The sequence below is a fragment of the Crinia signifera genome, chromosome 2, assembly GCF_055691185.1.
Source record: "Crinia signifera chromosome 2, ASM5569118v1, whole genome shotgun sequence".
Taxonomy (NCBI): domain Eukaryota; kingdom Metazoa; phylum Chordata; class Amphibia; order Anura; family Myobatrachidae; genus Crinia; species Crinia signifera.
In genome coordinates, this window is record NC_139218.1 from 338,339,759 (window position 1) to 338,483,937 (window position 144,179).

Sequence of the window (144,179 nt, forward strand, 5' to 3'; positions counted from 1 at the left end):
GCCAGAAGGCTATGCCGCCTAAAATACACTGATTAAATAACAATCCACATGCTTGTAATCCCCCTACAACTCCACCCACAACAAATGGTTGATCAAAGGTGTGATCAATATCAGACCACTACCCCCTCTACTGCCCCTTTCCCACTGCAGCTAAAAAAACGTTAATTGCAGATCTTCAGCGCAATTTACCGTTTTAAGGCTGCAGTGGGAAAGTGCCAGAGTTGAAATACCGCTTAAAGTTAAATGGTATTTCAACCCGTTTTTAAAGCCGAGTCCTACACGTTAAAATAACATTTAAGAGGCAGTGGGAATGCCTCTTAAACGTTATTTAGCCTCCAGGCAGTCCCAGTGCCTGATGAGAACTAGTAGTTCTCACTTTGCGCATGTGTAATGAGTGCACGTGCATAATAATGAGCCGCTCGTTACATATGCGCATATGTAATGAGTGGCTCATTATTATGCACGTGCACTCATTACATATGCGCAAAGTGAGAACTTCTAGTTCTCATCAGGCACTGGGACTGCCTGGACCCCGCATGGACTCCCGCTGCCTCCCCACTGCCCTGCATCCCCGTGCAGGTAAGTACAAGGGGAGGGGAGGTGGGGGGCACAGGGCAGGTAGGAGGGGGGGGGGTGGGCACTCTTTACACTTGGGGGGAGGGATTAGGCACTCTTTACACTGGGGGGGGGTTAGGCACTCTACATTTTACATGGTTCACTGCAATGGGAATGGTACTTAAATGGTATTTAAAACGGTAATCTGCTGCAGTGGGAATGCTAATACCGGTTTAAATACCATTTAAGATTACCAGTACTTTAAACTGGTATGCAGTGGGAAAGTAGCATACTACAAAAAGATGTCATGCTTGGTTACAGACTGCAGCGGAGACAACTAAACAAAAAATATTGTAAGTTCCGTTTACCCAATAAACTTCACAAAGTGTGTGCAATATACAGGATAGAAAGTTTGCAGCTCAAAATGTTCAGTTCAGTTCCGTTTACCCAATAAATCCAAGTAGCATTACAAAGCACCTTCACTAATTGATTAATGACAGAAACTTGTATGTTGTTTCCCTCAGGTGTGTGTGTTGTAGCAATTGTCTGTGCTGATTACTGTTGTGTGTGTTGGCATATTTGTTTGCAGCCAGGAGACACCTTAAGGGCCCTACACACGGAGAGATTTGTGCTAGGACCGTAAAGGGCAGCTCTTATCAGGAGAGCTGCCCTTTGCTTTGCTCACTGCATACAGATGGAGCCGAGATTTGTGCTAGGATCGTAAAGGGCAGCTCTTATCAGGAGAGCTGCCCTTTGCTTTGCTCACTGCATACAGATGGAGCCGAGGCGGCGGCGGCGAGGACCCGGGGCAAGCTCTGTTGCCACGGGGTGTGCGAGCGTCTTGTGCGGTAGCCGGCCGCTGGCGGGGGCTGGCGATACTTTTGCCAGCCCCTGCAAAGACTAGGCCAGCTCCATCTGTATGTTTGTGCATATGCAGTGAGCAGTGGCACAATGGGAGGTGGGATGTACATTCCACCCTCAAATTGTTTAGACAACTTCAGGGAATAAAAAAAAATTCTAAACATATAAATTGAAGTAATCGTTGGTGGCACAGTGGAAAAAAAATAGAGAGGCAGGGCGGCTTTCTTGGCAACTTCAGAATGGCTAAATACTCTCACTAGAAACAATTTGACAGAAAAATTTGCAACTCTATTAGCTCCAAAATTAAAGCAGTCAGCCAGCTCAAACATATAAGCAGTGGTGATATAGGGGTCTTCCACCCCCCAAACATTAACGGTGGTATAGGGGTCTCTCTGCCTAAACATATAAGTGTTGGTGGAATAGCATCCCCCCCCCAAAAAAAAAAATATATATATATATATATATATATAGGCATTGGAAGTATAGCGCCCCCCTCCCCCCCAAAAAAAACCAACATATATAAGTGTTGGTGGTATAGAGTCCCCCCCAAAAAACATATATAAGCGTTGGTGGTATAGCTCCAACCCCCAAACATATATCAGCATTGGTGGCACAGTCGGGGAAAAAAAAATGACCTAGTCCGGAGTCTTTTCCCACGTCCTTCAACCGCAGCTTGAAGATGGCTGGCGGGCGGAAAAAGCAGGGCGGGCAGAGAAGCAGGGCGGAATCAGAGCACTCGCTTTGAAGGCCCTCCCATGTCCTCACCCGCCCACAACTTGGACTGAGACGGCGGACATCGGGCGGGGGGGACAGAAAGGCAGGTGGGATTCAGAGCACTCGTTCAGAAGACCTTGCTCACCACCTGCTACATGACCCTCTCATTAGGTGGCTGAACACGGGAGCATGCACCCAGTGATTTATCAGTGCAGCACAAACAAATCACTGGCTATGTGGTCACTCAGCGACCATATTGCCAGTGATATTGCACCATGTGTACAGTGTACACAGCTTAAGATACTGTTTGTGCCTGATGTAGGCCATACCTCCCAACTTCTTGGCTGCTGGAATAGGGACACTCGCGCTGCGGACCCGCGCTCGCCCGGAAAGGGGTGGGGCCTATGCAAATTAGCCGCAACCCCATTTTCGGCCGCGAATAGATGCTGTGCGCATGGGGGGCTCCCGACTGCCACCCCCCGCAGCGGGACAATGCCTGCCGCGGGTGGGACAGGACCCGAAAATCGGGACTGTCCCGCCGAAATCGTGACACTTGGGAGGTATGCTAGGCCCAGGAACCTGCATTATTAGTGCCCACTATATGTTCATTTGCGTCGCGGGAAATATAGAAATGCACGTTACAGTGCACATAAAAATTGTGGCTGTGGGAAACCTACAGGCAGTTACAGTGTGCATTACAATGTTAGGGTAAAGTATAATTTACACCTACTGCTGGGCCCACCAAGATGGTGTATTGCTAAGTCTAATGGGCCCCACACACAGGGCGATTGTAAGCCATTTTCCGGCAATTAATAACAGCCCTGCTGGTTAATTCAGAGCACTCGCTCAGAACATTGCCAGCATAGCAGTATACCTCCCAACATGACCCTCTCCAGGAGGGACAAAATGCTCTGTTTCTGGACTTTCCTCTGAATGTATGATTGCCATAATCTGTGCTGAACAGGGTAATTGATAAGAAAGGTGTTTTTCAACACAGGTGATGGCAGTTATTCATTCAGAGGGAAGCCCAGAACAGAGCATTGTGTCACTCATTTCGTTTAATTGTAAAACCTCACCCTTCCTACACACAATTTACCCATGCAAAGCATGGACGGATTGCTAGTAAAATATATGCCCTAGTATTAGTCCTTCAGTTAGTTATTAAACAGAGATCATTAAGAAAATGGCGGAAGGCAGCATATGAATACTAGCACACGGCGCAGCCAGCAGCCACCTGCAGGGGAGGGGGCGGAGCGTCTGCGGGAGAGCGGAGCCACGGCCAGTGGTGGTGACGGCGCTGGTGGGGGGAGCGAAAGGGCGGGAAGCGCAGCAGCAGTGGAAGAAGGACAGTCGCAGCAGGAGGACTAGGACAGGACGTCGAGTAGGCTCGGAAACGCCGGGAGCAGGTGAGGGTCAGCTAGTAGCTACTGTAGGTGCACAAAAGGCCTCCGTTCGCTGCTGGGTGAGGGTGTGGGAATGACCCGGGGACGGAATCCGCCCTGCTGTGCCCATGCTGCCGTCTTCTCACTGCGTTCGGGCCGGCTCCCAACTCCGTACATCATAAGTTACTGGAATTAGGTAGCGGGTGGTATCCTCATATGTTATCTGCATTTACAGTATAGGTATCACGCATAGATGGGAGCCAAGGATGCGGGTAGCACCTGGCGCGGTGAGGCCTCTGTTGCACACATGGGCATGGCGCAGATAGCCGGTGGCCCCCAGTCTGTGGGAAGATACAGTAGCATAGGCATCATGTTTGGGAGAATTTGTGGCACTCCTATCATTTATTATCATTAACTAAATGTGGTTTGTGGTGGAGCCATCTCGTTTGCTCATCCCTACTCTGCATTTCTTATGCCCTTTTGCCTAGGGATGGCCATCGACCATCGATGATTCGAAATCATCGATGGTTCATGGCCGATGTCGAATACTTTTGCCATCGATGGGGGAGTACCAGATGGTTTCCCTCCATCGATGGAATAGCTTTTTTTTTTTTTTTTTCAAAAGTGCTGGGACATGGAGCATAGCTCCAGCCAATCAATCAAACACAATGGATGCCCATCGATATGTAAATATATCGATGGTTATCCATTGCATAGTTAAGCACTATCGATGGTCAGTTGCCGAATTGCCATCGATGGCAACGATGGCCATCCCTACTTTTGCCCTGTAGTTCTGCTAGGGAAGAAAGTCTAATATCCATTGGTCTACGCCTTCTGACCACACCTGCTTTCAGGGTTTTTCTGCAAGTTCTTCGGTGGGGGCAAGAGGGTTGGTTACAAGCATGTTTTAACACAAACCAATGCAGAATTTGTTTTATCTTCATAGGATTCTAAGCAAATCTATAGGAATGTCTAGTGCTCGATATGCTAACGATTACAGAACGGGATACAGTCATTGGGTTGACATGGCATAGATCGACACATGAAATGGTTAAGGTTGACACAAGCATTAGGTCGATAGTCAAAAGGTTGACATGAGGTTTAGTTTTTTTTTAAGCTGACGTGGTATTTTATGCCCTACCAACCACTAGGGTGTGGAGCGAGAATAGAATAGTGTACTGTGCGCACTGTGCCCGAAGCATCGCGAGTGCAGCGGTACAATTAGACTGTGTCCGTGTTGATATTTGGGACAAAATAAAGTGTTAACTAATATTGACCTTTTGACCTTCCCATTGTCAACCTAATGATTGTGTTGACATTCAAACCCTTTTGACTTTTGCCAATGCATGTTGACCAAATGACCCATACCCAATAGAATTGGGTGGTGTGTGTTTTATTTCTTTAGGTACTTATTCAATTGTTTCTCGCTCCTGTCTAAAGGTGCCCACAGACGCTACAATTGTACTGTGCTATGCGTTTTTGACTGTACAATGGTTCTATACAATTTTTCTTCCAGCTTGCTATGAGATGTGCACTTGGATGCATGTGATGAACCCATGTTTGTAATGTTAAATTTCAGATGTAGTCTAAAAAGTACGTGCAGCACGTACTTTTTTAGACATACACTATCGGGCTCCAGGGAACATAAACACCATCCAATAATTGTACATAAGATGCAATTTGTGCTTAAAAAGTACAAAACGCATTCGATAATTGTAGCGTCTGTGGGCACCTTAAGTGATAATGAGTTAATCACTAATTTGACAACTACTTGTTATGGGTTTTTGCCTGCACCTAGAAGTGCTATTTTGGGCACCTAAACTACAGTGGGGTCGGTACCTACCATGGGAAAAAGTCTCTTTGTGCTGCCAAACTAATCCAGTGTTGCCTACCTGACCCTCTCCTTCAGGGAGAAAATACTCTGTTCCTGGTCTTCCCTGGTAATGTATAATTGCCATCACCTGTGGTGAGCTAGGTAATAAGAAAGGTGTTTCACCACAGGTGATGGTAATTATACATTACCAGGAAAGTCCAGGAACAGAGCATTTTCTCCCTGAAGGAGAGGGTCAGGTAGGCAACCCTGAACTAATCCCATGCATATTGACATAATCAGTGCAGGCTGGTAGTAGGGATGGCCGACGGCCATCAATGATTCGAAATCATTGATGGTTATGGCCCTTGAATACTTTCCCCATCGATGGGGAGAACAAGATGGTTTCCCTACATCACGGGTGTCAAACACAAGGCCCGCCAGACCTCGTCATGTGGCCCGCGCGAGGAGATTGCACGCAGGGCAGTGTGTCCCAGCTCCTGCCTAGGCCACCTCCTCTCACCCACCCGCCTTACCTGTTCCTCCACTGTCGGCGGCCATGTTCCTGTAGGCACAAATGTATGCGGCTACAGAAACATGGCTGCCGGCCTCCACGGCTACGTGGAGGAGGGCCCGGCCGCCTGTTACCTCTGATGCCCGGCAGTGACAGACACTGGGTGGGGACGTCATGACGATGATGCCGCCCACCCATGCGTCTGTAGAGAAGTAGGAGCAGGCAGGGAAGCTGGACCGGGAGTCGGGGACAGTGTGGCCGCAGCAAGCAGTGAAGAAAAGCTGGAAGCCGCAGCAGCTGCAGGACAGACGGAGAAACAGTAAGTGAGGATGAGGATCACACTCACAATTAAAAAAAATATATATCTATATATCTGCTGTTTCCTGAGGTGTCCCCGTGTATAATAATAATAATGCCATGACACCACAGGCTGCTCCTCCTGTATAATCATTTATGTGTCATGGCATTACTTTTATTATATTATACAGGGGGAGCAGTCTGTGGTGTCATGGCATTATTATTATTATTATACAGGGGGCCCTACAGATACAACCGGCCCTTTGAGGGTGACCAAACTGCTGATGCGGCCCCCGATGAATTTGAGTTTGACACCCCTGCCCTACATTGATGGCACAGCAGAAACTATTTTTTTCCCTAAGGTGCCAAGACAGAGCATAGCGCCACAGGCTGATGTCGACCGCCTATGTGTGTGCTTCACCAGGCGCCCAATCCGGCTGTCAAGGGACCCTGCAAAAAGACAATTTACTGACTAAATTTTACCAGTGCTTTACATACTTTGAAAGATACTTGGCAAATATTAAATCAAAAAGGCATCCATTATACAACAAACATAAGAGGATGCTGACGTGAACAAACTGAACAACAAAAAAACATGAAACATTTGACCAATAATAAAGAACGTGAATTAATCTTGTATCAATAACCAAAAATGGAATACTACTGACCTCTAGTGGACTACATTTATATAGATAATATAAATAAAATTATATAGAACTACATATTTAACTATAAAGGCCCCCATACATTAGCCCGACTTGTCCTAGGGACAGTCGGACCTGATACCCCCGGCAGCTCCCCGGGAGGGGAACACATGATTAGGCACTTGATGTGCCAAGTTTTGCATATGATAAATCGCCATGCGATTTATCATATGCAACTCCCGGGGAGCTGCAGTGGGAGATGTGGGCAGGGGCAGAGCCGGGCAGAGTCAGCGGCGGCAGATGCTGGGGACCTGCAAGGGGGTGGGGGGGGGAGCCGGGCATGGTAAGCTGTCAAATAGGCGGCGGGGGGGGGGGGGGGGGGTGGTGCTGGAGAGCCGGGCATGGGACACAGGGAGCTGGGCAGGAGGATCGGGGACTCACTCTGCGTCTGCAAGGGAGAAAAAATAACCATTACAAATGAATGGGCAGCCAGTGATTGGCTGAGAGCTCTTTCAGCCAATCAGCAATTGGCTGAGAGATCTCAGCCAATCACTGGCTGCCCATTCATATGTATTGGTTTTTATTTTCTTTGCAGACGCAGAGTGAGTCCCCGATCCTCCTGCCCAGCTCCCTCGTCGGTTCACCGGCGTACCCTCGCGCGCTGCCTCTGTGTCCCCTGCCCGGCTCTCCAGAGCCCGCCCGCTGCCTATTTGACAGCTTACCATGCCCGGTTCTCTCTCTCTTCCCCCCCCCCCCCTGCAGGTCCCCAGCATCTGCCGCCGCTGACTCTGCCCGGCTCTCCCTCTGCCCACATCTCCCACTGCAGCTCCCCGGGAGTTGCATATGATAAATCGCATGGCGATTTATCATATGCAAAACTTGGCACATCAAGTGCCTAATCGTGTGTTCCTCTCCCGGGGAGCTGCCGGGGATATCAGGTCCGACATGTTTCTAGGACAAGTCGGGCTAATGTATGGGGGCCTTTATAGTTAAATATGTAGTTCTATATAATTTTATTTATATTATTTATATAAATGTAGTCCACTAGAGGTCAGTAGTATTCCATTTTTGGTTATTGATACAAGATTAATGGTCTAAAAACAAATGTTTCATGTTTTTTTGTTCAGTTTGACAGCTCTTTTCTTTCACTGTCTCTCCCTTCAGTACTTCTGACTGGCAAACCTTTACCTACTCTCAGTATAAGTTTGGTAGTGTGTGCTAATTTACTCTGTACTTATTGTTACAATGGCAGGGGGTAACTCCAAGAGTTGCTTGCAAGAAGTGTAATGCAAAATTTACACCTACAGAGGGATTTTTACTTTGTGATAACTACACTGTTAACCACCCCTTAGCACAGTCTCTTGTGCATACCCCTGTCTGAGCGTCACAGCTTGCTGATGTCATGTCCCAGTTATCTTCTGACCTCTCAGCAGCTCAAAAAGATAGACATCCAGAAACCAGCAGGCCTCTTTAACTTCTGCTGTAGAAGGCTTAACAAAAGCTCTGACGAGCAGAGGGCGCTGGTGCATCCTCTTCAAGGGCATTAAACCCCCTCTTACAAAGAAAGAGGCTGCTTCCACAGTATGCTGATTTTAGGGGATTATAATGATATGCCTGATCTTGAGGAGGGTGAATTTGCTCCCCCAGAGGAGGAGGAATATGTTTTAGCGTTTGATACGCAAGAACCTGAACAAGCCTCTCAGGGCTTGGAAGATTTAATTGAGATGGTAAAGATTGCTTGTAATGTGAGGAAACTGAGATTTCTGTCTGTCCTTTTTGTTAAGAAGCAAAAGCAATCTTCCGCTTTTCCTCCAGCTGAGGAACTGTATCCAGACAAAAAATTTCAGGTACCTCGCAGGTTTTTGTCTAATTACCCTCTTCAGCCTGAGGGTAGAAAGCAGATTGACATACCAGCAATGGTGGATTCATCTGTATCTCGACTGTTAAAGAACACCGTCCTGCCTGTCCCAGGGCTACCACCCTTAAGGACACCTCGGACCGTAAGTTAGAGGTAACCTTAAGATACATTTTTTTTCTGCGGCTGGTGTTATACAGCGTCCGGCTCAGGTCGGATGCGGTTTAAATAAGGCAATGGGGTTATTGGACTCACAGATTTCAGCAGAAGTTTGTGAGGGTTCTGACCCCGCCTCTATTGTTCAGCTTGCTGAACAAATCCAGGAGGCTTCTACTTTTTTAATGGAAGCCTCATCAAATATTTGTATGGTTGCAGCCAGAATTTCTGCACTGTCCATATCAGCTTGCAGAGCTCTTTGGACTCTGCGTCCGCCTGCCATTGGCATAGCCAAACAAGCAGTGGAGGCTCTTGCATTCAATGGTGATGTCCTGTTCGGGCCGGAGCTCGATAAGTGGATATCCCAGGCAACAGGAGGTAAGTATCACTTTCTTTCTTCAGCAGCTCCACTAGCAGATTCAGAGGATGTTCTAGAGGTGGGGCTCCGTCACAGAGAGGATCCAGAGGACGTGGAAGAGGTGCCTCTGCAACCAGCCAGGAACCCAAGCCCACTGCATGACTGTCTCCTGTCCCATCTGGGGGATTCCAGGGTCGGGGCTCGACTGAAGTCCTTCCGTCACGTTGGGTCTTGCCAGGACTCGTGGGTAAGGGATATTGTAGCCCAAGGCTACAACATTCACTTTAGTTTCATCACTGGCAGTTCCAGCCCCTGCCGTTCGGTCTCTTTTCAGCCCCAAGGGTCTTCACCAAGGTAATGGCAGTGATGATGGAGGTCCTCCGCTCTCAGGGGGTGACAAATATCCCTTATTTGGATGATCTTCTGCTGAAGAGCCGTTCGAGGGATACCCTATTGTCCAATATCCTTCTCACACAGAAGACTCATTTCTCACGGGTGGAGCCTAAACTTCACAAAGTCCCAGCTCCAACCCTCTCAACGCCTTCTGTTCTTGGGGATGACTCTGGACACCCACCAGATGAGGGTTTTCCTTTCATCCGACAAGATTCAGTCCATGCAGGCCCTAGCCTGGATGGTGCTACGATGTCGACAGGTATCGGTACATCTTTGTACCAGACTCCTAGGAAAGATGGTGGCCTCCTTCGAGGCAATCCAATATGGTTGCTTCCACTTGCGACCTTTCCAATTGTCTCTCCTCCATCAGTGGTCAGGGTCACACCTATATTTTCAACAGCAGGTGACTATCACGTCAGTCTCAACTGTGGTGGCTCAACTCCGAGAATCTGCTAAAGGGCAGGAGGTTCGGAATCGGCGAGTGGACGCTCCTCACCACAGACGCCAGTCTTCGGGTCGGGGAAGCTGTCACTCTGGATCACCAGTTCCAGGGGTTATGGACGAGACAAGAAAGCCTGCTCTCCATCAACGTGCTGGAACTCAGAGCCGTGTACTATACCATCTGCAAGACTGGGCCATCCAAATTCAGTCCGACAACGCCACGACAGTCGCCTATATCAACAAGCAGGGCGGCACTCAGTCAGGCGGCCATAAAGCAGGTGAGCAGGATCATCCTGTTGACTCAGGCCTTATCAGCCATCTTCATACCCAGAGTAGACAATTGGGAGGCCGAAGTCAGCAGGATGTCCACCAAGGAGAATGGTGTCCTCAACCCACAGGTGTTTCAGACCTTAGTGCGTCGTTGGGGCAGACCGCAGGTGGACCTGATGGCATCCCGTCACAATTTTCAGCTTCCCAAGTACTTTGCGCAGACTCAAGACCCACAGGCTGTGGGGGTGGACACGCTGGTCGGTCCTTGGCCTTTTCAGTTTGTGTACCTGTTTCCTCCATTCCCATTGATACCTCGGGTATTACAATGCATACGGATGGAGGGAGTCACGGCCCTTCTAATAACGCCAGACTGGCCTCGTCCCACTTGGTACACCAACCTGATGGCTCTGCTGGTCGACGAGCTGTGGCCACTGCCTCTTCAAGAGGACCTCCTCAGTCAAGGACCCTTCATCTTTCCAGATTTAGGACGTCTTCTTTTTTTTAACGGTGTGGCTGCTGAAAGGTCCATCTTACGGCGAGCAGCTATTCCAAGAACAGTTATACCTACCATGATGAGGGCCAGAAAGGAAGTCCCTGAGACACTACCACCGGATTTGCAGGCCTTATGTGGCGAGGGGCGTGGGGTTTCCACTACCCTGTTCAAGAAAGTTAGACTTCTTCTATTTCTACAGGCGGGTTTGAATTCCGGTTTAAAGCTGAATTCCCTGAAGGTTCAGGTCTCGGCCCTCTCCATATTTTTCCTAAAATGGTTGGCTTTCATTCCAGAAGTACAAACTTTCTTCCAAGGTGTGCTGAGGTTACAACCTCATATTCATCCGCCTACGGTGCCCTGGGACCTAGACTTGGTTCTCAGATACCTACAGTCATCAGTGTTCTAACCATTAGAAGACGTGGACTTCTGTTACCTTACTTGAAAGGTGGTTCTTCTGTTGGCTCTGGCTTCAGCCAGAAGAGTCTCTGAATTGGGAGCACTCTCTTGTCGTTCTCCCTTCCTTCAGTTTCATCCGGACAGAGCACAGATTTGTACCAGTCTATCTTTTCTTCCAAAGGTAGTCTCAGCGTTCCACGTAAACCAACCCATTGTGGTCCTCTTTTCTGACGCTTCACCAGAGGAAAGGTCCTTGGACGTGGTTAGGGCCTTCCGCATCAGTCTCTTGCACGGCCTCTTTTCGCAAGTCAGATGTCTTGTTTGTCACCTATGACCCTGTTCATCGTGGGTGGCCAGCTTCCAAACAGATGCTTGCCAGATGGATCCGTCAGGCATACATTGCTGGGTCTCATACGGCCCCTGCTACCATAGGGGCGCACTCCACTAGATCAGTGGGTCCCTCATGGGCGGCTGCCCATCGGGTTTCTCTCCACCAGCTCTACAGAGCTGCTACGTGGTCAGGTCATCAAACCTTTGTTCGTTTCTATGGGTTTGATACCTTTTGCGGCATCAGCTTCAGTTTGGCTGCTCTGTTTTAAGGGTTTCTCAGCGCTCTCTTGACCGTGTTGGGAGCTCTGGGACGTCCCCAGTGTAACTCCAGTGACACCTAGTGGATGAAGGAGAAACAGGGATTTCTGTACTTAACATAAATCCTTTTCTCCAAGTCTACAGGTGTCACTGCACGCCCGCCTCATTGCTGTTAACCATAAAAGTTTTCATGGTTAGGTTCCTCTCAGGTAACCTTGGAGTTTTCCCTTGTCAGGGTATATAATTATTATACCAATTTGGTCTGTTTGACACTCTGTGTTAAGTTATTTCAGTGTTTTTTCTCACGGTTTCTTTTCCTACTATACGTATTGAACGTTATGTTTATTGTGATTTTCCTCCTCTTCGGAAGTGTGTGAGTATCTTCCTGCTCCTTCCGGGCACGCTCTTTATGACTGCTTGGGAGAGGAAGTAGAAGGGTAGGAGTTGGTCACACTAATTTATATTTAAAGTGCCCATTCTCCCTGTGGTCACCTTCTATTCCGCAGTGTAACTCCATTGACACCTGTGGACTCGGAGAAAAGGATTTACGGTAAGTACAGAAATCCCTGTTTCTAATGCGGGGTACACACCAGGACGAACCGCTCATGATGCAGTATTTCTTCTGACCCAGCAGGGGGGGGGATCGCACTGTGAGCGGATCCGATGGTGACCCGCACCCGGGAGTATGGTCCTTATTCAGATCCTACCTGCTGCAGGTAGGATCTGAGTACCAACCGACCCGCGGGACAGCGCATTGGATCGGTCCACACCAGGACAGAAAAGGGCCCAATCACCACACAATCTACATCCAATCGGTCGGAATTGGATCTAGATTGATGGGATCGGACCCTTGTCGCCCATGTATGTACCCAGCATAAGTGTGTACCCAGCATAAGTGTTTGTAATTAATTTAAAAACTAGTTCATGACTATTACCACTGTCTGTATTGTAGATTAATGTGGTTTTACAGAAATGTATTAATTAATTTTCCAAAATATAAATTGGAGCTACTTTTAATCTGCCACAATCCATGAGTCTCTTGGAAAGGGAGTAGAATGCTGATTTGTTTTTGCATCATTAACTGATCATTGAATATATCTTTTTAACAGGTTTAATCATGGATTTTGTTATCTGTCCATTTAATACTGGCCACAAGGTTCATGGCACAGAGTTGAGAATGCATCTAATGACCTGCCAGGTATTTAGTATTTCTTTTTGCTATGTACTGTTTCTGGATGATTCTAGAAGATGCAAGAAAAAAAGTGTGGTTTAAGCAGCGCTGACAGTGAAAGACACTACAAATTTATAATAAAACAATTTATTACAGAATAAAAAATATATATTTTATATGAGGCAGAATATGGTCAAGTGCTGGTTGGACCAATAGGTGGAAGGGGGGGAAGGAACCAAAGTATATGACCTGCACTGATCCGTGGAAATGAGTCCCGATGGGTTACAGTCCAATTGAAAACTTGTTCCGGGTGTCGATGGAGGGATCGGTCCTAAAAGATGTTGATAATAGGACCAATCTTAAACCTCAACTAGAGTGCGATGAATTGACCCGATGGTGGTGGTCTGTAGCTTCCAAACCGGGTATGGTGATTGAGACAAAGTGATTAGATGTTTGAGCAGGAAAGGTCCAAAATACCACTTGAAGGTCCAAACCAGGGGGGGCACCAGAAAGCCTGATGGGTGGCGGGAGGTTGTTCCTGTGTAGGGGGGCAGCGCGAGAGAAGTCTTGGACACGGGAGTGGAAGGAGGTGTTTAGGTGAGAGGTCAGGCGGTCGGCGGCGGAGTGAAGAGGACGGGAGGGAGTGTGGCTAGAGATCAGTGAAGAGAGGTAAGGATCGGTGGAGTTGGAGGGAGAGAGCCTTGTAGGTGCTGGTAAGGAGTTTAAAGAGAGCTCGGAAAGAAATGGGGAGCCAGTGAAGAGATAGGCTCATCTTCCTCTCCCGCCGCTGTCTATCAGCAGTATTTAAAACGGATTGGAGAGGGGCGAGAGGTAGCCCGGAGAGAAGGATATTGCGGAGGTAAAAGTGGCAAGACTGTGAGAGAGCACGAATGTGGGGGATGAAAGCGAGGGAGGAGTCAATGATGACACCGAGGCAGTGCGTTTGGTCGGTGGAGGTGATCTCGGTTTCACCAATGCTGATGGAGATAGTGGGAGAAGAGGGGATGTTCGGGGGATGGAAGATTAGAAGTTCAGTTTTAGCCATGTTTAGTTTCAGGAAGCGTTGGGTCATCCAGGCTGAGATGGCCATGAGGCATTCGGAGACCTTGGACAGGAGTAATGGGGATAGGTCGGGGCAGGAGATATAGATTAGGCTTTCATCAGCATAATGGTGGTAATGGAAGCCGTAGAAGCTGATGAGGGTGCCCAGAGAGGTGGTGTAGAGGGAGAAGAGGAGAGGGCCAAGGACTGACCCTTGGGGAACAGAGACTGGCTGCGGGGTAGTAGTATAGGAGTAGCTCGGAGTGGAGACGGAGAGGTATGAGGTAAACCAGGAGAAGACCATGCCAGTGATGCCAAAGGAGCGGAGGGTGTTGAGCAGGAGAGGGTGGTCAACAGTGTCAGAGGCAGCCGACATATCAAGCTGGATGAGGATAGAGCAGAGGCCTTTGGCTTTAGCCGATAGTAGTTCGTTAGTGACTTTGGTCATGGCAGTTTCAGTGGAAATCTAAAGGGCGGAACCCGGATTGGAGGGGGGCTAGAATGGAGTTAGCAGTAAGGTGGCTTAGACCATTATAGGCCAGACATTCTAGGAGCTTGGAGGCAAAAGGGAGGGGGGAGGTGGGCCTGTAGTTGGACAGAGAGTTAGGGTCCAGATTTGTTTTGTTTTTTTGAGAATTGGGGAGACAAGAGCGTGTTTTGAGGAGGGGAAGATCCCAGAGAATAGGGAAAGATTAAAGAGGTGAGAGCAGACCGATGGACTGAGACAACGGATAATATTGGAGGGGATAGGATCGAGCAGGCAGGTAGAGGGAGAAGCGGATTGAAGGACTTCAGCAGCAGTCATGGGGTAATTGAGGACAGAGGTGGGAAGGAGGGGAGTGAAGATGTTGGAGGGAGAGGGTGAGGTCATGGCAGCAATGATGGCAGTCCTAAAAGAGGAGATTTTGATTGAAAAGCAGGTAGCAAAATCAGCGGCTACGAAGGAGGACGGAAGAGCTGGGGGGGGGCGGGGCGGCTAGGAGTTGAAGGTGGTGAAGAGCCTGCGGGGGTTGTATGATTGGGAAAGGATGAGGGACTTAAAGTAGGATTCCTTGGCCAGAGCAAGGGCAGAGCTGAAGGAGGAAAGAATTAATTTGAAATGGAGATAATCCGCGAGGGAGCGTGATTTCTTCCAGAAGTGCTCAGCAGTGCGAGAGCACTTTTTAAGGAATCGGGTGATAGGCGAGTGCCACGGTTGGGGGTTGGAGCATCGAAGGGCGATAGAGGAGGGAGTCCAATGCCGAAGATAGGGTGTCGTTATAGTGGGAGGCGGTGAGGTTCGGGCAGGACATAGCGGCGAGTTGAGGCATTTCAGTTCGGCGGGGGGGTGGATGGGAGAGCGCAGCTGAATTGCGCAAAAAATTACCTTAGGGCGATTTTCAATTGATGGGTTTAGCTGTGTATAGTCGATAGTAATAACTGGTTGTTGGTTATAGCGCTCTATACCCTAGTATGCGGGGGCAGCTTGACAGTTGTCCGTGCTCAAAGTAGGGATAATTTATTTGGTGTATAGTCGATACCTGACTAGCGCAAACAGCGAAAATTAAAACATCAATTGAATACCGCCCCGAGCTCTTTTGAAGTTTTAGACAGGAGATTGAGCACTATATATGAATTGAATATGGCCTTTTGTGTTTGTGTACGCAGTGGGTAATGGGAACAGCAGTTAAATAGACCATTACTGATGCCCATTACTATAGGCAGCCAGCAAGGGGCATGCGCGACAATTGTATTGGCCCCAGTGTTTGTGTTATATATGTGACATGAATCTATTATTATACTTTGACCCTTTTTGGGTTTTATTCTTGTAGAGCAAACCTGTTAAGGAGAAGGAGAATCAGTCCAGTCAGCAGCCTGCAAAAAAGAAAACAAAGTGGTTAGCCCTTTCTCTAAAAGAGGAGGAAGAAAGGAGGTTGGAGCCTGAAAATCAATTCTTTGGTATGAGAACTGCAAGATATGTATTAGAAATTGTGATATTAATGGTAACAAAAGTCCTAGAAACGTTGTTTCTCCTTCATCCACTAGGTGACACTGGAGATACACTGGGGAATAGAAGGGTGACCACAGGGAGCTTGGGAACTTTAAATAATATTGATTGTGACTAACTCCTCTCCCAGGCAGTCTTATTTTGTGCCCTGTGGGGGCTGGGCATTTGTTAGCTCTCTCCTGGGCTTTTATTTTCTCCTTCATCCACTAGGTGTCACTGGAGTACACTGGGGAATAGAAGGCGACCACAGGGAGAATGGGCACTTTAATTATAAAATTAGTGTGACCAACACCTCCCCTTCTACTTCCCCCTCCCAGGCAGTCTTAGAATGTGCCCGAAAGGGAGCAGGTCACATTTGGCTCACTCCTGGGCTTTTTGTAATTTAGGGCATAAAGCAGCAAGATTTGCCTTTGAGGACCGTCAGGTAGTTGCTGCTACTATCTGCCTGCGACGCAGGAGCCGGGCGTTGCCACGGTATTCTCCTGGCTGACGGAGACCACCATCTCTGGAGATGTAACGGGCACCACTCATACAAGGCGCGCGCCACGATCCTCCCCCAGCCCCACCACCGACGGCAGTGCCGCAGCACTGTAAGTATCACCCGGCCTCCATGTTAGAGTGGAGGTCAGGGAACACAAGCGGCGGTGCAGCAGAGGATTTATTTTTAAATCTGGTGCCATAATGAAGACGGAGCTGTCGGGCGGGGTCGGAGTCACCACGCCGTGCTCCCAGCAGCCCTGGCCTTCCTGCTTGACACGGCGGCCATTTTCTTAGTACTTTGGTGACACTGAACACGCTGCTGGAGGCTCCCTTATTGCGCTGTATTGCATCAAAGACTAGAGCTGGGCAATTCCTTGTCTCCTGGTGACCATCCTGCTGAAAGCTCTACCCGGTCTATGAGTTAGTGGGGTTTAGAGCTAGGTGAAGACAGTTTGGGCTGTGTTTCACATAGGGCTATAGCGCTTCCTGTATTATATATCATAGCGCTGTTTAGGCTCTGTGACAGCTCTTTTCTTTCACTGTCTCTCCCTTCAGTACTTCTGACTGGCAAATCTATACCTACTCTCTAATGCCCCTTTTCCACTTGCAGTCCCGGGTCATACCCGGAAATGTGTTCCCGGACACTACACGGGAATGTACCCTTTCACACTGGACTCAGACCTGGGATCGACCCGGGACAGCCCCATTCACACTGATCCCGGGAAATCACTGCAAATACCATATAAAACAGTCTGGTAATAAAAAAGACCTTGTGAATGTTTGGGATGTCAGTGTTACCTGCTATCCATTAATCTGTACAACATGTTACCACCGATAGCTCAGTGCCGCCTGTGAACTATGGAAGGAGCGGGCTGTTTAAGCTCTGCGGGGAATCGCACAAGTGATTGGATAATTGTCCCGATGCCAGCGAGCAGGCTTCCACCTCATGGCGGGCCCCCGTACTGACAAACACTCAGTGCCCATGTGTGCCAGGATACGGGATGCCAGGAGCGGTCTCCTCTGCTGTCAGATGCCGCCGCTGCACAGCCTGTGTCACGCAGACCCCGCCGGGAGAACTGGTTGCTGGAATCGATTCTTGGGTAGAGTTAAGTCCCACGGGACCATTCACACTGACTGTGTATCCCATGTCGATTCCGGGACATGCTCCCGGAATGCTGAACACGGGATATTCCTCCAAGACCCTTTCACGCTGCACTAAATCCCGGGTTGATGCGCGTTCATGTGCAAAAACCCGGGATATTTTTGCAAGTGAAAAAGGGGTATAAGCAGGGCTATTTTTGTGCAGGCTCCAGCAGGAACTGTGGCCCTTATTCTAGATCACTCTTTCTGACAAAATATTTCTTAGATGGACAAAACCATGTGCACTGCAGGTGAGGCAGGTGTAAAACCCCACCCAAATCTAATTATCTCTGCACAAGTAACACCTGCAGTGCACATGGTTTTGTCCATCTAAGAAATATTTTGTCAGAGTGATCTAGGATAAGGGCCACAGTTCCTGCTGGAGCCTGCACAAAAATAGCCCTGGGTATAAGTGTGGTAGTGTGTGGAAATACCTGTGTACATTATTGTTACAATGGCAGGGGGTAACTCCAAGAGTTGCTTGCAAGAAGTGTAATGCAAAATTTACGTCTTCTACTGAGTACCCTATTATTGTACAGATGCAAAATTTATACAATTTTTTTGAGGGCATGTTACTTTGTGATATGTGCACAGTAACCCCCCCCTTTGGTATAATCTCCTGTGGATAGCCCTGCTTGGGAAGCTTACACTTCTCATAAGGATAGAGAGACTTCAAGAAAAGCCTCTGCTGTGGAAGGTCTAACTAAAGCAGGGGTAGCCAACTCCAGTCCTCGTGAGCTACCAACAGTACACGTTTTCCAGCTCACCTCACAGGTACACAGGTGCACTCATTGCTGACTAACACATTTTAACCCCTTCCTGACAGAGCCAGTTTTTGCGTTCCTGACAGAGCCATTTTTTTCAAATCTGACATGTTTCACTTAAGTGGGGATAACTTTTTTTTGCTTTTACTTATCCCAGTGATTTTGAGATTGTTTTCTCGTGACACATTGTACTTCAAGTTAGTGGTAAATTTGGGTCGATACAGTCTGTGTTTTTTTTGTGAAAAATACCAAAATGTCGTGAAAAAATGGAAAATTTTGCAATTTGCAAAATGTCACATTTTCTGCTTGTGAGACAAATAAACATACCACTCAAAATAGTTAATAACTAACAAAGACCATATGTCTACTTTATGTTGCAATCATTATTTCAACCTCCTTTTCATTTTTTTGGACACTAGGAGGCTTCAAATATGAATAGCAAATTCTCAAATTTTCAAGAAAATTTCAAACTGACCAGGTCAGTTATGATGTGACTTTGAGTGACTTGTATGTGAGACACCCCCATAAATGATGCCATTTCAAAAACTGCACCCCTCACAGTATTCAAAACAGCATTTTTGAAGTTTGTTAACCCTTTAGGTGTTTCACAGGAATTAAAAGAAAGTGTAGGTGAAATTTCAAAATTTCATTTTTTTTGCAGACTTGCAATTTTAATACATTTTTCTAAGGAACACAGTAGATTTTACTAGAGAAATGTGACTAAAAATTGATTCCCCCAATTCTTTGGTTTTCATAAATATCCTATATGTGGCCCTAGTGTGCACGGTGACCAAACCACAGGCTTCATAATAGAAGGAGCACCTACTTGATTTTGGAGCCTCCTTTTTATGAGATTATTTTTTAGGCACAATGTAGGTTTCTAGGCACCATAAGATGCTAAAAGTTAGGTACCCCCCCACAAGTGACCCCATTTTGCAAACTACACCCTTCAGGGAATTCATCTAGGGGTATAGTGTACATTTCAAACCCCCAGGGGTTTCACCAATTGTGGTACAACTGGGCAGTGAAAATGAAAAAAAATAATTTTTCATTTTCACAGCTCAGTTGTATCAAAATTGGTGAAACCCCGGGGGGTTTGAAATGTACACTATACCCCTTGATGAATTCCCTGAAGGGTGTAGTTTGCAAAATGGGGTCACTTGTGGGGGGGTTCCACTGTATGGGTGTTTCGGGGGTCATTCAACCAGAATCTGTGCTGCAAAATCCAAAAATCACTCCTTCCCTTCGGAGTCCTGCCATGCACCCAACTGGTATTTTTTGGTCACACATGAGGCATTGCCGTACTCGGGAGAAATTGGGGCACAGATTTTGGGGTGCTTTGTCTCCTTCATTCCTTGTGAAAATGAAAAATTTTGAGCCAGATCTGCATTTTTGTGTAAAAAAATGTAATTTTTTACAGAAAAATGCAGTTCTGGCTCAAAATTTTTTATTTTCACAAGGAATGAAGGAGACAAAGCACCCCAAAATCTGTGCCCCAATTTCTCCCGAGTACGGCAATGCCTCACGTGTGACCAAAAAATACCAGTTGGGTGCATGGCAGGACTCAGAAGGGAAGGAGTGATTTTTGGTGGTGGAATGAATGGTGGGTGCTATGTCGCATTAGCAAGACCCCCGAAGCACCAATACAGTGGAACCCCCCCCCCACAAGTGACCCCATTTTAGTCACCAGCTTTGGGAGGGGGGCTGGCGCTGCGGCTGGCGGGGGGGTGGGAGGGGTGCTGGCGCTGCGGCAGCCGGGTGGGTGGGAGGGAGGGGGGCTGCCGGGTGGGAGGGGGGGTGGGGGGGCTGGCGATCGGTGGTAATCGGTGCGGTATATATACACACACACACACATATATGTATATATATATATGTATGTATGTATATATATATTTTTTCAGTGCATATATTTAATTTTTAACTTTTTCTGCAGCTTGATGCTGCTGCTGCGGGGGGGAGGAGGGCAGCGCTGCGTGCGCTCCGGGGGAGCCGGGGGAGCTGCTGCTGCTGCCGGGTGAGTGCCCGGCGGGTTCGAGGGGGGGCTGCACATCGGTGGTGATCGGTGCTGTACTTGACAGCACCGATCACCACCGATCCCTGTGTTACCGAGCGGCTTAGCCGCCGGTAACACAGGAAACGCTGTGAATGGCTGTTCAGATTTGAACAGCCAATCACAGCGATCGCCGACCGGGGGGGGCACCCCTGCCCCCCCTGGGCGGCGAGGGGGGATGTCTGCTGTCAGGGACAGCAGACATCACCTAACTGTCACTGCGTCTCTAGACGCAGTGACAGTTAGAAGTCATGACGTACATGTACGTCAAATGTCGGGAAGTACTTCCCGACCATGACGTACATGTACGTCAAATGTCGGGAAGGGGTTAAAAGATCCACAGGTGGAACTTATTACTTCACTTGTGATTCTGTGAGGAGACATGGAAAACGTTAACTGTTGGTAGCTCTCGAGGACTGGCGTTGGCTACCCCAGAACTAGAGCTTTGGCTCCATGGCCGGCCAAATGCTTTCAGCCATCCACTTGTAAGACACTAACTCCGCTTACTGATGTTATGTGATACTGCTTACCAAAGGGACAATGAGAGGCAGCCTCTGCTGGCAGAGCCTAGTTACTTCCTCTCCTGCACCCCTCTTTTTTTACAGGAATATACAGAGTCCTCATTATTACAGTGGACATGCAGTTTGAGGGGGGAGACTTTGCAGGGTCATACAGAGGACAGCAGGAAGCTTCAGCCTAGCTGTGCTGTTACAATGTTTCATCAGATCACATGTATGATGATGATACACTCAGGGTGACACAGGGGTCACTGCCTTAAGGTCCATACACGCTGGGCGACTATGCCCAGCGTGTGTGGACAGCGATGATGAAAATCATCGATGCGGGGAAAGCCACTCAGTGCATACACACTGAACGGCTTTCCCCCTGCCCGGCGTCGACGGAGGGCGGCCTTGCATAGTGGAGCGCTATGCAAGGCCGTCCTGAAAGCCGCTGGTATAGCCAGCAGATGAACGGCTTTCCCGGCAATGTTGCGGGAGCGCGCAGCAGTGCTCATCGCCGGGCTATACACACTGGGCGGCTTTGAGCTGAAGGCCGCTCAAACCTGCTGTTTTGGGCGACTTAGCTCGGAGTCGCCCAGTGTGTATGGGCCTTTACTCTGATGCAGAGGTACAGGGCTTGTAACACTACAGTGTACACATACAGAGCTAGTAACAGTTCTGGCCCAGACACTGGTAAAGTGTTAGACCTCTGCCAACCTTTATAACCATACCTGGCCATAGTCCTAGTCTGTGGGAATCGGTACATCTGTCAGAATGAACTTAGGTCTACAGTCATTAGGTCGACTGGCTGGAAGGTCGACATGGGCCAAGGTCTACATGACTTAAGGTCGAATTTGCATAAAGGTCGACATGAGGAAGGTCGACATGGGTTTTTCACTTTTTTCATCCGAATGTCAACAGTCGACATGGACACAGTTGGCAATGAGAATCGGACCCTCGCATCGCTCGCGAAGCATCGGGCACGGTGGCTCGCTTCGCTCGCCACAGCTTTAATAACCTCCTCCACGCCCTAGTGGATGGTAGGGCATGAAATACCGCCTGTCGGCTCAAAAAACTGTGGAAAACCCCATGTCGACCTTAGGGCCAGTCGACCTTCCTCATGTCGACCTTTATGCAAATTCGACCTTGGCCCATGTCGACCTTAAGTCAGGTCGACCTTCCTGCCAGTCGACCTAGTGGGGTCGGCCTAATGACTGTAGACCTAAGTTCATTCTAATAGATGACCGCTTCCCATACTACCATTGGTCAAAACCCTTTCCTACATAGGACAGGGCATTATGGCAGACTCCACCAACAGTGGACTCTGAAGTTGTAATTTCACTAGGAATAACTTTCAATGTTCATGTTCAATGGAAGTTGATAGTGTTCTCGCTAGGCTGTTTTAGCAGGGTGCAGTGCCCTGCCCTATTTTTAAAGGCAAATTGCGCCCTGCTAAAACAGCCGGCCCGGGCCTGTCCCCTCCGCCGGTGTCACTGCCAATGCAAGCAGGCGAGGAGAGACTGGGGGAAGGAAGCCCAGCATCTCCATAGGGGCTGGGGCCGCCCCCCACAGTGACGGTGGTGGCCGGGCCAGCCCCTGACCTTAGCGGGCCTGCTCACATTAATTCTGTGCCACCTCCCAAACAGTGACTTTGGCGGCCGGGGGGATCTTACCTGTGGGAGCCAGTTAGCAGTGGCTGTTCCGGGCCAGCTGGAATAGCTGACAGCCGATCTCAGCAGGGGGAATCAGTGGCATGTCGGCACGGGTTCCAGAAGCCGGGGCCAGTGATTGACTGCCAGGCTCACAGGCTGGCGCCATATTTCAAATGGCAACTGGGCAGTCATCCATCCAGTGGTGGGAGAAGAGCGTTCTCGGCTTCTCCCCTCAATAAGGAGGCAGCAGGGGCAGTGAGTATTACTGGGCAACTGCATATGTGTATCTGCTGGGGACATTGTACCTTCGTGTGTGCCACTGCTGGGGGCATTGTACCTTCGTGTGTGCCACTGCTGGGGGCATTGTACTTTCGTGTGTGCCACTGCTGGGGGCATTGTACTTTCGTGTGTGCCACTGCTGGGGGCATTTTGTGCAGGGTGCTACTGTGGGGGGGGGGGGGTTTAAAAATGTGTTGCTCTGAAGTGCCCTCCCGATTGAAAAATGTGCCCTGCTCGGTAGTCAGCACCCTGCGCTAAACAAATCCTAGAGTGAACACTTAGTTGAAGCCTACTTCAATATAGTAATTCTCCTGGCTGCTAGTAGCCTTGCATCCCAGCGGGGTAGCATCTTGGGTGGATGCAGCTGGTTTGTCAATTACAGCTTTTATGATCACTAGCTGATAGGGCCTTGACATGACTCATCCCTTTACCAATCTCACTTTTGTACGCAAGGTATTTATTGGGTGCCAATAATGACGGCCGAGTGCGCTTCAGCGACACCATAAACCTTAATGCTGTCTCTTATCTGTATGACCTAGGATAAGAGTACATGTATACATGTGTTTGTCTGTCTATATATGTATGTATGTATATATATATTTTATGTGTGTACGTACATACATACATACATACATACATACATACGTACATATGTAGATGTCCGGCACTCCCCGCTTGATAATGGTACCGAGTGGCCGGGTGCCTTCCTCTGTGGCAATACAGCCACCAATACGGTTTCCAAGATACAGGCGTCACTCCGGGGCTTGTGAAAACAATTGAAATGTATTAGCTTCTATATGGTCAACTCCGTTTCGGGAGTTAACCCTTCGTCAGGACCAGAAGACAATCAAACGTGTTGCACGTTTGATTGTCTTCTGGTCCTGACGAAGGGTTAACTCCCGAAACGGCGTTGACCATATAGAAGCTAATAAATTTCACTTGTTTTCACAAGCCCCCCGAGTGACGCCTGTATCTTGGAAACCTCTATATATATATATATATCTCTATATCTCTATATCTCTATATCTCTATATCTCTATATCCAATAATGCAGCGCTTCAGTGTAAAAACTCTTCTTTTAAGTGTGAACGGCAAGCAACGTTTCAACAACAACCGTGTTTTCGGCAGGCTCCATGTAACAGCCAGCACAGCAGCAGAGTGGTGCAGAACTCTCCCGGCTGCTGCTGCATCAGAGCAGGTCCGCGGCGCGCCTATTACACAAGCTAATCGGGAGCCGTGCTTGAGCTTTGAAATAGGCGTGCCACGGAACTGCTCTTATACAGCGGCAGCCGGGAGAGTTCTGTCACCGTGCTGGCTGTTTTATTGAACATAACCCTCTGCGGCGCCATCTTTTTACGTGTCTTAAATGGGCACCCAAGGCTGCTGTAAGTGCTGATAGGATAGCAAGCCACGGGGACCCGCTGCTTACAGAGACGCTGCTGCCAGCTCCCTGCCTCTCCCTGTCCATCTCCCGTGTTTTACCGGGCTGCCACTATGCTGGCTGTTGTATTAAACCTTATAACTCGCCACGGGGACCAGCCGCTTACGCAGAGGCTCCAGCGTGTGCCCACAGATGCGGCTTCCTCTCAGGAGCCTGCTTGGGCTAAGTCCCTTACTCAGGTTAAGGTGCAGCTAGTAGATAATATCTATAATGGTGAGTATTGCGCTGCTGGATATATTATAAGGGGCTCCGATTGTCTCTTCTTGTACAGAATAAATGAGGACACACTGTTTGCAAATAGTATAAATTTTATATCTTATATTAAAATGAGATCACATACATAACAAAGTATCAACATATACACAATACTGTACTTATAATAAAAGAAATGAAACAAGCCTATTTAAGCTCTAATAGCAGCAATTAGCAATAAGGTCTCCACGTCTCCTCTATAATGCAATCAAACAAGGAACTTTGTAGCAAACGCTCACATAAACTTGAAATAAGTATCTATGGAGCTATTGGCAATTAAAGATCACATGAATCCATGTAGCCTCCGTTTTTATATATTGGAAATTTGTAGGAACAGCAGCAGTCCCTTTAGCATGTGTACATACACACAGAAATTTATTTGGCTGTATTGCTGTAAGTAGACAGGGTTATCATCAAGCAAGTTATTTAATGCTTGTCTCCTCTCCCTTTATAGTTCCTGTGAACAAGAGATAATTGAATGTACAAATGTCAGGTTTTTTGTTTTTTTTTATTTCTTCTGCGGCAGACGTCAGGGGCCAGAGGGATAACAGTGGGTAGATAGTGAGGTCACGACCTTTCTACCCACTGTTATCCCTGTGGCCCCTGACGCCCTCGAAGAAAGAGATTTAACAGGTAAGACATAAATCTCGGTATCACTCGCTGCTGGCGGCTTGCGCCGCTGGGTTGAAGGATTTCCACTTTGTAGCAGGCACTTAGAAGATCCAGAGGTGGACACCTAATTCTATGGGTGTCAGTGGTTTTCCTTTCCTCCGTGTAGGGGCGGGATGTGCTGAGAGACGGCTGCTCGCGCCACCGCTGACCGGGCGCCGGAATGTGCTGGTCTGAAGGAGCAGTATGATCTTTGCTGGCGTAACAGCGTGGAGCGTGAGTAATATGGGAGACCCAATGCCGGATAACAATGACGTCAACGCGTTTCGTTCACTCTATCAACTGGGAAATTTTTTAAGACGGAACAGCTAGTAGATAAGCTCTCATCTGCACCATCCCAGCAGCCTGTGAGGCCATCCACGTCTCCGGCACTTGCCCCCTTGGGCACATGCTTTATCTGCCTCAGTCCAGGACATCCAAAAATCATTACAGGGTAAGACTGGTGGCCGCACAGCTCCAGTCAGGGGCGCCCCTTCCCTCCTGCCACTCCTCCATCAGGATACTGATTCGGATGAGGAGGGGCAACTGGTTGACGACAAGGATGATGGCGACGCCCCAAGGTGAGATGCCTAGTCACGTATTGATGTAGGGGCCTTGGTAACAGTGGCGAAAGAGGTCTTAAATTTACAGGACCCTGCTGAATTGCCCAAGTCCTTGGGACCATCTTTTAAGCGTCACAAACGGACTCTGGTTATTTTCACTCTTATTTGGGTTAAAGCTGGACAAAATTGTGGCTATGGTGGTGGCTTCCAAGGCAGCTTTGCTTTCGTCCACCCCTACTCCACGTCCCCGTGCTGCTTTCCAGTCCCTCCAGGGCAGGGTTAGGGGACATTATTTTACAAGGACCCAGCCCGCATAGTCCTCTAAAACCAAGGGTAAACGTCCCTGGGCCACCAGGCGACCTGAGCCAGAGGATAAGACCTCCGCATGACAGGGGTGGCGCTCCACCTGGGGGATTCCAGGGTGGGGGGTCGCCTGCTGCGGTTTTCAGACGTCTGGCTGGAATCCACGACAGACACATTGGTTCGGGATGTGGTCTCCCAAGGCTACTCCGTAACCTTTCAGCGGCGTCCACCAAGTTCATTCTTTTCCACAAGTTCTCCAGAACTTGGAAAAGTGCAGAGCTCTGGAGCAGGACATCCAGAAGCTCCTGTCGTCCGGTAACATAGCTCTGGTACCTTCGTCTCAGCGAGGCACAGGTTTTTATGCCAGCCACTTCTTGGTCCGGAAGCCCAACGGGTCCTTCCTCCCCATCCTCAATTTAAAACTGCTCAACAAATTTGTCCCAAAGTTCAGGATGGAAACCTTGCGGTCCATAGTTCTGGCCTTACAACCAGGGGACTACCTGGCATCCTTGGACATTCAGGGAGAATATCTGCATATCCCCATCAAATAAGAACATCAACGGTTTCTGCGGTTTGCACTGCCACTTCCAGTTTTAAGCACTGCCTTTTGGCCTATCCACTGCACCCAGGGTATTTATGAAGGTCATGGCGGTGATGGGCAGCAGACTTCGCAATCACGGTATCTGGATGCTTCCTTATCGGGACAACCTGCTGATCCAGGCACAGTTGCCAGAGATTCTCTGGGCCCACTTGGCCACGGTGGTGGAGGTCCTACAACGTCCAAGTCTTTTATGCTTCCAGCTCAGTCCATGGTCAATCTGGGGGCCCAGTTGGGTACTTTTCATTAGCGTATCTACTTGCTAGAGGTACGCCACAGCACTCTTCAGTCCAGTGTCTCCTTCCTCAGGTGAGTCAATCCATGCCTGCATGAGGATCTTGGGCTCGATGGTATCGGCCTTTGACATGGTGGAGTATGCTCGGTTCCACTCACACCCTCTCCAACGAGAGATCCTCAACAAGTGGTCGGGCTCTTATCTTCGTTACCACCTAATTGTCTTATCACCGGTGGTACGGATCTCCCTGTCCTGGTGGCTTTTGGACCAGAATCTCACAGAAGGGAGACCCTTTCTTACCATGGATGCCAATCTCCACTATTGGGGAGCGGTGACGTGTCTAAGATCTTTCCAGGGATTGTGGAATGCACAGGAATCCCTGCTGTCGATCAATGTCCTTGAACTATGAGGGCAGTCCTGTGGGCCCTCCGCCTGGCAGAACCTTGGCTCCGAGGTCACCCGGTGCAAGTCCAGATGGACAACGCATCGATGGTGACATATCAACCACCAGGGGGGGGTACTTTGAGTCGGGCGGCTATGGCAGAGGCCTCACACATTTGTCGGGGGGGAGGGAAGACCTCTGCTCTCTCGCCGATCTTTATCCTGGGGGTCCTCAATTGGGAAGCAGACTTTATCAGCCGTCCGACTCTGAATGTTGAGGTAGACCTGATGGCATCACACCACAATCACTAGGTCTCGCGAACCGAGGCCTGCATGGTAGACTCCCTGTCAGCCCCGTGGCCATTTGCTTTGGTGTACGAGGTTCGGTATCTTACCGTGGACGCCAGTCTTCGGCTGTTGGACGGTCACTCAGGGTCACCATTTCCAGGGCCTTTGGACTCTGGTGGAATCTGGCCTCCCAATCAATGTTCTCAAACTCCAAGCAATATATTATGCCCTGCTTCAGGCATACCATCTCCTCCGGGGCAGGGACAACCAAGTGTAGTCTGGCAACGCCACAGCCGTGGCCTACATAAACAAGCAGGGAGGCACACTGAGTCGGGCTGCCATGAAAGAGGTCAGTTAAATCTTACTCTGGTTCATACAGGGGTCATCTCCTCTATCTTCATACTTGGCATGGACAATTGGGAGGCTGACTAAGTAAGTCGTGAGGGCGTCCATCAGGGAGAGTGGTGTCTTAACCTGCAGATCTTCCAAAGGCTGGTCCGACAGTGGGGGGGTGTCCAAAGAGCGACATGATGGAGTCTTGACACAACCATCAGCTGCTCCTGTATTGCACTCGTTTGCACACATGATCCTCAAGCGGTATCGGTAGCTCCATTTGGACTGCCAATTCATCTATTTTTCCCCCCCCCCCCTCAGTTTCCACTGTTACCGAGAATTCTGCAACACAACCAGGAACAGTACTCTTGATAGCACCTGATTGCCCCCGCCGGTCCTGGTACAGTAATCTCACGGCTCTCCTAATCTGTGAGCCCTGGCCTCTTCCTCTGGTCGATGACCTGTTGTCTCTAGGTCCTTTTGTCTATCCAGACATAAGGCGTCTACATTTGAAAGCGTGGTACTGAGAGGGCCATCTTGTTCAGACTTCTTTCCAGTGCGTGTAGAGGCTTCAACCGCCTTTCAGACCTCCCACTCCACCATTGGATTTGAATGCGATTCTGTCTTTCTGCCAATCTTCCTTATTTGAGCCTTTGGAAGAGGCTGACTTAAGATATCTTCCCTGGAAAACACTCTTACTTGCCTTGGCATCGGCTCGGAGAGTGTCGGAATTGAGCGCCTTGTCCTGCTGCCCGCCCTTTTTGGTGTACAAATATGGCATTCCTTCCGAAAGTGGTGACGGCCTTTCACATCAATCAACAAATTTGTGGTCCCGGCTTTTCGGAAGGGTACAAACAAGTCAAGATTTCTCAACGTAGTTCGGGCTCTTCGCATCTATGTGGCTCGGACTGCGTCAATCCGAAAGTCTGATGCTTTATTTTGTTCTCTGATTCTGCTCGTCCGTGATGGCCGGCTACCAATCAAACCTTAGCCAGATAGTATTGCTTATCGATTCAACAGGCCTATTTAGCTGCCTTGGAGGATCTACTTCCATCCATCTAACCTTTCGACACCTTTGCTTCGCAGTTTGGTCGCTCTTTACTGAGGGGATCTCAGCACTGTCCCGCCCATGTTGGGAGGTCTGGGACGTCCCCAATGTAACTCAAGTGTCACCTAGTGGATCGAGGAGAAAAAGGGATTTTGTACTTGCCATTGAATCCTTTTCTCCGATTCCACAGGTGACACTGGACGCCCTCCTGGCGCGGTTCTGTAGTTAAGGTACCTTTTTCCTAGGTTAATGTTTCAGCCTAAGTCTGATCTAATTAGGTGTATGACGAACCATATGGTTGTGCGTGGTTTTTTTAACCTTAGTTTTACTGACAGGTTTTCAAAATTTTTGTGGTGTTTTGTTGTTCCAGCTCCCTCTGGGCACAAATACTAAAGACTGCCTGGGAGAGGAAGTTGGAGTTAGTCGCAGTCAATTTTATTTAAAGTGCCCAAGCTCCCTGTGGTCGTCCTTCTATTCCACAATGTAACTCCGGTGTCACTTGTGGAATCTGAGAAAAGGTTTCAACCGTAAGGATAAAAGTAGCATTAAGGATAAAGATCATGGAAGAAAAGTACAAAAAAAGTTCTAAAGTGCTTTCACCCAGATGTAGATTTTAGTTGGGTCCTTTTATATGTGACTGTAAAACACAAGATGGGGCAATGCGTGTAATGCCAGAAAAACATGCTCCAGACTGGGTCAACACCCGCCGACTTATTTTCATGATACTTTGTTCACTTTATACTACCACATAGCTAATAACCATGTGAAATATTTATTTTCTAGGCCTCATACAGTAGTTTTTGAGGTATAGGGGGTGATGTTTTAAAAAAATTGCTCGGAAATGCCATTACTGATGCTGTTTTTAGGCTATTTTATTTTTTTCACATAAACCTATCTTCATCCCTAAACCACATTTCACTTTGAAATTTTGATCAATAGTCATGCAAAACATTGAGCTTCCAAAAAAAAGTTTTTATCAATCTTGGCTGACTCTGAGAGTCATTCTACATTCCTTTACTTTCCACTTAAAAAAAATGTTGGGATCGGAGCTGGCCGCACCTCCCTTCAATGGCCATGCCCCCTCCCATTACCTTAACCTGGTACAGCTGTCTGCTCCCCTGTTGATGTATAGGAGTTTGTCTTGACAACCTGTGTGTGGTTATTTAATCACCATATTGATGTGAGTGTTTGTACTGTTTCCTTTTTGTGTGAGGCTTAATGCTTTTGAATTTGTCATGAGGAATTGCATAATGAGTTGTCCCATCTGGGAATTCTGAGTACATTCTCTACATTATGGTGCATACTTAAATACTGTTGTACAAAAGTAGTTTTTTTATTCCTAAATAAAATACCATAAATGGATTGCAATCCCTATTTTGTTTCTGTAGACCCTCAAGATCCTGACAGACTCTTGCAGTGTCCATATGATTCTAACCACCAAATACGAGCTTGTCGTTTCCCTTATCACCTAATAAAGTGCAAGAAGGTGAGCATGTGTCCATTTTTTATTTTCAGGTTATTGCTCAATGGGCACTGTGGTGAAATTGTATACATGTAGAAGTGAATTATTTTGTTCTTTGTTGCTTAGTAACGCTTGTAATGAATAGTAAGATAATTATTCTCTCATTTTTCTCCAGTAGAGCTTTTATATTGATGTCAAATAAGGTCACAGATCTTATCAGCAGTTGCCCATTCTTATGAATTTTTTTTTTTTCTTCTAATTCTACTTCCGTCCTCTATCTGTTGCGAGTTGGGGATGCAGAGTGCCGCTTCTGCACGACTTTGCCGGAAGTGATACATCACGGGTGCTAAAAAGCACCCGCCAATGTGCCTGTGACTCCTGCACATATGCTTTTATCTTATGTGCAGCCAGTCCCATCTCCGATCCGATGCAGGTTGGATGTCAGACATTGAATTGGGTGAAATTGGTCCCAAATCAAAAAGTGTATGGGGGCATTTAGACTTAACCTTATACTGCCCATAATATAGATCCATTATACTACCCTATTCCTAATCTCCTCCCATACTTCGTCTTCCAGTGACCTTAGAGCAGGGGTGGGGAACCTCAGGCCCGGGGGCCGTATGCGGCCCCTGTAGCCAGTCTTGAGTGGCCCTCCCACCCACCTGGTGGCTTTGCCGGGAGTCAAGTACAGGGGAATTCTCGCAAGAGGTCGGTAGTTCTCGCGAGATTCCTCTTAATCAACAGCAGCTGGAGGCTGTCAGTCCTATTCAGCGGCAGCCGCTGGAGCGTGGGGCGGCTGCAGCAGGACAATTTGTAAGAGAAATTTTTACTTATGGCCCCCAGAGGATTTTTCCACCATACAATTGGCCCTTGGCACAAAAAAGGTTCCCCACCCCTGCCTTAGAGATTCCCAGTTATTCAGCAAGTCCCTAGTGTCTAGATCCTTGATGGCTAACCTTGACACTCCAGCTGTTGTTGAACTACACATCCCAGCTTGCTTCAGTTGTGCTATTTGGCCATGCTAAATATAAAGCAGAGCATGCTCAGGTTGTGGAAAGTATTTCTAAACCTCTATTTAAATTAATGTGCCCCAAAATTTAATTCCCCAGTGCCATTGTTTAAAATATATATATACTTAATGCAGTAAGGACTTTGTCCTATACTATGATTAAACACCTGTGTTTTTTGGAGTGCTTATCACTAAATCAAACTGAAAGTTGTTTTTAGATGCAGACCTTTCACTTTGCTATGCCTGCCGGATATTTGTTTTGCAGGGCTCTGCTTTGCAATGAACTAGCATCTGATGCCCACAAGTTGCCCAATCTCCCTCAGTTTGTGTCTTTATGGATACATGGGACGGTTAAGATGATATTTTGTGCAAACAAGAATAGTAAAAAAAAAAGTGCTGCAATGATTTGCAAAAGTCTGTGATAAGACTATAAAGCCAGGTACACTCTACCCGATGTGTGTACCCGGTGATATTGGTGGTGGGGACCCAGCATAGTGCCAGCATCAGCAAGTGCAAACACACTTACTGATGTGTGAGGGAGTGACATAGGTTGGAGCAATGTGCTACTTCACCTGTACAAGCAGGACAACAAAGGTTATAGTTAACGACACGGGGGAGTTTGCACTACACGATTTTTAAGTCGTCTGTTCCTATTGCATGCTCCACTTTGTTTACTAATACCTACCTTTTTTTTTTTTTTATCTCATTGTTTAATTGATGTTAGGTGATTGACTGTATTGTGTGTATGTGATTTACTTATTTTATTTTTGCTTTGAAGAATCATCTTGATGTTGCCAATCAGTTTGTCACCTGCCCTTTCAATGCCCGCCATATGGTGCCTCGGGGAGAGCTGAGTTTCCATATTTCCAGATGTGATGACAAAGGCTGCGTAGAACAAGACATCTGTAAGATTTTGGTAGCATTTTCTCGTAGTAATGAATTATATTAAAGTAAAGTTAATAAATCAATGTTTACTGAAATATGCAAAAAATGTAGGTACCTTCACTATGTTTTTAAAAGTATATTCTGATATAAAGAATAGCTCAAACTTTAAATATCGTGTTATAAAGAATAGTTTTGCACAAGAGATTGCATTTTCTATTATTGCGAGTTAAATTGGTACTTATGTAGTAACTGGGCTGCCGATTTCTAAATCGGGTCGGATCGGGGCATCGCATCGCATGCGACCATGCGATGCGATGCGATGACCCGATTTTTCCATAGGAATCAATGTTAAAATGGACTGAGTCCATTTTAACATGGAATTCAATGGGAAAAATGGGTCCTTTTCATACCCCTACTATCCAAGTGGGCATGGAGTTGGATATAAACCTGTGGCGAGCGTAGCGAGCCACCGAGCCCGAAGCGTGGCGAGCGAAGCGAGCCCCGCGAGGGGACGAATACCGTCCCCTCGCGGGGCTCGCTTCGCTCGCCACGCTTCGGGCTCGGTGGCTCGCTACGCTCGCCACAGGTTTATATCCAACTCCATGCCCACTTGGATAGTAGGGGTATGAAAAGGACCCATTTTTCCATAGGAATCATTTTAACATTGATTCCTATGGAAAAATCGGGTCATCGCATCCGATATCGGATGCGATGCGATGCGATGCGATATCGCATCGCATCTGATTGTATGCCTTAACTTAAGGCATACAATCAAAAAATCGGCAGCCCAGTTACTACATAAGTACCGTTAAATTTCCTCTTCAGCATTCACAGAAGGGTTCCATAATCAAAACAGAAAAGGTGCACCTGGAATTTACACCCTATGTTCCACCCTTATTCAAGCATTTTTTTTTCCCTGTATTTTAGTCACACTAGACAAGGGTTGTTTTATTAGGGGTGTGGTATGGTGGTTCGACAGTCTGGATTCGACCGACGTTGGAATCCGGAATGCCGGTACTCCAACAGCAGGGCGAGCGCAAAAACAAAAAGATCATTGTGTGCTTACTGCGCTCGGACCCCCACGAGGGAGAATAGCCTCTGTAATATAGGGTACACACCAGGACGACCCGCTCACGATGCACATCGTGAGCGGGTCGTCAGTGGCTCGTCCGACCCGCTCACGGTGACGCGGGGGGGCACGACCCGCTCACGATGTGCACCGTGAGCGGGTCCGATCCGATGGCGACCCGCACCCGGCTGTATGGTCGTCATTGAGATCCTACCTGCAGCAGGTAGGATCTCAATAACGACCGCGGGACCGCGCATTGGATCGGTATCGGTCCACACCAGGACAGAAAAGGGCCCAATCAGCACACAATCTACATCCAATTGGTCGGAATTGGATCTAGATTGAGGGGATCGGGTCCTAGTCGTCCTGGTGTGTACCCAGCATAAGTCGGGATCCCGACTATCTGGCTTTAAACAGTAAGGATTCAGCCCTCTGTATACTGACCGTCTGAATCCTGACTGTTCGGATGTCGCCCGCACCCTTTTATTAGTTGGTGGAGCTTATCTGCGGCTGTGCTGTTATCAAGAGCAGCAGAGGATTGTTGTGATACTTTCCTGAAGCTCTGACATGTGTAGCTATAGGAGTGTTAACTGGTAATATGTTGCACAACTAACGAACAACTAAGTACTGTGGATCACCAGAATACAGCATTCCTCCAGTGGTGAGAACCCTCAATATTAATATAGGTGGAACTTTATGCAAAAAGAACCACAACATCCATCTATTCAAAGAACTGGCCACATCTTAATGGTTGTACTCCAAAACAGCCATACTTTGATATTATTTTTATTATTGATTTATTCATTGTTATGAAAATTATATATTTTTTAAAATGACGTCACCGGCGGGTCCTGGCAGCGGCACCCGGCTTGTGCCGTGGATACCGCTAGACCACGAGGGTTTTTTACAATGAGGCTTAACCTGTGTGGGTCCAGGAGGGGATGGAGTTTGCCTCGCTCCTCCACCCCACCCCCTCAGCTGTGACTTGCTCCCGAGTTTCCTGCTGAAGGAGCTCCTCTTCTTCCGGAAACGGCAGTAGGTCACCGCCTTCGATTCGCAGGAATTTGGGCAGACTCAACAACTCTTGGGTGTTGGATTTGGTATCACAAGGCTACTCCCTCACCTTTTTGTCCAGACTTCCAGCCCAGTTTTTTTACAACAGGTCTTCCTGCGGACCCATCGAAGGCCACCGCCCTCCAGACAGCAATCTCGACTCTCCTACAGCAACAGGTGATCTCTTCAGTTCCCCCCCACACAGAAAGGAACAGGATTTTATTCAAATGTTTTTGGTCAGCAAACCGGACTGCTCTAATGCCCAATTCACACCAGGACGATGGTGCTCTTGAGCGGGTCGTCACAGGAATGTATGACCTGCTCATGAGCTGATTGCGCCGCCGACCCGCTGCGAAAATGCCCCTAATGTGATCGCAATCCGATCGCGACCCCCACCCACTACAATGGTCGTTTCTGAGATCCTACCTGCAGCAGGTAGGATCTCATAAAAGACTGACCCGCAGGGCCTCGCATCTGATCGGGATCACATCAAAAGGGCAGCGTAATGGCCTAAAACACGGCCGATTTACATACAATCGGTTGACATTGTATCTAAATTGGCTAGTTTCAGGCCATATCGTCCTGGTGTGTAGCCCACATTACCGTCCGATTCTTAATCTAAAAAGACTTGACTTGTTCCTTTGTTTGTCGAGATTCCGAATGGAATCACTCAAGTCCATTCTTCACTCAATAGACCCAGGGAAATTCATGGCGTCCCTGGATATCCAGGACGCATGTTTCCACATCCCATAAAGTTAGCGCATTAGCGTTTCCTTTGGTTCGCAGTCCTGGAGCTCCATTTTCTATTCCAAGCCATACCATTTGTCCCCTCAACCGCTCCCCGAGTTTTTACAAAGATCATGGTGGTAACGGCAGCTCATCTTCACAAAAAAGGAGTATGAATCATCCCGTACCTGGACGACCTTCTCCTCTTGGCACACTTGACGGACATTCTGCTGACTCACTTGAACATCACAATAGACATCCTCCAGGCACATGGTTGTTTGGTCAATTGGAGAAAGTCCAGCCTGACTCCTGCAACTTCCATGATGCATTTGGGGGCCCTTATAGACAGTCTCATATAGGGTCTTCTTACCTCGAGAAAAGAGATTGGAGTTACAGGCGCTGATTCGATCCTTCCTCAAGTATCACAGTGTATCAATCCATCTGTGCATGAAGTTGGTAGGAAAGATGGTGTCAACTTCCCCAATGGTGGAGTTCGGGCAATTCCACTCTTGCACCCTCCAGTTAGCACTCCTCGGTCACTGGAACCAGTCACCCCTCCACTTGAAAACTCAGTTTCTGATCTTAACCAGGGGTATTCAAATCTCCCTTCTATGGTGGCTCCAATCAGAAAACCTCAAAGGTTGGCTATTTGCAAATCACGACTAGGTGATTGTTGCCACAGATGCCAGTCTACAGGGCTGGGTAGCAGTGGTACCAACAACACTCCTTCCAGGGTCTTAGGAAGGGTCAGGAGTCCAAACTTATGAAAAAAGGTCCTGGAGCTACGGACCATCCACAAGACGTTCATCGAGTCGGGGATCCTTCTTCATGGAAGACCTGTACGCATTCAGTTGGACAACGCAACGGCTGTTGCGTATGTCAGTCAGCAGGGAGGAACAAAAAGCCGAGCAGCAATGCAAGAAGTTTCTCACATTCTAAGGTGGGCAGAAAAGCATCTTCTAGCCCAAGGCTGGGCAACACCGGCCCTCCAGATGTTAGTGAACTACACATCCCAGCATGCCTTGCATCAGTTTCAGCATGGCCACATAGCAAAACTAATGCAAAGCATCCTGGGATGTGTAGTTCACTAACATCTGGAGGGCCGGTGTTGCCCAACCCTGTTCTAGCCCTATCGGCGGTGTACATTCCCGGAGTGTTAAATCTGGAGGCAGACTTCCTGAGTCGCCAAACAATATACTCATGGGAGTGGTCCCTCCATCTAGAAGTATTCACTCTCCTGTCAGATTGGTGGGGCCGTCCACAAGTGGACCTCATGGCATCGTGACACAACAGGAAACTTCCAATGTTCAGCTCAAGAACAAGAGCATCCTCAAGCCTGTCTAATAGACGCTCTGTCCGCCCCATTGCCCTTTCAAACGGTTTACGTGTTCCCTCCGATAGCTCTTCTGCCACGCCTCATTCAAAGAAACAAGAACAGGTGGTAGCAATCCTGATTGCACCCAGGTGGTCATGGTACCCAGACCTTTTATGTCTATCCAAGGCACCTCCGTTCCCCTTGCCTCTATGTCCGGATCTACTGTCACAGGGCCCTCGTCAACATCCCAACATTCACAGGTTGGCTTTGACGGGGTGGCTATTGAGCAGTCAGTCCTGAAAACAAGGGGCTTTTCATACACCGTTGTCAAGACTATGTTGGCAGGCAGAAAACCTTTATCCGCAAAAGTCTATTATCGGATCTGGCACAAATATTGGTACTTGTGTAATATCTGGGCGCCCGATTTTTTTTGATTGTATGCCTTAACTTAAGGCATATACAATCAGATGCGATGGACCCGATTTTTACATTGGATCCAATGTTAAATGGTCCCTGAGACCCGATTTTACATTGGGTTCAATGCTAAATGCCCCCCAGACCCCATTTTTAATTGTATACGCACGCTGATGGTTAATTGTGTGAAATGCCCCCCGGTACTTGTGTATTATCACGGCGCCCACGATTTTCATCGCAGGGCATTGTACAATGAAAAATCGCATCGCATGCGATATAATCGCCGCGCTCGCCACGCTTCGGGTTGGCGTTCATAGTGCGTTAACATTGTGGGGGCATTTAAAATACTCATTACCCATCAGGTGCCATTTAACATGGGTATCAATGGGAAATTGCATCGCATGCCATTGTAATGGCATGCGATGCGACGCGATTTTAAAATTGTATACTCAGCCCGGAAGAAGGCTAAAATCGGGTCCATCGCATGCCTTAATTAGTGGTATGCGATGCGATGGGCGCCATGATAATACACAAGTACCTGCCCCCCCGATTGTTAACGCCACACCGCAATCAAAGCCAACCCGAAGCGTGGCGAGCCCGTGAGGGGCGGCGGTACGCGTCCCCTGTCCTTTTCATACCCCCACTATCCACGTTCGCATGGAGTTGATTTTATATAGTGTGGCGATCCACCAAGTTCGAAGCGTGGCGAGCGGACGCAGATTACTTAACATGTATTCTGAGTCCCCTCGCGGGGCTCGCTGCGAGTAAAATCTACTCCCATGCGAACGTGGATAGTGGGGGTATGAAAAGGTCAGAGGACGCGTACCGCCACATTTCGGGTTGGCGTTGATCGTGGCGTTAACAATGGGGGGCATTTCACACAATTAACAATCAGGGTGCGTATACAATTAAAAATGGGGTCTGGGGGGCATTTACGAGCCCGTGGCGAGTGGACGCGGATTACTTGACATGTATTCTGCGTCCCCTCGCGGGGCTCGCTGCACTCGCAACGCTTCCGGCTCGGTGGCTCGCTGCGCTCACCACACTATATAAAATATACTCCCATGCGAACGTGGATAGTGGGGGTATGAAAAGGTCGGAGGACGCTTACCGCCACGATTCGGGGTGGCGTTAACAATGGGGGGGTCATTTCACACAATTAACCATCAGGGTGCGTATACAATTAAAAATGGGGTCTGGGGGGTATTTAACATTAGACCCAATGTAAATATCTGGTCCATCGCATGCGATTTGTTCGCATGCGATCGAACCGATTTTTCCGAAAAAAAATCGGGTCCATCGCATCTGATTAGTTGAGGCATACAATCAAAAAATCGGGCGCCCAGATATTACACAAGTACCAATATTTGTGCCAGATCCGATAATAGACTCTTGCGGATGAAGGTTTTCTGCCTGCCAACATAGTCTTGACAACGGTGTATGAAAAGCCCCTTGTTTTCAGGACTGACTGCTCAATAGCCACCCCGTCAAAGCCAACCTGTGAATGTCGGGATTTTGACAAGGGCCCTGTGACAGTAGATCCGGACATAGAGGCAAGGGGAACGGAGGTGCCTTGGATAGACATAAAAGGTCTGGGTACCATGACCACCTGGGCCACTTGGGTGCAATCAGGATTGCTACCACCTGTTCTTGTTTCTTTGAATGAGGCGTGGCAGAAGAGCTATCAGAGGGAACACGTAAACCCTTTGAAAGGGCCATGGGGCGGACATTGGAAGTTTCCTGTTGTGTCGCGATGCCATGAGGTCCACTCATTTTTAATTGGATCCAATGTTAAATGGTCCCTGAGACCCCATTTTTAATTGTATACGCACCCTGATGGTTAATTGTGTGAAATGACCCCCATTGTTAACGCCACGATCAACGCCAACCCTAAGCGTGGCGAGCGCAGTGGTACACATCCTCCGACCTTTTCATACCCCCACTATCCACGTTCGCATGGAGTTGATTTTATATAGTGTGGCGAGCGGGCGCGACATAAGTGCCCGAAGCGTGGCGAGCGGACGCGGATTACTTAACATGTATTCCGCGTCCCTTCACGGGGCTTGCTGCGCTCGCCATGCTTCGATTAAAAAATCAGGCACACAGATATTACAGAAGTACCCAAATATTTTCTGTGGTGCGAACCTAAGGGTTTTAATCCCCCGTATATATCGACTATCCAGAATTCTGGCTTTCTTACAGTCAGGCCTTGAACTAGGCCATGCTTCCTTAAAGTTCAGGTGTCGGCTCTTTCTGTGCTATTCCAACTGAAGATTGCAACATCTTCTACTATCCATACCTTCCTGCCGGGAGTCCTACATCTCCATCCTCCTAATTAGGCCTCCATGTAATCCATGGGATGTCTTTGGTTTTAAAATACTTGACTAAACCACCTTTCGAGCCCTTGGATTCAGTGGGCCTTCCCTGGCTCACACAAAAAACCTTGTTCCTACTGGCAATTTCTTCAGGCCAAAGGGTGTCTGACCTTAGTGCTCTTTCGTGTAACTCTTCGTTCCTGATATTTCACGAGTGCAGAGTGGTCCTTCGCACTAGACAGGACTACCTTCCCAAAGTGGTATCTGAATTCCACATTAACCAGGAGATTGTAGTCCCAGTTTATTGTACACATCCTTCTTTATTGGATGCAGTCGTATAATCAGTGGATGAGTCCTTGAACGTTGTTAGGGCTTTACGTCTCTAGGACGGCAAACATCAGAAAAACTGATTTCACTGGTTGTCATGTACAATGAGCAGAAGACTGGTTGACCAGCATCTAAACGCACGTTGGTTATGCTATACTATATGTCAGACCGTTGTACCGGTCCCTCATTCGGTGCGGGCACACAACAAGGTCCATGGGGATATAGTGGGCTGTGCGGGCTGGTATCTCAGCTGAGAGCATTTGTAGGGTAGCCACGTGGTCTTCTGCTCACACGTTCGTTCAATTTTATCATTTTGACCCTTTCGCCTCGGCTGATGCAGTCTTGGCAGGGGTGTCCTCAGTGCAGCTCGGGAGTGTTCCCACCCTTAGGGGACAACGGCTTTAGGACGTCCCATTTTTCCCAGCATCCACCTGGGCCGTTATAAAAAAGGAGATTTTTGGTTCTAACCTGTAAAATCCTTTTTTGTAGGCCAAGGTGGATGCTGGGCGCGCACCCTTGCGCTCCAGATCAGCAGTTAAGTTCGTTGGTAGTAGTTGACCTTGTTTGTATGTTCTGTTGAATGGTTCTTCTCTCCTATCCCTATTCCTCGGCTTAGGTTAAAACTGGTCTCTGACGACAGGAAGGGGTATTAGGGGGAGGAGCTATGGGCTGCACTGCCTTAAAGACATAGTGCTCCTTAGTGGCTGGTCCTCCCAGACCTGGAATACCCATTTTTCCCAGCATCCACCTTGACCTAATAAAAAAGGATTTTACAGGTAAGAACCAAAAATCCCCTTTTCCACTATGTTCCAGGCTAGGAAGCCAGTTACATCCAAACATTACCATCTTATTTGGAAACGTGTTTTGGTGTGAGATGAGAAATTGTTCTCCAGCAGTATTTCACCTGGGTCGTTTCCTACGATCCTTACAGGCTGGTGTGGATATGTTCCTTCGTTTAGGCTGCATCAAGGTGCAAATTCTTTCAGAAAAAAATGGCTTTGTGGCTGGAGGTTCAGACCTTTGTACAAGGAGTCCTCCATATCCAACCTCCCTTTATACCTACTACTCCGTGGGATCTGGAGGTGGTTTTGACTTTTCGGCAGTCCTCCTGGTTCGAGCCATTGGCTTCAGGGTACTTGTGTAGTTTCACGGCGGCAGCTAAGTAGCGTCCCTGTCAGAATGAGCGTAGTGTTCCCACAGGCCAGCGTAGTTTTTACAGTAGCATAGTGTTTCCGCAAGCGTCCCTGCCAGAATCAGCGTAGCATAGTGTTCCCGCGGCCGCTTAACGTAGCCAGCGTCCCTGTCAAACAGCATAGTGTACTGTGAGCCCTGCGAGGGGATGCGTTACGTGTCCTCCAGACCATTTCATACCTCCACTATCCACGTCGGCGTGGAGTTTATCTTATAAAGTGTGGCGAACAGACGCTGATTACTTCACATGTATTCAGCGTCCCCTTGCGGGGCTCGCCACGCTTTGGGCAGGCTGCGCTCGCCACACTTATAAAATTGTTCTGCTCCCGAGTCCCACCGCTGCCCCCCCTGCTCCCGCTGACGACAGTGGCTTCTTGCACGGCTCCCTGCGCCCCGGCCAGCTAAGTGCTCAGGGACCCGCCGCCCACCCCACTGCTCCCCCTGATGAGTATCACCAGCGCCCCCCTGCCCCTCACCGCCCGCAGCTCCCCGTTACATGTGGTAAATCGCAAGCGATTTATCACATGTAAATTTGGCTCATCAAGTGACAAATTGTATGTGAGCCTCCCCGGTGGCTCACAGGAGAATTGGGTCCGACTTGTCCTAAGGACAAGTCGGCCTAATGTATGGGGGCCTTTAGACTTTAGTCAAGTTTACTCTGACTTTTATCTTTAGGACAGTGTGCAGTTATTTTGAAGTCTTCACTTTTGGCTTGAAGCTGTATCCATAGGATAGACAGGAAAGACTAAAATATCTTCATATGTATAGTTTAGAGCAGATAAGGGAAAGGGGGGACATGATAGAAACTTTTAAATATATGAAGGGGTTTAATAAGGTACAGGTGGGAGACATTCTTCACCGGAAGAGGAGCAACAGAACACGAGGACATGCACTGAAACTAGAGGGAGGAAGATTCAGGGGAAATTTGAGGAAAAATTACTTCACAGAAAGAGTAGCAGATAAGTGGAATTACCTCCCATCACAGGTGGTAGAGGCAAATACAGTAGAACAATTTAAACATGAGTTTGGATAAGCATATTGATATCCTTACAAAAAAATAAGGCTTAAATATGGTTTGAGGTAACATGTTTAAAGAAAGGGGCAGACTAGATGGGCCAAGTGGTTCTTATCTGCTGTCAAATTCTATGTTTCTATTTTAGTTACTAACATTCTGTAATGTGATGTCTGTGCATGCCTCAAGAGACCCTTGAATTGTGGATGCTAGGCTGTCCCTTTCTCTCGCTGTACTGAACAGATACTGTGCATATGTCCACTGCACATATTCTTTGAGTTCCCCACCCAACTGGATAAAAGGTTTGCTTTTATCTGTGGGTCACAGGCATATAGGAAGTAATGTGCAGGATCTAGCGGTATTGATGAATAACCCAGAATTACAAGATGATACATACTTACATTGGGCTCTGCCCTTTTTTTTCCCCATAGCTTTTACACTTATTGGGAGGAGGTAATTCAGCTCCCTCCCCACCATGGTGCTATAGCTAGGTGCACATCTAAACGACCAGCAATGTTGCCAGTGGTCGAATTTTATTTTTGACAGATTTAATAAAAATGCATTGGGCTGCACTTATCTTCTCATTGGCCGTGCAGCATGGCCAACCAGATATTGCACAGTATCACGCAATCATGCGTACACCCTAAACGATGGGAGAGATTTGTGGTCCAAATATTGTTTGTATGTACCTGGCCTAAGCCTTGACTGGAATATAATATTTGATGTTTAGCATTGGACAGCAAAGTGTTTGTAACCAATATTAATATCACTAAAGGTCCATACACACTAGGCATTTTTCCCCCCAGCGTGTATGGACAGCGATGATCGTGGTCATTACTGGGGGAAAGCCACTCAGTGCATGCACTCATACACAGGCTCTCCCCCTGCCTGGTGGTGGGGGTGGGGACGGCTTTCCATAAAGCAGCGCTATGAAAAGTCATCCACAAAGCCGCTCATCTGCTGGTAATACCAGCAGCGTCTGGCAAAGATGTGGGAGCAAGCATCAGCGCTCACCGCTGCCCTGTACACACTGGCCGGCTTTCATGACGAGAGAACCTGAGCAGCTTTCACATGGAAGTCCCCTAGTGTGTATGGGCCTTAAGACAGACAAGTCTGAGTGGCAGGGCCACTGTAGCTCCCTCCCCTCAGTCCAAAATGTTAATCCAGTGTACAACTTCCTATCTCAAAACACAATCATTCCCTTTAAGTGTTGCACAATATGCTGACTGTATCCCTTTCACACTGCACAAATATACCGGGTCAGACCTGAGTTGACGTGTCGACCCGGGTCGCGGTGCGGTGTGAAAGCACCACACCGTGTAATCTGGGTCGCCCTCTATATAATGGGCAACCTGGGTTTAATATGACTGCACCGGACCCGGAATCGCGATGTAAAAGGGGTGAAATTCAGTCACAACTTGTGTTGGACTAAACCTAAGTGTGCTATACAAATATATTTATATAGCTTTGTTTGTAAAGTTGCAGCTGTCTTTTGTTGCTTAAAACTAATTTGCACTGAAATGACTGTAAACCTATTTATCTGGTTTTCAGTTGATGAAAAGAGAATGTACAAGAGAGATGTGAGTCCAAGCCGTTGGAACTCTCCACCATGTAATGAGGACTGGGACGAAGGTATAATTTAACTTACACTGCTCACAAGGCAGGTGCTGAAATACTGGGGGAAGGTGGTTAGGTGCTAAAAAGGTGTAGTAATACCCCTTATCCACTAGCAACCTTGGTCAGACCTGGTAATTTGTGCTCGGTGCAGTGCCGGGTTGGACCTGGGTTTGACACATTTCTACTATATCGATATCTGGTATATTGCTGGATCGGACCAGATTACACACAACCTGGGTAAGGCCTGTTTTTTCATATAGATTACATAAGAAAAGGCCTTTTTAAAGAGCTCTACCAAGGGTGAGGTTATGAAACGGCCATCATTACGCAAAAGGACCACCATTTTAAAATAAAATTACCATATTAGAGAAGACACCACAATTGTCGTTTTTTTTTTTTTTTACTCCCAAAAATGAAACCTGAAAACATTCAAGTATCATTTACACAAGACATGTAAAACTTGTCGTATACCTGAGCTTTTGGAGTACTGTACATAAACATGAAGAAACTGCACGTAAAATTTGTAAATACTGTAGTGCAGTGTAGTAGGGGGGGTTTGGAACTCTACTCTATGGCTTAAGGGGCACTGGTAGCAGTGCTGATGGCATAGTTAGTGGAAGTGCTTGGGGCATAGCTAGCACCAGTGGTGGGGGCGTAGCTAGTAGCTGTGCTGGGGGCATGGCTACTGGATCCTCTATATTGTGGGGACTCTTGGTGTGGCTGGTGTTCAGATGAAGTGCTAGGGGCATAGGGAGTTGCTCTCTACTGAATTGCCCATATCCATACTCCTGGTATGCTAGGTTTTGTGGAGCATGTGGTGGATAATGCGGATGAGGCTTATACCCATTAGCAAATATCATGGGCCATTTGTCTGTCCTGCATGTCCTTTTAAGTGTTCCAAAAAGTGCTGCAGCGGTCTTTCATTCTCTAAGAACTTCTCCACCCGAGCATCCTCCTTGGCCTACATGTCGGGAGTCCATTTCCCACAGCTGATCTATTACTATGAATGAGAAAGCTCATGCTGCTTGCTCGGGATGGCTTTGATTTTTCTTCCTTTGGTGCCATTGTAAACTGCATGTGGGACAAACAAAAAACACAATAAAAGCCTAGATAAAATAGCAGAGGTGTTTTCATACATGCGGAGAAATAAAGTAGCGCTTACCAATGAGGGATAATCAAAGTAAAAAACATTTAATTGCATATGTAATAAACATAATTTCATAAACACATTAGAACAATAAAATGGTACCATAAAATATGGGGGGGGAAATAAAACCTCTCAAATGGCCCTCTCAAAATGCCAGTAGATATTTTGAAGGGATGGGTAGGATCCGCTCCTATTTATGCCGCCTGTATACAGTCCCGAATGGAACGATGGAGTCCTTTTGGACTGGGGATGTAAAGGGTTTTCCACTGGATTCGGTCGTACACAATAAATGATAGGTATAGTTACCACTGTGTGTCCCTTTGGAGATTTGTATCCATGTAGGACTGCTGTAGCGAGCTGTATTCTCCGTTTGCAGGGAGGAGGTAGATGAAATTTCCTCCTAAGTAGGAATCACGATGGATGTGGAAAAACAAAGTGACAGTGTCCCGGACAAATAATTTTCCAGAAATGGGAAATGTAGACGGCTGGTTGGATCCTGGTGCATGCAAGATGGCGATGGCAGTGAGGGGCTTTGAGAGGGAGCAGCTTCCAACGCGTTTCACTGCCCCTAGAGGCAGTGAAACGCGTTGGAAGCTGCTCCCTCTCAAAGCCCCTCACTGCCATCGCCATCTTGCATGCACCAGGATCCAACCAGCCGTCTACATTTCCCATTTCTGGAAAATTATTTGTCCGGGACACTGTCACTTTGTTTTTCCACATCCATCGTGATTCCTACTTAGGAGGAAATTTCATCTACCTCCTCCCTGCAAACGGAGAATACAGCTCGCTACAGCAGTCCTACATGGATACAAATCTCCAAAGGGACACACAGTGGTAACTATACCTATCATTTATTGTGTACGACCGAATCCAGTGGAAAACCCTTTACATCCCCAGTCCAAAAGGACTCCATCGTTCCATTCGGGACTGTATACAGGCGGCATAAATAGGAGCGGATCCTACCCATCCCTTCAAAATATCTACTGGCATTTTGAGAGGGCCATTTGAGAGGTTTTATTTCCCCCCCATATTTTATGGTACCATTTTATTGTTCTAATGTGTTTATGAAATTATGTTTATTACATATGCAATTAAATGTTTTTTACTTTGATTATCCCTCATTGGTAAGCGCTACTTTATTTCTCCATTTGTCCTCTCTTTTTAGGGACCTACTCAGTCCCTTTAAGTAGCAGCTTTTTTGACACTCACCCCATATACAGCGCCCTCGGACTACCCTAGGGCAGTCCTTTCTTGTTTTCATACATGCGCTTGTGGCCCTATCCCACCTGAACACTAGCGGCACTCATAACCTATACCGTTTGCAGTAGTGCAGTGTTTCCCATACTTTTTTGAATCACGGCACCCTAGAGCATCGAAAGGTTTTCAAGGCACCCCTAGGCCAAATGTTTCCTATTGAGAAGTTTAGAAAAAAAAATACATTAACCATTAATAATATGAATTGATCCTGGTCCACCAACCCAAGGCACCCCTGCAAGTGTCCTGAGGCACCACAGGGAGCCTAGGCACAGTTTGGGAACCACTGGAATAGTGGGAAAAATGTTTGATGCGATTAAGACTTTTACTTATGCTGGCCGCACATTAGACCAAGTTTCCTCCAACCATCCAACTAGTTGCTTGTATGAAATAAAAATATGGTACTGGATGGGAGCAAAGGACATCAGAAATGTGCTCACAAACCCAGGAAAATGGACAAAAACATTCAGTCCAATTGTTTAAATCAAACCGGTTCAACTACAGTACCGTGTCTGAGCGACAGGTTTAGTCCTTTTCCAAATTTTGGGAGCAAACTTCTGAAGTAAATATTACATTTGATCCCATCCAGTACCATATTTTTATTCTATCCAAGCAACTAGTTGGATGGTTGGATGAAAGTTGGTCTGATGTGTGGCCAGCATAACTATTTGACCACAGTTGTGGCATTTGCCTTTGGGTGACTGCTCCGTATAGAGTCCTATAGAGTCCACTGCACTCTTCCACCATCATCCGAAAATCGGATGCGGAGAAGTTGGACAACATGACAACGTTGCTATGGACTGCGTGTCAGGTGGCTCCTGGCTACTTTCCATTTGGCTGGCTAACGAGGATGACCGTGCCACAGGGTTACTCAGAGCTGTGTTGACGAATGCACTGCAGCATAGATCATAATGGATTCCCTCGACTCGTTCGGTAGTACTTTTTTTCCTGTTCTGGTCAAGAGATCTTGTTGAACTGCCTCTTCAGTGCTTTTAATTAGTTAAGCACTTGCTGATGAGAGCGATGTTTGCAATTGCTTCAGCTAGAAGAGTTGCAGATTTGGGGGCACTTTCATGTCCTTCTTTTCTGATATTTGATTACGACAGGGATGTACTTCTTACTAGGCCTACACACCAGTGCCAGTGTGATAGCCCCCCTTTATAAATAATTTGTGAGGCCACCCTTAGTGTACTGTTTTCAGTTCTGGGCACCTCGCCTTAAAAAAATAAAAAAAGACCTAGAACTGGTTCAGAGAAGGGCAACTAAACTAATAAGGGTTTTTATAGTAACCTGAATATAAAGATAGGCTATCCAGGCTAATCTGTGTATACACTGGAAAAACGGAGTTTGAGAGGGAGATATGATCAGTATGTTCAAATACAGTATTGGAAATCATAAGGCACTATTAGCTTATTCAGTAAAAAGACTGTACTTCTGGCACGCGGGCATGCACTGAAGCTTGAGGAAGAGAAATTCCGTACGTAATTTAAAAGGGGTTTCTTCACCGTAAGAGCAGTTAAGTTCTAGAACTCTTTGCCATAAAATGTGGCAACAGCGATTACAGTAAATGAGTTTAAACATAAATAAATTCTTGGCCATAAAGGAAATCCTATAGTTATAACAGTCTAGTTAAACTGGTTGAACTTTATGGTCTGATGTCACTATGTATGTTAGTTACCTAAAGTGGTATCGATTATTCCTTATAAATCAGGAAATTGTAATCCCGGCTTTTCATTCACCGAATTTGTCTTCTAATGAGTGTTCTCTAGACATAGTACATGCTCTAAGAATTTATAGACCGTACCGATTCTATGAGCTATGACACATTGTTCTATATGGATTCCATAAATGCAGTTGGCCAGACAACAAACACTTCTGGCGTGCTGGATCCAAATGGTAATTGCACACGCTTATGAACAGGCTAATCTAGCGTAACCTTCATCTATCTCGTAACATTCTACTAGGGCTGTTGGACCTTTATGGGTGGCATGCTGGGGTGCGTCCAGCGAACAGTTGTGTAAGGCGGCTACGTGGTCCTCTGCATGTTTCTAAGGTTCTATCTACCAGGATGCCTTTTGGTTGACCGATTCTTCTGGTCCCTCAGGCGCATTCTCTCCCTTAACTAAACTGCTTTGGGATATCCCCAAGATTAACCCTGTGGAGTCCATTAATCGCGAAGAAGAAAAGGCGTAGTGGTAGACTTACCTTTGTTAACGCTTTCTTCAAAGTTTTAATGGTATAAAATAGATGACATTTGGGCAGTACGGATGGTGTAATGGTTAGCATTACTGCCTCACAGTGCTGAGGTCATGGGTTCAATTCCCACCATGGCTCTAACTGTGCGGAATTTGTATATTCTCCCCGTACTTGCGTGGGTTTTCTCTGGTTTTCTCTCACAATCCAAAAATATACTGGTAGGTTAATTGGCTCCCAACAAAAATTAACCCTAGATAGAATGTGTACATTTACATGTGGTAGGGATTATAGATTTCTAGCTCCATTGGGGTAGGGATTGATGTGAATTTTCAATTGTTATCTGTACAGCACTGGGAATATGTGTAAGCTATATAAATAACTAAATAAAATAAAAATACCAAAAGATTTTTTGATTCAAAGTGAAATCAGAAGAGACTATCTTACCATTTTGGTATTTGGAGCCTGTGCGGATAGATTGAAGGCAGATGTGCAGTTCAGAAGTGCGCCTTGCCATGCTCCAAAGAGTGTGCACTAAATAGGATACTACCGGTTTTAAACCGCTCAGTCACTTGCTAGTGACGCATTTCTAGCCTGCTTGGGCTCTTCATCCAGGGCAAATTGACCGACAGACTGAAAACATATCTATACCCATAACGGGCATGCAGCACTTCCTTGACCAGAAATTGCGGCCTGTGACTTCTGGTTTACGTAACAAATAAAAAGGCTAATAGATAAGGGTTTCACACATGAATAACCATTACTCTATACAAGTTTAAAAGGCATTTTAAGAGCATGAATGATTGTAGAGAAGCCAAACCATGCAGGATGAAAGATCCATAACCGGAAGTTTGTCCTAAACTTCCAATTTTCGGTTATGGATGACTATGGCTGTCTGGTGTATGGGCACCATAATAGTAGCTTTCTATATGCTAAACCAGGCCTGGCCAACCTGTGGCTCTCCCAGATGTTGTCAAACTACAAATCCCATCATGCCTTGCCACAGTTTGCTATAAGGGAGTGTTAAAACTGTGGCAAGGCATGCTGGGATTTGTAGTTTCACAACATCTGCAGAGCCACAGGTTGGCCTGTCCTGTGCTAGACTTTATAGAGAATACCACAGCTGCATGGGTTTTAAATCAATATGGTTACTGTACCATTGTCGAATTTATATATTTTTTGAGGGGGGGGGTATTGGAATTGTAGCGCTAGTTTTTTATTTATTTTGTCATTTTAAATCTTACAGATTTGCAGCCTGAAAGGTCTACATTCGTGTGGGGGTTGCCGTCCTACCCTGTACCCAGGTAGGTTTAAAAAGCTTGTACATTTTTTCTGTTGATATTTCAGCCCTAGACCTGAAACTATTTAAATCGTAATGCCATAAATGGCAGCTAAGCCTACAGAGCAAGGGTATTGAGATACTGTCTACAGTTGCTTCAATCATGCCTTCTCAATGCACCAGGGCCTGTGCGACTTTGCTTGCATGAAGTCTTTTGTCTTTCACCTGAATGTGCGTACCCCTTTAGGAGACTGACTAATTTGATGTACGGTTCTTTTATATTGGCGTACAGAGGTGTTTGAATCTATGTATGAACTGCTACTATGCCACAGCATTTTATTCATGCTAAGCTCTGCTTCATATCCGATTTATCGGGGAGTACAAATAAACTGCGCTTTAAAAAAAAAAATCTTAAAAGGAAAGAATAACCTGTCACCTCTTATGGGGATTGTTATAGTAATCTATAGGATACCATATCGGTGTATTCCTGCTAGTCTAGGTAGAGGGTAGACTTGGGGAAAAAAGGGAGTAGGTGGAAATAATGACTAGCTTAGTTAGTGCGTCTGGAAGGGGTAAGAGAGAAGTAGGGAGTGTGCAGTAGTTCCAGGCCTGCTAAATCTTGGGGCTATCTGCAAATCTGGGGCGAGTGAACCTCTATGTTTAGCAATGCAGTTAAGCACAGATCGCACAGCGACGCACCAGCGATGTGTGCTGAGCAATCTGTTACAGCCAGTGTTCTCTGGTGAGAAAACACTGGCGATGACTAGATTTATACTGCGTTCGGTATAAATCTGGTCAGGTGACATGTGGGACTGCGCATCTTTGTTGCCGGGGGTATACACACACAGCGATGCGTCGTTTATTTCTAAGCAATCTATCTAGATCACTTAGAAATATCCCTTGTATTGCCCCGTGTGTATTTGTATTCAACAATCTAACATGAAGATAACATATGTTGGGGTAGTTTGGTTTTTGGTTGCTAAACGTCTGTAGGCAACACCTATCGAGAGTCCACCAGCTGGCCAACCTGAGACACCCTGATTTATCCAATTACTAAATAGCATTGGGGTGAAGTCAGGATTATTAAATGGTGGGGTCAGGGATGAGCAAGGGTGTTTCTTCAATTTGTTTTATCTAACTAGAGTTGGATCTATAGTTGGATGGGTTATGACAGGCACTTTGGATCTCCAGAGGTGAGTAGAAAGGTTGGTAGAGACCAACTCAAACTGCACTTGGTTTGAGTTACATCACTAGGTCTCATCCAATCCAATATGTGACCCATCATGGTGGCGTCATAATAAGTAAGTGTGGGAGCTGGAGACCCCTGTTTTTGTGTCTAAAAAGGATCTTCTGTTTATCACTTGACTTCTCCCCGCAAACAAATTCTCTCCCCGCAAACAAATTCTCTCACTAAGTTATGTAAAGGTGCCCATACAAGGTGCGATGATCGCATGAGTTATGGGCTGGATCGCATCACAATGCATGCGTTTTGCGTGCGATGAGAGGGCAGTACAAAAAGTATGTGCAGCATATACTTTTTGTACTGTGCAATGAGATGCCTGCGGGAGCGCGCATCGCACAGTGAAAACGCACCTTTATTCATGGAACCGCTGTTTTGGGAATATGTATGGGTAAAGTGCAGTAAATAGAAGACGTTCAGCAAAGCATTTTCACCACTCACTGGGCCAAACCAAGAAAAAGTTTTAGTAGACTAATTCCTCAGATTAGTTCTCAAAGTCTTGAAGCAGGGTTTGGGAAATTATCTGAAAATAAATTAGAGGTCTATCACCTTAGTTGAGTGTGTGGAGATGCCGGAGACCTCTAAACTGGTAGGAACCACATACTGTAGATCAGGGGTGGGGAACTTTTTGGGGGCCAAGGGCCATTTGTATTGAGGCATAATGCCTCGGGGGGGCTTTTCTTGCAAATCGTCCTGCGGCAGCCGTCCCATGCTCCGGCGGCTGCCACAGGTTACAAGTTGCCGGTCTGTGTGGTCCGGCAGCTGTGCAGGGAGTCTCATACAGGGGTAATCTCACAAGAGGTCGGTAGCTCTTGCGAGATTACTCCTGTACTTGACTCGCTGTACAGCCGTCGTGCGGGTGGGCGGGCCACCAAGACCGGCTCCGGGGGCCGTATGCGGGCCGGAGGTTCCCCACCGCTGCTGTAGATGAACAATTGTTAAAATAGAAAAAGAAATATAGAACGAAAGTGAAACAACCGCTTCTTGAGTGCTTAGCCATGACGGGGGGGGGGTTTGGTGACGACAGCAACCTTTATCAACCATATTGAGAAATAAAAACCCTTTGAGATCAAAATATACACACAAGATTACAACACAGGATAACAGTGATTTCTAAGCATACACTGTCCTGAATTCTGCCCTCAAAATGGTCAAGTCCTAAGCTGCAACATCTGGAAACTTCTTCAAACATCCAATTGCTGGGGTCCTCTGTTCGGGAAGAGGATCCCGAAAGTAAGGAAGGCTGAGTAGAGGGAGGTGAAGAATATTGGGCGAGAGTCATGTCATTGTAGGTATTGTCACATGTCCAAGCAGGAGTGTGTATTGACTGCTCCTTTTTTTTTTATAATGAGTGCTTAAAAAATAATAATAATAATGCATCTTTACATTGTGAAGAGTGGTCTGCATGATTATCTTACCTGTCCTGTTTTATCTTACAGTTCTAAGTTTTGCACTTTAATGGATCCGAAAAACAGTCTTGGTTCTAATTTACGTGCTCCTAAATCTCTTCCTTATGTGTTGCCATGGCAATTGAGTGAGTACCCTTAACGATCTGTACATAGAATTAGTGGAGTCTGAGGGAGCTTTAGTTCTTTACTTTCCCTCCACTTGTCTGTACAAATGGAGTGCCCTTCATTCAGTGCTGGGGCACGCCGGACCGCCCCCTCTGGCAAACCGGCGCTCCATAGTTTCCTGTCGGCAGGGGACACGAACCCTGCCTGTCTCTTCATGGAGACGGGCAGGGTTAGGGGGGGGAGCAGGGAGGTGGCTGAGGGGAGCTCCATAGTTCGGGGACGCATGCGCTTCTTCCGGCGGCTGGCGAAGAATGACAGGCACTACATCTGTATCCAACTCCAAAGTCCACTACAAATTTGACAAAACATGTGAGGGTGGTTTACATGATCTGTATATGAAATTAAAGTAGCAGAGTCCTGTTTGCAAAATTTATTTATTAACAGTTTCTTATATAGCGCACACAGATTCCGCAGCGCTTTACAGAGCATAGTTATAATCAAAAACGCATAACAAATTACAGTACAAGACAGTTTAGGACAAGCACATGGTTAATATAGATAGTTGCATCAGGGGACTGGACACTGAAGCAATCATCATGGTGGCAGAGGTTTATATATTCTAAGAAAGGCATATAAGGAGAGAGGACCCTGCTCGTGAGAGCTTACATTCTAAAGGGGAGGGATAGACAGACAGGGGTGACACAGAAGGTAAAGAAGTGAGCATAGACAGTAGGTTAGGATGAGAGATGGTCGGGTTTTATGCAGGAGGGTGGGAAGATGACAGCTTAGTCTTTGATATTTTAAGTCTAAAAAAGCGCTGGGTCATCCAAGAGTAGACAGCAGAGAGACAGTTAGAGATATGAGTGAGGATAGAAGGAGAGAGATCAGGAGAGGAGAGGTAGATTTCACTGTTATCAGCATAGATGTGATAGTGGAAGTTGAGTGAGCACATAAGCTCACCCAGAGAGGATGTATAGAGAAAGAGGACACCTACTATCAATGGAAGAGCAGGAGAGGTGAGGTCATTAGAGGTACAGCTGGCCATTTTCCAAACAGACAGTGCAAGTACAAGCTTTAACAGTGATAGTAAAAGTTGTTTGCAAATGTAAAATGCTGATGTTATGGTTGAATTGCCAGATTAAGCAGCCCGGAGTAGTGTGAATGAATTTAACTCACTCAAAGTAGACTTTGGTTTTCTCCGTTGTTGTTTTGTCCTTCAGTTTCACTTTGGTTTAACGCTGGTATAACGCTGTAGTTATGAATCAGTTTTCCCACTTTAATAACGGCCCACTTCAATCTAGGCCCACAGATAAAATCGGCCCACAGCCTATCCGGCCACAGCCGTATGCAATGACTACTTAACTACTCTAACAATGCATGAGTTCCCAATTCCCAATAATTGGAATCCACTCGTTTAGTCCCCACCCCCTACAACAAAGCAATAAAAGTGGCTTAGAAAAACAAAACTAGCATTCCAGGATACTATATATCACCTAGAATAAAATAAATTCCCCCCTACACACAGGCTAGGTACTGTTGTAAAGTACACAGAGGAGATGTTCAGTGTGTTACCTAGAAGTACAAATCAATCCCACACAATAGATGTAATGCTCTGCAGTACAGAGGAGATGTTCAGTGTGTTACCTAGAAGTACAAATCAATCCCACACAATAGATGTAATGCTCTGCAGCTGTTGTGGTTATGTCCAGCCTTTTCTTCCACACCTCTAGGGAGGCCAATCCCGGGATTGGCAATGGCTGTATGCTTACCAAATGAGCCACTATGTTGGTGGATCTCTCAGGATAGTGTGTTCTGGGCATAAGCAGTGAATTCCTCCCTTAAGTGTTTTACAGTAAAAACAAAGAATCTTCTTTACAATTGAACATACCAAAACTCAGCAGTTGAAGGGTGTTAATTGCCTTCGATGCAGACTTGATCCCGATGCGCGGTCCCGCGGCATCGGGATTGAAAGCAGAAATAGACTCATCTTGTCTATTCCTGCTTCGATCTGGAAGATCGAAGGCAGTGCAATGCTGCTCTATGCAGCATCCCCCTGCACGCCACCCTCCCTCCCTCCCTGTTTAATTCCGGCAACCCATCGGGTCCCGGCGATGTTGAAGTGGTATTGATGGCCATCGGGTCCAGAGCGTGTGTACACCCCTTTTGGCAAATCTGGCAGTTTTGCTTTCTCAGTATTTTTAATGTGATTAATACTTTGTTTTTGTCTTCACAGATAAGTCTTAAGTGTTCGTTTGGGTAAGTATTTATAATGTTCCCTCATGTCTTTATGTAACTAGCAAGGGATTGTGATCAAAGCACAACTGTGTTTAATTTGGGGGGAAAATGTTTTTCTTTTTAAATTTCAGATTTTATTCAGCAATACTGCGTATAGAATTTTTTTTTCTCTGACATGCAGCAGGGACCACTGGAATCACATCGGGTATTAGAGCTGGGAATGCTGGGAGCTAGGCACTTCTTAATAATAATTAGGGGATACTGGCTCCTCCCCTCTAAGACCCACAATCCCCCAGTGAGAAAATTGTGCCAGGGAGTTAGGTCACAGTTTTTTGCTGCTCCTGCACATTTTTCTAGCTTCTGCTATATACAGAGATTTTTTTCGCTTGATAGTAGTGTGAACCCCTTCCCCACTTATTGAAAAGTGTGGGTCCGGGCATTCAGCGCCCCTGGAGTTCCAGGTCGTCAGTCAGGACCTCGCTAAAGGTACCTGCCTGCACGGGTTCCGTGCTCCTGCCGCCCCTCCATCAAAGGGGACGCCAGTCACGAAGGAGAAGTCTCCGGTGGTGAGTAAGGCGCTGAGCGCACTTTCCACACGCCGTCCCCTGCTTCTCCGGCTGCCGCGCTGTGCGCGGGTCTCTGCAGCGTTGTGAGGCGCCGCCATCTTGCAAACGGCGCGTACCTGTGTACTAGTCCCACGCGGCAGAACTAGGTGCCGGAGGCATTACACGCAGTGAGCGCTTGCAAGCGGGTGTCTCTGGGCGCTGTCAGGACGGCACAGGCTGGCTAGGTAGGAGGGAGAGGGGACACGCTGTTACACGGAGGCGGGCATGGCGCGGCCATTACGCAGATACACAGTAAGGCTGACTCTTTCCTGTTCACAGGTGACTGCAGCTTAGAGGGCTCTAAAAAAGATTGATTACTGACACAGTGTTTTGCGCTGTATCGGTCTTGGTGTAACAGGGCTCATTCTCCTCCAGGTCTCACAGAACCCTGAGGTTTCTGGCTTGTGAGAGGTGTATCTGTTCTCAGTGTGTGTGTGTGTTGCAAGATCCTGTATCGCGCGCTGTTGGACCGGGCGAGCAGGGATCATGACGGGCAAGTCCAAGGCCTCTCAGAAGGTTTTCGCTTGTACTGTCTGTACTGCAAAGTTTTCTCAATACACAGCTGAGGGTAATGCCACTGTTTGTCAGTCATGTTCAGGTGCTGAATCTGCATCACTGGCGGGGTCTCAGGCGCCCCAGTGGGCCTCAACGTTAGTGGGTACTATGTCAAAGCTCACTTCTGAACTGGCGCTGGCTCGCAGAGCGGAGCCATCTTGGGCTACGGCCCTAGCAAGGTCTGTGGAGGGGTTAGCTAACTCCATGAATAGACTAGAGAGGCCTTCCGCATCCAGCAATAAGCGACCTTATCAGCTATTGTTGTGGAGGATGATTTAGAGGAGGAACAGGATCCATTTCACGAAATGGAGGATGGTGAATGGGAAGAGGTTCAGGATGTCATTCCTGAGGGAGAGCCTACACCTTTAGGGATAGAGGCTCTTATTATGGCGGTAAAGGAGGTACTTCGTTTACCGGACGATCCCAGACCAGAGCCGCAGGAATTTGATCTGTTTGGTGGGGTTCAGAAGACATCAGTGGTCTTTCCCTGTCCAAATCAGGATCAGCTTGTGGCTGCATGGAAGAACCCGGACAAACTGTTTCAGATTCCCAAACGTTTTCCTTCTCTGTATCCCTTTGAAACAACCGCCCTAAGCAAGTGGGAGACTCCACCTCCTGTGGACACCTCAGTTTCCCGTCTGTCCAAGAAGACAACTCTGCCAGTCCCGGGGGCTTCAGCCTTGAAAGATCCCTCAGATAGGAAGATGGAGGCTACTCTCAAGGCCATTTATGTAGCAGCAGGGACTCAACTCAGACCGGCTATAGTTTCGGCCTGGGTAAATAGGGCAAATGCAAAATGGGCGGAGCTAATCATTGAAGGATTGGAGACAGGTATGCCCAGGGATGAGATTCGCTGCTTAGCTGAACACGTTAAGGAGTCTGCTATGTTCTTAGGAGAGGCTGCTAAGGATGTATCCTTGATCTCTTCTAGAATCTCAGCAAGCGCTATTTCTGCACGGAGAGCCCTCTGGCTTCGCTCTTGGCAGGCGGACGCGGAATCTAAGAGGGCTGTGGAGGGTCTTCCCTTTTCCGGGGACATCCTTTTCGGGCCTGAATTAGATAAGTGGATCTCACAGGCGACGGGAGGAAAGTCGGCTTTTTTACCGTCGGCAGCTCCTCCTCCTCCCAGACGACAGTTCGCAGGTCCGTCTTTTCAGTCCTTTCGGACCCAGCGCCCCTTCCGGGGCAGAGGAAGAGGTTTCCAGTCGACCAGAGGTTCCAGAGCCAGAGCCCGCCCTCAGGCTGCTCCAAGACTCCAGGAACCTAAGCCCCAGCAGAAGCCGGTGGCATGACGGTTTACCAGCTTCCGTCAACAGTTTACCCGTAGGTGCCCGTCTGTTGGCCTTCGGAACCCAATGGTTCTCCCTTTCGGAGGATCCTTGGGTTCGCAGGGTGGTGTCAGAGGGGTACCGAATTCAGTTCGATTCCACTCCTCCGGTACGGTTCTTCACAACGGCTCTGCCAACATCTCAGGAAAAGAGAACGAGCCTGTTAGAGGCCATCCGGATCTTGCTGGAAGCTCAGGTCATCATGCCGGTCCCAGCAGCTCAGAGGAACACAGGGTTCTACTCAACCCTCTTTGTAGTCCCCAAGCCGGATGGGTCAGTCAGGCCCATTCTCAACCTGAAGCCTTTGAATCTGTTAGTCTCGTATCAACCATTCAAGATGGAATCAATCCACTCAGTGATTGCTTCGTTGGAGCCAGGGGAGTACATGATATCATTGGATATCAAGGATGCTTACCTACACATCCCGATTTGGATCTCTCACCAGGCGTTTCTTCGTTTTGCCATCGGTCGGGACCATTTTCAGTTCAGGGCTCTGCCTTTCGGATTATCCTCAGCGCCCAGAGTATTCACCAAGACTCTATCAGTAGCCGTTGCATACCTCAGAGGTCAGGGGGTGACAATAATCCCCTATCTGGACGATCTCCTACTCAAGGCTCCAACGAGGGAGTTATTGGAGAGTCAGGCGAGGTTAACTACGCAGACGCTCACCAGCCTGGGGTGGATAATGAATTTCAAGAAATCCTCTTTAGTTCCATCCAGAAGGATCTTGTTCCTAGGTCTTTGGCTAGACACGGAGTCTCTGAGGGTCTTCCTGCCAGAAGACAAGATCCAGGCTATCTTACTCTTAGTGCAGAAGATCTTACTTCCACAGAAGATCAGCCTCCATCTGTGTACTCAGCTGCTAGGGAAGATGGTGGCAGCCTTCCCAGCTCTGACGTGGGGACGTTTCCACTCAAGACCTTTTCAGTGGGATCTTCTCAGAAAGGGTGCGGGCTCGCACCTGAATCTGCACAGGAGGATCCACTTGTCGGCCGAGGCAAGACATTCTCTACTGTGGTGGCGACACAGAAGGAACCTAATAGAGGGTCGTCGGTTTGCAGTCCAGGACTGGATTGTGTTGACAACGGACGCAAGTCTCCGCGGCTGGGGGGCCGTAGTGCTTCATCTCTGCCTCCAGGGCAGGTGGGACCTGCAGGAGAGTCGCTTGTCCATCAACGTGTTGGAGATCAGAGCCATATACAATGCTTTGCTGGAGGCTCAGGAGTTCCTTCAGGGCCAACACATAAAGATAAGGTCGGACAATGCCACGGCAGTCGCCTACGTGAACAGGCAGGGCGGCACGAGGAGCAGTATGGCCATGAAGGAGGTAAAGAAGGTTCTGCAGTGGGCAGAACGGTCAGGAGTAATTCTGCTGGCAGTGTTCCTTCCAGGTCGGGAAAATCTAGAGGCCGATTTTCCTCAGCAGGGAGGACCTTCACCCAGGAGAGTGGTCTCTCAACCCCGAGGTGTTTCGGGAGCTCACCGACAGGTGGGGAGTTCCCGAGGTGGATCTGATGGCGTCTCAGAAGAACCACCAACTACCAGCATACGTGGCACGTACAAGAGACCCTCAGGCCATAGCGGCAGACGCTCTGTCGACTCCGTGGGAGTTCAGTTTTGTCTACCTGTTCCCGCCACTTCCACTTCTGGGCCAGGTGCTCAAGAGGCTCAAGAGGGAACCAGTGCAAGCTATTCTGATAGCGCCCTGGTGGCCTCGCAGAACGTGGTTTTCAGACATCCAGATGTTACTGGCAGACGAGCCAGTTCGGTTGCCCCTCAGACCCGATCTTCTTCTGCAGGGACCCTTCTTCCATCAGAATCTACCACAGCTACATTTGACGGCGTGGCTGTTGAGACCGAGGTCTTGAGGGAGAGGGGAATTCCAAGAGTTGTAATCCCTACGATGTTAAGAGCCCGAAAGCCCAACTCAGCAGCACATTATCACAGAATATGGCGCTCATATGCGGGTTGGTGCGAGTCTAAGGGCTGGCCATTCCGAATATTCAAATTGTCCCGCCTTCTGTTGTTCTTACAGAGGGGATTGGATGGGGGTCTGAGACTGGGTTCTCTTAAGGTCCAGGTCTCAGCCTTGTCTGTTCTCTTTCAGAGGAGATTGGCCCTCATTCCTGAGATACAGACATTTTTTCAAGGGGTTCTTCGAGTACAGCCTCCCTTCGTACCCCCCACAGCTCCTTGGGATCTGGACTTGGTACTAGCCTTCTTGAGGTCTGAGACCTTTGAGCCACTGAATAGGGTGGAACTGAAGTTCTTGTGCTGGAAGACAGTACTTTTGCTAGCCCTTGCCTCAGCTCGCCGGGTTTCGGAGCTGAGTGCTCTGTCCTGTAAGCCTCCGTATTTAATTTTTCACGAGGACAGAGCAGAACTGCGTACTCAGGCCGGGTTCCTTCCGAAGGTGGTATCCTCATACCACATTAACCAGCCTATCGTGGTTCCGGCCTTCCAAGGGGATTCGCCAGAGCAATCCTCCTTGGACGTGGTCAGGGCGCTTCGGATTTACGTCAAGAGAACCAGGGCTATACGCAAATCGGATTCCTTATTTGTACTCTATGACGCCTTCCGCAGGGGGTGGCCTGCGTCAAAACAGACTATTGCACGATGGATCAAGTGGACGATCCGTAGTGCTTATCTTCATGCAGGACAGGTGCCTCCTGTCTCCTTAACAGCACACTCTACCAGATCGGTGAGTACGTCGTGGGCTGCTGAGAGAGGGGCCTCTATCTCTCAGCTTTGCAGAGCGGCCACTTGGTCGTCTCAGAACACGTTTGTTAAGTTTTACCAGTTCGACACTTTTGCAGCTTCGGCTTCAACTTTTGGTCGTCTGGTTCTACAGAATCCCCAGCACTCTCCCTCCCGGGGCTTGGTCTTTGGAACCTCACCGATGTGATTCCAGTGGTCCCTGCTGCATGTCAGAGAAAAGAGGATTTTGGTACTTACCGGTAAATCCATTTCTCTGAGATCAGCAGGGACCACTGGACACCCGCCCGGCTGTTGGATTCTGCCTGTTGTGGTTGCTGTTGCAGCCCGGTCCGATACCTGCGTGTTGTATGTATGGTTATGTTGTTTATGGTTTTTCTGTAACCCTTTCCTCTGGTGGGCCAATTTCCTCACTGGGGGATTGTGGGTCTTAGAGGGGAGGAGCCAGTATCCCCTAATTATTATTAAGTGCCTAGCTCCCAGCATTCCCAGCTCTAATACCCGATGTGATTCCAGTGGTCCCTGCTGATCTCAGAGAAATGGATTTACCGGTAAGTACCAAAATCCTCTTTTTTCTCTCTATTTTGGAAATATTGATTCATTCAGAGTATATCTTTTGTAGTGATTAGGAAAGCCTACATTTGTAATGTGATTCGTATGCATGCTCCCAAGGGTTTGTCATGCATTGCTAATTGATGGATGCAAATGTACGCACACCACCGCGATTCACATGCAACAAAGTAATTTGATAGACACAGTACAAACTTTGGTACTTCCTTGCAATTTAGTTTACTATTCTGCCCATTTGGGTAGATGGTCTTTGCCGTGTAAATTCAAAGGCCCTCAAAATAATAACGATGGATTTTTACCAGCCCAAAAATATGAAAATAGACTCAAGATCATTGCTGGTTATGCTGCTTTTCAAAATCTTAAAAAAAAATACCAAATTTCATTGTGTTTAACAATTTGTTTGCTGGGGTTTTATATTTAATTAAATATTACATGGTACCCTGTAAGCTTTTGATGATGTGAAAGGGAGACTAAAATATTTAACAATTTCCCTGGTAATTTTTTTTTTTTTTTTTTTCAGATCCTTGCACTTTACGGACCAGGTTGATCTTCTTCTGGTACTTTCATTTGCTGTTATTTAAACTTTTAGTTAAGTGTCAAGAGAGGTCACAGTGTTTGAGGGAGATCCAGTGCTTTACACAATGCTTTGCTTTAATCTTTGAAGATCTTTAAGTTTCTCTGAAGAGCCCCATTGCCAGTGAATGAGCTGGTCACAGAGGGTCCATGTAACATGTAGAGCAGTTTAGAAGTACCAGTGTTGTATTAATGCGTTCATAGAGCTTTGTCCTTTATAAATGTGTTGTCGTTGGTTAAATGTTTAATAAAGTGGGCGCAGTTATGTTCCTTTTAATTATCAAAAATATTAATAGATGACGTTCAGATTTGCACCAATGCAGAAAAATATGTGCAACACTTTTTGGTCATTTTTTTTTTTTTTTTGTCAATGACATCAACTTTTCTACATATCTGTTACCTCCATTATTTCATTCTTGTGTTTGCAGTGCAATTTTATTTGTAGCCTGTACAAAATAGCCTTAGGCTTCTAATCATATGCCATGTCCAAGTACTTGGCATCTTATGTAAGCAAGTCATTTTTGAGTGCGTCATTTTTGTTCAGCTAATAAAAATGGTGTCTGAAACTTTAATGTGTAGTTAAAATTGCAAATTGCATTGAAAAGTGGAGATTCTGTTATCCAAGATACACACCACACCGTAGAAAATGATCTCTATTCTTCTTGCACACATCTATGCAGCCAAGGACATAGCCTCATATGCCAAAGTGCTTTCACTAAGCATTCAGATTGTCATCTGTAAAGCTGGGTACACACTACTAGATATATCACCTGTTCAGTGGAATAATTGGTGGGTGTGTGCACCGCATATGTCTGTGAAAATCGTTCAGATATATATCTGGTTGGCCCTGCAGCATAACTGATGCTGATATATCGGCGTGTCTGTCTGTGTGTACAGACAACCAACCACCTATACGCTAGTTGCAGGGACTGACCTTGCAGCTCATCTGGCAATTCATAAGCCCCACTAGATGTGACCTCAAGAAGTGCACGACGACTGACTGGTAAGGCTGTATGCTTACCAAATCGGCCACTATCTTGGTGGATCAGTCAGGATAGTGTGTTCCGGGCCAAAGAAGTGATTTCCTCCCTTAAACACATGGGTGGTATGCCTGGATATATTTCCGGGCTCAGCTGCGCTGCCGCAGCGGGCTGTTCCGGAAAATTTCCAGGTATACTACTAATATAGAATAGGTGGTGTCCAGGTGTGCACCACTGGCACAGCACCATTGCTCCGGGGTATGCCAGAGCTCCCCTAAACCAGCCACCATGCCGCCAGCTGCCACTCATTTTACAGCAGCAGTGACGTCGGCGGCAGGCTCGGGTATGTTTGGCGCGGCTCGGGGGGGACTCGGGAGCGCTTAGGCACCCGAGTCCTCCTGAGCCGTCGCAAACATTCCCCAACCTGCCACTGACGTCACTGTTGAATGTGACAGGTGGCTAAGGCAGCAGGGGCAGCGGTGTCGGGAAAAGCTCTGGCGTACAAATGCCGGAGGTGGGGGGGTTTCCAACGTCCTTTGGTGGGTTTTGCTGGGGCAGGACAAACCTGCAGTTAAACCTAATGATCTTCTTTACTATTGATTGTTCTAAAACTCCACAACACATTTGTTGGTAAGCTGCTCAATCAGAGGTGATGTCAGTCAGGTGCCAAAAGGGAGGGGTAATTCTGGCTAGGAAAAAAAACATTTTGTATCCCAATTGCACACTGAGTGAAAAATATCTACATAATAATCAGATAATACAGAGATCTTGGTTGCAGATATAGAGCTAAGCCCCAAGGCCGTTCGTCAAGGCGTCTGTGTCACTGGGGGTCCCTTATACTGGGTATGGGTCTGGGGTGTGGGCCCCCAACATGCCGACACAGGCTGAGTACTCCAGGGCAGCACACAAATGAAAATTAGTAGGGGTTAATAAGAAGCACATAAGAAGCACATAAGTGCTATGTAAGGAAGGTGTGATTAAAATAAATACAATGTGATAGGGAAAACATAAGTGTTAATAAAGTGTTAGGGTGTGCTAACCTGGAGCAGACCAGCCATACCAACACAGGGGGCACCACACCCCCAAACCCATACCATAAGCAGTTCTAAACCTCAGCAGTGGTAACAAAAAAAAAAAGTGATCTACAAAAGCTTTCCTTTTTTGAGTGTTACGGAATATTCACAATACCCCGTTCTCACTGCTGCAAAAACCCAGGTATTTTCCGGGGCAAGCGTAAAATTCCCGCATTGCGTCTGTGTGAAAGGGTTTTTGTGAAATTCCCCGGTGTTATGCCCTGGGAATTACACACGGGTTTTGGTACTTGTTTCCTAGCACGGCCACAACGATCATAATCTCGGTCATCGGGGGTAAAATCGGGGCCATCGTGTCAATAAAGTATCACAGAAACAGTGTTAATTATCGCAGTCTCAGGACTACAAGGATTCAGGTCACCAGAAATTGTAAGTCAGTGCATGCGGACGGATGTGGTGCAATTCAAAGGTGTAGCAGACACCTGATGTTCTCAACACTATGGCTGTATGGCAATGATCTTAAAATCTTAAGGTACTTGTTTCCTAGCACGGCCACAACGATCATAATCGCGGTCATCGGGGGTAAAATCGGGGTCATTGCGGGCATCGCATGCGCAAAAAAATCGGGTGCGATGGACCAGACGCGATGCCCGCGATTTCCCCATAGAGAACAATGTTAAATGCCTCAATTTACCCGCGATGACCACGATTTCCCATAGGAAACAATGTTAAATGGCTCAATTTACCCAAATTATCATAGGAACAATGGTAAATGGGCCAAAAACACCCCTGAACATTGAAATGTCCCCCAAAAAGTATTTGACGCCACCACGTGATCAACGTGAACCCGAAGCGTGGCGAGCGCGCAAGGGGCGGCGGTACGCGTCCTCCGACCTTTTCATACCCCCACTATCCACTAGGGCGTGGAGTGAGAATAGAATAGTGTGGCGAACCTGTGAAGCCCGCGAAGGGACGCGTTTACCTGTGAAGGTATCTGCGTCCCCTCGCGGGGCTCGCGCTCGCCACGCTTCGGGCGCGGTGGCTCGCTGCGCTCGCCACACTATTCTATTCTCACTCCACGCCCTAGTGGATAGTGGGGGTATGAAAAGGTCGGAGGACGCGTACCGCCGCCCCTCGCGGCCTCGCTGCGCTCGCCACGCTTCGGGTTCACGTTCATCGCGGGGTGGCGTGAACTACTTTTGGGGGGACATTTCACTGGTCAGGGGGGGTTTTGGGGCTTTTTGGCCCATTTACCATTGTTCCCTATGATGATTTGGGTAAATTGACCCATTTAACATTGTTTCCTATAGGAAATCGGGGTCATCGCGGGTAAATTGAGGCATTTAACATTGTTCCCTATGGGGAAATCGCGGCCATCGCGGGTGGACCATTTAAGCATTTTTAGGTGCACACGACGCGACCGACCCGATTTTTCACTGTTTTCTATGCATTTCAATGGAAAAATCGGGGGCATCGCGTCGGTGGCCACTAAAATTACCCCCGATGGCCAAGATTTGTGGCCGTGCTAGGAAACAAGTACCCGGGTTTTTTTGCAGGGTTTTTCCTGGGTAATACACGGGTGTACGGCAGTGTGAATAGCACAGACCCGTGTTTTTTCACACGATGCCAAAAAACAAGCTCATTGGGGGGATGTGATATGTGACAGCCAGCCAATAAAAGCGTTTTTTAAACATCCAATCACAGCAATTTGTACAAATTTCCCAACACCCAATCAAAGCTGCAATTACATTCCACACACTTGTTGGAAGGCAGACCATGGAAAGCAGTGTGAAAGGGGCAGACACTGGAAATTACCGGGTCTGAGGTGCAGTATGAAGGGGGTCTGTTGAGCTGAGAAGCTCTGTGCCCCGCCAAAAATCCAAGATTTAACCTAGGATTTTGCAGGGGCGGCAATGAGAACGCAGCATAAGTTACTTGTTTAACCCCTTGAGCGGTAGGTTGTTGCTGGGGCAGGACAAACCTACCAGGGGATCACAGTCCCAGCTATGGTGGGAACTGCATTGTCTGGGGTTCCCGGCTGGGTACAGGAGTCCTGTGTGGCAGGACATGCCAATGTGCTTTCAGAGCAAGGTGTGGCACAGTGGTTACAGGCGGATTGCACTATGCAGGGAGGAGGGTACTTATGTATTATCTGGGCTCCCATGTTAAATGCACCCATTTTTTCATACCCCTACTATCCAACTATGCATGAAGTTGATTTTATATAGTGTGGCGAGCCACCGTGCCCGAAGTGTGTCGAGCGGACGCGGTCTCATAAGAAAAACGGGAGCACAGATATTACGTAAGTACCGGGAGGAGTGTTCCATTACACAGTCTCCACGCAAAAGCAGGAACAGATGGTCTCTTCCTGGTTACAGTCTGGGCACCATTAACCACACCGCTGTGGTGCCATTACACATCACAGATCTGCAGCTGGGCTTCCTCCTTTAGCGGTGCCTTCCTGTGCCAACACCTGATGTTTTGGAGCTGACATTTACAGATAAGTACCACTGGGCTACATTCTGTATTGCGCCTGATTTGTTACCTGTTTAAACTAAATGGCAGATCTGTGTAAATCATCTAAAGCAGCTAAGGGAGTTGCTGCAGCCATAACTTAACTGTAAGATGTGTTAAAATGTTGTGTGGACAGTTGGATCAGGATGCGATTTGTGCAGACCCACTGGTCCCAGTGGAGCTCAGTCTCAGGGGACTGATCAGTCAGAGCCAATATGGGCTACAGCCCTGGGCAAATCTGTGTTGGATTCTGTGCAGATTTTGACTAAATGTGCCCATACACAGTACAATTCTTGGGTGCGATGAGATGCGCGATCCCATCACACATCTCATTGCACAGCACAAAAAGTATGTTCCTTTCATACTAGATCTCATTGCATTGCAAAACCTATGAGTTGCGATATTGTATACAATAATTGTACCGTGTATGGGCACCTTTTAAGCAATGTGAGGATCTTGGTAGCTCCCCAGTCCTACTTCCCTTAACTCAGCCTTAGGAATTTAGTCCTCACTCCAACAAGGGGATCCTGCCTTATTGCAGGTAATGCAGCCTACTGCACAGGATGTGAGAAACAAGTTCCTATAGGGAACAGTTTATTTTTTTTAAGGATACCAAGATCACTTACATTCGGCATTGATCCTTTCCTCATTCTCTCCTGAGGCCTGACTTGGAATGAGGATGAGGGGATTTTACCTGAGGATGATCCTTGGGTACACCAGGATGGACTCCGAAAAGGGATCCGAATGGTAATGTAGGGTACACACCCGGACGATCCTGAGACGACCATACAGGTTGGGATCATTGGTCTACAGCATGTTAGTCGATACCACTAGGTTGACATAGTCATTAGGTCGACAGTCAAAAGGTTGACATGGGGTTTTCCACTGTTTATCCCGAAATTCGACACAGTTGACATGGACAGTTGGAAATGCACCACATCTGCTCGCTGCGATCGGCACACTATTTTATTCTCCCACCATGCCCTAGTGTAGTGGTAGCCAACCCTAGCCCTCGAGAGCTACCAACAGTTCACATTTTCCAGACAACCTAGCTGCTGCACTCATTAATCACTGACACATTTTAAAAGATCCACAGATGGAGCTAATTAGCTCACTTGTGATTCTGTGAGGAGACCTGCAAAACATGCACTGTTGGTAGCTCTCGAGGACTGGGGTTGGCTACCCCAGCCCTAGTGGATGGTAGGGCATGAAATACCGCCTGTCGACCAATAGTCTGCAGACCAAATGACCATATCCCGACCATACGATGGTCGCACGATCTGTTGGAGCACACAATCATTATACGATCACGATCTGTACCCAGTTGAAGGGATCATTTGCAAATCCTGACTGCAGCAGGTAGGATCATGCAAAACGACCAGCGGGGACAAGGATTGGAATTGGATCTAAAACATACCCAATTTATATACAATCTGTCGATATTTTATCTAAATTTGGGGAATTAAGGCCAAATTGTTCTGGTGTATACCCAGCATAAGTTGTTACAAAAATCCTCTTTTTGTTTCCCCTTTACTGAAGTACATCTAAGTACAGCTACAACCTTTGAAATTAAAACTTCTGCCTCTTGCCTTACCCTTATTTCAGCCCTGCGGTACAAGATGTATTTGAGTCTACAAACATCAAAATGTATTTAAATAGCATTGTTTAAATATAAAATATAACATGTCACATTTTATCAGCCCAGTGATCATTAGCCTTTGAAAGGGAAAGAAATTGGACACTGGGCAAAGAAAGCAAAGTGAGGCTAAATCTTTTTGGTTGGTCTTGAATTCCCTATAGTTTTATGCATATTTTTATTGTGGCTTAATATGTAGAACAATTATGGCTGTTAATCCTGTTCTTTTTAACAAAATAATAATAATAAATAAAAGATACATAAACAGTCCTTGGTTACTGTTCATCATTCAGTCTACTATTTTCTCATCAAGGGTCTGATTCTGAGTTGGCTGTATCTGTGAAGACTGACTTATCACTTGTTTTTGTTTTTTAGCGGACTGCGCATGCGTCTAACAAGACAAGGTGTGTGCATGTGCAGCATAATGTCTCTGAAGTCGCAAGTAGTTGTGTGTCTGGTGCATCTTATCCGATGTGAAATAGGTGTGTTTGGGCAGCAAGTATAAAGATGCAAGGAGTGACTTTCGGATGTGTCCTAGGCATCGCTGTGTATGGGAAAGGGATGGTTGTTACTGAGGGCGCTTTTGCACCTAACATGGTGCTAGTGCAGAAGCAGGATTGGCTAGCACTGTCAGACACATACTGGCCGTTCCTCTTATTTATATCAAGCGCCATTGGTATATGTCTGAGTATTGATGCTCTGAGGTAGGCAGAAGGCCCTCCTTACTGTCACATTTTTTGTATCCAGACAGGTAGTTTTTCATGTAGCTAATGGTCTTTTTTTTTTTTTTTCTTCAGCACTTTAGACTTAATTTATTAAATTGGTGTTGACTAAACTCACGTATTGCAGATGCCTGTCCACAATTCACTGTGCCTAAGCCAGCATTGCATGTATAACAATAAATGCCTATCTTCTCTTGTGTGCAGAGTTCTACGCACCTTTCCTCTCCCTATCTGTATGATTAGTTCAATAGCCGCCATTGCCATGATCAGCACCAAGTTCCAGCCAAACAATGATAAAACAGTGGTGAAGGATAAAATTGGATTCACATTGTAGCTCAATTGTTTTAATTTTATTTTAGTAATAATAAAAGTGGAGAGTGATAAACAACCAGCCAATCCGCTTCTAACTGCTTGTATAGGCTGTGCTTGAAAAATGACAATTAGAAGCTGATTGGCTGATTTATATCACTCCACTATCACTGTAATCTATGTTTAAGCTATTCATCAAGTGGAGTAACCTCCATCATTAATCACGGACACCTATCAACACAGGCTCTGCTTATACCTTTTAGTTGCAACATAAATACAGAGTTATTTTCTGGTGGCTTTACTGAATTCATTTCTATGAATGTATAAATACATAGAGGAAATAGCAAGTATGTTGAATCATTATTTTTGTTCTTTATGTAAATTACCATGTACTGTACTGGCAACAGTTAGCCAATTCAGAATAGGAATCCAATTCCCTAATTTTACACTAGATGGCAGTAATGGGTGAAGAAAAGGTTACCAAACAGAAAAATAGAATTGAATGGCAGATTAGAACTACTTGGTCCATCTAGTCCTGACCCCTTTGGTTTTATAACCTTTTGGTAACTTTAACACTATTTGAGACATAGGGGCAGATTTATTAAGCTTGGAGAAGAGATAAACTGGAGATAAAGCGGAGAAAAGGTAAAAGGAGATAAAGCACCAGCCAATCAGCTCCCAACTGTCTTTTTCAAACACAGCTGATTGGCTGGTGCTTTATCTCCATTTACCTTTTCTCCGCTTTTACCTTTTCTCCGCTTTATCTCCAGTTTATCTCTTCTCCAAGCTTAATAAATCTGCCCCTTAGTTCTCACAATCAAGTTTAAACTGCTCTTTCTTGTGCGAACCCTTGCTTACAAGGGGAAAGTACCATCTTTCCAACTTGAGTACTTGCATCTTGATTGACTTTGATCAACAGACACTAAAGCACTTTTATGCAGAGAGAGGAGGAAAGAGCCTGGGCCCCACTGGCACTGTAATCTCAAGGAAGGGAGTCTCCGCTTTCAAATCATGGTGCTTTAAACATTTATGCTGTGATTGATTGTTTTAAATAATTAGGCACAAATGAGATGTGGTTGGTAGGTTGACACATGAAAAAGGTAAATTTACCGTCGGTCGACTTGGCCAAAGGTCGACACATACAATAGGTTTATATGGGTTTTGTACACACCAAAAAAAATGGAAATTTCATGTTACCATTTTCCATGCCACTCTATTGCTTGTGTCAACCCTAAGCCTTGTAAACCTTTCTATTGTGTTGACCTAATGACTGTCGACCTTCTAATAGTCGACCCCGTGACCCATATCCGCACTAAATACCATTAATCTAGATAGAAGAACTGGGATTCCACCTCCATAACCCTGCCTCGTAGAGCTAAAATAACATTTGTGAACAGAAATTAAGTTTTCAAGCGGAAATGAGAGAGAACACGGTAGGGAGAGAGTATAGGAAGGGAGATGGACAGGAGGGTGCATTGATGGGTAGACAGGCAGGACTCTAACTAAGGGGATGCAGCTGTTATGGGGCCCAAAGGTAATCCCACTGTACCCTCTGACAGGCTGGGTGTAGCGGATACAATTGTTATAGGGACCCAATGCTATGTCACTGAATCCTCTAAATCAGTGATGGCTAACTTTGACACTCCAGCTGTTGTTGAACTATACATCCCAGCATGCTTTGCTACAGTTTTGCTGATTGGCCATGCTAAAAATGATGTAGGGCATGCTTGGATGTGTAATTCAACAACAGCTGGAGTGTCAAGGTTAGCCATCACTGCATTAAATTAATATTGTTAGCATTTAATAAACGCATCCTCCACCTACCAGCTGCTGGTGGTGAAGACCTGCTTCCCACTAAACATGTGAGTGGACATTATTTACAGTTATTTAGCACACAAATATGCCACAGCTCTTTACAAAGACTAGTTCACCATTCACATCTGTCCATGCCCTAGCGGAGTTTATAATCTATATTACCTATCACATGTACACACACATTCACACTAGGGTTCATTTTTTTGGGAGACAATCAACCTATTGCAATCCAAACAGTCTGGTTTAAATTAATTGTCTTTTTTTTTAATTCAAAAATGGTCTAAATTGAATGTTGAACGATGTTAATGTTATTTTAAAGTAGCTCCCCATTGTATCTGCTACTAGCGCTTGGGCTGTTGAGCCTGACTAGATGTTAGACTTGAAAGGGTTCAACTACCAGTATAATTTTGGCGTGTGGGAGTACCCAGAGGAAACTCATGCTAGCAGGGAGAGAACATACAAATGCCACACAGAGCCTTGGTGGAAATCAAACCCATGACCTCAGTGCTGTGAGGCAGTAATGCTAACCATTACACCATCCGTGCTGTCCATTATTGAAGAAGTATGTAAGAAAAATACAGTAGCTGCTACTGTTTACTAAACACTTACTTTCCAAAACACAAAATTTCAACTCCTGGCACTAGGTATCACTGGGCCAACCAGCACAGGGCAAGGCTGCCCCACTAGCCGGGTCCGTCCCCGCGATATGCTTGCAAATTTACAGTATTTGCTATTGTGCAAGCACTTGTGCGTTACCGGCCGTCCCCAGGTTTACGATGGCCATATTTGGGGTCGCAGCTGCTGTGCCCCCACTCCGCATGGTCCATACATGCCTGTGTTGGCCAGACCACAGCCGTAAAATGCATAGTTGCCACCCCCAAAGATTGCTCGTTGCCTCTTGTCACGCAAGTTGACAATTTGTGCGCCGTATTGATTCAGGCCCACTAAGGGGTACATTTACTAAAACCTCTAAAAATAAAAGAGCTGCCTGTGTTGCCCAAAACAACTAATCATTTAATTTCTCTATTGCATCCTAGAAAATGATATAATCTGAATGGTTGCTATGGGCAACATCATCTCTTTTTTTTTTTTTTTTCATTTTTAAAAGCTTTAGAAAATTTACCCCTTAGAGACTTCTGAGAAAATTGTTATCTTTAAAGCCTTTATGAACAAGACTTTCATTGCTCGTTCACCAACCTCGGAAATTGAACATCAGGATTATTATGAATTACTCCACTACATTGACTGAGCTAGATCTTGGATGATAATTATTTGTTTGCTTCAGGCGGTGTTTTATGTACTTTTTATTAAAATACTAAATGCTTGCTTAATAGTGCTGTCTTGTGAATTCTTTATATAGAACCAAAATCATTTCACTCTTCAATAAAATGTTTTTAAATATCATTGCAGCACTTAGGATGCTGGAGTCAAAAGACTGGCAATGCCATCTTGACAAACAGAATCTCAAAACCTGGTATTTAAGTATGCTTACCCCACTACCCACCCACTTAGTGCCTAATCTGCTACTATCCTGTTAAATAAAAACACAAAGTTCAGACATTGATATTTATGTCTCGTGGCTGTATCCGGGAGGTGTATCAATTGGAGAAGTTTTCTGTATTAACCAGTCAGCTTTAAGCTACCATTTTACAAGTAAGTTCTATCAAATCATAGCTAGAAGCAAGCACTATATGCATATGGCAATTATTATAACATTTGAACCAAGCAAGCTCAAATAGGGGAAGGTAACCTCTTTATTGGACCTACAAGCATTCTTATGGCAGGACCTTTTGATCCTTGCTGTCTTCATTGGATATCACATTCTAAAGGAATTTTCTTAACAACTGGTTGGTTCAAAGGTCACAGTCTTTGCTATACCAATCACAGAGAAGGTTACATGACAGAAACTCTGAGTTAGTGGAGTCCAGTTTAAGTGTGTAATATCCCTGAAAATGGCTTTACTTATTTAAGTATCTACACAGAGATGTTGTAGTGACCGGGCTAAAACAATGCAACAGTCATCCTGTCAGGAAATTCCCTAGTTTCCTCTAGAAGAGGAAATAAATGGACCATCTGCCAGGACTGAATGTATAGTAGACCCAAACGAGGCATGCCTTGGTGCAACGTGGATTCTGTCTGTGTTTATTACTGAATTTACTATAATAATATGTTACACAATACATAAACTACTTGAATTGCCTTCATACTTTTTACTATTTAATATAAAATACATATATATATATATATATATATATATATATATATATATATATATATATATGAAGCTTGTGGGGCGGCACTCACTCGATCAAATAGACTCAAATACAGGAGTATAAGTCGACTTATACTCCTGTATTTGAGTCTATTTGATCGAGTGAGTGCCGCCCCACAAGCTTCGTATTTTGGAATCCTACATTGGGAAACCAGGGAAGGCACCACCGCAGTTGTGAGTAAGAGGTGTGCTGGCCCTAAAAGTGACATATATATATATATATATATCTATTATTATCCTTTATGTATATGCGTCCACCAGGGCATAAAGTGGTCATGCAGAGGTGGGGGAACTCATTTCTCTATGCCACCTAATTACACCCCCTCCCCTCCCCCCATTATGCAGAGACAGGGCCAGTGGTAGGGTTTTTGGTATCCCCCTGCAAACTAAAATGCTTTTCTGTGAGAATTGCTGTGCAGAGCCAATGTGGAGGTTAAAATGTTTCACCTCACCATTAGAGGTGGTGGAACTCAGTTCCACCCCGTTCCCCCTCCCTTTAACCCCTGGCGTCCACAGAATTTATAATCGTACATAAACAAATGAGGAAAACAAGTAAACAGAAGCTCACAATACAAGACAATGCAGGACAAGTACATGGTATACTGTATAAACATTTCTGCATCTGCAGTCATGACACTGAAATAAGCTTCAGTGTGGCAGAAAGCGAGGGGAGAGGGCCCTGCTTGTGAGAGCTTACATTCTAAATGGCAGGGGCAAATAGACAGGGGTGACACAGGTAGGGTAAACAGTGACAACATACTTAGTTATAGTAGCCTAGTTTGGTGATGTTCAATTGTTTATGGTTTCTCTCTATGGGCAGGGCACCCGAGAGGAATGCCAGGCCCCTATAAATTTGGGGGCGTGGCCATCTCCCACATTTAGGCCACACCCCCAAAATGTTTTGAGGGGGTGAAAGAAAACTCTAAACTCAGCAGCAGCAACACACACCTACAGCATCTGCATAAAACCTGACCATCTCTCATCCTAACCTGTTTATGCCCACCTCTCCCCCTTCTGTGTTATACCTGTCTGTCTAACCCTCCCCTTTAGAATGTAAGCTCTCACGGGCAGGGCCCTCTCTCCTCATGTGCCTTTCTTAGAATATATAAACCACTGCCACCCTGATAATTGCTTCAGTGTCCTGTCCCCTGATGTAACTATCTGTATTAACCATGTACTTGTCCTAAACTGTCTTGTAATGTAATTTTGTTTTGTGTTTGCTCATAACTATGCTCTGTACAGCGCTGCGGAATTTGTATGCGCTATATAAGAAACTGTTAATAAATAAAAATAATAATAAATGTGTTGTGCTTACAGCAGGCTCAGCATAAGCTCTCACACTGTAGTGTGTGCTGCTGTTGCTGCCTAGGAGGGATGGAGGGGGAAGGGCGGGATCAGACCAGGGCCCCTCCAGCAAGCCTGGGCCCGGGTAATTTGTACTCGCCCCCCCTCTCGGCTGCCCTGTCTATGGGGTAGTTGTACCAAGTCAGTGCTTCTAACTTTTTGCTTCCTCTGCTATCAATTTGTTAGGTATCGCTGGCATTGGTATATTGCTGTCACTGACCACTCCTACTGGTAGCTCTTGGCAAACCACCAGCTGAAAGAGTTGGGTAGTGCCATGGAGAGGTGCTGTATATTGTTTCCCTTCCTATGCATGCTTGGAGTGGACTTTCACAAAAATATGGTAGAACACACAGAACAGATTTCAGGAGCAGAACATCTGGAACTTTCTATGTAGCAGAATGCACCCTAAAAATTAAAAAGAATGCTGTTGGGGCAGCAACTATACCACCCCCTCAGCTCTGTACCCTGGGTGGTGACACACATCCCTCGTTGTAGCACTATATTTCTGGTAACTACAAAAAAATCTCTCCATAGATAAAACCTGCAATAATTACATCTTTGACTTTCAAAAAAATACTATAGTACATAATTGTTCCATTGTAGATTTGAAGTTGTGTCAATGGGCAGTATTCAATGAGAAAAATTTGCCGTTTTTTATGGCGAGTTTGTGCTATTTTCGCGTTGGAAGGAGCATTTTGCTCTCCAAAAGTGAACCACCCTATTCAATGTGATATTTTCGCCGTCTTTCTAAGTGATTTTCGCCGTGTCTCTCCGTGTAGCAATTCTCCATCTTTTCATGGAGAACTGGAATGTGAACTTTTAAACTAAAAGTTTTTGGTACTTGTTTCCTAGCACGGCCACAATCTTGTGGATCGTGTACCTTTAAGTTAAGGTACACGATGGACCCGATTTCTTTTGAAATCAGGTCCATTTTGCCGGCTAAGACACAATATCGGGGGCATCGCGTCGGTCGGGACCATTAACATTGGTCCCGACGCGACCGACGCGATGCCCCCGATTTTTCCATAGGCTTCAATGTTAAAAAATATTTTAACGTTGAAATCGTGTTGGGAAAGGTAAAATATCGGGGGCATCGCGTCGGTCGGGACCATTAACATTGGTCCCGACGCGATGCCCCCGATTTTTCCATAGGCTTCAATGTTAAAATATTTTTTAACATTGAAATCGTGAGAAAATGTGAAAAATGTGAAATGGGCCAATATCGTGGGGTGGGGTTTACGCCGTTAAATTTGGGGGGGGTTGGGAATATTTTACATTGAATACAATGTAAAATCGGGTCCCAGGGACCCGATTTACATTTCATTCAATCAAAAAATCGGGTCGATCGCATCGCATGCGACCAAATCGCATGCGATGCGATCGACGCGATTTTTCCGACACGATCACCCCGATGTAAATCGGTGTGGCCGTGCTAGGAAACAAGTACCAAGTTTTTTTTTTTTTAATTTTGGTGTCAAAAAATCAGGAATTTTTTTCTGTGAAGGGGCATGCTATTTTTATTCATGTGCTTATAGCACATGAATATATATTTAATAAAAAAAAAAAAAAAAGAGCAGCCAGCAGGGGGCCAGAGCTCTCGAGCCGCTCATTAGATAGTCATATATTCACTGCACCCGATCATTACATATGCACGATCGGGTGCAGTGAATACTGGGTCCCCCGCTGACTATAGGGGGGGGGGGGGCAGCTTGTGCTGCCTGGGTCCCGGGGAGCCCTCCTTCCCTCCACATATGTTCTGGGGCAGCCAGGGAGACTTTAATCTCCCTGGCTGCCACCGTCCCCCGGCTCCCTGCCGCGGACGCTCGTCCGCTGCAGGGGTTAAGACTCGCCGCGAGTGGCGGCAAGTCTTAACCACATTGAATAGTGGGAGCAGGAGTGGCAGCGAGCCCTCCGGAACAGGGCGAGTGCATGGCGAGAGAAAAAATCTCTCGCCATGCACGGTGAATTTTTCTCATTGAATATGGCCCAATGGCTTTTTGTATTTCATGTTCACACTTTTTACCCCTACCCCCTCTCTATCTATCTCTCTTTAAATTGCCTGTGCACTCACCTTTTAATACTGTATTTCACTTGCATGGAAAACATAAGCTCATTCTCTCTCATTTCCTCACCCTCTCAGCTATGAGCGATAAACCACCTAATCTGCTCTGTTGCAATATTCAGCATTTCAGGACACGTGGCCAGACACTATTGTAGAACATGTATTACTTGTTTGGTTTTTCTTTTCATCTAAGTTTTTGTTCATGAGGAGAAGGCAGAAACTGTAGTAAAAGTGTCCTTGCGCTATTGCGATTTTGGCCCTTTTCCACAATGTTGACACATCAGACCGATAAATTGTATGAAAAGTGTCAAATCGTATGTCATTTATTTATGATCGATGCATGGGCTCGTACATTGTATTCACAATTTGTCACTGCAGCAGTAAGGATTTACCTGGTGCGGTATATGATATATCATATGCAAAGTGACCGCACATTTCATCGAGCTGTCTGGTGAGTTGGCAGGGTATCGCACACAAATGTATGGCCACCTTTACTGTCGTTTTTCACACATCAAATAGTGTGCCGTGAGCAGTTCTCAAGTGTGCCCCCAGAGCTAGAGATGCATTTTTAACTACACTCTGGGGCACTCCACATTGAAAACAGTTGGCATTGGCATAAGACTATTTTTTTGTGTTCATAGGGGGGGCAATGTATTTTTTTTGTGTTCTCTGGAGGCAGTGAATGTTTTTTTTCCTACGGGGGGCAATGTCTGTCTTTTTTCCTGGTTGGTATGCTTTGGCAATAGTAAAATCCTTGAAAAAGATAGATAACCTATAGAAACCGGTCGGCTTGGAGCGGAATACAGCGCAGAGGACCTGATCCATAGAGGACAGCGGACATACCAGGGACGCCTGCCTTTATAACATCCATGCTTTTATGTCTGCAATGTTTTGTAGACCTTCCTATTTGGTTAGAGTCCTACTGCAACGTTTTCCCCACTTTTTATTCTGGATTTGTAAAATAAAACTGTATTACACTATTACAAGTTTGCCATTTCATATTATCGCCCCATTGGAAAGTAAATGGAGTGCCAGTGGTGATGACAGTGTCCCTCCCTTGCGTTATATGTCTACCTAGTGTGGAACAACAAAAACCATAGGGGTCCTGGGGTCTCCTGATCACCTTAAATGAGAAAATTTAAGAAAACAGACAGAACTTCACTATTGCGCATTTCTTTTTCTTTATTTACTGGGTACTATGTTCTGAGGAGGATACACAGAAAGTGAATTGCCTGGACAGCATCCTTTTGGCATCCAGGAACAATATTTATTTGGTTAATAGTAATCTTGTTCAGTGTGCTGTGAATTGTAAAAGGTTGAAAATCACTGGTAAAAAAAGCATTGAAATATCAATCCAAATTTTTATTTTTACGCAAAAATAGGCAAGAAAATGGAAATGATTTTCCGTTTTTTTCTGTTGAGTCTCTATGGCTAATTCAGAGTTGGGGGCAGAAGAAATACATGGAGTTGCCTTGCACCTAAACAAATCATGTTGTAATGCAAGGGGTTCAACTACATTTATTTTATTTATTTTAAATATTGGCTGCTTTTGTATATAACATAGCAATATTAGATCGCTATATTTTTACAGTTACATGTTGAGTTCAGCTACAACATGCCCCTCCAACTCTAAAGCTCTGCACATTTTAAATATGACCCATCTCCACTTCAACACAGTTATGCCAGGGTGTACACTGACACTTTGGTCACAGCCAATCTGATTGCATGTGTTAATGCTACAGGTGGTGTCTTTTGTAAAAAAGATGCCCACTTCCAGCTTCTCAGACCCGCTACCTGTGCCCATAGGAACAGAATTAGATCCAGAGCGAGGGGGGAGTGGGTACTTTTTACCCGGTCCCAGGTCTGCTTGAGGGGCCCGGGGTCTGCTCTACCTTTGCAGGGAGCCGGACAGTGTGGAGAGAAATGAGAGACTGCAGCACAGCCTCTCTCCCCAGCTCAGCACATGCTGCTCAGTGCCTTGTGCTGAGCTGGGGGGAGAGACAACTGCAGCAGCCTGTCCTCTGTCTCCCTCTATTTTATTTTTTGACGGGGTTGTCGCCACGACCCCGTCCAGTATCCAAGCCCCCACCTTAATTTCCCTGGGCCCAGCTGAGCTGTTGATGCCTATGTACGCGGGATGTCTGAGAAAACTAAGCTTCCAGGGCCAGTGAAACTACAGCAGACTAAAGACCGTTGGAATCCCGACAGTCATTGTGTCATCCGGCACCTGGCTTTGGCATACCTAAACATTGGGGCAGGCAAGCCACTGTTTCCTGCAACGCTCCTCATTGCCATACTGTCAATCAGGCTGTGGCTAACAGGATACTGCAATGGGACAGAAGTACTGTAGAAACGACATGCGTGAATTGTGGCTCTGGGACATGTGCAGTACCAAAAGAACCACTTTTTCACTTTTTGAAGCTTGATACATCTGGCACAGTGTGTGTTCTCCAATTTAATAATTTAACTCAAATGTATAAACAGCATTTTAGGTTTTTTTATTGTTACATTACAAAAATATGACTAATCTTTTGTCAGAAATTTAAATGAAGATATTGTAGTTATTTTGAAAGGACGCATGAAACTTTGACTCCCCTTAAAATGTTAAATATGTTAAATGCACTACAAGACAAAACACGTGTCACTGCAGTCATATCATACCTATCATAACAGTTATATAGTCTACATCAGAATAGAATTATGTGTTCCACCAAAGGGATGTAACAAGTGGGTAACGAGCAGCAAAATTTAGTGTTATGACATGAGTCTTTGATTATGTCTAATTTACAAGACAAAGTTGTGCAGTGATTGTCTGGGAGAGAATCAGCTCATTCATTGTGACTTTGCTGCCAGACCACACTGCCGAATAACCAGGTCTTAAGGTGGCCATACACACGCAGATTTATCTTCAGATCTGTCTAGTTGGAACAAAAACATGGTTATGGATGAGAGCAAATGACAGTTGACCGTTTGGTTGGAAATTCTGGAAAACTGACAAACTGTCACTCATCCATAACCATGTTTCTGTTCCAACCAGCCAGATCTGAAGATAAATCTTACTAGTGTATGGGCACCTTTAGAGTAATGTGTGTGTACGGGGAATATCCTCACCCCAACATAACCATTGTGAGACACAAAGCAAGAAAGTTTTAGTGCAACCAGGATGCCAGAACTCTTATAATTACTGTGGTATGTATGGGCCAGACCCCGCTGTACACAGTGTATCCAGTTCCCTCATATAACGGCTGCTGCTTATAAATCACAACTTTAAGTCTACTAAATGGCACAAGTTCTTGTACCTATAATATGCCCCACTCTAGGGCAGATACACAATGCCGATACCCATTGTGGTGCGATTGCCTAGCAAACCAGAATATAAATGTCATAGCCCTGGGTCGGATTACTTTAATAAATGAGGATTTGTAGGAGTTTGCATTGGATGTATGAACCTTGGACCTTATTCGGGTCCTCTCGAATGAGCGGGGGAGCGATGTTTGGCGTCTACACATGCGCATTTCTGTGCAGAAGCCGGGTGTGAATCGGCATGGCGAACTGCAAGTTTGTTATCCCATTCACACCCATCAATGAGGGGCTGCGGCAGGTGGATGCGCCCATGGGAACGGCCAGCGTTTCATGGGTGTTCCAATAAAAAAAAAAGGTACTTGTTTCCTATCTGGGCGCCCGCTACGTTAATTGCGCACCATGCTATTCTCCGTATGAAAATCGGATCGCATCGGATACCACAAATGCACATACACGATATTGAACGATGCGATGCGATCCGATTTCGTTCCCGCTTTTATGGTTGGCCCATAGGATATATAGGAAACCCCCCCTGATGGTTTAAAATGCGCCTCCATTGTTAACGCCACCCCAGTATTGACGTCAACCCGAAGCGTGGCGAGCGGCGGCGGTACGCGTCCTCCGACTTTTTCATACCCCCACTATCCACGTCGGCGTGGAGTTGAGAATAGAATAGTGTGGCGAGCGCAGCGAGCCACCGAGCCCGAAGCGTGGCGAGCGCACGCGGATACTTCACAGGTAGAGTGTCTTAGTTTTGCGTGTACGCTCCATTGAATGATTTGGTCCATGCACATATGGCTGCATGTGGATGTTTATGTAAAACATCCATTTGCAGCTGTACGAGGGCCGCCAGTATTAAAACCACACACAGCGATGCGTGTGAACCAGAATAACCTCTCGATTGCTTTGCTTTTGACTGCTGTGTCATAGGCTTCTGCATAAATGTAGCAACACCGAAAGGCAAAAATCACCACCAAAACAATAATGACAATAGAAGCAAATATCACTGTCTCAGACAAGTAACATTTCACCTCCTGCAGATTTTAGCACGGAAGACAATATATGATACAAAAACTTCAGAAAATATTGTGGCAGTCAGTTCAATTGGATTGAATCACGTGGGCCCTTATTCTGATCGGTGCGGATTTTTCCGCATGCGGTCGTACCGCCGATGGTTGGCGACTGCGCACGTGCAGAGGTCACTCTGCGCATGTGCAAGCGGTTTCGCCGCACGTATTCTTTAGACGCCGCACAGGGGGCGGAGAGGGGCGTGAAGGGCTACTTAGCCTCATTACCCTATGCATACGCCCCGCGTTTCATGGGCGTTCCCATGCAAACGCAGGGCGTATGCATGGTAATGAAGCCGTGACGCATGTGTAGGGGGCGGGCATCTGACATCGCCGGATGTCAGCTGCCCGCCCCCATACATGATTTCATACGGACAAGTGTCCGTGTGGTCTAGGGTGGCGGGCGCTGGTGGAGCGTGCGGCCCTGCATTCGATGTTCGGCGACCATCGAATGCAGGGGCTGCTCCCAAGATGGAGGAGGCGTATCCCCGTCCACTTTCATGCGGACCGCCACATATCCGCGTACGGACGGAGGTGGCGATCCGTATGGAAGGCGGGGATTCGCCTGCACGGTCCTGGCCGCATATTCTGATCTGGCCGCACAGATCAGAATAAGGGCCATGGTGCATTATGATCTACTGCCAGCATTCTACAGATCAAAATATCTTGAATTCTAGATTCTGATTCTTCCATCCAGTTACTAAATAATGAGTCAAATTCTATATGCCTACTCTCCAACATTCTGCTGGAGGCTCCTATTTAATGAATCTCTTTTTTTACCCCCTAACCCTTTTTTTATACTTACCAAGTTCCCCGGCTTCCACGACAGGCCTGCATTGAACTAATAAGTTTCTTTGCAAATACAGTGATTTGCTGTAATCCCTGTAGCTGCTGAGGAGCAGGGTGGAGCTTGGGCTCCAGGCACCTGCTATGCCTACGGCGCTGCTGCTGCTGATCAGGGGGAGGGAGATTCCGGCACTGCCATCCACTTTGAGGATGTAAGGGCTAGAGGGGCCAGCCCGCTTTAAGGTGATGCTTAATGCAGGTAAGTGCTTGCCCCCATTAGCTAAGTCCCTGATGATGACCCTCATCTCCCTTGTGGGAACCCCTGACAGGAGAGAGAGACAAAAGCACATGATCACATTTATGCGGGTGTGCACTCATCCATAACGTGTTGCTGCTGTGAGTGGATGACTTGTTGACCATAATGCTTTGGCTAATGCTACAATGGTATGGGAAAACATTTAGAATTTATTGGCATCACATCATGTATACTGTACTGATTGAGAAGAAAATACATATGACAGCGAACATATAGTTAAAAAAAAAAACATATTTCAGGCAGCAATGTTAGTATCAATACTTCCAAAACTTCCCAAAATATATGGTCACTAATGTTATAAAAATATACAGTATTTCGCACCAATAAGCATTTAAGCATAGACATACCAAGGGGTTAAAGTGTGGAGAGGAAGGGGTGGACTTGAGTTCCACCACCTGTACTGCTATGTGGCACTAGTTCCACCTCCATCATGGACCTGCAGAATAATTTCAACAGAACAGCCCACCACGCCACCCATGTCTATAAATGATGCAGGCAGCACTTGTGACATATACAACATGTTTGACCCTTCTAGAATTGCCGGGTTGCTGGAACCAGGTAATAAGGTTCGGTGCTTTCACATCGCACCTTGACCTGGGTCATTACGTCAGCAACTCAGCAGTTACCTGGGTCTGAGGTGCGGTGTGAAAGGGGCCACAACAATATGGCTCTTAATGTCTGTAATGAGTGTTATTTTTCTCAATGTAATATAAAATAGCAGATAGCACTGTACATGATTTCTATTTGAAAATAATACATTATTAAAGGACATATTTGGGGGGAATTTCAGAAGGGATGTTGCTATAGGCAACCAGTCCGATACTATCTATTATCTTCTAGAAGGTGCTAAATAAATAAGAACTAGCGTTTGACTGGTTGCCCATAGCAACATACCCATCCCAAATTTCCCCCATTTATCGAAAAAAAATTGCAGAAAATCAACCAAAAATAAATGAAAATATTAATTATCCCAAGAATGTATGTTTTCTTTGGGGGGTGCTGAATTGTGTCATATTTCAGTTCTGGAATGCAAAGCCTATATAACCCATGGGTTCTTGATGCATTTGTTTTCAGAAATGGATCCTTTGGATCTCTCCCCACTGGCCCTTAGGTGCATGCATAGGGTAATGGCCAAGTCTGCACAGTATGCTCATCGGGCCATACACAGGATAAAGTAGGATGAAGAGACTCTATTTAGTGCCATATTTCCAGATCTGCTTTGAGTCGTATTTAAGCTGCTTATCCTTTTTGTAGTGTTGTGTGGAATGTCAAAAAGTTTATAGAGGGCAGCACTATATATTACGAATATGGTTGCTGCGGAGTAGCTGGGTATACTTGTATGACTCGCCTCCTACAGTGTAACCTTCGTAGTGCGCCCACCATGGCTGCCTCATCTGGTGCACTTGTGGATGGGACAAAAAATACATGGACCTGAGTTTACATTGAAATCACCCATTTTGGGTCATTTCTTTTAGGGTTAATCTATTCCACCCAGGGTAATTCTACTATGTACTGTATTGTGTGCATTGTTATAATGTCTGTAAAGCGCCAGTCCTTTTGGAGAAAGTGCGCTAAAAAAAATATTAAAACTTACTTACCCTGTGTAATTCTAGGATGAAGAGATAATTGTACAGCTATTTCTTTGCTTCTAAAGACCCATACACACTCAGCGTTTTTTTTCCCCAGCGTGTATGGTGACCGATGATGGGGAAAATCGCTGGGCTGAAAAACGCTCACTGTATACACACCGACCATTTTTCACCTGTTTTAGCTATTTTCTAGGGGGGGGGGCACGACTTTCCATAGCAGGATGCTATGGAAAGCCATCCACCCATTACTCATCTGCTGGTAATAGCAGCATGAGCAGCCGGGCCAGTGATGATACAGGAGCCCGCATGAGCACTCACCGTTGCCCCGTACACTCTGGGCAGCTTTCAGACAAGTAAACTGAGCTGCTTTCAGCTCAAAGTCGCCCAGTGTGTATGGACCTTTACGTTTCTACAGGATAGCCTTTTATTGGAGCACAAATCCCGGCAAGAGACAATTGTTAATTTGAATATTTTAGCCAAGAAATTATATTTAATGGGAAAAAATTCTAACATTGATAAATATGTTGCTTAATGAGTGTAATCATTATTAGTCATCCAATGTTATATATGCTGGAAGCACATTTACTGTTAAACTGCTATAATGTTTTTAGAATCTATCCTACTTTATTAGAAAGTGGCTTCCACAAATGAAAATACAAACATAAATAACCCCATACAAAAGATTATACAACCAATATGAAATTGCATTTATACAAAAGTCCAAAACAACACTAATCATCAAATGCAGTAACATCACATCAAACTTACTCCAAACATAATAAGAATTAATGAACAATTGCAACATTTGACCTAGGTTTCCCCATGGCATGTTGACTGTCTGAACATGCTGTAAACACATCTAGGAGCACCAATAATTCTTGATGTATATGTGCACAGGGGAGGTCTCTGTTCTGTTATATCTCCACACAGCTCTGGCAGCAGTGAGTACTATAACTCGCCAGCTGTCATTGCTAGACTACTGTATAAGACATTACATCATAATCTATATGTAAACATACAAGGACAAAAGTTCCTCTTAATGTTCATTATACATCATTTCTACTCTTATGGGGTATTAGGGCTTTCTCCCATGTTTATTGCTCTCCAAGACTGACACATCTGAGATTGGGCAGGCTTGTCCCCAGGAGGGAGTTCATATAGTGATACTAGACAGTAGACACGTGTCTACTACATGAAAGACCTATTGTCTTCAGAGTTTAGAGAGCGATGCTTTATGGCCGTGTGCTGCTGAGGACTTGGTAGGAAAAAAGAAAGAAGAAAAAGACTCTCTGTTTTTCGGGGCACTCTTTAGTAATTGATAGCGCAGGACAATCCCTGCGTATCCGGAATGGTCAAACAATTTTTTTATATAGGATGGGAAAGGGTTACACTAGGTTTAACCTGTTGGGTACATAGATGGAGAAACAATGTCTCTGGTAGTAGAATAACCGTGAATAATTGATCTAGTTTACACAATGTACAGGAGGCTGGGGGAGTTCATGAGGAATTCCCCTCATTCTCCTAGTGAAAAATGGGTTTCTTAAAATATAACTTTTAATAATGTTTTACTTAAAAAAGATTACTGGACAAACATGTAACTTGAACTAGACACACATACATAAATAACATAAAAAAGGAAGAAGAAAAGCGGTGCACGATACGGTATTTAACAATTTCCCTCGTGAGATACTTAGTGATTGCCACAGAGGGCAGATACGTACACCGTTTGTCAATCCTTATACGTCAGTAGTGAAGTTTCGCCAAATACAGATCTGGGATATCAGTTTAATCGATACTATAAGGGTGCTTCTTTATGTTCACCCAAATTCTGGTATCCGCTAATCTGTTGGTGTCCCACTAGTGCAGCCCGTAAGCTGGATTCTGGTGGATCTCAGCCTAGGATGGCCAGCTAATTGTAAGCTATCCCTAGGAATCTAAGAGGTAGGGTTCTGATGAAGGAAGAAAGATGCAAGAATAAGTGGGTGATCTGAGGATTCCTGTGGGGGTGATGTGAGGTGTTCCCAAACCGACTTTATATACCTTCAACAGACAGGTAGTGGGATCTGGTCAGTTCACAGAAGGTCACCCTTCCTGACTGGCAGGTCCCTCGAATCCTGTGGTCAGCTACCACCAATATAGATCGTGTGGGCTTTCTAGGTATTGTGGGGGAGCACCTCCCCTCCAGGTCTCGAAAAAGTGGTGATTGGCTCTGTATGGGCCCTTGCGTGACAGGTGGCTGCTGCCCAGCTTTATATACCTTATAACCAGACTGGAAATTAATACATGTTATCCGAGGAGGTCTCCCTTCCTCAGAAAATGTTTTCGAACATGCCTGGCAGGCTGCCATCAGTTTAAATTAGGTGGGCGATTTAGGGTATTGCGGGTGAGCGGGCCTGTGTGCACAGCAGGGGGGTTCCTAAATAGGGAGCCAATAGATAAGGGTGCTGTTGTCCAATTCTCTCCCGCGTCTCCCTGTTGAAAAGAGATTTTCCAGTACAGGGAGATACTGAGGGGTAGAGACTGGGTAAGCGACCCTGAAAAAATAGATGAAAGAAAGTGCTGGTGTGGCACGTTGCTGTCCTCCCCTTGTGGCTGACCACAGAGGTGGGGGGTGAGTGCTGCCTACAGTTTAGAGACCAGCCAAGACAGAAAGGAGTAAGTAAATGAGAAACTCAAAAATGAGTTACAGGTAAGTATATAGATTAGAGAACCACTTGTTCTTTGGGTATTTTATGTAACTGGCTGTTGTCTACACGGAGTGGTTATGAATCTAATTATAGATCGAAACTGTCTTAATACAGTTCCAAGCAGTGTGCGTATAAAATATAAGCTATGCGGCTGTAGTTATATGCTGGAGATAACAGGGAAAGAAGCGTTTACTTGTGCTGCATAATAATTATGACTGTATCCATATTACCCCGGAGTAGTACAGTTTACCTTCTGACATGGGTTCATGGATACAACTACACTTCTGAGATAACATTTGCCCAGACAGTCCAAATACTGTTCCGGGTGATACACTGCAATTAAACGTTGGAGGTCACAGAAACATTGTATTTTTAAAGCGTTTAGATGCGCTACATATGAGTTACTGCTAGATACAATTTTATAGCAGATTAAGACAAATGGTATGATCACAGTGAGTCAAAGGCTCTTGTGTACAGCGTTTATAGCTGTTTGTTACTCAAGAGAAAATGCAACATAGGAGTTTATATATGCAGATTCATTAATTAGCACCTAGGTTGCCACTGGATACAGACACAGCATAGACGTTTAAACGTTGGAGATCACAGAAACAGTGTATTTTTTGAGCGTTTAAATGCGCTACATGTGGGTAACAGCTGGATACAATTTTATAGCAAGTTGAAACAAATGGTATGATCACAGTGGGCCAAAGACTCTTGGGTACAGCGTTTATAGCTGTTTGTTACTCAAGAGAAAACATAACATAGGGGTTTATACATGCAGATTCATTAATTAACACTTAGGTTGCCACTGGATACAGACACAGCATAGGAGTTTTAAATATGCAAGCCGGTTAATTAACACCCAATGTATACGCAGTAAATTTCTCCAGGTACTGTTGATTTAATGGAGCAGACTTTCTAGGAGTTTTAAATATGCAAACCAATTGAATATCTCCTAGTGTGTACGCAGTAAATATCTCCAGGTACTATTAATTTAGTGAAGCAGACTTTCAAAAAGCTGCTGCTATGTCCGCGTTATAAGGTTACAGGTGATGCCCTGATGCTGGGATGAGCGGTTCCCTGAGAGTTCACAGTGACCAATGCAGATTCATTAATTAACACCTAGGTTGCCACTGGATACAGACACAGCATAGGAGTTTTAAATATGCAAGCCGGTTAATTGACACCCAATGTATACGCAGTAAATATCTCCAGGTACTGTTAATTTAATGGAGCAGATTTTCTAGGAGTTTTAAATATGCAAACCAATTGAATATCTCCTGGTGTGTACGCAGTAAATATCTCCAGAAACTGTTAATTTAGTGAAGCAGACTTTCAAAAAGCTGCTGCTATGTCCGCGTTATAAGGTTACAGGTGATGCCCTGATGCTGGGATGAGCGATTCCCTGAGAGTTCACAGTGACCAATGCAGATTCATTAATTAACACCTAGGTTGCCACTGGATACAGACACAGCATAGGAGTTTTAAATATGCAAGCCGGTTAATTGACACCCAATGTATACGCAGTAAATTTCTCCAGGTACTGTTGATTTAATGGAGCAGACTTTCTAGGAGTTTTAAATATGCAAACCAATTGAATATCTCCTAGTGTGTACGCAGTAAATATCTCCAGATACTGTTAATTTAGTGAAGCAGACTTTCAAAAAGCTGCTGCTATGTCCGCGTTATAAGGTTACAGGTGATGCCCTGATGCTGGGATGAGCGGTTGCCTGAGAGTTCACAGTGCCGCTGTCCCTTAGCAGGGATCAGTATGTGTGCAAATACCTCTGAGCGCGCTGGTGCGCTCGTTGTGCCCGGAGGACCCGGGCGGCTGTTATCTACAGACTGCGGGAACTACGTCCGTGGGAGCGTTGCTCCTGTGTTGCCAGGTGCCGAATAAGCAGTAACTCACAGCGCGCTGACACGCCCGCTGTGCTGGTAGGGTCCTGGTAGCTGCTGGCTCTGGCTGCGGGGGATAGTATGTGAAATGGCGACACTCCACTTCCACCAACGACCGTTTCACCTCCTGCTGAGGCTTCTTCAGGGTGTGTGGGTGTGTGTGAGGACTTGGTAGGACACCCTGGAGGAACATGGATTTTCAGAGGGGACTCTGAAAAACATTTGATGATGAAAGAAAAATATAGGTCGCTATTGTGGCATCGCCTGTACTGATTCCTGCACACACCTGTGCTCATGACCTTATACTCAAACTTACATGTGTAGTAGATCCCACTGCATAGAGTGTTTGCGGAAGCAATCACTTTACACCTCATGAATAATAGCAATAAGAAAGTCTGGTACTTGTGTATTATCACAGCGCCAGTCCTATTCAGCGTAGTGTCCCTTCAGCACGGTGGCGGCAGTTCACGTCCCTTTAGCACGAGCGTCCTATTCAGCATAGTGTCCCTTCAGCAGCATAGAAGTGTCCCTTCAGCACGACAGCGGCAGTTCACCGCCCATTAAGTAGTTTACGTATTGTCCTGTTCAGCGTAGTGTCCCTTCAGCATGAGCTTACGCAGTCAGTGTAGTCAGTCAGAATGCTTATACAGTTAGCGTAGTCAGTCAGAGGTGAAGGTGAAGCGACTGTGACTGCCTGTTAAAATTCATTTGGAAATTGGCTGCTGAACTACTGACAATATTTAACCTGCCGCAGACGGAGGAGGAGTCGGTGGCATTTTTCCAAGAGCACCACTTGCTGCCACAGATGCAAACCTGTCTCAATGGCCACCCAATGCATTTGAGCATATAGGAAAGTATGTGGTGCTGCCACATTAAAAAATGCAGAAAGAAGATCAGTCTCCAAGCGGATTGGTTTCACGGCATCACGTTTCTGACCCTTCTGTGTTTTATTTTTTCATGGGCAAAGGAGCTTACAAGCATTTCATTTTGTGAGTAACACCTGAAGTTAGCAAACAAAACCACCATTTTGTATAACAATTTGATGCGTTAGGCTTGTACCCTTGATTTGATGCCCCAACGCCGGATGGGCGGACACAGAAAAATTGTAGAGGTGGACGAAAGTCTATTGGTCCAGCGCTAGAATCATGTTGGGCATGTCCTACCTCAGCAGTGGCTCTAGCCAGTGAGAGAGGTGAATGTTTCATAACACCAGGCCAGCCATGACACCAGCACCCTGATGTCCACCATCCAGATGCATATTGAACCGGGTACCACCATATACTCAGACTGTTGGCTCACGAACAACACACAACAACTTGAGCAGGCGGGGTACCATCATGCGCGCGTCAACCACCTCTACAATTTTGTGGACCCAGACACTGGGGTTCATACCCAAAATATTGAAAGGCTCTGGGGCTCATGCAAATGGAGGAACAAGAGACAGAGGGGCACTGCACGCCAATACCTTGACTCCTACCTGCAGGAGTTTATATGGCGCAAAACCCTTGGTGCAGAGAACGCTTTCCTGCGCATTTTACACGCACTAACTCTGGTCCCAACAGCCAAGAAACCAGCCGATACAGATGCAGCTGCGTCAACATCAGCTGCATTTGAAGGGAATGCAGAAAGTGAAGAATGACTTTTTAGAGTTTCTTGGACTTGTTATATGCTATGATTGAACATTGTTCATTGGTTTTCTTCTTTGTTTATTGTTCAATAAAATCCAGTTGCCAGTTAACACACTAGAGAAGAGACGTTTAAGGGTGCTCTACATCTACATGCTCAACATCTACAAATATATCAAGGGCCAATATAAGGAACTGTCAAGCACCCTTTTTACTGCAATGAAGGAGTCTAGGACACGCGGGCATGAGTTTAGATTAGAAGAAAGAAGATTTCATTCCCTTGGAAGGAAAAATGTCTTTATGGTCAGGGCAGTCAAACTGTGGAACTCTCTTCCTGGAGAAGTGGTGTCGGCATACACAATAAATACATTTAAAATAAGGTTGGACAAACATTTATTGGTTACAAACATCCAAGGGTACAAATAAGAATCATAATCTGTCAGAATATACTATATAACAAGGGATAAACTAGTTAAACCTAGGTTGAACTCGATGGACGCAAGTATTTATTCATCGTTATCTACTATGTAACAATGTAACATGTTGTCATTACTGTTTCAGATGGATGATATGCCAGGTGTGAATGTTTTCTTTAAACACTCCCACTGTCCACGTCAGCCCGAAGCGTGGCTGCGAGCCCCACGAGGGGACACTGTCACAACTGAAGGGCTGGATGAAGTCGTGTGGTGTGTAGCAACCGGAGACGGACCAGAGGAGGAAGGATTAAATCGTGCAGGTTTAATAATAGAATTCATAAATAGAACAATACACGCTTGAATACTTTGTCAAGTGGCAGTTTAGCAGTAATAAGAATTGAGCCGGCACGGCACTTTGTAAAGAAGAAAAAGTTCATTTAAACAATGACAGTTCGAGCACTGCGGACTGCAGGCTGGGGTCTTGGGAAATGAAGAAATCCGGAAAGAGAATGTACTTGATGGTAATGAGGGATCCTTGAAGACTGAAAGAAGATGGATGATGACAGAAGAATGGGAAGTTGCTTGGAAGCAGACGACTTGAAGAACTTAGGCCAGGAAGCTCAGGGATGCAGGCAGAGACCAGACTGTGGAGAGATCTGGCAGCGATGGGGTTAAGCTGAATCGAGACCAACACAGAGCACTGAAGCAAGGCACCAAGTCAGGAGAGGTGAGTCAGAGAGCCGGAGTCAGCTGGGAGCTGTGAACGCCTCTGGAGACTCTTTGTACTGACACTGAACAGGCCTAGGCAGATCCCCTATATCCCTAGAGGGCGGCTGCCATTGGCTGTCAGGTCAGTATGGGTGGAAACCTCAGACAAGGACCAATCTGCTATTTGCCCTTAATCAAGATGGCGGCGCCGGCCTCCCGGCGCCCCTACAGCACATACCACTACACTTGCTGGTGTCCCACGCTGCCTGCTGCCCACCAGACTGCCGCTGCCTGCTGCCGCTGACCTGGAGACCACTACACGCTAGCCGACGGCGGGCGCGAACGGGTGAGTAGTAAGCCCGCCGCGCACCGCCGCGGCTGCGTGTGACAGTACCCCTCCCTTTCTGGGTGACCCCAGGGCACCTACGCACCTTGTGTGAATTTCTTTGAAAGAACTGTCTCACCAGACGAGGAGCATGAAGATCTGCAGCATCAACCCAGGAATTCTCTTCAGGACCGAATCCAAGCCACTCTACCAGATACTGAAGATGGGTATTGCGGCAACGTGAGTCGATAATGCGCCTCACCTCGAACTCTGTTTCTCTTTCCGAGCCAATTTTGGGCGGTTTAGGCACCTTCGTAAGTTCAAACGCAAAGGTTTCAGAAGAGACACATGGAACGAATTTGATATTCTTAAGGAAGGAGGGAGCTGTAGTCTGTAGGCCACCGGATTAATCACCTGAGTGATCGGGTACGGCCCGATGAACCGAGGAGCCAGCTTCATGGACGGTAACCGAAGGCGTATATGGCGGGTAGACAGCCATACTCGATCTCCAACCTTTAACTTAGGAGCTGCTCTTCTTTTCCTGTCCGCCATCCTTTTATATCGAGCGGATGCTTTGAGGAGAGCTGTATGGACGTCTGACCAGATCTTTGCAAACCGTTGTAGGGAAGAAGCAGCTGCAGGGACTTCGGACAATGATAGATCTGAGAACTCCGGAGATCGGGGATGCTTGCCAAAGACAGTGAAAAAGGGAGTGGTGCCGGAGGAAGAATGATAAGAATTGTTGTGCGCAAATTCCGCCCAAGGCAGAAGGTCTACCCAGTCGTCTTGAGAGGAAGAGACGAACAAACGAATGAAGGCCTCCAAGTCTTGGTTGACTCGTTCTGTCTGCCCGTTGGTTTGTGGGTGGAAAGCAGTGGAGAACTTGAGCTTGACTTGTACAGCAGAACAGAGGGCCCTCCAAAACTTTGCGACGAACTGCACGCCACGGTCCGAAATAATCTCTTTGGGCAACCCATGGAGTTTGAAGATGGTGGAAATGAAGAGCTGAGCCAACACTGGAGCAGATGGAAGACCTTTCAATGGGAAGAAGTGCACCATCTTTGAAAAGCGGTCGACCACCACCCAAATTACTGTATGCCCTTTGGAGGGAGGAAGTTCGCAGATAAAGTCCATAGACAGGTGGGACCATGGTTCTGTTGGTATGGCTAGCGGTAGAAGAGGACCGACAGGAGACGTTCTGGAGGACTTATGCTGAGTGCACTTTACACAGGAAGCGACAAAGGAGTTTACATCACGACGGATGGTAGGCCACCAGTATGACCGCAATAGGAACATTAAGGTCTTCTGTGCCCCGGTATGCCCTGCGAAACGGGAAGCGTGTGCCCAGGACAGCACTCTCTTCCGGAGATTGAGAGGAACGAAGGTCTTGCCTGGTGGAGGTGAAGGCTGGACTGTTACTTGAGCAAAGACCAGAGGATCGAGAATGGGTCGAGGAGGAGTCTCAAGATCAGCGGAAGTTTCAAAAGAGCGTGAAAGGGCATCGGCTTTGGCATTCATCGTCCCGGGTCTGAATTTGATTTGAAAATCAAAGCGTTCGAAGAACATGGCCCAGCGGGCTTGACGAGCTGTAAGACATTGGGCCTGCTTGAGGAATGAGAGGTTCTTATGGTCGGAGTACACCGTAATTTTATGTCGTGCCCCCTCCAGGAGGTACCGCCACTCCTCTAACGCTGATTTGACTGCCAGTAACTCCTGCTCTCCAATGGGGTAATTCTTCTCCGCTGGAAGAAACTTCTTGGAAAAGAAGGCACAGGGATGAAGCACCTGGTCCTCCCCTCTCTGTGACAAGATTGCCCCTACCCCCTCTGAGGATGCGTCCACCTCAAGAATAAAGGGTTTGTCGAGGTTTGGCTGGAGAAGGATTGGGGCGGAGACAAAAGCATCCTTTAGTTGTTGGAAGGCTTGAGAGGCTTCAGGTGACCACTGAGTTGGATCAGAGCCCTTACGGGTTAGAGCAGTAAGAGGTGCAGCAAGGGTGGAGAAGTTCCGGATGAAACGACGATAGTAATTTGAAAAGCCCAGGAACCTCTGGATGCCTTTGAGCGTGGTGGGCGCTGTCCAGTCTAAGATGGCTCTTACTTTCTCTGGATCCATCTCTATCCCAGTGCTGGAGAGGATGTGGCCAAGGAATGGAATGGAGGTAACCTCAAAGACGCACTTGTCTAGCTTGCAGAATAATTTATTTTGGCGAAGGCGCCGCAAGACCTCAGCTACTGTTTGCCGATGGAGATGGAGGTTCGATGAGAAGATGAGAATGTCATCGAGATACACCACAATGGAATGATACAACAAATCTCGAAATATATCATTTACAAATTGTTGGAAGACGGCTGGAGCGTTGCAAAGGCCAAAGGGCATCACCAGGTATTCATAGTGGCCGTCTCGGGTGTTGAACGCCGTCTTCCACTCATCTCCAGATCGTATACGGATCAAGTTGTACGCCCCTCTTAAATCCAGTTTAGTAAAGATGGAAGCCCCTCGGATTTTATCGAATAATTCGGTGATCAGAGGCAAAGGATAGCGGTTCTTGATCGTGATATCGTTCAGGCCCCTGTAGTCGATACACGGGCGGAGGGTTCCATCTTTTTTTTTCACAAAGAAAAACCCCGCTCCGGCTGGCGAAGTGGACGGGCGAATGAACCCCTTATCCAAGTTCTCTCGAATGTAGTCAGACATGACTTTGGTCTCTGGCAGAGACAAGGGGTAGATGCGGCCCCGCGGTGGGAACTTCCCAGGTATCAACTCTATCGGACAGTCCCAGGAACGATGAGGCGGCAGGGTATCGGCACCTCCTTTGCTGAAGACGTCAGAAAAAGAAAGATATGGTGTGGGTAACGACAAGGGTGGAGCTGGTGAAGATGAAAGACTGGAACCTCCTACTTCTTGAGGATTAGTTTGATGGAGTGGAATGACACGAGGCATGCAAGTAGTTAGGCAGTTCGTACCCCAGGCTGTGATCTCCATACTGGACCAATCAATATGAGGGTTGTGCTTAGTAAGCCATGGTAGGCCCAGGACTACCTGGTGTGAGGACTGAGGAAGGACAAAAAATTCTAGAGTCTCTTGATGTAAGGCACCGACGAGAACTGTCACTGGATCGGTTTGAAGGGTGATTTGCCCGCTGCTGATGCGACTCCCATCTACTGCAGTGAGAGCCAACGGATGGGCCAAAGGTTGCACCGTCAAAGAATGTTGAAGAACGAAAGAGGAAGAAAGGAAGTTCCCGGCTGCTCCGGAATCTAGTAGAGCCTGGACCTTGATTTTTCCCTGAGGGCACACAAGAGTAACAGGAATGGTAGGCACAGTTGAAGAGGGAGATGAAAGCAGAACTCCTAACCTGGCCTCCCTCGGGGAGGTTAGGAGCGGTCGTTTCCCGGACGCAGTGGGCAGGAAGACAACAGATGAGCGGAAGAACCGCAGTACATGCAAAGATTCTCACGACGTCTACGGGATTTTTCTTCAAAGGAAAGCCGAGAGCGGTTGATCTGCATGGGTTCGTCTGGTGGTGTGGTTGTGGAGGACCCAGGTCTAGGAACAGGAACAGCGTTGGTGGTGAGACGAGGGCGGAGACGTTTGGAGCGACTTCTCTCTAGTTGACGCTCCTGCATCCGTAGATCTACTTTGTTGCACAAGGAGATGAGTTCAGCCAAAGTAGCAGGAGAGTCATGGGTAGTTAATTCGTCCTTGATACGACCTGCCAGCCCATTCCAGAAGGCGGAGACGAGAGCCTCTTCGTTCCACTTTAGTTCCGAAGCCAGAGTCTGGAACTGCACAGCATATTGTCCCACTGAGCGACTACCCTGGCGAATTCTCAGGATCTCAGTAGCGGCAGACGACACTCTGCCAGGTTCGTCGAAGATGTGACGGAAAGAGGTAATAAAAGCTTCATAGTCATCGAGCAGGGAATCAGCACGTTCCCAGAGAGGGGACACCCAGTCCAAAGCTGACCCTGCTAGGAGAGACACAATATAAGCCACCTTTGCCTTGGAAGTAGGAAAGTGAGAAGACTGTAAGGTGAAATGCACATCACATTGGTTCAGAAACCCACGGCATCCTTTCGGAGAACCATCATATTTGCTGGGGGTTGGTAATTGCATGTGATGAGGAACTATTGGTCCAGGTGTAGGAACAGGGACTGGAACCTCTGGAGCTGGAGCCACAGAAACTGAGGGAGCCGCCGGGGGCGAAGCCAAGACCTGAAGGAATTGAGCCACTTGACGTTGGGTAGCCTCCACTTGCTCCAGACGAGCCATGATGCTGTGAAGTGCGTCCGCCATGGAAGCCTGTTCTTCACCCGACTCCATCGGGTCAGTACAAACTGTCACAACTGAAGGGCTGGATGAAGTCGTGTGGTGTGTAGCAACCGGAGACGGACCAGAGGAGGAAGGATTAAATCGTGCAGGTTTAATAATAGAATTCATAAATAGAACAATACACGCTTGAATACTTTGTCAAGTGGCAGTTTAGCAGTAATAAGAATTGAGCCGGCACGGCACTTTGTAAAGAAGAAAAAGTTCATTTAAACAATGACAGTTCGAGCACTGCGGACTGCAGGCTGGGGTCTTGGGAAATGAAGAAATCCGGAAAGAGAATGTACTTGATGGTAATGAGGGATCCTTGAAGACTGAAAGAAGATGGATGATGACAGAAGAATGGGAAGTTGCTTGGAAGCAGACGACTTGAAGAACTTAGGCCAGGAAGCTCAGGGATGCAGGCAGAGACCAGACTGTGGAGAGATCTGGCAGCGATGGGGTTAAGCTGAATCGAGACCAACACAGAGCACTGAAGCAAGGCACCAAGTCAGGAGAGGTGAGTCAGAGAGCCGGAGTCAGCTGGGAGCTGTGAACGCCTCTGGAGACTCTTTGTACTGACACTGAACAGGCCTAGGCAGATCCCCTATATCCCTAGAGGGCGGCTGCCATTGGCTGTCAGGTCAGTATGGGCGGAAACCTCAGACAAGGACCAATCTGCTATTTGCCCTTAATCAAGATGGCGGCACGGCCTCCCGGCGCCCCTACAGCACATACCACTACACTTGCTGGCGTCCCACGCTGCCTGCTGCCCACCAGACTGCCGCTGCCTGCTGCCGCTGACCTGGAGACCACTACACGCTAGCCGACGGCGGGCGCGAACGGGTGAGTAGTAAGCCCGCCGCGCACCGCCGCGGCTGCGTGTGACAGACACATTACGCATCCTCCCGACCTTTTCATACCCCCACTATCCACGTCGCTGTGGAGTTGACTTTATAAAGTGAGGTGAGCACAGCTCGCCACGACCCCAAATCATGGCTAGTGGATGCGGAATACATGTGAAGTAATCTGCGTCCGCTCGCCATGCTTCGGGCTCATTTTAAGCCACACTTTATAATATCAACTCCATGCCGACGTGAATAGTGAGGGTATGAGAATGTCGGGAGGACGCATAATGTGTCCCTCGCGGGGGCTTCGGGCTGACATGGATAGTGGGGGTTTGAAATGGAGGCATTTGCCAGAATTTGACATGGAGCACTGGCAAATGCGTCCTTTTTTTGTGCACAAGTCGCATGTGTGCCACACCCCATACCCCTGTGTCCACAGCCGCAGTGTCTGGGACGCATGTGCGTACATCCACAGCCGCAGAATGTGTGGGACGCTCGTGCATATGAGACACTCGCGCATTCTATATCTAGGAAAAACAAGCTACTATCCTGTACCTGTGAAGGTGATCCAACCAGCCATACCACAGCAGAACTTCACGGAGGCAGCGCTAGCCGCACAACATCACCGGCAATTAGCCGCCTCGCGTGCTCCCCAGCCAGCAGCACAAATCCTGTGCATACATCAACGGCACTTAGCCGCCTCAAGATGATTTAAGCTCCGCTTCTCCGGCTTCATTTGAGCGTGCATCCCGCCACCATCCTCCCCTGGGCTTACCGCTGACTGTGCTTCCCCAGCTGAAGTGCGGCTCACCTCTACCCTGAGCCGCCGGCCATCAGCTGTGTACAGTCCAACTACACTGCACAGAGATTACCAGGGTTGACTGCAGGACGGCGCATTACCCTCCAAACTACTCCGTGCCACCGCAGATCGAACGGTGTTTGCACCCCACACTGCGGGGTCACCTTACCGGCGTGCTGCCGAGGAGAGTAGTCATTTCCATCCGAGGGGCTCCCTAATTCCATCAATCGGGACTGCCAGCATTAAGCACCTACCTACTACTAATTTGGTGAGCATAAAATATATGTGACTGCCTAACAATTGCCTAAAAATCTTATATATATCTGACTGGCCAGTCCTGAATAAACCGGACTTATATATATGATTTCTCCTATATATATATTCTTTTGCTGCAACAAGTACCTGCAGAATACTGCCAGCTCCAAGTCACTTTTCATTCACTGAGCTCATAATTATATTCTGCTGTGAAGTTATCCAAACTAAAATAGCTGTTTTGGGATCACAACTTTTATTACATTTATATGCTATATTTTATATTCATTACTGTATTTATTTGTTGTAAATTTATGTGTTTTTCCTAGATATAAAATTTATATATAAAAAAGCTACAGTGTGTCCTGCATTCATCTTTATACAGTCACCTAGTGTACAATTATCTATATACAGCAGCGCAATTCACTCCTACCCCCCCTTTCCATTTTTTCTGTCTCTGTGTGCCTGACGGGCTCACGGGAGTGTATGCTGCAGCTGAAGGATTTCTATATGCAAACTCTTTTTTGATCTATCTGGACTACTAATTATTGTAATTGCCGAGCGCCAGGTAGTGTGTATATAGGTGCCTCCTCTAGGGCTACTCTATTTCACACAACACCCCCTATTTTTGACACTCGCGCATTCAACTAACATGGAGCGCCTCTCTGCCGGCATCCACCAGGGATAGGGATCTGGCGGTTCCCGGCGCTGTATGTGTAGCGCGTCCTACGATGCTGTTCCAGCATCTGCCAGTGCACCCAAACATGTGGATACCAGCAGCTTTACTTATTACTTTACACTATGCTGACTACGCTTGCTACACTGCCTTACTACGACTACGCTGGCTGACGCGGACTACGTAGCTCTGACTACGCAGACTACGTAGCGCGCAGCAGCGCCGTGATAATACACAAGTACCGAAATTCTTATTATTGTGTCTAAAACATACTTGTCTAACCTCCTGGAACAGCTGGGAGGTATCACTACCTGCCACGCGGAAAAGTGGACTAATCTGCATCCCCTGCTTAAATCAAATCATGTCATCTAAGCTCTGCTCTGCTTACAATGGTGGTAATGTAGGTATTATAGAGTGGGGACCATAATGATGTAATCGCATCTCTACGACCCTGGACCTCCCCTTATTGCACAGGGAGCACCATAAAGTAGACAAGTATGGTCTAAAACCCGAATAAATAATAAATGGACCCCTAAATGTTAAGAAAGATGCTTGATAATTACTGTAGGAGAAATGCTCCTAGACATGTCTGCATGTAATATGATGGCAGAACAGCAATCATTCTCTTCTAGTTAGAGAACTTTTCTGGTTAACAGGCTTTCATGTTCTGTGTCCATTCATCCCAAATGTACTAAGCCTTGGAGAGTTATAAAGTGGAGAGAAACTACAAACCAATCAGCTCCTGTCATTTTTTTAACTAAGTTTGTAACATTGCAGTGAGGACCTGATTGGCTGGTACTTTAACACTCTCCAAGGCTTAGTATGTCTCCCCATTAGAGTGTATTAATCAGCTCATGTAAAGTCTTGCAGACATGCGCAGTGGCGGATTCAGGGGGGGGCACCCGGGCACGTGCCCCTCCTGTCATTTCATGCCCCGTGTCTCTAGCCCCCCGGGAACCAGAGATATCGCCTGGCAAAGCTGTAACGTTTTTTCCCCATAGGATAATATGTGACCCGTCAATTCCGACCCCCACCCGGTTCCGACGGCTGCCAGTTCCCCCCCTGGCATCACAGAAGCTTGTGGTTGATCTCATTCAATTCCAAATCGCTGGGCCTTCAATATGATATCAGACTGGTCCATATCGGTCAATCGGTTCCAGAGATATTACGTGTAAACTAATTTTTTTATTTTTGAAATGTAATTTAATGGCTGTTCATGTTCGTTGAGGGCAGATTACTCTGGAACCAAACGTTCCAGTTTCACTGGACCAAAATCATTCAAAGCACACTAAATAGTTCTTCAATATGATACTGGTCTCATGTAAATGGGTCAGTTGGTTCCGAAGAAATAGCCGGTTAAATAAGATAACTGGTTAAAGGGGGGGAGGTGTGGTTTTCTCTCCCCATCACACCAGAAAATGCAGGGACTAGGCTGGTGTAAAAGGGGCCAACATTTTCTGGTGTGAAAGGGGTATTATTTCAAATAGCCGGGACCGGCAGTGCTCTGAATACAGCCAGGCTCTGCCACTGTCAGTGGCTATCACTTCTGCCTGGTGGCGGCTGTCCCCCATTTACCGCGAGCATGTATTTCCCTTGGCAATGAGCATGTAATCCCACATGGCAATGAGCATGGAACCTCTGGCAATGAGCATGGAACCCTTGGCAATGAGTATGTAGATAAGCAGCACTTATGAAGCATAATTTTTAAGGCATTATGGTGTTTGACATGAAACATAATGGACATAATGGCGTGTAACTTAACGTGTAATGGACATTATGGTGTAAATGTTTAATGCGCGCCTTTGGTGGACAATGTTCCTGTTTATGAAACGTATTGTGAATTTTGGCTTAATCTGTGTGGCATTATGTGAATTCTGGCTCAATCCGTGTGGCATTATGTGAATTCTGGCTCAATCTGTATGGCATTATGTGAATTTTGGCTCAATCCATGTGGCATTATGTGAATTTTGGCTCAATCTGTGTGGCATTATGTGAATTCTGGCTCAATCCGTGTGGCATTATGTGAATTCTGGCTCAATCCGTGTGGCATTATGTGAATTTTGGCTCAATCCGTGTGGCATTATGTGAATTTTGTCACAATCCGTGTGGCATTATGTGAATTTTGGCTCAATATATGTGGCATTATGTGAATTTTGTCTCAATACGTGTGGCATTATGTGAATTTTGTCTCAATCCATGTGGCATTATGTGAATTATGTCACAATCCGTGTGGCATTATGTGAATTTTGGCTCAATATATGTGGCATTATGTGAATTTTGTCTCAATACGTGTGGCATTATGTGAATTTTGTCTCAATCCATGTGGCATTATGTGAATTTTGACATAATCCACATGGCATTATGTTTATTTTGGCTCAATCCATTTGGCATTATGTGAATTTTGGCTCAATCCGTGTGTTATTATGTAAATTTTGGCTCAATCCGTGTGGCATTATGTGAATTTTGACACAATCCATGTGGCACTATTTGAATTTTGGCTCAATCCATGTGGCATTATGTGAATTTTGGCTCAATCCGTGTGTCTTGATGTAAATTTTGACACAATCCATGTGGCATTATTTCATACCTCCCAACATTACCTTCTCCAGGAGGGACACATTGCTCTGTTTCTGGACTTCCCTCATAATGTTTGATTGCCATCACCTGTGTCACACAGGTTAATTGATAAGAAAGGCACTCCAACACAGGTGATTGCAATCATAAATTAATGGAGAAGTCCAGAAAAAGAGCAATGTGTCCCTCCTGGAGAGGGTCATGTTGCAAGGTATGTTATTTGAATTTTGGCTCAATCCGTGTGGCATTATGTGAATTTTTGGCTCATTCCATTTGGCATCATGTGTAAGGGGCAAGTATAATGGGGTCTAGTATTTTGTTGCATAATGTGTAGAAGTTGTATATGGTGTTGTACACTACACTCAAGGACACGCCCCCTGTTGAGTGGCCACACCCCATTTTCCGGAGCGCGCCTTCGTCGCGCGCACAACTACATCCTTCACTTCTGTCATCATGGTGGGCCTGCGTACTTTAAATGCCAGGGCCTATTTTTAATCCCATTCCCACCCTCTCTCTGCCGCTCTCTTAGCATGTACACTGGCACCACTAACACCGCCCCTCCCCTACCTAAACCCTCTTTTATCATGGTGCCCCCCCTGTCATTTTATCCTGGATCCGCCCCTGGACATGCATAACAACCAGTAATTAGAGATGAGCAAACATTTGTGTGTAGAGAGGGAGGGTCATCTCCTACATGACCTAATGTTCTCCGTCCTGGCTCCACTAATCTTTCTCTTTCCTATATGTGTCTGTCTCTCTATTCCAGCCTAGCTTTCATCTATTCCTCCATTTAGCCACTCGCTTCTCTAAACGTGCTCAATACACCGCAATTTGCAACTGATTTAAACAGATTTTGGCAGATCCGGCCGAGAAATTGGGAGAAATCATCCTAAATCGCAAGTGTATGACACCCGATCAGATCCGATGCGCGATCCCGTGCGGATCGGAGGTCAGACGGGCTGTACATAAGATAAATCTTATGTGTAGCCATCAGCGGCGCATCCGATACTGTGCGGTGGGGTTCGGCATGCGGGCGGTGGGATGAATTGAAAAATCCTATTCAAAAGACTCCCTGGGCTTACATGTGATAAAATGCATGCAATTTATCACATGTAAAAAAAAATGGCACATTAAGTGGCAAATCTTAGTGAGCACCGCCAATGAGCTCAGGGGAACTCGGGCCGTCTTGTCCTTGAGACAATGTATGGGGGCATTAACACGGTTTCTTCTTTTCTCTCACTTACGTACCCCAGTCTTCTCCCCCTGCCACAGCCACTGTCTCTAACTACCTCGCCCCCAACCCTGACTAGATCTTTTCATCATCAATGCAATCTACACTTATTCGATATCAACCTTTGTCTACTCTGTATTCACTCTTTTATAAAAAATATAGATATTTCTACATTTTCACCGTGAAATGATGTTATGCAGATCTGTCAGTGATATATAAAATACCACAGGCTGTAATGTTATTGTAGTTACGGACAAGAATTGGTTATGCTGCTATGTTTTATTCATTCTTCATTCCCTGTTATATGATCTGCAGTGACCTGCCACCTGTCTTATATATCAGTGCTCCCCTTATTAGGAGGTATGTATTGTGCTGCCCCTAACACCTTATTTGGCATTTGAAACATAAGTAATCCTGCGTAAGGAGCCATCCGTTACTGAGACACAGATACAATGTTCTGCAGATACTTGGCTGGCTGGTCAGCTAGAGACATGATGTGTCGGATTCTGCTAAATGTTCTGTGAATCATACAGTTGAAGTCAATGGATTTGTTTAGAAATCTTGTCCTTGAAGAGTCCTAGAACCCTGGGTGATGTAATACCGCTCCGGAACGTTGGTGTTTACTTCCTTTAAAATGAATTAGATGAAAATAGGCAAAGTGGTTCCATTTTATATTAACCATTTCAGTGCTCCAGATGATTGTTTTTTGTTTTCTTCAAGATTAACCATCACAAGTTTTCGACGAACAGTAAAAAAGGTACAAATACAAAAGCAAGTGTGTTTTAATTGTATTGAGTACAAGATGTACTGGGGGGAAATTTACTGAGTATATTCTACTTCACATGTGATGTTGTTATGGGCAACCAATCAGAATCTACTTCTTATTTATTTAGCACCCTCTAGAATAGGGGTGGGCAACAAGCGGCCCTCCAGATGTTGATGAACTACACATCCCAGCATACCTTGCCTTAGTTTTGCTATTTGGCTAAGGTGAAACTGGTGCAAGGTACACTGGGATGTGTAGTTCATTAACATCTGGAGGGCCGCTTGTTGCCCATCCCTGCTCTAGAAGATAGTAGACAGTGTCTGATTGGTTGCCCATAGCAACATCACATGTGAAGTAGAATACACAGTAGAATTTCCCCCACTGTATGTTGCACATTACAGGGTGCATGTTGTGTGTGCTTCACAGTACCAGAATGGCCATATCCAAGATGGACCCCATGTGTTGGTCATGATACTTAATCTCTTAAACTGGGTTACACACACATTGAGACAGTACAGCCTAGAGACATGGTTATGTGATGTAACAATACATGGCATTGCTGTGAATGTCATATGATCTGCTGTACCGCAGTGCAATGTATCATTACATGCTCCCTGTAACTACACCACATCGACCATGGAATCATCCTATTGCATACCCTCCAACATGACCCATTCCATTAGGTACAAAATGCTCTGTTCCTGGACTTCCCTGCTCCAACCATGTATTCGAAACATGTTTACTCATCTAAAAGACTCTGCTACATTACTCAGGAAATTCCAAACGATTAATCCGGTACCAGAAAATCTAACGCTGGCAACGGCGGATGTTGCCAGTTTATATACGTGTATTCCACACACAGCAGGAATGAGGCAGTACAACAACTCATCATCAATAACAAAGATTACAACGGCCTAGATGTGCAATTTTTTCTGAAATTGCTAAAATTTACATTACAACATAATTATTTATGATCAATTGATCCCTGAAGATATCCCAAGCTGCCCGAAACATGTTGGATTTTTGAGTAACATTTGATTCACTGCTTTTCACTAAATCCGTGAGTGCCGCCTCATTCTCTTATATATATATATTTATACATAATACACACATCTGAAGGTTTCATACATCAGGTGCTCAGAACATTCCAAGGAAGATTTGGACAATTACACACCAAAAGGAGAAGACTGAATTTCAAGAAGTATCAGTTGGGCCCGACCCAAGGATTGCAATTCTTGGGAGTGGTTTTGGACACTCACCTACATCAGTTGTTTCTACTGGAGACCAAGGCCAAGGACATATGACTCTTGGTCTTATCGCTTCTTCATTCCCCAAACCCATCAGTCTGGAGGTGCCTGAAGCTGTTGGGCAATATGGGAGCCATGTTTGAACACTGCAGTATGCGAGATTTCACTTGAGGACGTTCCAATGGAACATTCTCACCAGTTGGTCAGGGGATCCGAAGACTCTGAAAAGCTTGTCCTGACTCAGGAAACGAGAGAATCCTTAGCCTGGTGGATGGATTTGGAAACACTCCAGCTAGGTCGTTCTCTGCAAACCTGGGATTGGTTTGTGGTCACGACCGATGCAAGTTTCAGGGGATGGGGAGCAGTGGTTCTACATCTTAGACTGCAGGGACCGGGGTCAAGCACAGAATCGATAAATCGATAAACATCTTGGAACTCCGTGCGGTGTGGAGAGCTCTTCAGCAAGCGAGGATCTCTTGACTGGAGTACCAATAAAGATACAGTCAGAAAAAAGTCATACTGACATCATGGATAACTAAACATGTTCCAACGATCATGGATATGGAGGGCCTATTACTGAAATATATGTCGTATGATAGATACAACTCCTGATATTTGATCACTATCATCTGGTTTTTCTGAGGAGATGGGAACGGTTTATAAAATTGAGTCCAACTGAACTACAATCATGAATTTATAGTGCTCTGGATTTAAAGATTTAATTAATTAGACGGCTAAACACTAAACACTAAAGTTTATTTATAACCAATGTCCCACTAAATTGGAGTGACCCTGTTTCTACTACCATGAAGTATATAAAAATATAGTGTGGTGGGTGACCAGAACTGTAGAAATCAGACATAAAGATATGACATATCACACTAATTAGCATTTGTGAACTTTGAGATATATATATTATGCCTATATTATGCCTCATATTAAGATTCTCTCATAAGATAGAAGACTTAACAATGTTACATCTTGTACCCCATAATGCCTACATGTGTTTATTTCAAATATTCATATCAACAATGTTAATCTTTACGTAAGGACCCCTAAGATAATTATATTAACTAGATTGTGTTGTATACATATTCAAAATATGCACCCCATCAATTGAAGGGGACTACTAATGATTGTTACCTACAATGTTGTATTCTGTGCTTTTCATAACCCTGTTTCATGTAACACAGTGAATTGTATAATGAACATTGAAAACCCAATAAATATATTCTCAAAAAAGAAAAAATAGATAGTCAGACAATGCCACGGCTGTGGCATATCTCAACCAGCACCCACAGCAAGTTGGCGATGTGGGAGGTGTCTCAGATTTTCAGTGGGCGGAATCTCATGTTCCAGCCTTGTCGGCTGTTTTCATTCCGGGAATCCAGAATGTGGAGGCAGACTTCCTCAGCAGATCGGACTTCCTGGAAGCGGAATGGGCGTTGAACCCGGAGGTGTTTCAAGGCATTATGGCTCTCTGGGGGCTCCCAGAGGTGGACTTGATGGCATCCAGACACAAATGTCAGGTGGCCAAATTTTGTTCACTGACCAGGGATCCGAGAGCGTGGGCTGTAGATGCCATAATGATCCCTTGGAACTTCGAGCTGGCTTATGTTTTCCCTCCCTTCCCCAAGATTGCTCGGGTCCTCAAGAGAGAGGGCACAGAAGTTGAGTGTCATTGGTGGTACCAGATTAGCCCAGGAGGTCCTGGTATTCAGATATACTGAGGTTGTCAGTGGCGTCACCTTGGCGTCTTTCTCTTTGTCCAGACCTGCTCCGGCAAGGTCCCTTCTTCATCAAGACCTAGCTCGTCTAAGTTTGATGGTCTGGCTTTTTAGACCTCGTTATTAAAGTAAAAGGGTTTCTCGGAGGCAGTTATTTGGACTATGTTGAGGGCTTGAAAACCTGTGTCTGCAGCTAACTATCATAGAGTCTGGAAGATTTATATCAAGTGGTGTGAAAAGCAGCTTTCTGCTTTATCTATTTTGTTTCAGAAGAGAGTGGCTCTTTTACCAGAGGTTCAGACCTTCCTTTGATACGCATTAAACCCCCCGTATTTACAGACATGGGACTTGTCATTGGTGCTGGCAGTAGTACAGAAGTTGCCCTTTGAACCGCTTAAGTCGGTTGACCTAAAGTTTCTTTTGTGGAAACGTGTTTTCTTTTTGGCTATTGCTTCGGCCAGATGAGTGTCTGAGTTGGGGGCTTTGTCTTGCAAGTCACCTTTTCTCGTTTTTATGAAGATAGGGCCATCCTTCATATGGTACCTTTTTTTTCCAAAAGGTCTGTCAAACTTCAATTTAAACCAGGAGATTGAGCTCCCGGTGATTAAGAAGAAGAAATAGGGACAAACTTAAAAAACTGGATGTGGTGTGTGCACTGCATGTTTATGTGGACAGAGTGACGGAGTTTTGTAAGACTGACTACTGGTACTGTATAATGTATATAAGAGAGCATGGTCAGCTTATAACCAGACTATTGCTAGATGGCTGCGGTAGGCTATTGCCTTTGCTTACACCAAAGTTGGCAGGACTGTTCCGCCTAGGGTAAATGCCCATACCACCAGGTTAGTTGCTTCTTCTTGGGCTGTGCATCACAGGGCTTCAGTGGAGCAGTTATGCATGGCTGCAACTTGGTCCACTGTTTACACTTTCACCAAATTCTACAGGTTTCATGAGGGCGCTTCATTTGGGCGAGCAGTGCTACGAGCTGCGGACCTGAGCGTACCCTCCCAAAGGATCGGCTCTTGAAAGTCCCATGGTTGAGATGTGTCACCAGGATGGACAATAGAGAAAAGGGGATTTTTGTAAGAACTTACCCTTAGAATTCCTTTCTCTGAGCCTTTCCTTTCCTGGATGTGACCCTTAAAATAGAGGGTGACATGATAGCGACTTCAAATTTTACTAAAGAAGTGGGCTCAAATGCCTATCTTCACTACAGCAGCACCCACCCCCCTTGGAAAACAAGAATCCCAAAGGGGCAACTTCTGAGATTGTATAGGAATTGCACGAATTTTGATACATTTCAAAATCAAGCAAAGGATGTGATGCAGTCCTTTGCACAAAGAGGGTATTTTAAATATGTTATTGATACAGCTTATCAAGAGGTAATCAAGTTAGATAGAAGAACCCTATTTGACAGCCAACAACAACAACAAAGTGAGGGGCATTTGTGATATAGGTGTATTACATGACAACAGCAGTCTTGCACATCTGAAAGTTACTTTTAATGCTATTTATTCTGTGGTGGTAAAACAGAGGAACAGATGTTGGCAAGTTTTGGCACCATCTCAGTCATTGCCTGAGGTAGAAGGAGCAAGCTGATGAAACAACACTTTGAGATGACTGGACATGTGTGCCTCAGTATTGTTATTCTCTATTTAATACCTTGCAATGATGTTGAAAACCTTGTATATATCCATGAAATTCTTCTATAAGTCAAAGGATTAATTATTTCCTGCACGTGGGGCTACCAGAAACAAGGAGTCATTGATGAGCCTGAGGTGGCTTGGAGCATTGCATATGTCTGATAAGCTTGACCTGAAATAATTATTCTTTTTCCCTAGCACCATGGCCGATGGAAGCATTGTACTCAGCCCTGTACAGCTCTACAGATCTCTACTCCTTAAAACAAATGTTGGCTGTTGGTCTTCTTCTGCAGACGGCAGCCCGGAACAGCGCTGTTTATCCAGTCTGACTTGTATATAAACGAGGCTACATCTGTTCTGGCTGTGTCTGTGAATCTGGTTGGCCCTGTCCAAACTGACATCTGCTACGCTACATTAACAGAGCTGAAACATTCCTTGAAAGCTGTGGCCACCTGCAAGGCAAAGCCCTCCTAGTATCATACAGTACATTATCCACTGTCTCCTGGCACACTCCAAGGGTTAGAGAGCTGCTCTGCCTTCATGATGCTTTGTTTTAGAATGTTTAGGAGGCCTTCTTGTGTTGATCCTGCTGATATAGATATATTCATAATATAATATATAATATTTTATAAAAAAAAAAACTTAATCAGGTAATAACTGTACAGTATCTACTTCTATGATAAAGCATGCCATTTTCTCTGTACATTTACTGTAGTTGCTGTAATTAGTCATGAATATCAGGGTCATCCATTGGGCCTGATTCAGTACTGCTTGCTAAGCAGAGGTAGTTCGCCAGCCGAACACCTGTCCTAACCACGCCGCCGCTCAATTCTCAAATGCGAACGATGGGATGTACATGAACACATCCCCTTGCAAGCGGTCGAAGTGGAGAGAAATCATTTGATGATCACCGACAATCAATTATTTCTCTCCCCATCGGAAATAAAAGTCAGTCTAAACTGACTTTTATTTCCGTCGGAGTCCTCTGAAGAGGGGGCGGGTGTTGACGTCATGTGACATCAGCTGCCGGTCCTCGTCAGGCATCGGCCCGCCTGTTTTCCCTTGGGAAAGCCCATAAAATGCTGAGTGTTCCTCTACTCCAGCCCGGTGTCCGCCCTCCTCTGGAGAAAATGGCTTGGCGAATGTGAACCTCACCAAAGCCGTTCGCTCCAGGGGTCTGCACATGCGCAAATATGCGCATGTGCAGACCCCTCACCATTGGAAAGGGGATGAATTTGTCCCCGTCCGATTGTTACTGAATCACCCCCATTGTAACTGATCACAAGGTGGCAATTAGAAATGTGGGAAAGTTTGGGTTTTCAGACATTTTCAGATTAGTCTAGCACTTTCTAGCACCTAATTATTTTTTACTAATGTAACTTTTTAACACTCTTATTATGACCTCTCACCTCTTAGCACATAGCTGCTGCTTTTTACTAATGTGACACTAATAAAGAGGCATACACACTGGGCGATTTCAAACTGTTTTCTTGGCAATCTGCTAGACTAGATTGCTTCAAAATTAAGCGCAATCACTCCGTGTGTATACCCCCGAGCGATGGTGATGTGTGGTCTCACGGTTTTAGTCATTATGGTTTCATTAATTTTGCGAACAAATTTGCTCTGTGAACAGGTCTGAATTAGACCGTGTTCCCTGACTTACAATGTAACATATATGTTCAACCTTTAGTTTCTCTTTCACGTGGAAACATATTCTGTTATTAATTGCTATTAGCACCAATTCGCATGAAGACGGAACTGTGCTCAACACTTACCCTATGTAAAGCAGTTTGTCAGCCCTAGAATACCTATTTTATCCGAATTACAGGTGGGTGAACGCTAAGCCAGCTAAATAAGATAAATTAACATTTTACTTGTACTCAGCGTAAACAGAATGAACAGAAGAGCATTATTTGCCTGTAAAACATCCTAATGGAAGTACAGCAAGGAAGCACAACATAAAACAGAGAATAGAAAACACAGTGGTGACCCCTCCCCTTTTATGTGAGGGGGGTTGTGCACTCTTCAGTCTGAGCAGTGATTTGGCCCAGGGTCCCTTTAGCACCTGCCAGGTGTATTACACATGCACAATGCATCTTGAAGGGCCCACATCTGTCACATGAATACAAATGCAAGCTTATCGGTCTAGCACAGACTTCAACTTCCCAATATACCAACTATAGTTATACAGATATATGTAGTAACTAGGGCCACTGAGAGTTCAACAGGCCCAAGTACTGGGGTGGATCATGGGCAAATACAGGAGGCAGGGTCCTGCCCCTATTCACCCTTAACTTCCCCTTCCACTGAATCCCCAAGGTGACAGAACCTATCCATATGTTTGATGTCATAGCTGACTTCTTTATACAGTATGTGTGCAATTACATCAGCCCTGGACCTAGTGAAAGTGGAGGAACTTATGGGTTGTGGGCACATGAGCAAAAAAAATATTTAGGACCCCTCTTCCCCCCAACCCAAGTTCACAATTACTCATTGCTGGCTTGGACTGCAGTGGTCCCCTTATTTGTCAGGGGCCCCACTGCAATGCACATGCTGCACCAATGGTAGTTTTGCCTCTGCTTGGTGCAAATGATCTGCCTGAAAACAGGTGTAACTCTGCATTGTGGTAAGCACCACAATACCACCGGCACACTCACAATTGCTTATATTGTAGATGCAAATCATGGCTTCTCCATCTAAAAAGCTTATTTGTGTTCAACTCTGCCTCAGTTTGTGAATTCGATACTCTCGTGTTATTTTTAAAGATTTTAATTTAATTAATTTGTTGTAGATTATTTCAAAATGATTAGGAAGCCTGTATTTGAAGGGCAATTTAGAAAAGTTGTTCCTAAAATAAATTACTGTTTGACTAATTTGTCTGGGTCCTTAAAAGTAAGTGTTGGTATTTTACATTGATTTTGAGGTAAAATGAAAATAGTTTTATGTCATTTATCTTCATTTTAGTTGATTAATCTTATATTAGACCTGCCAATTGCACATAGAACAAGCTGACATTCTCTAAGCTGATAGAATGGACACGGATTGCTGGCACCCTTAAATCCTCAGCATAAATAATTTTTTATATGATTGCAAAGAGAAAAAAAAGGGAAGCTCCCCTGGACTGATACAATACACATGGCGGTACTATTGGAATTATACTGCACACATGGCGGAACCCCTGGAATTATATGGCACACATGGCGACACCCCTGAAATTAAATGGCACACATGGCGGCACCCCTGGACTGATACGGCACACTTAACAACACCCGTGCAGTCAAAAATAAAACAAAATAACTTTTTTCATTTAATAAAAAAAGGACAGCTATTTCGGACCTATACGGCACATGTGGTGGCACCCCTGGACAGAAAAGGCACACATGGCGGCACGCCTGGAATTATACAGCACCCCTGGACTAATGGGGCACATATGGCAGCACCCCTGGACTGATATGGCACACAGGGCAGCCCTGCAGTAGAAATAATAAATAAAAATCTTTAAAAAAAAACGCTAAGTTGTCCCATTGTAGTGGTCCCCCACAGCAGTCCCCATATAGTCCCCCTTAGTAGTGCGCCACAGCCTCCTTAGTAGTACCTCTTGAGTAGTGCCCCCATAATAGCACTCTCTTTGTACTGCCCCTTTAGTAGTTGTCCCCATAGTAGCAGCCCCCATAGTAGGCCCCTCTCAGCGGACATCATGGACACGACCGTGCTGTCTGAAATCAACTGTGGGAATGAAGATGGCGCCGATCACCAGGACTTGTATAGAGTCCGGATCTCATAAGATTCCGACAGCGGAAAGATGACGTTTGGCCTTGTTCTGGATCCAGAAAAGTGGCGTGCAGGATTGAACTGCTCAGATGCTGCCTCGGAACAGGCAGGGTGGTGCGATTATAAAACATCTCTCAGTTTCTGCTTCTCACACCCTATTGCATTTGGCCCCAGGTCTGAATGGTACTCTTTACCTAGAAGGGCGCCCGTCGTGGTGATCGCGGGTACATTTATGTCTGGCCGCGACGCGATGCCCGCGATTTCCCATTGAAACCCATGTTAAACATGGAAATCGCGTCGGTCGCGTCGCGGCCGGCCATAAATGTACCCGCGATGCCCGCGACGCGATGCACCCGATTTCCCATAGGAATCAATGTTAAATGGCCCGACCGACGCGATTTTACTGTTAAATACCTCAATGGACCCGATGTGGGCATAGGAAACAATGTTAAATGGGCCACAGAGGCCAAATAGGCAACCTTGACTGGGAAATGGCCCCCCCAATTGTTACCGCCACCCCACGATCAACGTCAACCCGAAGCGTGGCGAGCGCAGCGAGCCCGCGAGGGGCGGCGGTACGCGTCCTCCGACCTTTTCATGCCCTACTATCCACGTCGGCGTGGAGTTGAGAATAGAATAGTGTGGCGAGCGCAGCGAGCCACCGAGCCCGAAGCGTGGCGAGCGCAGCGAGCCCCGCGAGGGGACGCGGATACCTTCACAGGTAAACGCGTCCCCTCGCGGGCTTCACAGGTGTCCGTGGCCACGCGGACACCTGTGAAGTCCGCGAAGGGACGCGTTTACCTGTGAAGGTATCCGCGTCCCCTCGCGGGGCTCGCTGCGCTCGCTACGCTTCGGGCTCGGTGGCTCGCTGCGCTCGCCACACTATTCTATTCTCAACTCCACGCCGACGTGGATAGTAGGGCATGAAAAGGTCGGAGGACGCGTACCGCCGCCCCTCGCGGGCTCGCTGCGCTCGCCACGCTTCGGGTTGGCGTGGATCGTGGGGTGGCGTTAAAAATTTGGGGGGACATTTAAGGGTTAATTGTGCCTATTTGGGCTCTGTAGCCCATTTAACATTGATTCCTATGGCCAAATCGCGGGCATTGAGGCATTTTACATGAAAATTGCGGTCAATCAGCCTTTTTAACATTGTTCCCTATGGGAAAATCGCGGTCATCGCGGGCAGCAGATTTTTATGTACCCGCGATTTACCCGCGATGCCCGCGATTTTTTACCCCCGACGCCCGCGATTCCAATCGCTGGCGCCCTTCTAGGTAAAGAGTACCGTCTGAATTACCACCTTATTACCTGTAAGTGGTGCTTTTTCTGATGATATTCAATGGCACTGAGAGGTTTTGTCCAGAAACAGGAAGTTCTTCAGTGTCTGTGCCGTTTGACAAAGCACAGAACCTATTAAATGTTATTAACTTTTTATATATTGAAACGTGACAGTAAATATATTGCTAGCCCAGAATCCTGGTTTCTTAATAAACTGACAAATCTGAATCTTCTTATCTGACTCACAGTGCATGACACACTGCAAAGTATAAACAGCCAAAGAACAGTTCACCATAACAAAATGTTACTTGACTGACCGGGATTACCTATTATGTACAATACACAGTATGTTCTAGACACCAGGTTCACTGTGAAATGCCAAAGTGTCCTTAATTGGAAGCTTGGCAGAAAGGTCTGTGCCAGAAATATGTTTATACAGATATTTATCACCTTGATTAACTGCTAACATTCAAGTTCTATTTAATATAAATGTCCTAATCAATGATGTATAACCTGCACGTCCTCTGTAATACTTGCAGACAGCACATCACATTGGTGTCCATATCAGGGTTGCTGACTTTCAACAGGAGTTCGGGGGGGGGGGGACGACGAGCTTGAACGTGATCTCATTAAGCATTAGGGGGTAAAATGACGCAATTATGACTCTTTAGCCCCGCTTCCTCATCGGAGATAAGCATATCAGGTTATTTAAACGGTGGGGGGGGGGGGGGGGGGCGCGATCAGTAGGGGGGGGGGGAGCGGGGGTTTGCCCACCTGTCCGGGGGGGGGGCCCGCGGTTCATTCACAGATACATTTGCAAAACACGGAACATAGAAGAGTATTTTCCATCAGAGCTTCCACTAATCTGTGACATATATGGGTTGGAAGTAGTCAGCGCTGACATCACAGACACAACCAGAAACCCCCATGCTTCTGCCCAGAAACTCTAATTAATGATCCATGCTGAATTAGGCCCAAAGAGCGGAGATAGTCCATGACCTGATCACTGCTCTACTAAATTGCACAGCCTCATGATCAGGTATACGCTGCCCCGTCAGAGTGAAATCCCACCCTGTGCAAGCCTGCAAATTGCTTAGTACGACTTGCGAAAATTAGCTGCAAATCTATTCAGAAAACGCTAAACATCGAATGATTTTCCCCGTGTCTTTAGCTCGGGACATACTCAGTGCTTGCAATAGAAACAGTCAGATCAGGACCGGAGCTGACATCACAAACCTTCCCTTCAAACTCTTTGGCAAGCCTGCATTATAACTGACACCAGCAGAAAATGTTCCTTTTCTTTCCCTAAACCCCAGCTTACTGTCAATCACCATGTGTACGGGCAGCGATAAAAAAGTAGCAGGATTTGATCGCAGGTACTACAGGCAGTACGCATGGGCACTCTATTGATAATTGCCCGATCTGTGAATTTGCAGCAGTGTGATCAGGTATGAATAACCCTCTATGTGCAGTCTCCCTCTGAGCAGTGACTCTGAGCACTAGTTGGTGCGCAGGTCTCCAGTAAAATGGCGCAATGTTCATTTTTCCAGCAATTTATCCTACTGCACAAGTGCAAAACACTGGCAAAATGGCCACCATGCCATTTCCATGAAGACCTGTGAACCACCTGGTGCTCAGAGTTATTGTCACTCACTATTACTGCTGCAGAAGTGCTAAATATTGAAAAATGCCAAAGCTTTAATTATGAAAAATGCCTTCTAGTTTTGTCACTGTGGGGCCATGCTCTTTGGGTGGGACAGCAGGACAGTCCCAAAAACGCAGGACTATTGTGAAAAAATCAGGACAGTTGGGAGGCATGTAATATCCTCTTCTCACTGTCAGGCTAGTAGGAGATATGTAAATTTAAAAATCTACTTAAGTGAAACAAGAATACTTAATTTTTTTTAAGTGGTTCATTTAGTCATGGCATAGTTTCCTTGTGTATGTAGAGGTTTTGTATAAAAAATATTATTATAGTCAAACCAACATTTACTGTTCACTGATTAAAGCCGATGGAACAGTTTAATCTGTAATAGGTTGATTTGATATAACTGGAATGTGCTCTCATGCTTTGAAAGTACTCTCCGCTTCCCTGCTCAAGTTCAAGATTAACGATAGAAAATAGTGTTAGACATATGATGTGCCCTCTGACTAAGCACCTGGGATTCTCCCCCGCCTGCTTTGGGCTGACAGTGGTATAGATCAGACACTACTATAAAAGGAAGGACTGCTTATGTTCCAGGCCCCAACCTGTGACGCAGAAACAAACACTTTATCTTCACAAGTTTTATGCACCATAATTAGAATACTAACCGTTTCAAATAATAATTCTGTGCTATATGTGATAGAATTTGCTGGCACGTTAGGAACAGATATTTCTAACCGTCATTGTTGGCCAGCTGCCTGGGGAGAGACGTTGGACCACTTTAAACTATGTTTATCTCTCCGGGAGAGAAGAAATGTTTGGTCATCTGAATTTGGAATCAAACACTCAAACAACTGTAGGTTGATAAAACAAAGAATTACTTTTAACACAAGATGCTGTTACTAACTGTGTTTTATTTTCAGAGATTCCTGCTTCTAAAGATCTGTTCCATAGTCTCTAGGAAAATGAACAAAGAAAAACTTCCTAGTTTCTTTTGGCTATCCTGTGATATGTTAAATCCTCCCATTCTTCCATCTTGGTATTTTCTTCTCCTAGGCATTAATGAAATTGTATCACATTGTTGTGTAATGAAAATTTTTCCTGACATGACAGGTGTCATGTGTTCTTGAAACACCCCCACTATCCACGTCAGCCCAAAGCGTGGCGAGCACACGCAGTACGCGTCCTCATGACCTGTTCATACCCCCACTATCTACGTCGGCGTGGAGTTCATTTTATAAAGTGTGACGAGTGCAGCGAGCCACCGAACCCGAAGCATGGCGAGCGCAGTGAGCCCCACGAGGGGACGCGTAAAACGTGGCGAGCATCCACGGATTACTTGAAGTGTATTCCACGTCCCCTCGCGGGGCTCGCTGTGCTCGCCACGCTTTGGGCTCGGTGTCGCTCTGCGCTCACCACACTTTATAAAATCAACTCCATGCCGACGTGGATAGGGGGGGGATGAAAAGGTCTGGAGGACGCGTACCTCCGCCCCTCACGGGGCTCGCTGCGCTCGTCATGCTTCGAGCTGGTGTGGATAGTGGGGGTTTGAAATGGAAGTATTTGCCAGTATGCACTGGCAAATGCATTCTTTATTGTGCATGAGACGCACTTGCGCCCGCACCACCCCCTTTGTGCACGAGACGCACGTGCTACTGAACCCCTCTAACCCTGACCTTCTCCCTGAAGTGGACACAGGCAGGGTTGCCATACCCTGCTGCACTAATTACTGAGACGCACAAGCGTATGAGACGCTTGTGCATCTCAGGCAGATGAAGCACCTCTCCACGCCAGGGACAGAGCTGCAGCTCGCCGGGTCAGTATGGTGACTACGCTGCCTGGCGAGGACACTATGCTAACTACACTAGGGTGCCATTTTGCTACGCTGACAGCATACCAAATATAATAATAAAAATAATAATATAGAATTCAAAACATGCTTCTGATGTTGGCAAAATACACCTAAAATAACTGATATCCCTGAAGGTGGTGGTGTGGCAGGAACTGTCTGGGAAAGGTGTTCTTCATACAGAACTCACTGCTTTGTAACCAAACAAACCACCAATATAGCCCCTGCAGATTGACTGGAGAAGTCAGGTCCCTTATTCTTGATGGTCCTAAAACCAACAGTGCTATTTTTGAGCAGGAACCAGCACGAACTCAGTTCCTGAACCTCTAATTAAAAAAGACATCATCAGGTACTAAAATTCTGTTCTGTGCCAAAATGTACATTCCATATGATAAGTTTTATTTTAAAGTCACCTGTGAGTGCCTTTGTTTCTAAATACAATCTCTCTCCCCCCCCCCTCTCTCTCTCTCTCTCTCTCCCTCTCTCTCTCTCCCTTCCTGCAGAATTCTGATTGTTCATCTTGTTATCTTTGTCCAACAACCATCTAAGAGAGGCTGTTCGTTCAGAGAGTTGAGAAATAAACTTTCCTAAGTAAGTAATCATTCCTAGGAATTTTCTGACATCATCTTTGTTGTTAGGACGTTCCATGTTTACTATGACTGATATTTTCCTTGGGTCTGGTTTTACACCTTGATCCGAGACCACGTCACCCATAAAGGTAAGTGTATTCACGCCAAATTCACATTGTCCTTGTTTAGCTTTAGATTTTTTTTTTCAAGTAGCTTTGTTTAGCTTTAGATTTACTTTCTTGACAAGTTCCATTACTTGTCTCAATCTAGAATCATGCTCATCCTTTGTAGATCCCCAGACAATAATGTCATCCATCATTGTTTCAACACCTGGAATATGTTCAAAAGTCGAAGAAATCTGTATCGACCTTCTGGTGCATTAAATGTACAAAGCTTTGAGCTGGCCTCATCTAGCTTCATTTGCCAGAATCCTGAAGATGCGTCCAATTTACTGAACCATTTTGCTCCCACAAATTGTGATATGATTTTATCTCTAGTTGGTAGTTTGAAATGTTCTCGTTTAATAGCTTTGTTTAAATCTATGGAGTAATGGAGTTGTCCATTTTTCTTTTCAACAATTACTAAGGAGATTACCCAGTCAGTAGGCTCATCAACTTTCTGTATCACACCCAAGGGAGTAACTACCATGGGTGCAGGGGGTGCAGCTGCTATGGGGCCCATAGCTGAGAGGGGCCCACTTTGCCTGTCAAAGTATCATGTGCTGTATACATTATTCAGCATTAGGTGATGAATAGGGGCCCTTACAAACTTTTGCTATGGGGCCCACATGTATCTAGTTACACCACTGATCACACTCAAGGCTTCCATGCAATTTAACTCTTTTTTTCAGGTTTTCTCACAGCGCAAATGGCATTTTTCTACAGGGGTGTATCACAGATGAGACGTGCGTGTCTATATTTATTTTATGCTCTCCAGGCAAGCAACCTAGACCTTCAAACAAGTCTCTGTATGCTGTAAACATCGATTTGCAGTCATCTTCTACTTGTGATGTCACTGTAAAAACTTTCTTTAGCAAGCTTAGTTTCTCACAGAAACTTAATCCTAGAATCGGTTGCACATTTTTATCCACAATCAGTAAAGATGTGTCACTAAGCATGTACCTTTCACAGGGATTTCCTCCCCAGTGTACCCTGTAACTTTCACTATGGCTGGATGCATTTTAGGTTTTACTCTAAAAGTCTTATAGTTTTGAAACAATATTAAATTCACCTGCGCGCCAGTATCAAGCTTAAAGGGAATGACAATCTTGTTCAAGGGAATGACAATCTTGTTAAAGGGACAATCCATTCTTTCTTATCTGCACTGCAAAGTTCAATGCAATCCACAAAGAACTCCTCTGTTTGTTTAACAGCATGCACTTTGGTTGTTTCACTTTTCATTTTACAGCATTTGGCAAAGTGATTAAGTCTACCACATTTCATGAAGGTTTTACCATAAGCAGGGCACATTTTAGTATTGTGAGCATTTCCACATCTACTACAAATTTCCTTATTAGACTGTGGCTTAGATTGCTTCATTCTTGAAAATGGAGGTTTGCTTGGCTCTGTTTTCTGCACTACATGTACTGCACCATCAGCTTCCTTGTGTAACTTTTTGGCTTGAAATCTAGTTATTTCTGCAGATCTGCACATAGTCACTGCCTTGTCTAGTGTTATGGGCCCCACACACAGCACAATTTTCAGGCATTTTCTGAGCGATTTTACTAAATCACTCAGAAAATGCCTGAAAATGCATGTAAATCGCTGTGTGTATAGCCCACACAGCGATTTGCATGCGCGCCCCCGCCGTTCTGAATCTGCACAAGATTCAGAACAGACCTGCCCGTCAATCAAGAGCAGTCGCTCAGAAGCTCCTGCTCATATGTGGCCTCGGATGTGAGCAGGGCCTTCTGAGCGACGCTGGACGCCGCCCTGATGTCCCACAACGCCGCCCCCCTTGCCACGCCGGACGCCGCCCCCCCCCCTGCTCGCCGCACGAAAGCACAGTACCCGCCGCCCCACCGCCTCCCCCTGCTCCCTCCCCCCTCCCCCTGCTCGCCGCACGAAGACGGAGCAGGGGGAAAAAGACACTCACCCACTCCACAAATCTGCTGCCTACCCGCAGCAACTCCCGGTCTCCCTGTCACCTGTCCTCCTCTGGCGGTACTTCAAGCTGCCTGCCCGCTCACACGTCCCCCTGCTGCTGCAGCTCCACTGCCACCAATGATAAGGCACCCCTATTTATTTATATATATATATATATATATATATATATAACCACTGCCACAATACAAGCCTTCCATATATATATATATATATATATATATATATATTTATATAACCACTGCCACCAATACAAGCCTTCCCTATATATATATATATATATATATATATATATATATATATATATATATATACAGTGGTCGAAGTGGGGCGGTATACGGGGGTATGGCATACCCCCACTTTAATCTGAAGATAAAAAAAAAAAAGTTTTTTTTCCCCCTCAGGATGCTCTCTGATCACTCAGCAGCACATATTGTGCTTTTGTAATACCCCTGTACAACGGGGCAGTCTGGCAGGTGACGTTGATGGACAGGGGGGTGTCCGAAGGTGCGCACTATATTCACTCTTTACTTTTCCATACCCCCACTTCAAAATTTCCATACCCCCACTTCAAAATTTCCACTTCGACCACTGTATATATATATATGAGCACTGCCACCAATACAAGCCTTCTATATATATATATATATATATATATATAACCACTGCCACCAATATAGATAGATAGATATAATGGAGATGATCCGGCTCTCCCTGTGTGGTGCCCGCTCCAAGTGAATGTGCACTGGGCCACCAGCGCACATTGATTTGCGCCAATACTGCATTTTATAGGGGAAGCGGTCATCTATTAGAATTAACTTAGGTCTACAGTCATTAGGTCGACCCCACTAGGTCGACTGGCAGGAAGGTCGACCTGACTTAAGGTCGACATGGGCCAAGGTCGACATGACTTAAGGTCGAATTTGCATGAAGGTCGACATGAGGAAGGTCGACTGGTCATAAGGTCGACATGGGGTTTTTCACTGTTTTTTGAGCCGACATGTGCCGACAGGCGATGCGAGGGTCCGATTCTCATTGCCAACTGTGTCCATGTCGACATTCGGATAAAAAAACAGTGAAAACCCATGTCGACCTTATGACCAGTCGACCTTCCTCATGTCGACCTTTATGCAAATTCGACCTTAAGTCCTGTCGACCTTAAATCAGGTCGACCTTCCTGCCAGTCGACCTAATGGGGTAATGGGGTCGACCTAATGACTGTAGACCTAAGTTCATTCTGACAGATGTACCGATTCCATGTGTGTGTATGTGTATATATATATATATATATATATATATATATATATAATGACAAAGAAGGTGACACTCCCCCAGGCTTTAGTTCAACCCCTTTATTTAAATTTTGAATACTTTTTTTATTCCCCTGAAGTTTCTGTGAGAGATTTGAAATCTGTCATGCTGAATCTGCCATTATGAATCTCTGGCACAAATCTGTGTGTGTGTGGCTCATTATCTGAAAATTCCGTTTTTAGGGAAATCTCTCGTGCTGAATCTCCCGTTATGAATCTCTGGCACAAATCTCTGCGTATGTAGGCCCCTTTAGGTCTTGCTCTCTCAGCAGTCTCTTTCTGAGTCCATTATCAGGTATTCCACAGACAATACGATCTCTAATCAGAGAATCATTAAATCACCAAACTCACAGGTTTTACTGAGTGATTGCAGATCTGTAACATACTGATCAAATCCATCTCCAGACTTCTGATCACATGTGAAAAACGTATATCTTTCATATGTCACATTTTTGGTTGGCACAAAGTAATCTTCAAACTTTTGCTTTATAGGAGATAGCACCATATTCTGCCCCTCAGCAAACTGATAACTATTATAAATGTCCAGCACATCCTCTCCTATCACATAGAGGAAAATGGATGCCTTTGTTTTGTCAGCCTCTGTATCAGCTCCACATGCAGCAAGATATATATTAAACCAGGGCCAGACTGGGACCAGAAATCAGCTCTGGCATTTTGAGCACACAGGCTCACCTGTAGAAGGCGGGACCCTGGCGCGGCAAAACTGCGCAGCAAAAAGGAGGCATGGTATCACAAAAAGGAGGCCTTACACATTATGAAAATAATTAGACAATATGGAACACATCATTATGCCCATTACACATTAGGGAACACACCATTATGCCCATTACACATTATCAAAAACACCATTATGCCCATTACACATTAGGGAACACACCATTATGCCCATTACACATTGCCGCATACTATATTGCACATTACATATTATCACACACACCGTAATGCTCATTACACAGTATGGAACACACTGTGAGGCCCATTACAGACTATGACACAATCCGTTATGCCCATTATACATTATGACACACACACACCGTAATACCCATTACAGAATATGACACAATCCCAGTCGGCTGAGCCCCCTCAGAGTGCACATCCTGCCCCTGCACAGCTGCACCCTGCCCTGCCTACATTATAGTGTGATCACTATATATACATGTACAGTGTTTATACATTTAACTCTGAATCATACTTGCCTACTTTTGAAAACTAATTTCAGGGAGATTTGAGCTGCTAAAAGAACGCAACGTGTCGCTGAGAGGGTGTGTCATGCTCTGCCCAGTGGGCGTGTCTAACTTCACCTATGGGCGCACCTATGGCCACTATGGGGTTTTCGTGCAGTGGCAGAAGAAAACTCTGGACCACTTTGGGCCTGATTCAGTTACGGATGTTGCTTCCTTGTCACACTGCACTAAACATGTGAAAGACAACTTCTGCCTCTTTTGCTGCCTATACATATATAAGTATGCATTACACACATCTACCCCACAACCCTCCCCTCATATTGCAGTCAGTACACACCACTATATTACATTACACACATTCCCCCATATTACACCCAGTACATACATGCTATTACATTACACCAGGGCTTGGCAAATGTTTAAAAATGTAGGAGCCAGGATGAAAGTGCAGGAACTAAACAAGGAAAAGACTGTGATAGTGCGCGCCGATGGCGCGCAAAAAATTACACCGCAATGCCTATTATACATGCTACACACCCATTACATATTATACCACTTGCTTGATGCCAGGGGTCACATGCTCTTTGCCAGGGGTTGCATAATCTTTGCCAGGGGTAACATGCTATTTGCCATGAGGGATTACCCCTCCTCCTCTTCCCTCTCTCTCCCCCCCCTCCGTTACAATGTGCGGTAATGACAAAAGCCGGGCAGAGTAGGGGACAATCCACCTGGCTCCGGCTGTATTAGATCAGGTCCGCGTCGTGGCTATTTCAAAACTTTAGGGCCAATTGGAGCTTGTGGTTCGACAGCCAGTCAGGAGCCACCACTGTAGCTCCTGCTTGGCTCCCGAAGTGCGTGTTCCGATTGGTCGCAAGCCATCTCCACACTGCGGACTTGATCTGACACAGCCGGAGCCAGGTGGAATCAGGTGGATTGTCCCCCACTCTGCCCGGCTGTGGCATTAACACAAACCACCACTCTGCCCAGCGTGATCAGATGCCTGGCAAATCTTGTCACCAGCAGGGTCTGGTCGCCATGGCGACTTGGCCCGGGGTTTGTCTAGCCCTGCATTACGCACAGCTCCCCCATACACACACTGCCACATAACACACATAATATTCAGTTATACACAGCACCCCATATTACAACCAGTACACACACACACACACTGCTATTTCATTACACACACACACCACACCATTACACAGTAATATATAATACACATCCCCCCCCCCCCAAATCATCATTTAATGTTTTAAATTACACACAGCCAACTCCTAAATAACACACACACATTTTATACAGCCCACCCTTTGCCCCAGGAGATACAGCTCTCACCTGGCTGTGTTCTCCCTCCTGTGGAAGAGCAGGGACCCGGCAGTGTAGTGGAGCAGGCAGCTGAGCTCTCCAAAGGCAGACATAGGAGCAGGAAGGAAGAGGCAGGAGCAGGGCTTGCTCCTGATACACGGAGCCTGGCTGCTGCTGCTGCTCTGAGTGTGGTGGGCGGGGGCCAGCCCCGCAGTGCAGAGCCTGGCTGCTGTCAGTCTCACTCTCTTCTACTCCCGCTAATCAGCCGCACTAGACTGACTACCTCTCTCAGCTCGGCCACCGTTACTCGCGGTGGCCGGCTGTGATGCGCGCATGCGCAGTCTGTCTCTCTAGGGAGGGGTCCCAAAAACCGGGAGGATAGAGCCGGCTTGCGGGGCAGCGGGAGGCTCCTGTAAAATCCGGGAGCCTCCCGCTAAAAGCGGGAGGGTAGGCAAGTATGCTCTGAACTACTGTAAACCCAGGCTTCACAGTGGATGCCAGGACCCAGAGGGACTCACCATTGGTGGTTTGTAACTTTGTATATGGTTCCGGGAGGGTAAGTGGTGGGGCTGCAGGCAGCTACTGTAAAGACAGGGTCTGATGCAGACTTGTGCCAGGCACTGGCGGGGGGGGGGGGGCTAAGTGCTCACAGTCACCAGTTGATCTTTCTCAGGGCTGCTGCTCCTCAGCGGCAGCAGCAGCAGAAGGAGACAGGAGAAAAGGGAGCAGGTAATATGTGGTGTGATTTGCAGAGGGGGAGGGATTGTAGACACTGACAGGAGAAAGCATCAAAGCACAGCAGTACAGAACGGGAGCCAGCGTTTGCGGTGTGAGAAGGGAGCTGGTCGGCGATAGTGTGTTGGGTGTCCGCACGCTCTGCTCCTGGTCTCCCTGCAGGGTGCCACCAGTCATGCTGGCTCCTGAACGCCGGGCCGGTGCATCCAGGTGCATAGGGGCAGATGGCCACTTCCTGTTTCCGGCTCGGCCGCATCAGGTGTAGTCTACAGTCAATGGCAGGGGGCGGCGCATAATGACTGACGGCGGCAGCCAGGAGGCAGCGGGCTCATTAATCGGCGCGTCGTGATGTCATGATGCTGCAGCCTCATGGCGTCAATATGCAAATGACATGGGGGGGGTATGGTCGGCGTGGCAGCGTGCTCAGCGATACTGCAGAAAGTTCTCAGAACTTTCTGCACAAAATCATCCCACAAGGCCATCGGCCCTTCTGACATTTGCCAGAAGTGCCAGATGGCCAGTCCGGCCCTGTATTAAACCTTTGCTTAAATCTTTTCCAGTTCTCAGACAAGTTACCAGACATCAGCATGCCGGTTGGAGGAGCCCGTTTATCCATGGTTACTCACTGTTTGAAGAGAGGAGCACATGGCAGGCTTTGCAGACACTGAGTATCACAGCCTTACAGACTGCTGCAGGATCTTTCACACTCTGAGAGCACTAGCAGTCCAGGTTACACTTCTTCTGACACCATGTTTTGTTCATATGTTTGTAAAACCAGTCATAAGGACACAGAGACATGTGAGTTCACTGCTGTGCTGTTTTATTCCATCCAACTCCAGACACACTGCCTCAGGACCACCCACTTCCCAGCATTCCCCTGGTCCTAGGGACCATCACCGAAGATTCAGGCTTACACATATTAGTAAGGGAGTGTCTACAAATATTAAGCATTCTAATACACTAACATCACATTTAGGGTTTGATCAGGGCTGCAAGTATGGCGGTACGGGGTGGTACGGCGTACCGGTAAAACATATTGCGCCGGTACCCCGTACCGCCATAACAAATACTTCACCAAGTGCTCAATGCGCATGCGCGCATATGTGAGTGGCGGGGGGCGTATCCTCCGCCGCCCCGCCACAGCTGATTCCCTTCTGAAAGGAGGCGAGGGGAGCGCATTGCGCGTCTCTCCTTCCCCTTCCTGTGTCACTGACTGGGCTGTCAGCCAATTAGAGCTTGCGGGCTGGCAGCCAATCCGGAGCCAGCCCGCGAAATATGATTAACGGACAGCCCAGTCACACAGTGAAGCCGCCGGGGAAGGAGAGACGCGCAATGCGCTCCCTTCCCCTCCATAGGGTAGCGGGCAGCGGGCCACTGTTTGAAGGAGGTGGGATCAGCTCTGTGTAGCTGCTGCGAGTCCGGGATCACTCCCTACAGACTCCTCGCAGAACGGGGGGAATCAGTGGGCTGAGAGACGGCTAACCTGAACGCAGGTGGCAAAAGGATGGGAGCGGACAGCAGCGCAGTCTCCAGGTACTAGAGGCAGCTCAGCTATTATTACTACCAGTCTGCTGCTGCTGCTGATGACTGGAGCAAGGAGCCCAATGAGGACTTCAGTAGCAGCTGATGTCGTATGTATGAGCTGCTGAGGCTACACACAGTGACCGGCTCCTGCCCGACACGCAGACATGGGGTAAGTTTAACAACTCCCCCAGGTGTAAGGGTACTGTGCTATCTGTGTGAGAGCGGCGAGGGGGGAGAGGAGACCTCAGAGACCTGGCACTGGGGTCTTATGTGTGGTACGTACTGTGGGGGCATATGTGTGGCACTGGGGGCATATGTGTGGCACTGGAGGCATACCTAGCACTGTGGAGGTATATGTGTGGCTCTGGGTCATACTTGGCACTGTGGGGGCATATGTGTGGCACTGTGGGGGTATATCTGGCACTGGGGGCATATATGTGGGGGCATATCTGGCACTGGGGGCATATAAGTAATGGGCATCAGTTGTGCGGCAGCGGTGCAATGGGCATAATGTGTAATGGGCATTATGGCATGGTTCATATGTTTTGGGTGTGTGACGCGTAACAGGCATTACTGTGTAATACACAAAAATTGGGGATTTCCAACCACAGGCGCAAGTTGAAGTCTTATGGATCCTCCTAGATTCTCCTTAGCGGTGTCTCGACCATGTAAGGGAAATTCAGAAGGAAAGGTCGTGGTTACTACTACCCAAAATATAGTTTTACTGTAGTAAATATATGTCTTGTTTCTTGTAAATCAAAGAAAGGAAATGTACCCTACTTACAATAAGCAGGGCAGCGTAAATACACGTAGCGGTTTCTTTTTTTTCTCTTTTTTTCTTTTCTTTTTCTCCTTCTTCTTTCTTTCTTTTTTTCTTGTTTCTTAGATTTTTCCTTTTTCCTGTTTTCTCTCTTTCTGCGGACCACCTCTCACAGATTATACCTCGGTATTGTGGAAAAAGTACACAATATGTATAGTTAGTGATTTGTTCTCAGTGTGATGAAAGATTAGAAAGAGACACCCAGTGGTCGAATGAAGTGCAGAGGTGGTGATTGGATCGTACCTTACTCACCAAGATAGAGGTAAGGTACATATATATAGGTTTCTTTATCCTGGAGAGGTTTTAATACACTTTAAAAATGATGGCGTACCCCTACTCACGTCAGTAGAGATCTCTTTACACCCGTAGCGTGTTCTTTAAAGGGACTTTGACCTTGGCCGGAAAACAGCAGTTGTTCTCTCCAGGATGTGTGGTGATGTGTATATAAATAATATAATAGAAATATATTAGATCTTAGTGGGTTTCTGAATCCTATGTAAGAACACCCAGTGATCACATGAAGTGGAGTGGTGATTATCGGATCGTACCTTACTCACCAGGACAAAGGGTAAGGTACATAGATAAAGGTTTCTTTCATACGGGGAAATTCTATTTCTTCTATAAGCCCAAAAAGGTGATTGCGTACCCCAACTCACGTCAAGGGAGATTTCTTTATACACGTAGCGTGTTCTTTATAGGGGGAGGGGGGCTTGACCTTGGCCCGAAGATGATAATTTTTCTCTCCGAATGGTATAGTGCAGAAAACAATGTGAAAGAAATTGTTAACAATATTCAGTGGGTCTCTATATTATAAATATATAGAGATTACTCCTATTGGAGAGTGTATAATATAGCCAAGGGGTACTAGTATCGTACCATAACTCACACGTGATAGTGCAATTTAACACCTGTAGAGGTATCTTTATCTGGGGGTGAAGGTTTTCCACAGTGAAGGTGCTTCTATTGAACGGTGCAAGATAGGGGGATCCCAACAAAGGATTATTTTAACGTACCCGGACTCACAATTATACAGCGTTACCACCACATATAGCAGTTTCTTTAATCCTAGGTCTGGGGAAGCTTGGTAATTGATAAAGGTGAATCCAAACCGGTGATTTCAAAAAGAGGAGGAGATGGTCTCTTCAGGAAAAGTTATTTATTTATAAAAACAATAGCAAGAAGTATCCTTCATCCCAACGATGAAAGGATGACAAAAGTAGTCCCAAAAAAATTTTTTCGCAAACAGTCCCAAAATTTACAAGAGGCATATAAAAATACAAAACATGATAAAAAATCCTAAAAAATTTTCTTTAAAAAAATACATACAAAGTCCAGAAAAACGAGGTATCCAGGGGGAATGATGGCTGCTCACCTTCCACAGAAATTTGTCAACGCGTTTCGGTGTCTACACACCTTTTTCAAGACATATCTGTGGACAGTGAGCTACCATCTTTTATACTGGGAGCAGCCAATAAGGGTACACAGGAAATGAGGTAATTGGTATTGCATTAAATTATTCAAACCTTAAGTACACCATGTAAATGATATGTTTTATATCATGACACATAAGGAAAACAAATATAGTTCACAAAATCAATATAGAAAGTCCATAAACATTGGTAAATATCCATCCATCTGTATGGTATAAACGGTCACCATAGCAACCATGTGCGTCACTTCCTGTCTCCAAGGTCCGTTTTTTCGAGACGGTATTATTGCGGCAATCTAGTACACCAATTGTGTACTGTGTACCTGCGCACATTCTGATTGAAGCCTCTAAGTGTCAGGGATACTTGCACGGACTGCAATGTTAGATCCAGAAGTACGCGCTGGTGTTGTTATAGCGCTTCCGGTTGCTGGAACGCAACTACGGAAGCCTGGATGGATCAAATGGCTAGGAGTGAATGCAGCTTCCTGGTATTTGAACCGCATAACGAGGAAGTAGCAGGTTTGAACGGCTTGGCTTTGGAGCGCGTCACACGTTGCCATGGTGACCCGTTTCTAGCAGATAAACAAATGCAAAAAGAGAAATTAGAAGTTTATTCATAACGGCGATATGCATTGCACTATTCAGAATCAGTGACTAGATTCCTGGTATATATATCCTTTTAAACATTTACTGAAAAAAACGCTGTATACTAGAGCCAGGGCTGTCAAATATGACGTGTTTACAAAAAGGATTTAATTTAAAACGTAGATGTTATGTTTGTATTGGTATACTCATATATTTAACCAATATTTTTAAGCGATTGTGCTCTGTATGCACTAGAACACAATCAATGCATTTTATATACATTTGAAACAGACAGACATGGTGTTTGTGGGGAACAGTGACCCCGGGCTCCAGGCACTCTATCAGAGGAACCATTTGAGCTCGAAATCACTGTTCAATCCACCTGGTATTAGAGTATTACAATTAAAGATGAGATTCATTTCCATTTTTGCTAATGGAGTAATATTGTCGTTATGTCTAAGATTGTTCTTAACAACTCTGAGTCCGCAGAATGAAACAATTTCTGCGGGAGAGCAGTTGTGAGCTGCTTTAAAATGAGCTGATAATGCATGGGATTCAAAACCGTTCTTAATGTTTCGAATGTGTTCTCCCAGTCTAGTTTTCAAGGCTCTGGTTGTACGGCCAATATAATTTTTTTTACAGCTACATTCTATAGTATAAATGACATTTTTTACATTGCATGTTATGAAATCTCTAATATCCACCTTATATTCATTTATCGTGTATTCTGTTATCTTATTGGAACCTTTGCTTTTTATGTTCTTACATCCCACGCAGCTACCGCATCTGAAGAAACCTTTTGTGTTTATTCTTGACATCGGTGGTTTTGAGGTGTATGCACTCTTCACCAATGCGGATTTGATATTGGGGGCTCTGCGGTATATGTGTTTAGGCCTTTCTGGGAGTAGGTTCTTTAAGATGGGATCACACAATAGGACTTTCCAATGTTTTTTAAACACTTTTTCGATATTTTTATGTTCCTGTGTGTAAGTTGATACGAAAGCAAAGGCAAAATTATCGTTCTTAGTCTTTGTTTGGCTAGCAGTCACGGGACTTATGGTATTTATTTCCACTAGCTCTATTTCTTTCTCTAGTTTTTCCTTTTCGTATCCACATGCAATAAACTTTCTTTTCATATCAGTGGCCTGTTCCTGAAAGATTTTATTGTCGGAACAGTTTCTACGTAATCTTTTAAATTGCCCTTTGGGGACTGAATTCAGCCACTGAGTATGATGGCAACTTGATGAGGAGATATAGGTGCCGGAATCTGTGGGTTTGCGATAGTTTTTATATTTAAGCTTCCCCTCCTCTACATAAACCGTTATATCTAGAAAGTTTATGGTTTTCTCATCTATTTCAAAAGTGAGCTTTATATTGCAATTGTTGTTGTTTAAATGCTCGCAAAAGGTGTTGAGGGTTTGTTTATCTCCCTCCCATACGAAGAAAATATCGTCAATGTACCTAGCGTAGGACACCAGACTCGCCCCAAGTGGGTTGTTTGCCCAGATGTTATTCAGCTCCCATGCCCCCATAAACAGGTTGGCATAACTTGGGGCGAATCTGGTGCCCATCGCAGTACCGGTACGCTGAACGTAAAAGTCCTCATTAAACAGAAAAAAATTGTTCTGTAAAATAAAAGATATACCATCCAGGATAAACTCCTGGAGCCCTGGAGGTTCTTCTGATAAAGAGAGGAAATATTTTGCACTTTGTATGCCCACGTCATGCTCAATTATAGTATAAAGTGAGCCTACATCGGCCGTGACTAACAAGGAGTTAGGTTTCCATGTGATTGAGTCTATAAGTTTTAAAAAATCTCCAGTGTCTTTTAGATGTGATTTATTTAGGCATACCAAGGGTTGAAGATGATGGTCTACAAACATGGATAGATTACTTGTAATTGAGTCCACCCCGGAAATTATGGGTCTTCCGGGGGGGTTGGTTAAACATTTGTGAACTTTTGGTAAAATATAGATTACAGGGGTTATTGGCTTGTCATTATGGGAAGGCATTACTGTGTAAATTTTGGCCACGCGCCTTCGGCGTGCAATATACCTGTTTGTAGTTTATCTGGCTCCTGCATTTTGATCCTGGCCCCTACACAGGGCCGGTGCAAGGCACCGGAGCGCCCCAGGCGAGCCGGGGTGGGGGCGCCCCGGTGCCGGGGGGTGGGGGGTGTACCTGTCCTGCGGCTGTGTTTATAAAGCTTGCGGCTGCGGCGGCAGCGGGGGGTCCCTGCAGTCAAGAAATAACGAGCACTATCCGCCTGGCTACGCGGAAGCGCTTCTGTTGTGAAAACACTGGCCGCACGGCGCACGCTGATTGGCTGAATCTCAGCCAATCAGCGTGCGGCCAGTGTTTCCACAACAGAAGCACTTCCGCGTAGCCAGGAGGATAGCGCTCGTTATTTATTGACTGCAGGGACCCCCCGCTGCCGCCACAAGCTTTATATACACAGCCGCAGGACAGGTACCCCCGCGGCACGGGGGGGTGAAATGCCGCCCTCCAGTGGCCGGCGCCCTAGGCAAATGCCTAGATTTGCCTAGTGGTGGCGCCGGCCCTGCCCCTACATCTTGTGTGCAGGATGCAATGCACAAGTCCAAACAGAAATGTCATCGGGTTCTACAGTTTTGTCATGTAGCCACTCCCCCTCATGTCATATCACCACGCCCCTAACCACGCCCATTTTTGACGCGCACAGTACCACTATATCATTTTTTTCTACTTGCACCACTGGGTTTGATGTCCCATCATTAGTACTAGCTTCAATGTCTTCTGATTCCATAGCTTAGCTTGGTTTCTGGTTGCACTGATATTAAGGAACTAGGTGATTCATCGTGCCCTACGGGCGCTCTTCACACCGTCGTAAGGGGCTGCGCCCCCTTAATTTGTGAACATTTGTATATGAGAAAGATGGTTAGAATTGTATGAAAGATGCCTGTATTGCAACTTCAGTTATAGGTGAAATGTGTTAAATAGAGAGCATATGATGTGGAAGGGGGTGTGTATTGTTTTGTTTAATTAAAAAGCGGTTACAGAGTAAGATGTACATTGATAGTGTGGATGGTACAGTGACATTTGTGGGTGTGGGGGGGCTGTGTGTGCATGTTGTTTAGGTGTGTGTGTGCAATAGTATAGTAGGGTGTTTCTGAGTCAGCGGCTCCCCACTGGCGGAGGTCACGACACAGGAAAACAGGAGGCTGGGTAGTAATAGGGGTGTGTGGGAATAAGGGGGACTAAAGAGGAGGGTGGGAGATACTGTGCTGCTTCTGCCAGTGGGTGAGGGTCCAGCATGGCAGCACAGGAGTACAGGATGGTGGCCCTTAGTCAGTGTCTCCTCCTACTGGGTGGGAGTTCGGGTGCATGAGAGCAGGAGGCTGGGCTATGAGGCATGATAGGGGCATGTGGGCAAAACAGCGTCAGCGACTCCCCAGTGGTGGAAGTTACGGTTCAGGAGAGCAGGAAGCTGGGTAGTGATAGGGGTGTGTGAGTATACGGGGGACTAAAGAGGGGCTTAGGGGTGCCGTGAATTGCAGGAGGGGCGCGAGGGTGCCGTGAATCAAGGGAGGGAGGGGGCGCAGGTGTCGGCGAATCGCGGGAGAGGGCGGGGGTCCGCAAAGCATGGGAGGGGGCGTGAATCGCGGGAGGGGGGGTGCGCGGGGGGTCCGTGAATTGCGGGAGGGGGGGGGCACGGGGCGCGATGAATCACCTAGTTGGTTATATATTCTTGTAGAACATTCTGTAGGATGTTGCTGTCATTCAGAATGCATTTACATAAACAGTAATAGTAGCAGTAAAAGGTCTGACTTAAAACACCTACAGTAAAACAGAACAGGTGTTATATATTATACAAAGAATTGGTTGATGATGTGTAGGTTGACGTGCACATAGTTCATAGTTGTCATTGGAAAAAAATTGCTACAAGAAAAAATCAACACAGAAAGTTCAACACATATAAATGTTGACATAAGTGTGGCACTTCATCGGTGTCCATGTCGACACATGAGAATGAATATGAAACATTCAAAAAAAGAAAAATAAATCTTCAAAAACTCATGTCAACCTTTTTCATTGTCGACCATAGCCATGCCAGTGTTTTGCATGTGCCATTTAATCCTGGGGTTGCCGTGAATCACGCGCGGGGGTGGGGGAGGGAGGAGGTGAGGGGTGTCCGCGAATCACGGGAGCAGGGGTCATGGGTGGATGCCGTGAATTGCTGGAGGATGGGTCGCGGGGGGGTGGGGGTGGGTGGGTGCCGCGAATCGTGGGATGGGGGGCGCGGGGGGTTTCAGTGAATCGCGGGAGGGTGGGTCGCGGGGGCGGGGGGTTGCCGCAATGACAGGAGGGGGGGTCAGGGGTGGGGAATCGCGGTAGGGGGGGTCGTGGGGGGCACCGTGAACCGCGGTAGGGGGGGTCGTGGGGGCACCGTGAACCGCGGGAGGGGGGGCCTGGGGGTTGGCGCGAATTGCAGGAGGGGGGGTGTGTCACGGGGTGGGGCCGCGAATCGCGGGAGTCACTGGGGGTGCCACGAATTGCGGGGGGTGTGCTGCAAATCGCGGGAGGGGGGTCGTGGGGGGTGCCGCGAATCGCCACAAGAAAAAAATCAACACAGAAAGGTCAACACATGTAAATGTTGACATAAGTGTGGCACTTCATTGGTGTCCATGTCGACACATGAGAATGAATATGAAAACATTGAAAAAGTGAAAAATAAATCTTGTCAACCTTTTTCATTGTCGACCATAGCCATGTCAGTGTTTTGCATGTGCCATTTAATCGTGGGGATGCCGTGAATGGGGGGGGAGGGAGGGAGGGAGGTGCATACCCAATATGACCCTCTCCAGGAGGGACACATTGCTCTGTTTCTGGACTTTCTTCTTAATTTATGGATTACCATCACCTGTGCTTAAACACCTTTCTTATCAATTACCCTGTTTAAAATGACAGGTGATGACAATCATAAATTAAGATGGAAGTCCACAAACATAGCATTCTGTCCCTCCTGGAGAGGGTCATGTTGGGAGGTATGGAGGTGTGGTGCGCTCACCTGGTGTGTCTGGTGTGTAGCTGTGTCTTTGCTGTGTAACATGGAGAGGCAGAGGGTGTCTGGCACTGTCTGTGGGCTCACTGAGCTGGTTCTCTGTCATGTGAGTAAGTCATGTGAGTCAGAGGCTCCACCCAGGGTTATATCTCCAGACACACTTTGAGTGACAGATGTAGCCAAATATATAAGAGATAATTAATTGCATCACACTGTACCTGGCCTAGGGCTTACTTCCAATATTGTGCTCCTGTCCTGTGAGACAACCTCCTGTTCCCAGCAAACCAATAGGAAAATAGAGCTACAGGATTTTGGAGCTGCCAATGGGGAGGAGGTCTGTCTGTATGTCACTACTGTGATTGGTTCATGTAATGCAGTGGGTTTATATATAGCCACTAGGTGATTCATCGCGCCCTACGGGCGCTCTTCACACCGTCGTAAGGGGCTGCGCCCCCTTAATTTGTGAACATTTGTATATGAGAAAAATGGTTAGAATTGTATGAAAGATGCCTGTATTGCAACTTCAGTTATAGGTGAAATGTGTTAAATAGAGAGCATATGATGTGGAAGGGGGTGTGTATTGTTTTGTTTAATTAAAAAGCGGTTACAGAGTAAGATGTACATTGATAGTGTGGATAGTACAGTGACATTTGTGGGTGTGGGGGGGGGGGCTGTGTGTGCATGTTGTTTAGGTGTGTGTGTGTGCAATAGTATAGTAGGGTGTTTCTGAGTCAGCGGCTCCCCACTGGCGGAGGTCACGACACAGGAAAACAGGAGGCTGGGTAGTGATAGGGGTGTGTGGGAATAAGGGGGACTAAAGAGGAGGGTGGGAGATACTGTGCTGCTTCTGCCAGTGGGTGAGGGTCCAGCGTGGCAGCACAGGAGTACAGGATGGTGGCCCTTAGTCAGTGTCTCCTCCTACTGGGTGGGAGTTCGGGTGCATGAGAGCAGGAGGCTGGGCTATGAGGCATGATAGGGGCATGTGGGCAAAACAGCGTCAGCGACTCCCCAGTGGTGGAAGTTACGGTTCAGGAGAGCAGGAAGCTGGGTAGTGATAGGGGTGTGTGAGTATACGGGGGACTAAAGAGGGGCTTAGGGGTGCCGTGAATTGCGGGAGGGGCGCGGGGGGGGGGGGGTACCGTGAATCAAGGGAGGGAGGGGGCGCAGGTGTCGGCGAATCCAATATGACCCTCTCCAGGAGGGACACATTGCTCTGTTTCTGGACTTTCTTCTTAATTTATGGATTACCATCACCTGTGCTTAAACACCTTTCTTATCAATTACCCTGTTTAAAATGACAGGTGATGACAATCATAAATTAAGATGGAAGTCCACAAACATAGCATTCTGTCCCTCCTGGAGAGGGTCATGTTGGGAGGTATGGAGGTGTGGTGCGCTCACCTGGTGTGTCTGGTGTGTAGCTGTGTCTTTGCTGTGTAACATGGAGAGGCAGAGGGTGTCTGGCACTGTCTGTGGGCTCACTGGGCTGGTTCTCTGTCATGTGAGTAAGTCATGTGAGTCAGAGGCTCCACCCAGGGTTATATCTCCAGACACACTTTGAGTGACAGATGTAGCCAAATATATAAGAGATAATTAATTGCATCACACTGTACCTGGCCTAGGGCTTACTTCCAATATTGTGCTCCTGTCCTGTGAGACAACCTCCTGTTCCCAGCAAACCAATAGGAAAATAGAGCTACAGGATTTTGGAGCTGCCAATGGGGAGGAGGTCTGTCTGTATGTCACTACTGTGATTGGTTCATGTAATGCAGTGGGTTTATATATAGCCACTAGGTGATTCATCGCGCCCTACGGGCGCTCTTCACACCGTCGTAAGGGGCTGCGCCCCCTTAATTTGTGAACATTTGTATATGAGAAAAATGGTTAGAATTGTATGAAAGATGCCTGTATTGCAACTTCAGTTATAGGTGAAATGTGTTAAATAGAGAGCATATGATGTGGAAGGGGGTGTGTATTGTTTTGTTTAATTAAAAAGCGGTTACAGAGTAAGATGTACATTGATAGTGTGGATAGTACAGTGACATTTGTGGGTGTGTGGGGGGGGGCTGTGTGTGCATGTTGTTTAGGTGTGTGTGTGCAATAGTATAGTAGGGTGTTTCTGAGTCAGCGGCTCCCCACTGGCGGAGGTCACGACACAGGAAAACAGGAGGCTGGGTAGTGATAGGGGTGTGTGGGAATAAGGGGGACTAAAGAGGAGGGTGGGAGATACTGTGCTGCTTCTGCCAGTGGGTGAGGGTCCAGCGTGGCAGCACAGGAGTACAGGATGGTGGCCCTTAGTCAGTGTCTCCTCCTACTGGGTGGGAGTTCGGGTGCATGAGAGCAGGAGGCTGGGCTATGAGGCATGATAGGGGCATGTGGGCAAAACAGCGTCAGCGACTCCCCAGTGGTGGAAGTTACGGTTCAGGAGAGCAGGAAGCTGGGTAGTGATAGGGGTGTGTGAGTATACGGGGGACTAAAGAGGGGCTTAGGGGTGCCGTGAATTGCGGGAGGGGTGCGGGGGGGGGGGTACCGTGAATCAAGGGAGGGAGGGGGCGCAGGTGTCGGCGAATCCAATATGACCCTCTCCAGGAGGGACACATTGCTCTGTTTCTGGACTTTCTTCTTAATTTATGGATTACCATCACCTGTGCTTAAACATCTTTCTTATCAATTACCCTGTTTAAAATGACAGGTGATGACAATCATAAATTAAGATGGAAGTCCACAAACATAGCATTCTGTCCCTCCTGGAGAGGGTCATGTTGGGAGGTATGGAGGTGTGGTGCGCTCACCTGGTGTGTCTGGTGTGTAGCTGTGTCTTTGCTGTGTAACATGGAGAGGCAGAGGGTGTCTGGCACTGTCTGTGGGCTCACTGGGCTGGTTCTCTGTCGTGTGAGTCAGTCATGTGAGTCAGAGGCTCCACCCAGGGTTATATCTCCAGACACACTTTGAGTGACAGATGTAGCCAAATATATAAGAGATAACATTATGCTGACATACCACTTACCTTTTGAGGTACTTATGAGTTATCTGGGCGCCCGATTTTTTGATTGTATGCCTTAAGTTAAGGCATACAATCAGATGCGATGCGATGCGATATCGCATCGCATCGCATGCGACCATCGGATGCGATGACCCGATTTTTCCATAGGAATCAATGTTAAAATGGACTGAGTCCATTTTAACATGGAATTCAATGGGAAAAGGGGTCCTTTTCATACCCCTACTATCCAAGTGGGCATGGAGTTGGATATAAACCTGTGGCGAGCGTAGCGAGCCACCGAGCCCGAAGCGTGGCGAGCGAAGCGAGCCCCGTGAGGGGACGGTATTCTGTGTCCCCTCGCGGGGCTCGCTACGCTCGCCACGCTTCGGGCTCGGTGGCTCGCTACGCTCGCCACAGGTTTATATCCAACTCCATGCCCACTTGGATAGTAGGGGTATGAAAAGGAACCCTTTTCCCATTGAATTCCATGTTAAAATGGACTCAGTCCATTTTAACATTGATTCCTATGGAAAAATCGGGTCATCGCATCGCATCGCATCGCATCGCATCCGATGGTCGCATGCGATGCGATGCGATGTGCCCGATCCGACCCGATTTAGAAATCGGGCGCCCAGTTAACTCACAAGTACCCCTTTTGAAATACTTCTATAGACTTGCGGTAATCAGACCAATGAGATGACCTCTTGTATATTTTGTTTAAAGCCCACATACAAGAAAGTGAAAGTGTATAAAGGTCTGCAGAGACACAACACACACAACAACTTCATCATCAGTGAATTAGCCAGCTGGCAGGAACTTGCTTAAACATTTTGAAACTTGAGAAAGTGAATCTGTAAGAACTTGTAGATGCCAAGGCACAGTCTGCATTAGTGAAATTAAATAGTACAGAAGAGTCTACGAGTCCCTTATTTATGTGCTTTTTAGCAAATAACAAATAATGGTTTTTAAATCGATATCCAGCCCTTCACCTGACCCAAATAATTGTCAAACAATCATGACAAACAATCGTCTGTCATGTTAATGATGTGGATATATATATGGTACCTTTCCTAAGATACCCTTGCAGGGTCCCAAACATGCAGCACTCGAATAGGTGAAACTCTAGTGTCTTCAATGTTTCAAGATATGAATTATCTCCTGATGACGAGATAAATAAAATCTGGAAACTTTGAAGACGCAGGCTTCTGTTTCCTTTATGCTGCCTATTAGAGTGCTACATATATATACACACACACACAAATATATATATATATATATATATATATATACTAGGTGATTCATCGCGCCCTACGGGCGCTCTTCACACCGTCGTAAGGGGCTGCGCCCCCTTAATTTGTGAACATTTGTATATGAGAAAGATGGTTAGAATTGTATGAAAGATGCCTGTATTGCAACTTCAGTTATAGGTGAAATGTGTTAAATAGAGAGCATATGATGTGGAAGGGGGTGTGTATTGTTTTGTTTAATTAAAAAGCGGTTACAGAGTAAGATGTACATTGATAGTGTGGATGGTACAGTGACATTTGTGGGTGTGGGGGGGCTGTGTGTGCATGTTGTTTAGGTGTGTGTGTGTGCAATAGTATAGTAGGGTGTTTCTGAGTCAGCGGCTCCCCACTGGCGGAGGTCACGACACAGGAAAACAGGAGGCTGGGTAGTGATAGGGGTGTGTGGGAATAAGGGGGACTAAAGAGGAGGGTGGGAGATACTGTGCTGCTTCTGCCAGTGGGTGAGGGTCCAGCGTGGCAGCACAGGAGTACAGGATGGTGGCCCTTAGTCAGTGTCTCCTCCTACTGGGTGGGAGTTTGGGTGCATGAAAGCAGGAGGCTGGGCTATGAGGCATGATAGGGGCATGTGGGCAAAACAGCATCAGCGACTCCCCAGTGGTGGAAGTTACGGTTCAGGAGAGCAGGAAGCTGGGTAGTGATAGGGGTGTGTGAGTATACGGGGGACTAAAGAGGGGCTTAGGGGTGCCGTGAATTGCGGGAGGGGCGCAGGGGGTGCCGTGAATCAAGGGAGGGAGGGGGCGCAGGTGTCGGCGAATCGCGGGAGAGGGCGGGGGTCCGCAAAGCGTGGGAGGGGGCATGAATTGTGCGAGGGGGGGTTGCGAATCGCGGGAGGGGGGGGCACGGGGCGCGATGAATCACCTAGTTGGTTATATATTCTTGTAGAAGGATGGTAGGATGTTGCTGTCATTCAGAATGCATTTACATAAACAGTAATAGTAGCAGTAAAAGGTCTGACTTAAAACACCTACAGTAAAACAGAACAGGTGTTATATATTATACAAAGAATTGGTTGATGATGTGTAGGTTGACGTGCACATAGTTCATAGTTGTCACTGGAAAAAAATTGCTACAAGAAAAAATCAACACAGAAAGTTCAACACATGTAAATGTTGACATAAGTGTGGCACTTCATCGGTGTCCATGTCGACACATGAGAATGAATATGAAACATTCAAAAAAAGAAAAATAAATCTTCAAAAACTCATGTCAACCTTTTTCGTTGTCGACCATAGCCGTGCCAGTGTTTTGCATGTGCCATTTAATCCTGGGGTTGCCGTGAATCACGCGCGGGGGTGGGGGAGGGAGGAGGTGAGGGGTGTCCGCGAATCACGGGAGGAGGGGTCGTGGTTGGATGCCGTGAATTGCGGGAGGATGGGTCGCGGGGGGGGGGATGGGTGGGTGCCGCGAATCGTGGGATGGGGGGGCGCGGGGGGTTGCAGGGAATTGCGGGAGGGTGGGTCGCGGGGGTGGGGGGTTGCCGCAATGACAGGAGGGGGGGTCAGGGGTGGGGAATCGCGGTAGGGGGGGTCGTGGGGGGCACCGTGAACCGCGGTAGGGGGGGTCGTGGGGGGCACCGTGAACCGCGGGAGCGGGGGCCCGGGGGTTGGCGCGAATTGCAGGAGGGGGGGGTGTCACAGGGTGGGGCTGCGAATCGCGGGAGTCACCGGGGGTGCCGCGAATTGCGGGGGGTGTGCTGCAAATCGCGGGAGGGGGGTGCCGCGAATCGCCACAAGAAAAAAATCAACACAGAAAGGTCAACACATGTAAATGTTGACATAAGTATGGCACTTCATTGGTGTCCATGTCGACACATGAGAATGAATATGAAAACATTGAAAAAGTGAAAAATAAATCTTGTCAACCTTTTTCATTGTCGACCATAGCCATGTCAGTGTTTTGCATGTGCCATTTAATCGTGGGGATGCCGTGAATGGGGGGGGGGGGGGAGGGAGGGAGGTGCATACCCAATATGACCCTCTCCAGGAGGGACACATTGCTCTGTTTCTGGACTTTCTTCTTAATTTATGGATTACCATCACCTGTGCTTAAACACCTTTCTTATCAATTACCCTGTTTAAAATGACAGGTGATGACAATCATAAATTAAGATGGAAGTCCACAAACATAGCATTCTGTCCCTCCTGGAGAGGGTCATGTTGGGAGGTATGGAGGTGTGGTGCGCTCACCTGGTGTGTCTGGTGTGTAGCTGTGTCTTTGCTGTGTAACATGGAGAGGCAGAGGGTGTCTGGCACTGTCTGTGGGCTCACTGGGCTGGTTCTCTGTCATGTGAGTCAGTCATGTGAGTCAGAGGCTCCACCCAGGGTTATATCTCCAGACACACTTTGAGTGACAGATGTAGCCAAATATATAAGAGATACACATGTATACAGTCTGGGGGCGAGGCGGCACTCAGAAAGAACGACAAGCAGGCAGGTTTACCACCAATAGTTTCAAAGCTGCTAGGCTCCTTTATCAAGGTGCTTTAGAGGCTCTAAAGCCTCCAAAGGACTTTCTATCATACTTGCCTACTTTCGGAAACTGGTTTCAGGGAGATTCCATACCTCACAAGTTGTGCATGGTTAAAAACCAGGACCTGCACGCCAGCGGCGTGGCTAATCCGGGATGGGGGTGGGGCTACAAAGAAGGTGGGTGTGGTCTCCAGTAAAGTGGGCGTGGCCCAGTGCAGCGACACCCATTTTCTTAATTTTTTTCTCTGGTGGCTGGCTACTAGCAGGCTTTGCTGGCCTGGGTGGCTCTTGTGCGGACTACGGGCAGCGGTGCTTGGCAGGCCTCTTAGGCATGATTGTGCCAGGCTCCGCTGTGCTGTCCAGATTTTTAGATGGGGATTGATTATTCTGGGGGTATTGGGAGGGCTATGCGGGGCATTGGGGGTTAAAAGCTGAGCCTCCTGCCAGCTACCAGCCTACACATAACACACGCGCACACACACACAAATACAGACAGACACAGGACAGTGTTCTATACACAAACACACAATGCCAGTGTACTCACACACACTAACAGGGATCAGTACCTAACTATATACACACACACATACATACAGGGGTCACTACCAGCCTACACACACACAGGGGTCACTGCCAGCCTACACACACACACACACACACACACACACACACACACATACACATATACACACACAGGGGTCACTGCCAGCCCACACACACACACACACACACGGGTCACTACCAGCCCACACACACACACACACACACACACACACACACACACACACACACACACAGGGGACACTACCAGCCTACACACACACACACACACAGGGGTCACTACCAGCCTACACACACACACACACACACACACACACACAGGGGTCACTGCCAGCCTACACACACACACACACACACACACACACACACACACAGGGGTCACTGCCAGCCTACACACATACACACAGTGGTCACTGCCAGCCTACACACACACGGGTCACTACCAGCACACACACACACACATTGGCCACTACCAGCCTACACACACACACATTGGCCACTACCAGCCTACACACACACACACACACACACACACACACACACACACACAGGGGTCACTGCCAGCCTACACACACACACACACACACACACACACAGGGGTCACTGCCAGCCTACACACACACACACACAGGGGTCACTGCCAGCACACACAGACACAGGGGTCACTGCCAGCACACACACACACACACCATACCCTCCAACATTTGAAGATAAGAAATCGGTACACATTCAGAAAGATGGCGTGACCATTAACAAGGGGGCGTGGCCATGGTAAAAAAGGGGTGCAGCCACGTCCCCTTTCTGTGTACTGTGCACCAACTACTACACCCCATGTATATGTACCCAGGTTACCTATGCTGATGGTGTCCCTGGTCCTGTTGCTTGTGGACCTCCCCTTTCAGCCAGCATCGGATGTCATATTCTACAGTTAACCATCTGCTGTTCCATACCAGCACCACTATAGTGGATCCCCAGCTCCAAGTGGCCAGCAGTGCATGCTGGGACTTGTAGTTCGCAACAGGAGATTCATAAGAGTGGAAGTAGTGTTATAGTGGGAGCAGTCATCCACCCCCCAAGACACCCCACTTGGTCTTACCATTTCATCTGCCTTCTCCTCCTCCCCCCGCACGCTGGGACCGGTGCGAGCTTCAGCCGCCGCGCGTGTGCTACGTCATTGCTCTGCCAGTGCAGTATGGGATGCGCCGCTCAAACGTCTTCACTGAAGCCAGCTACTCTTCTCCCAGTGCTGCCGTGCGCACGGGCAGCACAGGGAGAAGAGTGGCTGGCTGCAGTGAAGGATCATTTCCACGACGAGAAACTAACCGATACACCCACACATGTAGTTGCACAGAAAGCCCTATTATACTGACTGAGCGGCGCTTCCCTTCCTGCACTGGCCTGGGTGTCATTCAGAGCAAGCGACGTAGCACACGCCTGGCGGCTGAAGCTCGCACCGGTCCCGGGCGTGCGGGGGGAGGAGGAGAAGGCGGCAACACTGGAGCAGCAGGAGTTACCGTTCTGTGGCCCAGCTTGTTGTGCCAGTGCCCACCCGACCCGCAATGGACGATACAGCGCCAGTGCCCACCCGACTCCCAAAATCCGGTACATTCGGTACACTATGATTTAGCCGGTACAGACCGTTTAAAAACGGTACTGTACCGGCTAAATCGGTACAGTTGGAGGGTATGACACACAGGGGTCACTACCAGCCTACACAGACAGGGGTCACTGCCAGCCTACACACACACACAGGGGTCACTACCAGCACACACACACACATACACACAGGGGTCACTGCCAGCCTACTCACACACACACACAGGGGCCACTACCAGCCTACACACACACTCACAGGGGCCACAACCAGCTCATATAGATACACCCAGGTCACCTACACACATATTGGTGTCAGTGGCAAGCTACAGCAGGAGCATCGGCAAGTATGCTTTCTATATATATATATATATATATATATATATATATATATATATATATATGTAGGAATCCGCACTCCAATCCAGAGTCATAAGCCAGCAGTGGGGTGCTCAATTTAAAGTGACATACTAGGTGTACCATATATAATGGACGAGCACAGGCACATCTGTGTCTGCATAATACAGCACACACCAACATCCAAGAAGTCCAAGCAAAGTTTAATACATCACCGATAAGTAGGTCGATGTTTCGGACTACAATAACAAGGTCCTTTGTCAAAACAGCATAGGAGACATCTCAACAGCAGAGCAGTGGGCAGCATAAACTTTGCTTGGACTTTTCTTCTTGGATGTTGGTGTGTGCTCTATTTTGCAGACACAGATGTACCTGCGCGAGAGTATATATACACACACAGGGCATAAATTGGTCAAGCAGAGGTGGGGGAACTAATTTCTCTATGCCACCTATGTACACCCCCCCCCCTCCCCCCATTAGGCAGAGAAAGGGCCAGTGGTAGTGGTGTTTTTGGTATCCCCTGCAAACTAGAATGGATTTCTGTGAGAATTACTGTGCAGGGCCAATGTGGAGGTAAAAATGTTCCACCTCACCATTACAGTTCTACCCCATTCCCCCTCACTTTAACCCCTGCATATACACTAGGCAGGACCAAGACACAGGGACCAGGAACACATAGACTGAGGCACTACTGAGCAGACACACAGGACGCTATAAACGGTGCCATTATCCTGGGGAACATGCCTAATATTCAAATCTCCCCACCTACTGGCGTGGGTAATGTTATATGCCGCTAGTGAATCGCCCGGTGCCCTAGGCAGAAGTAATGTTTCAATGTTCAATAGCTTAATATTTGTAAAAAATGTATTGGTATAGACAGCTGGGTGCTCCCCCTTTTTTTTCGGTTGGACAGAATGTTAAATGCGAAAACAACGGTTAGGGATTGGAAGAGGGTAGGGGTATTACTTCCCTTGAATTTCTGTGACGTTCTCTTCTATCCCAGTTTTTCTCCTGCTTCTTTTCGTTCTCACATGAGGGAATGATTCAAAAAAATATGGCAATGTGAAGTATTGTCCATAGATTTCCTTTTGTTGTTATTGAGAAATGAGAGAGTGGTAGCATACCAAACTCACACAATTATAGGATAGATAAAGCACATCAAGGTACCTTTTTGAAAAACATCAGGATGGCATACCCGTACTCACGTTGCATAATGGTTATTCAAGCTTACAAGCCTCTCTCCGTGATGATCACACTAATGGTGTGTACACACGGTAGATATGCAGTGCTATGCGAGTCCTGATACGATCAGATCGTATCGGGACTCGCATAGCACAGCATGCTTGCAGAGGCACAATTTTGACTATATAGTGCAGATCTGCACTATATAGTCTTGGCTGCCCTCTCTATTTGACTGCCGATTTTCACTCACACGGGAGCACGCATGGCAGGGCATTGGGCTCGCAAGCCCTAAAAAAGCACACAATCCGCATGCGATATGGCTTCCGATGATCACTATATCGGCAACATCGGAAGCCATATCGTACCGTGTGTACACACTATAAGTCTGGTGATGCATACCGTATAAATAAAAATTTAGTGCTCATCGAGGTGTCTTTCAATTAATTCCTTTAAGGGCAGTTAATTACCATGATGTCCCTGGATGATGCCAGTGTGGGCCCTCTACATGGCGATGTCTCTCAATAGTATTTTACCCTGCAATTTTCAGAGAGAAAGATGACTCCATTTAGATAAAAATATTGGAGTTTTAATAAACTGATTTAAATAAAATAAATACAGCTGACATTAAGTAAAGTGCTGGTGCAAAAGTGGTCTCTGACATATATATATAAAACAAGTATATAGGTGCGCTGACACTTTAAAGTCCGTTTTCTTCAAGGAAACAAGTTCTTTGAAAATACAATCCACACCAATCCAAACAGTGTTTTATAGGTGCAGCTCCCCTCTGAATGACCCAATTCCCACGGGACCTTAAACGTCAACTCCACCTAAAACAAATAGAGGGGGCGCTTCATGGTGTATTATCGTTTTATTAAAAACGTGGAAATCACTTTAAAAAAAATTCTCCCACGGAGAAGGTAATACCCATACCGAAATTATCATCCGGTGTGGGCTGAATACCACAAGATATACAAATCAATCCACTGGCTCAAATACTGCAGGCCCAGAAGTTAAGTGTGTCACTCACGGTACCACTCGGAAATATCCAGCAGATGCGGTAACTCCAAGACACCGGCGCCTCAGCGTCCCAGCAGCGGGCTTCCACGCAGTTTGAACACAGCGGCTTCAAAGATGCGTCACACAGACCACGCCCCTACGCGTTTCGTCAATGGACTTCGTCAGTGGGGTGGTCTGCGCGACGCCGCATCATACATTTATACCATCATACAGGTGTTACAATAAGAGCTTCCCTGTTTCTCATATACGGGGTGCATCCACCTGTTCATTATGTAAACATACATTACTAAGATCAATGATCGTGGTAGCTGCCATCGATACTCCGATCAAAGAGAGAAAAACATGTATTATAAGTAAAAATAGTAATATTGCCATTACAATAAAAACCAAGCAGGAGTGGAGTAAAAGTTTTTTTAAAGTTTTTACAAGTTTTTTTTAAAAGTTTTTTAAAGTGCTAGATACTTTAAAATACGGTTATAGTCCGTAAGTATTTTCTAATCGCCAATAGCAATAGTGTATGGCGACTTTAATGATAGAGCATATTCATACAATTTCTAAACAATTTTTTTAGGATGTTTCTAAGAAACATATAAGAATTTTTTTTTTTATATATGACAAGCAAAGTCTATCACAGAGCTTTTTTAAAAGCAGTTGAATTTGCTTAGAGGGATTTTCTAAAAAAAAAAAAAAAAAACTTCAACCCGGTGATGAGAAAATGGGATTCACTTTACATATAGAATGATACAATGAAAAAACCCTCACATTTTTATATAAATAAGCCACTATGACTTGGATCCTCAACCAGTTATCCACAGAGAATTAATCTCGTCTATACACAACACACATATGAGAATAGTCAGTAATTCCATTACTTTGTACAATTGCTAGAGCTTTTTTATCCTATACAAGGAAATCATAACTTCCCCATATCTGGTGTTATGTCATCAGATATAGTCAAAACATAGCATTTTCTCAAACATAGCCGACATCAGAAAAAGCCGACATCAAGAAATTATCAGTCAACGGATAAAAAGAGACAGAAAGAACATATTTATATGTTAGATGACCAGTTATCGATCACCACCAGGGGGGCGGGATGTAGAAGGATTACATCGATGGTCCTCTTATATAGTCAAAACACAGCATTTTCTCAAACATAGCCAACATCAAAAAGCAGACATCAAAAAATTAGTCAAAGGATCAAAAGAGAGACAGAAAGAACATATTTATATGTTAGATGACTAGTTATCGATCGACAGAGGGGGGATGTAGAAGGAATTCATTGATGGTCCTTTTATTGTATAAACTGAGTTATCTCATAGTTCTCATTGAGACCTCGGGGTATTACTGTATTGGGAGTAATAATCCAGTAGGTTTCCCTTCTGGACAATCTATTTTCTCTATCTCCTCCCCTCTTATCGATCGGAATATGTTCGATGGCTTTGAACTTCAAAAGGGACGCATCTCCATTATGGCATTGGGCAAAGTGCCGCGGGATGCTATGATTCTGAACTCTATTTTTAATGTTCCGTGTGTGCTCCAGTACCCGGATTTTTAGTGTTCTTTTGGTTTTTCCG

At 46.4% G+C, this 144,179-nt stretch overlaps 1 protein-coding gene across 1 annotated transcript; it reads left to right on the forward strand.

The window, feature by feature from the left end:
* The first annotated feature begins 3,447 nt into the window (after positions 1–3,447).
* LOC146057815 (gametocyte-specific factor 1-like) lies at positions 3,448–61,056 on the forward strand. Its single transcript, XM_083169532.1, has 10 exons — positions 3,448–3,536; positions 12,837–12,925; positions 15,751–15,877; positions 30,270–30,367; positions 32,131–32,257; positions 43,211–43,291; positions 49,117–49,174; positions 51,829–51,923; positions 54,137–54,159; positions 60,432–61,056. Exons 2-9 carry the CDS (start codon positions 12,845–12,847, stop codon positions 54,145–54,147), a joined length of 678 nt encoding a protein of 225 aa, XP_083025658.1. The 5' UTR covers positions 3,448–3,536; positions 12,837–12,844; the 3' UTR covers positions 54,148–54,159; positions 60,432–61,056.
* The last annotated feature ends 83,123 nt before the right edge of the window (positions 61,057–144,179 follow it).

Coding starts and splice junctions, on each gene's coding strand:
- LOC146057815 (XM_083169532.1), top strand. CDS start 12,845: ATGGATTTTGTTATCTGTCCATTTAATACTGGCCACAAGGTTCATGGC. Junction 12,926..15,750: donor TGCATCTAATGACCTGCCAG/GTATTTAGTATT, acceptor TTATTCTTGTAG/AGCAAACCTGTTAAGGAGAA. Junction 43,292..49,116: donor TAATGAGGACTGGGACGAAG/GTATAATTTAAC, acceptor TAAATCTTACAG/ATTTGCAGCCTGAAAGGTCT.